A 105,039-nucleotide genomic window follows, 5' to 3' on the forward strand; every position below is an offset into this window, starting at 1 on the left:
AGATTTAACATTAAAATGACAACATGACAGGACTAGAACACAGCTGATTAATGGAAGAACTTATAGAAAAGAAAAACACACGAATAATAGCTAACTAAAGATACCAGTTTTAAAATTTGATACACCAGACGCGTGTTTCGTCCACACAAGACCAAAGAGTGACGCTCTGGTGAAAAAAAATCGAAAGCCAAAACAAGTACAAAGTTGAAGAGCATTGAGGACCAAAAGTTTCAAAACAATGTGCCCAACACGGCTAGGGTTTTCAGCCTGGGACAAGAACATCCTTACTACTTTTTCAGTATTTGGAACAATTCATACTTTTGCAAACATCATTTGTTTTATAAAATGACTAAACAATAGATATACATGATAAAATCGAAGTAGGACCAAAATATAAACGGACGCATACAAAAAACTAAACCAGTACATAAAAATTCACAGCCGAGTTAGCCAAAGCGATAAACGCTCAAAGTAACGTCACATTTGAATTTCTAAAATTTTCCCAAAAGTAGGATAGAATTAGGATTTAATTTAAAACTAGATTTGTTATACTGATATAAATATCTTTTGGCTGAGAAAAATCAAAAACTCATACCCAGTTCAAGACATAGAAAATATATACGAAATAAGTAGACATAATTATTTCTATACTGGGTATTATTTCCCCGTATTATGAAAAAACAAATATAGGACTTTCCTCTTTAAATTTGTTAACGTACTTGGTTTTCCCGAACTTATGACTTTAGGTATTGTTTATCTTTAACATAAGTGATCACTTACAATTACGCATTGTTGAACTAGTGAAGTGATATCATCCATATACATTACTACATTTACAATATTCATAAAACTCGTTTGACTACAAATCTCAATGTATAAAAATATGAAATTTTCCAAAGACTGGTGAATATTATTCATAAATTAAACTTTGATTGTGTTTTTATATAAAGTTCCTAATGTTTAACAAATGATGAAAATTGTGGCAGTACAATTAAGAAAAAAGTTGTGATGAAGAATTGGAGAGAAACTGAACATTGTCAAATTGATAATATTATTAACTGTTATGAAGGAGTATTGTCAATGCATATGAAATGTTAGTCTTTCGTGCATCGTTTTTTAGTCTTTTTAAAAACAGAAATTACTTTACAAACGATAACAGTATTTAGAAATTTAACAGCTGTTGTTCAAACCAAACATTTTAAATTCGAGAGGTTTCTAGATAGTTTTGTTTGCCGTAATACAGAATTATTATGATTACATTTTGAGAATGACGTTATTTCACATGAACACTTAACCTGAAGACTTGTTGCTCTTTTATAATCTTCGAAAAATAAAACAATAGATTGAAATAAACAAACGTCAACATAACTAGGTGAATAACCTATTAGTTAACGTGTAAACTTTCCTCAAGTACCCGAACCTTTGGTAAATTACGTATGTTAAGGCATAGAAAATATTGCTGTTAGTATTACTTACTAATAAATAAATAAAACAAAACTTTACGAGAAACGAGATTATTTCAGCTTCCTACTAGTGAACTGTCCGTTTTTATATGACAACATTCCAGCAGCGCCTGCATACGGAGTATATATCTCCAAATTGATACGATATTCCCGCACTTGAATTTCTTATCAGGATTTCCATGATAGAGTGCTGCTGCTCACAAGGAAGCTATTAAACCAAGAGTTCCAAATGGTGAAGTTGAAATCATCCCTTCGTAAATTTTACACACACCATCACTAGTTGGAAGACCGTTATGGAATAACAGTTTCACCGATGATAGCGGATATGTTTCTTACGTCGTTACCACAATCCTCTTCCCTTTTCATGAATGTGATCAACCGAATTATACTATTTACCGGGGTTTGTAATAACATGAACAGCACGACAGGGACCATATGGGGATCAGGATTTGCGTACCCTTCTGGAGCACCTGAGATCACCCCCAGTTTTTAGTGGGGTTCGTGTTGCTCAGTCTTTAGTTTGCTATGTTGTTTCTTGTGTACTTTTATGTGTCTGTTTGTCTTATTCATTTTTAACTATGGCGTTGTCAGTTTATTTTCGATTTATGAGTTTGACTGGTATATTTTGTGCCTCTTTTATTACCTTCGTTTTTTTAAGTAAGTTTTTTACATATATTGTTTTCAAATTCTAGACACTGCGTAATATTCTTGATATCTTTGAAAAACAATTAGGCTTCATCTTACAGTTCATTAATTGAGATTATGAAAATTTTATATCTTCAATAATCTGGTTTAATTCAATCAAATATTTGTGTCGGTGCGTGGGTGTTGCAGCCTGTAGCTCAATGCTATATTTGGCATGGCCATAGACGGCGCTCGCAGCATGAATGAGAATTTTGGAATACCCGTATCAGCTTGAATAGAATTTTGGAATTCCCGTATCGGGCACTTATTAATTTGCTGTCGACAAGAAAGCAGGTGTTACGCAAATTAGTTAAACGATCCAAATATCTCATCAGTGGGGGAAGTTCAGAAGCCTAGCACCAGAAGCAGACCAGTGGCAAACCAAAATCCCAACACAGATTTGGAACATTTAAGTCAGGTGGCTGATTATATTGTCAATCAAGGTGTGTCCAAAAAGACACAAAAATCATACAATTTGGCTCTGTTAAAACTTTGTACTTTTAGATCATCTTATCAATTGAAACAGGATTGGCCGGTGCCAGTCAAAGATTTGCTAAATTTTATAGCTTTTTTGTCAGTACATGGTCTTTCGGGGGGGGGGGGGACCATATCATCTTATATATCAGGAGTTTCATTCCATCATAAAATTCAAGGGATACAGGATACTACAAAATTCTTTATAATTGGAAAGGCATTAGAAGGAATAAAAAGAATTCAAGGAGGAAAACGTACGTAATGATATTGGAGCACCAATTACAGTGCAATTGTTATCAGATATGATAAATTGTTTAGATAAAGTATGTAAGAATAAATATGAAGCTGCTTAATTTTCAGCAGTTTTTCTGTTGCCTTCTTTGGTTTACTAAGAGTAGGGGAAATAACTACTTCAAAATCCAAGTCTGTTATAAATGGCTGCAACTTAACAATTTGTGATATTTTAGTTAGGAGAAAAGTCCTGGAGCTAAGAGTAAGGTTGTCAAAAACTGATCAAAAGGAAAAGTCTGTTACTTTATTGATACATGAGAACGGAAAAAACTACTGTCCGATACGACTCATGAACGAATATTTAAAGGTACGACCTACCTGTAACAATACAGATTTGTTTATTCATTATACTGGTATGCCTTTAACTAGATACCAATTCAGTAGTATACTGGAAAAAGGTTTACATTTTCTTCATATTAGTAAAGGTCATGTTAGGTCACATAGTTTTAGAATTGGGGGAGCCACGGAACTAGCCAGGCAGGGGGTCTCAGAGGAGGTAATAATGAGATTAGGCAGATGGAAATCGCATACTTATTCTCGCTATATTAGGTTGCAATTTTTCTAGTTTCAAAAGGCTAACAAGCTACAGGTTTTCACAGGTCCCAAGATTTTATGGATTGTTGGAAACTCCCTTGTTCATTGTGCCAACGTAAAGGCGAAAAAATATGGTAGGAACAACCTGGGACTGGGGTCAAAAGGTGTTACAACATACTGGATTAGACAACCTGGTTTACAGATTAAAGATTTGGGCTCCCTACTGGACGCAAAAAGAATTTTACCTTCTCCTCATTTTATCATTATTCACTGTGGAGCTAATGATTTGATTGATTTAGAATTGACAAGGAAGGGTTTAATCAAAAATGTAAAATGTTCTATCCTACGTTACAAAGCTTTATTTAAAAATGTTATTATAATATGGTTTCAATGCTACAGCGCAGATACTGACATTTTGCCCCCTTGAATGCGGGTTCAATAATCGAACAGAAGAGAAAAAAAGTGAATTCAGTGGTCAAAAACTTTGTAATAGAAAACGGGGGGAAAGCTATATTACATGAGAACATTAGGCCAAGTGAAGTGTCTTTATACAGAACAGATGAAACTCATTTGTCACAAACTGGAAATCAGGTTTTCTTAAATAATATACAAGGAGGGGTTGAGTCTATCCTACGCACAACAAAATCAACTTTTCCAATGATTCAAAAGAACATTTTGTGGAGCTGAGAACCCCAGTCAGATTTGGTAGCTGACTGGGGCTCTCATGTGGCGGTCCAGGGAGACTGGTAGTGATTGGGGGATTATTTCACTCGGCCCTTGCTCTGGGCCTGACAAGTTCTATAATTTGCAGGTTTGGAAAATATTTGGTTAGTGGTAACGGTGGGGTCTACCGATGGATAACTATGGGACCTCCTCCACCTCATCTTATGGAGGAGAGGCCTACACCTGCCAAAAGGTGGGGCACTAATAACTGGAGCATTTGTAATACGAGTGTTTTTCCCTGTCACTCACCATGGTAGGTGGTGGTGTAACCGTGTTTAACTACCAGGGGTTTTATGACACTATGTCAACATAGGTCAGCTGATAGCCATTGTGTATAAGTAATCGGTAGTCACCCTGGCGCCTCAACAAAATATTACAGAATACTCTGTAGCCAAAGTAATGCCACAAAGTAAAAATGTATATTCTAGTTATGAAAATGTAAATACTATGGAAAGTCAACGGGGTAAAAATTCTTAATTCGTGACTTGTCAATTTGTAACTTGTAACTGTGTGATTTGTCAATTTGTATATTGATGTTTTGTAACTTGTCGATTCGTTAAATGTCGATTTGTAAATTTTCTATTTGTATATTGATGTTTTGTAACATGTCGATTCGTAAATTGTCAATTTGTATATTGATGATTTGTAACTTGTCGATTCGTTAAATGTCAATGTGTGAAATGTCATCGTTGTATTATGCTACCGATCATTATGACGACAGATGGCGCTCGGTCTCTTCTTATGTGTATAAGCCTCCTGTAAGTATGTGCACCGCCATATGGAATATATACAAAGTAATTTAAATCAATTCTGTACACCACATACATATAAAAGAAAACAAATAGAGAAATGCATTTGTTTGTTTTATATGGCATGTATACCATTCGTTTTTATATAGAGGTGACCTCAAATAAACATGTTTGTTTACGAATGTAATCACCAAACCTGGGATTGGATTTGTCACTTCCTGTATTAAGGTATATATAGGTGTGCCGCTGTAACCTTGATATTTAACCGGGTCAAAATAAGACTAAATACATGAAATATGTAGCCTTTTATAGCCGACTATACGGTATTTGAATTGTTGAAGGCCGTATATTGCATATTCTTGATTACATCGTCTGTACTTGAACTTCGCTTTGATGGATAGTTGTCTCATTGGCAATCATCCGGTTTATTACAGGCATATCATCTTATTGTATTTTGAACAGATATATCATGTTAAGGAGGGGTATTTGCGAAAAATATGTTAAATTTCACGAGCCGTAATTCATTCTCAAGACTAGTATTTTTTGCAAATACCCCTTAAGAACATGCTATATCTGTTTAATTACAACGAATGTCTAAAACGCATTGATGATCGTGACGTTACAAGCGTCCAGTTTGATAGAGTATTTTTAGGTAAGTGGGTAAAAAAGGCATATCCTTTTTGCATATACCCCGGCAACGTTAAAAATGAACGATATTCATTTGATAGCAGTAAATTGGAGAAAATCACACTGGCTATCGACCAATCAAAACCCAGGATTCTTACATAAGGTGTAATTAACCTGAAAAACACAGTCGTTGTATTCCACTGACCAACGACTATTTCATTAAACTCGCAATTACTGTGGATTCATTTAATTTCGTGAGTACCAATTTTCGTGGATTAAGAAACACTTGCATATTCATGGATATTTAATTTCGTGGTTTTGCTGAAGTCTGCATACAAACCTATAGAAAACTTATCATTCGTTGAATATTTAATTTCGTGGTTTGACTGTGCCCACAAAATCCACGAAAATTGGTATCCAACGAATAATAATAAATCCACAGTAGATCGGTAACGTCGAGGGAATAAGCTAGTCGGGATGCATTTTTATATAGTTTAATCCGTTCTCAAACGAAAGTCCACGTCAGTAAACAAATTAAAACTTGGGTCCTGTAAACAAGCATTTTTTCTTTCTTTTAAACGTATTTGCTGTAATCAAGGATATAAACAAATCCTTGCTGTAATTAATTGATTAAAATTACTCTGGTTTACATTTCATATGGAGGCGCTCCTACTTACAGGAGGTTTATACACCGAAGAAGAAACAAGCGCCATCTGTCGTCATAATAATCGTTAGCATAATACAAAGATGACATTTCACACATTGACATTTAACGAATCGACAAGTTACAAATCATCAATATACACATTGACAATTTACAAATCGGAAAGTTACAAAACATCAATATACAAATTGACAATTTACGAATCGACAAGTTACAAAACATATATATATATACTATTTACAAATCGGAAAACATCAATATACAAATTAACAAAATGCAAATCGCCATTTAACGAATCGACAAGTTACAAAACATCAAAATACAAATTGACAATTCACGAATATATTTACAAAACATCAATATACAAATTGACAATTTACGAATCGACAAGTTACAAAACATCAATACACAAATTGGCAAATCACACAGTTACAAGTTACAAATTGACAAGTTATGAAGTAAGAATTATAACCCCGTTGGCTTTCCATAAAATACAAGTTGGTGTAATAAAATGTATGTTTTATTCAAAGGATTGTTTGTGTATTAGTTGTAAAAGTTATAAATGAAAAACAGAGGATGGAACCTCTACACAAATGAGAATAATATACAGAAAGCCTGTATCATTTTAATTTTTTGTATTTGTGAAGTACAGTAAACAACAGATAAAGAGAAACAACTCTAGTTTAATTTTTAATAACTACGTGATTAAAGGAAGGACTTCAACATAGTTTAGAAATACGTCAACAACTCTTGATCGTTGTTCTTCATCTCATTGTTATTCGTTCAGTATTGATATGGGGTCTTGTTCTATGAGTATTGCAATTAATTGATAATTTGCCCAAATCCATTGTTTTCTTTCGATTCTTTTTTTTCCTTTCTGTTTCAATAAGTATCATGTTAATAGAATTTGAGATTACTTTTATGTGTGAGTAGATACTATTGATATTATTTACATTGCAACATAATTTCATTTTCGAAATATTTCTTTCCATAGAGGAAACTTTTTTGTGTGTTCCATTATGTGCGTGAATTTATTATTTTCCTGTTTATAGTCGACTAACATCTAACTGTCTAAAGCCGAAAGTTAACAAACAATCCCAAAGCCATCGATTGTTCTTCAACGTAGCGAGAATATCGGACAACCGGGAGCGTTCTTTAGCCGACCCATTATCAATAGTGTGTATTTTAATTCAGCAAAATGTGCGTTACTCCAAAACATATACATGAACTGATATGAATAAAAACAATGATAACAAAGGCTAGAATTAATGACTTATGACAGGCAAAACCATACCCATAAATTCTTAAAAATTGCAATATAGATAGTCAAAGTTAATAGTGAATAAAACAGTTTTTTTTTGTATTTTACACCATTACCCACATTTTATTCGTTTATATAATGATACGTCACTCTAGTTTGAATACAAATATTGTAAAAAACAGTAATCCTAAACCGTATTTAACATGTTTAAAGGAAAAGAATAAGAAAAAAAACAATATTATTGTTCAGGTGAACTGTAATGGGAAGTAAAGTGAAAAACCAGTCATCTTTAGTTGCGTGGGGTGTCTTAGTACAAAAAAGGAACAGTAACGGGGTAATAATAGAAAATTATATATATTTAACTGTTATTTGTTTTGTTTTTTAAATAAATTTTACTCATTACTAGCATTCAAACAAACTCTTCTGACAACGAAGTATGAATCTATTAAGAATAGCAATTGGCATCATTTGTCAATTATCTAACTAAATTGCCCCCTACACAGCACAAATGTATATTCCCGATAATTTTAGAATTTAGACAACAAGTGAATGATATGACGGAATACAGTGAGTTTTTTATGTATTTTTCTAAAATTCTATATATATATTAATTCTTAGCTATTTAAATGAATTTATCGCACATATTCAATATTGTTGAGCATATAGAAACCATTATTTAAAGGTCGTCGTTTTTTTTTTATAAAAGTCAATAAAGTTTATCCGACTAATATCTAAAAATATTGGCTTAGGCGAAGTATTTTCTTCTTTCATCTGTCTGAGTTATTTGGTAAACAATGTACCGGTAATATAAAGGGCTTACAATTGTTAAAGCACTGTGCAAATCTCTTTATAATGACCTTTGTAACTTACTGTTCGTTTACAATTCAGGACGCCATTGTTCAACTTAATTTATATGTTTATAGCTGAGTTGATAGTTTATTGACCTTTGAAAAGGACATATCATTGGTTGTGACATGTCAAAATATAGTACATTTTATACATTTGTCTATGGTTTTAAATTAATAATATGGGAAAGTTAAACTGATTTGGAAGGGATCTTCATAAATTCTAAAAATATTTTAAAAGGAAACAATATTATTCATTGTTGTGCAGCAATGATATAAATATTCGAGGTAATTTTTTCTTTAAATGGTATAATTTTGAAAAGTTCTGTATTTTCAATTTTAGATATATCGATAATTTAATTTCTATTCAAATGCTCTATTTTTGCATCTCAAAAATTTCATTGAACTAATGATTTATGTTTTCTTTGACAAATAAAGACGACTTTTTTTATATACATAAGGTCATTAGTTTTCTAGTTTGATTTTTTTTACATTGTCATTTCGGGACCTTTTATAGCTGACTAAGCGGTATGAGTTTTGTTCATTGTTGAAGGCCGTACGATGACCTATAATTTTCAATTTATCTGTCATATTAGTCTCTTGTGGAGAGTTGTCTTATTGGCAATCAAACCACATCTTCTTTTTTATATTTAAACCAAATATACGACAAACATGATAATTTCATCTTTCGAATTGTAAACTTCAAAATGTACAACTTCCTAACAACCTCTTAATATGGTTACACTAAATTTACCACAATAACAGGACTGTACTCCCAAAGGGGTTTGAGGAAAAGGTAAAATCACCATGAAGAATTGTTTGACACATTCGTCATGTTTGTGAATCTAATCACTAGCGACATCTTATCGTTGTCTATTCTGTCAGTTTAACGACAGTACCCTATACCCGTTTGTTACATGCGTACCGCGTTTGGTATAGCTTTGTTGATGAAGTGAATTCTGTCAAAGCTCCTGTTCATTGTACATGTTGTATATATCTAATAAAATGTACACAGTCGATAATATTTAGCCAGATCAAGAACGAAATAACAATGACCAAAATAAAATAAAAAAATTGTTTCTAATTTGACCTTTAACATTTGAAATTCGAGCATCACTGATGGGTCTTATGTACACAAAAATTGCGGTATGTCTACCAAATTTTGATTTCTGAGATTTGGTATTTGATATTCAACTGACATCCTGATGTCACTGCTTGTGTATGTTCGTGACTTTTTTTGTTGTTAACGATCGTGGTTTATTGTGGATTGTCACTTTAATACAATAAGTTATTGGCAACTTTAATGCTCCCACTGAATTAAAAACAATATGAGCATGATGCTATGTCATTTGTTAGTTTATTCGCTTAATGTCCTGCATTGCTCTTACGTCAGTCAATCAGTTTCAATTTCAAAAGTTCAGAAAGAACCTTCATTAGTATTGTTAAAAATAACTAATTGTCTTGTGGCTTTTGTACTAGCCTTTTATCTTGATTTTTATTTTCGGAAATTGCTCTGAACAAATATTTGTTGAACTGGGATAAATGATTGATATATTACGAAGGAAAAAATTGGCGTGGTGTTGCTGAGCTCAATTTTAGGCTATTAACAATTTCGTTGTTCTGATTGTTAAGTCAGATTTCTGATTGTCATCCTTTGACAGAAACAAATAAAACTCTTATGTTGATAAATGTTCACATGAACAGCACAACATGAAAAACAACTTATCTAAGTAGAATAATGTGTGTGAATAGCATTAACACATGCAATATGAAATTGAGAAAAGAAATGGGGAATGTGTCAAAGCGACAACAACCCAACCATAGAGCAGACAACAGCCTAAGGCCACCAATGGGTCTTCAATGTAGCGAGAAACTCCCGCACCCGAAGACGTCCTTCAGCTGCCCCTTAAAAAATATGTATACTAGTTCAGTGATAATGGACGTCATACTTAACTCCGAATTATACACAAGAAACTAAAATTAAAAATCATACAAGACTAACAAAGGCCAGAGGCTCCTGATTTTGGACAGGCGCAAAATTGCGGCGGAGTTAAACATGTTTATGAGATCTCAACCCTCCCCCTATACCTCTAGCCAATGTAGAAAAGTAAACACATAACAATACGCAAAATGCATGTTTTGTTTAACTTATTTTAAAATTGTTTTTTGGCAAGTTTTTAACATTGCTGTCTTTTTCCATAGCTTTGATTTTTACGAAGATTTTTTTTACAGGTATAGATTCATCAAACAGGATGTTTTTCAGTATTTTAATCCTGGTGAGTTTTGCAGTTTTACAAATATGGACATATTAAAGCATAATATAATAAATAGAGAACAGAAATTGAAAAAGAGGTAACGACAAATCTTCGTCTTCAGAAGAATGTACGGAAAACTGAACATTCGAAAAAAAACGTTATTTAAAATAATATCAATAGAACTCGGATCACTTCAATCGATCTGGAAGAGTAATAAGTTCTTGGTCGAAAGAGGGAACATTCCCTGTTTCATATACAATTTTGAGATATCGTGTGATCATTGATTTCATAAACAATAGCATTAAGACAAAACAGGGAATACAACAAGTGGACTATTCCCGAATGTATGTTTGAAGCAGATTTTATTATTAAGATGGATTTTCATAAACAGCTTCCATATACAACAATATCACTAATAGGAAACCAAAGATCTTGAATATGTTGATATTTTTGAAACCCCCATTATATATTTATTTTGAAACAATTATGCGCGTCTGCAGAACCATTTCTTAATTTCAGAATTCAATTAATCGATAAATGCATTAATTGTGTTTAACCCAATTTTGTACTTCACCTCCTGAATACAAATTGATGACCGTAGGCCCTGGTCCCTTTGTTGCATTTCTTCCTAATAAATGAAAGTGTAGTAAGATTATCAATTAAACATACACACGCACACACATGTAGACACATACAGAATATTCTTTGTATAATGTAAAATAAAGGCAACAGTAGTATACCGTTGTTCAAAACTCACAAATCAATGGACAAAAAACAAAATCGGGGTGACAAACTAAAACTGAAGGAAACGCATTAAATATAAGAGGAGAACAACGACACAACATTAAAATGTAACACACACAGAAACGGACTAAGCATAAGACAAAATCCTATGAGAATAACGAATATAACATTAAAACCAATTACATGAATTTGGTATAGATAATTTCAGTGACACGTCTTATAGTAATGTGAATTCACACTCAAAAATAAGATAAAACAAACGACACAACGGAAACACAACGTTAAAATGTAACACACACAGAAACGAACTATAATATAACAATGGCCATATTCCTGACTTGGTACAGGACATTTTTAAAGGAAAAAATGGTGGGTTGAATCTGGTTTTGTGGCATGTCAAACCTCCCTCTTTTATGGCCATGTGAAATATAACATTAAAATGACAACACAACATTACAGGAGTACAGTATAAATACATACGAGAACATAATTGACAAAGAAACACACGAATAATAGCTAACAAAAGGCAACAAGTTTAAAATTTAAATACGCCAGAAGTGCATTTTGTCCACACAAGACTTACTAGTGACGCCCAAATCCAAAAATTTGAAAGCCGAAATAAGTACAAAGTTGAACAGAATCGAGGACAAGTTCAAAAAAGTTTGTGCCAAAAAACGGCCAGGGTTTTCTATTAGGTATCAGAACATCCCTATTATATAGAATAATTTATACTTTTGCAAACAGTAAATTTTCTAAAATGACTATACAAAAGATATATGATAAAACTGAAGTATTAACTAATTACAGGAAACATTCGAAATACACTACATAACCCGACGAAATGCAGCACATCCGAATAAGTTTAAACCTCAACGCCAAGTGACATCATATTTGAAATTGTAAAAAATGACAAAAAAATTACGTTACATTTGAATTTGTAAAACAGATCATCAAAAAATGAAAAATGACGTCACATTTGAATGAATAAGATAAAATAAGGATTGATTTAAGATTATATTTGAACTAAATACTGATATTACATTTAATAACAATGCACATTTCAATACTTGTTAATAGCAAACTAAGGAAGTAATTAACTATATTATATGTCCGGTTTGTTTTGAATCTAACTTCAAACGTAAACCATCGTACAGATTACGTTGAACAAAATGAAATCTAGTTAATGAAGGCGGTGATTAATTTTCTTTACCATTACACATGAAGATAATAATAAAAAAGACATGAACACATTTGACAAAATCCGACGAGAATTACAAACATAACATTAAACATTTAAACTAAATACATGACTTTGGGATACATAAGTACCGTAACACGTCTTATGCGAATTCACACTCAGCAAAACAGTCACAATCGGAAATAAGTCACGTTTGGTAATTCAAAGATTAGACGAAGTAATGAAAAACCACCATCTACCATGTGGTCAAAATGTCCTTAGCTAGTTTGGTCAAAGGCACATCGTATGGATCCACAAATTCGTGATGGTGTCTATAAAATTTACGGAGTGTCAATTTTAATCTGTTCTCCTCATAACTTTGTTGGAGCAGTTTCTGCGTAAGGTGCACACTTCTGTATATGAAGTCCGTATATTGTGAACAAGCACGAGAATAACGTTTCAATTGTGATATGTAAACACCATACGAAGGGGCAGAGGGTATGTTACTGCTGAGAAACCCATGGGGTATCCTTATAAAAAAGAAGATGTGGTATGATTGCCAATGATATAAATCTCCACAAGAGACCACCAAATGGCACAGAAATCAACAACTCCAAAGGTCACCGTACGTGTAAAGGCAGAATACCAAATAAATACTGTATTGTTTGAGTAATGTTTTATCAACAATGTGTAAAAACGGAATTGAGCTTAAATTAAAGAATACAAGAAATAACTATGTTGGTTGAATTCCGTCGCATTCGTTTTTTACAAGTGATTCTTAATTTTTTGCAGAGCTTTTTAATATGCCAAAAAATGTTTGATTTACCATTTGTTTTATATTCTGTCTTTTCCCTTCTTATAATTGTATTTTTTCAAGTGAATTACTGTGTATACACTGTTGAATTATTCGAAGCACTGAGATGTTGTTACCGCCAGGTAAAGACTGCTTAAACAATATACTTGGCTCAACATTTTGATAATTTCGTCTTTGCATACTCTTAAAATTCGTATTTCATTTGACTTTCCACATATTCCAATTGGTTTGATTCGAGTGTAACTTTAATACAAAATTTAATTATGGTATCTATGATGAGTTTATTTACATCCACTGGGTCGATGCCACTGCTGGTGGAGTTTAAATTCCCCGAGAGTACCACCAGACCAGTAGTCAGGACTGACATGAATTTCCATTGATATGGTCATATTTATAAATTAACTGTTTACAAAACCTTTTAATTTCTTAAATACTATGGTTTTTCTGCTTCAGGAATAGAATACCTTACCTTCATTTGGCAAAACATTAAAGAATTTTGGTCCTCAGTGCTCTTCAACTTTGTACTTTTTTGGCATTTTAAACTTTTTTTTATTCGAGCATCACTGATGAGTCTTGTGTAGACAAAACACACATCTGGCTTAAATAAAAAATTGAATCCTGGTATCTATGATGAGTTTATTTAGGCAAAACGCGCGTCAGTTGTGGGAAAATGCATGCCTTGCATCGTTGAGGAGGAGTTTGGTTTGTTTGTTCAATTTTTCTAGTGTCAATATTCAATCAACTATAGCAAAATGTTTCCTTTTCAAATTTTACTTATAATTTACAAAACAATAAATCTATGATGTTTGCTTAAACATAATTGTGTTCAAAGATATAAGGACAATAAACTATACATTTCAGGTTCACGTTTGTGTGGCATTCCCGTTGAAATGCCCCGAACCAGCGCAGTGGTCACTCCGTGCAAGAGGGCATTGTCCAGATCCGTCTAAGTACTTCTGTCTAAAGAATGATCTTATCAATGGGTTTTCGGAAAATTGTACAATTTTCGATTTTCTGCAGCCAGGTAAATTTATCTTATTAAGAAGACCAATATCAAAAGTAATTTGAATTCAAATAATTCATTTAAAAGAAATTTCAATCCATTTGAGTATACATATACAATATACAATATCGATGTTTCAATATCATTCAGTTTTATTAAAAAAAATAAGATTTTGTTCATATTTAGTCGAAAAGTTTTTTTTTTAATATTCGATGTCAATAGTAATTTTAAAAAATTACTTAACCTACTGATACGTGGAAAATTTGAGTAAACAATTATTTACCTACAGGTAGAAAACATGTTCTTCGTGGAGGATTAGATGCCGACATTTGTTCGTCAGAGCGTTACCAACCGTGGCCGATAAACTTTAACACAAATGTCAGTACCAATTGTATATTTCGTAAAACTGAATGTAAAGAAGAAGGGCAACTTCTTCATGGTAAAGGAAATCGAAACACAGATACAACATGCAGATGTGACTACAAAAACGGTTATGATTTTCTGATCAAACCTAAGAATATATGCTTTTGTGTCCCGTCAAAAGAAGATTGTTCGTGTTATTTAAAGGCATGTAAAGACTCCAGATATGTGTTATCGCAAGGTAATCATATATTTATTAACTACTTTTTAGATTGTCAATTTTAATCATAATGCATTTGTTCATAAACGATTTCGACAATAACGTTAGATATCAATTTTGTAATAATAATTTAATACAACTCCTGTATGGCATGGTATTGGTTGCAAACATTCTATATTTTTCATTTAAATGCAATATCTTATATTTAATTGGTATATTCCTTCATTTAAATGGTATATTTTTTCATTTAAATGGTATATTTTTTCATTTGAATGGTATATTTTTTATTCAAATGGTATAATTTTTCATTCAAACGGTATAATTTTTCATTCAAATGGTATAATTTTCGTTCAAATGCAATATTTGTTATTCAATTGGTATAAAAAATCATTTGTATGCAATATTTTTCATTCAATTGGTATATCTTTTTTTTATTTATATGCAATAATTGCATTATGGGAAATTCTTTGACGTCTTAAGGTCGAATTTGCAACAACGTTTGTGATTGGTCGATAATTGTTTGGCTTACTCCCCTTTCTTTCTAAACATGGGTGACCAATAATTAAAAAAACACTTCAGAATATCGCCTCTCTAACTAAATATGGTGTTCGTGCGAGTCCTGCACTGGCTGTTTTATTAAAATCTTGTGGTCCTAACTAGTTTTTCTATTGAAAAATTTCGATGGTCACAACGTTCGGGCCACTTTTCAAAAACTTCCAGTGTATATAGATTTATATGAAAGTATACCTTTTTTTTAAATAGATTAGACTTTAAATGGTTTTACACTAGTCATTTTTTGGAGCCCTTAATAGCTTTCTGTTCGGTTTGAGCCAAGGCTCTGTGTTGAAGACCGTACTTTGAACTATAATGGTTTACATTTACAAATTATGCCTTGGATGAAGAGTTGTCTCACCGGCACTCATACCACATCTTCTTATATCTATATACAACGTAAACTAGACGTTTCTCAGACTGTTTTCTTTTTTTTAAATCCTTTGCCGCGCGTTGTGTACTGATTGATAACTCAATCTGGAAGAACAAGATTTATTGCAGTTCTAGTTGTTATTAGCCTTGAGCAAATTCCCAGATTCGGGATGGATTGAGTGCTCACAAACATGTTGTTATACTGTTACACAGCTGTCCCAGATTAGGGGGAGGATTTGGGATCCAGATAACATTAACCCCGCCACAGTCTGTATGTATGTGCTTGTCCCAAGTCAGGAGCCTGTAATTCAGTGGTTGCCGTTTGTTGCTTTGTTATAAATATTTGTGTTCGTTCATTTTTTTGTACATTAATTCGGCCGTTAGCTTTCTCGATTGAATTGTTTTACATTTGTGATTTCGGGGCCTTTTATAGCTGACTATGCGATGTAGGCTTAGCTTTTTGTCGAAGGCCGTACGGTGACTTATAGCTGTTGATTTCTGTGTCATTTGGTCTCTTGTGGAGAGTTGTCTCATTTGCAATCATACCAAATCTTCGTTTCTATATCAACCCTGTCATATTCTTTATTTACCTGTCCCAGGTCAGGAGCCTGTAGTTTAGTGGTTGTCGTTGGTTCATGTCTCGACTCATATTTGATATTTTGTAAATTGTTTCGTTATGTATAATTAGGCTGTTAGTTTTTTCGTTTGAATTGTTTACATTTTCATGTCGGGCCTATTATAGACGACTTTACAGTATCAGGTGTTTGTCATTGTTGAAGGCCTTACGATTGTCTATAATTGCTTAAATCCACTTTATATTTGAACTCCGGTGGATAATTGCCTTATAAGCAATCACATTCCATCTCTTCGTTTTTATATTATGTACCTGACTTCTAAACTCGTGTTTTAATAAACAAGCATGACATATTTGTTACTGGCTGTTAAAATTAGCAACATACAATCAATCAATTTACACTTGTGTTAACTAAGAGCCATTTTAAATTTATTTATTTGTTCGGGTGGGGACAGAAGGATTTCATATATAAATATGGTTGCTTGGTAAGAGCTGAACAATAGGCATGATTAGCGACAGATTGGAATGAATAATAATGACCTCCCTTCCCTTCCCCATCCTTCGTTTATAAATTTAAACTGACGACCACGGAATAGCACAATAGTGTTGAAAGTAGCGTTAAACACTTATCAATCAACATCCCTTCCCTAGAATATCAAATAATTGCCCCTTAACAGTTATTGTCCGTGTAGTTCTTATATTTATCCAGCTTGTCGTCCTACTGTCATACCATAAAAACGTTTATATAAAAAAAACGCTACCCATTAATATGTTTTTAAAAACGCCTTGCCCCTATCTTTTTTTCAAAAAATGGCATTATCAAATATATAAACAAAAAATAGATAAGGGGCGGGAGCAAACCTACAGATAACATAATAAATAAATGATGAAATATACAGAATAAGTTTCCGGTTGCCTTATGTCCAGTGGCAAATATGTCATGCATGTTTAGGACAAATATAATAGAGATCAATGGATAACGAATAGAGTGAAATAGTAAAAACTAAAAGATATAGAATTATAGAAACGATCTTTGATCTGAAACCCTCCCCTCACACACACACCATAACCATTACTGTAAATACTCGCATATATACATCTCTATACAAATATCTAAATTTGAACCTCCCAATCCCCCCTAGACACCGAGGTTTTTTATCCGCCCCTGTTATATATGTGTCTTATTATATACATTTTGTACGGGTCTAGATAATAGCTAAACGTACAATCATATAATTTGTTGGATACCTAATTATATTATATACTGTATCACAAAATAAACTTGTATACCCCCCTCCCCCTTTCCCAGTGCATGCAGTATTGAAGAGTAACTCATTTTTAAAAGTTCTGAAGATAAAATATGTTTTGAAATATGCTCTGCATACTTATTTACGCAATGACATATAGTAATTATTAAACTACTGTGGGGCTTGAAAAAAATCTATTTAATATTTTATTGGAGATGTTTTTGCAATGCACTTAGGCATCTGTTTTTATCCATGAACAAGTTGTGTGTGAAATTAATTATTATTACTTGTCACTCGCATTTTTTGCTCGACCTGGCCATTATTGTCATTTATAGCCAGTGCGCGAACTCGTACGAACGCCAAATTTAGTTAGAGGGGCGATATTCTGAAGTGTTTTTTTAATTATTGGTCACTCAAGTTTAGAAAGAAAGGGAAGAAATTCCAAATGAATACCGACGAATCACAAACGTTGTTGCAAATTTGACCTTAAGGCGTCAAAGAATTTCCCATGATGCAATTATTGCATATAAAAAAAAAAACTATTATACCAATTGAATAAAAAAATATTGCATTCAAATGACATTTATACCAATTGAATAAAAAATATTGCATTTGATTGAAAATTATACCATTTGATTGAAAAATTATACCATTTGAATGACAAATTATACCATTTTAATAAAAAAAATATGGCATTTAAATGAAAAAATATGGACTTTAAATGAAAAAAATATACCATTTAAATGAAAAAATATACCATTTAAATGAAAAATATACCATTTAAATTAAAAATTATACCATTTAAATAAAACATATTGCATCTAAATGAAAAAATATTGCATTTCAAAGAAAAATATCGATTTTTTGCAACCAATACCATGCCATACTCCTGTCATCGTTTTTAAACTTCAATGTTGTACATATGTATGAATCTCAGATTATAGTTACAACCTCGTTCATAATAGCATTCAGTGATATCTTGGACATTGAAAGGACATTTGATGTCATTTTTTCCCTTGATATTATAACACAAAGTAAAATTGATACTGGAAATGGAGAATGTGCCAAAGAGACAACAACCCGACCATAGAAAAACACAACAGCAGAAGGTCACCAACAGGTCTTATATGTTTATATAAATCGGTTTCATACGTTACCAAAATACAAGCACAATATGTCTACCAATACTATCGAAATATATAATTACTTATGTTTAGATTTATGGCAGTTTGTTTTCGCGAAATAAATAAATCGTCCTATAGCTATAAATGACAAGTTATATCTAATCGATTACGAAAAATGTGTACAAAACAGTGTATATATTATTGTATTTACAGATTATGAATGCATTGATCCAAAGAACCATACATCTGTAAAACAATGTAATCTAATATCAAATGACAGGTAAGTAGAGCATTTGCATTATTCACTTGTTTGCTGACGTATCCGTATCAACGTATCGCATAACACGTATCTAGGGAAAGGATAAATTAAGTCAGGTTGGTCCCGATGAAGATATTTTATAATGCATAACATATGGGCCTTTTTCAAAAAATGTGGATTTTCTTGTACAATCAATATTTCTAAAAAAGTGTAAATATTTTTATCCAATTTTTGGATACACCATTTAGTTTTAGGTGTGTGTAACAAGTTCCAGCAAATTCAATATGAAATTTAGCTACAGAAATTGCTTCCAGTGGGTTTCAAAGGGTCCAAAAAACCCAAAATTGCTTGTACGAAATTGAAAAACTAGTTTTTTTTAAATGCTGGTTTTAATACCCAGCGGACATTATTATTTTTCTTTTGTTATTATGAATATATAGGTATCACTGCAGGTATGTATACACAAATACAGGGAATTATTTGATTTTATTAGTATTTATTTTTACTTTTCATTTCGTACTTAAAAAAATGTCAATTGCCAATAAACAACTGATTATATCCTTTGTAACTAAGGAAGTGTTCTCTACTTTCTCTTCATCCTCTGATGACGTGCTTAAAGTTACAGGATGACATCATTGATTCATTTCATTATAGATTAGTTTTGGTGAGTACAAATTACTCAGTAATTTTATTCTATGTCAACTTTGTAACGGCAAAAACATTGATAAATTTTGGCATAAATATTTTTTTTTACATAAATCATTCAAAGTCTATAATACTGACTCTGATTCAATAAAAACCATTTATCTGGTAGTATAAGGGTAAAGAAAAACATCGCAGTGAATCGTTATTTAGTTGACAAAAAGCGTTATGTAGTTGACAATGCTGAATTAAATTCACTTTAAAATATGTTTCTAAAAAGTGTTATTTTAACCATGTTAACTGTTTTGAAAAAAGTGTGATGATTTTTATGGAAATATATATCAAGCAAAATGTAAATATTATTAAAAAAAAATTAGGGACCGAAACTAAATCCGTTATGTAGTTGACATATGTCCCATACTTGTTTCTATGTTATTTTTTAAAATATTTTTGTAGTAGCATTTAAGATTGCATATTTTTATTTCAGGTTGTATTGTTGTTAAACTATTCAATTTCATATATTAAAGTTGAAAATTGAATATTTTTTTGTATTGTTATTTCACAACTGAAATATCCACATTTTTTGAAAATGACCCATATATAACAAGGATTTTAATTTTAGCATATGTTTTCCTTTTTAAGCTGAACACTGCAAAAATTAAGGAATTTGGTAAAAGTTTACTGAATTCGGAAAGTGATCGTCATTGTTCAGGATAAAATAGAAATAAATGTTTGTTTCGGAAGTACTTAATCACAATTCCCTAATGACAGCAGTCAATTATGAGAATTAATTTGCCGAATAATTCGTGCAGTGTAGCTGTATAGTTTTCCAACCACTAGCTCAACATTGGAACAGAAGTGACGATGCCCCTAAACGCACGAATGATATTCATTAAAACTAGATTTTTTGACGGAAATGCATCGAACTCGAAAGATGTCTATATCCATTATGTTTAAAGATAGGTAATACAGAAATGAAGCCCCCCTTCCCCCAATCCATACCCTTGTGTAGTACGAAATTTAATAAGCTGGAATTTCGGGGAGAAAACGTACAAGAAAGGATTTAGATATAAATTGTGGTCGAAAAGCAACAAATATAACTGAAATATATAGCAATCAGTAGCGGGTCCAGAATTGTATTCAAAAAGGAAGGGTAATTTTAGCGGTTCTATATTTTCTGTCAAAAGTCCCTGTAATTTTTTTTTTAAATCCTAGATAAAGGGGACCGGGTTCCTTGGGTGCCCTCTAAACCTACCTCTGACAATAAATATACTATAATTGATAAATAATGTTCTTGTCAATTTTCGTAGGCAAGGTGTGTTCGATTTGATCGTTGATCTTTGTATAGGAAAAAGACAATCTTGTAACAGTTCTTTAATATGGGGTGTTTATTTACTGGTCTTACAAAACAAATATGAATATTTAGTGTTTTAATTATATCGCATCAACATTTGTTGCATAGTTTACCTCTTTTTAGTTGAGGTCGGGAATAAATCATTATTTTATACAAATCTGCCCGATACATATAGGTCGAACCGTGCACGTGTTCAAATACGTGAATAATGCATGTCGTATATTACTTTTTTGGCTAAAAATACTTTTTGACACCAATTGTCTGGGCGGGAGGAAATCTTTGGTATAACAAAATAATATACAGTAAGACCAATCAAAATGTGTGAAATAAGACATATTACAAAATTGCCAATTACAGTTGTTTGTAAAGTTTGCTTCCAAAATGTTGTATGAAAACTTGAAAATCGTTGTAGAATGGCTTTGGGAAAAAAATAATTGTACATTTCTTTATTTCTGTGAAAATAATTTAAGTTCTTGGATAATCCAGAAATGTCAACGTTTTTATTTCACTGCTATTTACAAAAATGTTCAAGTTCACATACGACATTTTGGAAGTATGCATTTTGCCAAAATTTTCAAAGCCTGTTTGTGAGAAATATTTTTCTTGAAAAATTTGTAATATACAACATTTTAGAAGCCCAGCGACGATATGCTCTTTTACCAACAAATTTTCGTACTGCAAAGCTGGTTATGACCTAATGGATATACAAATGTGTCGGCTATCTGAAGTTACATATTCAATGGTTGTAAAAACGTTTCTAGAAAATGGATTTATATGCCATGAATGTAGATGAAGTGAGAATTTGCGTTCAGTATAATATTTTTAAAACTAGTTCATTCCTCTATTACAGCTACAATGAAACAAGAACAAAAATATGAAAATCGGTTTTCATCCCCTCTTCTCTACCGTTTCCATGTCACACAAAGTTATTACTTAAATAAGAAAGATATGTGGTATGATTGCTTATCCACCAGAGTTCAAACATATTTTCTCTTGTATATAATACAGGTTAAGCACTGAGGTAAGGTATTTATGATATTTATAAATTATTCTACAAAATACAAATACATATTCTATATAGAAATACAATTATAAAAGTTGAGACAACCTGAGAGTCTTTATTTCATTTAAAATATTTGGCTTGTACAGTAGTCACATCATGTTTAAGGGAATCATTTTATATCAGAATTTTCTTTAAATTATGAACTATAATACAATAATACATATGCAGTATGATAATAAAAAAGGCGAAATATATCTCTGTGTTGACACTATTTTTATATTAATAAACACGTTATTAATAATATTCCTCTATTTAAACAAGACAATATGCATATACATGATGATGAGATGAAGTCAGAACAATTAACAATTCGGAACATTAAATGAATTGGTTTTTGCTATCGTCCTCGACAATATCATTGGGTTATGACGTCATTGTATTCTATTTCACTGTTAACAATTCAGAAATCGCCATTTTTGTCGATTATAAAAAAAGAAGATGTGGTATGATTGCAAATGAGACAACTCTTCACAAAAGACCAAAATGACACAGAAATTAACATCTATAGGTCATCGTACACAAAGCCCATATCGCAAAGTCAGCTATAAAAGGCCAGGAATAAGTCTGGATTATACAGAAAAATTCAAGGGAAATTAGTATTGAAATTTGAGACATATGTACAAGATGTACCATGTGTAGTGTGATGAAACTCTTTACGAGACTAGGGTAGTTCTCATTTGTATAAACATGTAGAAGAGTTAATGTTTGTCAATATTCATCATCATCGTAATTTTTTAGAATAATTTACCACTAAACTAGTGCAATCAAAATAATGCATCATACACATATATCATAAAAATGTTATTCATATATTTCAGAATCAACACAGAAGCAAATCAAAGTGACACTGAGTATACATGGGAAAGAAGAAATACTTCAACTTTAGGTACATTGTATATTATCGAAATTAATGTTACGTTCAATATATATGAGGAAAGATCTTAACTTGTATCGATAGTAGAAATAGTTGGTGCACGTAACTACATAAACGCTTACGCTGAGAAAGCACATTATCGAAGCATATGTATGGGGTTTAGGTTAATGAGACATCAACTCAACAAGACAAAGAACTGAAAGACATTAAGAGGCATCACATTACTAGGATGTTCATTTAATATGTCAAAATGTATTTCAACTGAAATCTTGAAAAGTTAGGGATAGATTTAAAACATATATCAGTTTTTATAAGATAAACAAATCATTAAGATTTAACTAAATATGAATACTAAATAAGTTACCCAAAAAAAGGAGACATACACTACAAAAAAAAGATGTGAACATTTTGGTACCGATGATGAGTTTGCAAGGATGAGAGTTATCGGCTAAATTTTCCAAGTTTCGGTACTGGACGAAAATAACACTCTAGCCACTTGCTTTCTGGATTTACATTCATCTGGAATGTCCAACTCTTATTACTTGAGAACCAGGGATGTGCAAAAGGTATAAACCTTAGAAGATAAAATGGCGATAAATGAGAGTGGAATTCTTCTAATTTCAACTTCATCAGCAACACCCAGCCCTGGAAATTTGACATCCATGGTTTTGTAACAACATATCACCGTAATGAGTTGATTAAGCAAAGATGAAAAACATGGATTGTCTACATTGATCTCGATCAGTTAAGATAAAATATGAATTATGCATAATTTTACTACTGATAAATGTACTGTTTTTTATACTATGTATAACATGATACAGTTAAAAAAAATAAAAACAAGAAATAAAAGTATTTTAGTTTACAGGGGTAAAGCAATTATTTTTTAATAATATAATGACTTTATATAATTCATAATTATAATGCAATAAATATATATCCCACTGTAAAACAGAAAATAACATGTTTTCATGAACTTTGCATTTCAGAAAAGTATAGAACTATTGCGTTATTTTTTGTAACTTCTGTTTTACCAGTCCTTATTTTCTTCTCCATTCGTAAGTATTTCTACTTGTTAGATATAATGTCTGCTACCCCGGTTCAATCGATAGTTGGCGTTATCTCCATTGTTTCAACTGAAGAAACACATAAGATATCTGGAAATGAGGAGAGAGTTAAGCCAATATTACGATGAAAGCATCATTAAGATGTCAATCATAAAGAGGCAACCAGATTTATGCAATATGAATGCAATCTACTTTTTTTATTATTTGAAGCAAATATATACTTAAGGTTAATTTAATTGTGGTTGAATTTATCAACTAAAAGTAATTTTTGGGATGTATACTGATTATGGCTATACCCATTACAACAGTATATCATTACTAATGTTAACGGAAAACGATTGCTTCCCATCACTGGGGTAAAGCTGATGACCGAAACTGCATTCACGGTCATCCCAAGATGTCGGATGAAAAATAGGTCAGTATTTGTATTGTCTGTTAAAGTGTGTCTTTATCATTATCTTTACAAAGCAAACATTGGTGCGATGTAAATGTATAAAAAAAAATCCACGCGGAAATCACAAATTACTACCGAGAAATGTGTATGAAACAGGAAATTGATTTTGAAAAAAATATTAAAATATTTTCAAGATGACCGTTACATATAACAAGGATGACCGTGATTGGTAAAAAGATGACCGTAATTTGTTAAGGATGACCGTAATTTATAAAGACGGACCGTAATTTATAAAAGATGACCGTAACGTTTATAGGATGACTATCAATTCCAAATAACACAGTTGTGTTCTGTTCAGGGGTGATAAATGAATTTCTAGAACACAATATTTGAAATTAAAAAATAAAAATCAGGTAAGGGAACTATCTTTTGATTCTGGGGCGAGTGTCAAGCCAGGCAGATTCAATCGAGTTGTAATGTTTATTTAAGAGAAATTTCGGTTCAAAAAAAATATTTCAAATACTGTAGAACAAGACTCCCTTTTTTTAATTTAAAATGATACATTAAGAAAAGAAAAGATAAGCCAGAAATTTATTTTGAAATTTATCGAGGTTAGAAAACCTTTATAAAATTTCTGTCAGCCCCTTACCTATTACTGTCAATTTGTATTAAGATTTTAACGTCGTAATCAATTAATAGTTAATCATTTACGAGAAATATGCAATTTACTATCATTGTCATAAACTCAAAATACGGCAAATAGTTAAAAAGAAATTAAACATATTGATATCCGCTAACCGAGCCCCTATTGAGACAAACTCAGCAAAAAGCTATGAATACAAATATGGACCTTTCGTAGAATTGACGGTCATCCTTTAAAAGTTACGGTCATCCTTTATAAATTGTGGTCATCCTTTACAAATTACGGTCATCTTTTAACCAATTGCGGTCACTGCATCACTGATCCTGTGACGGTCATCTCGATTATGATTTACGGTCATATTAGCGATTTTTTCAAATCCAATTTTCTGTTTCATACACATTTTTCGGTAGTAATTTGTGATTTCTGTGTTAATCTTTTATAAATTGATATCGTACCAATGTATGCTTTGTAAAGAAAATAATATAGAAACACTTAAACAGACAATACAAATGCTCATCTAATTTTTTTTCATCCGACATTTTGGGATGACCGTGAATGCAGTTACGGTCATCAGCTTTACCCCAGTGCCCATGTGACATCCTGCATAAAAGCGCAGCAAATATAACATTTACTATGGCTTAGATTAAATGTTAAGCCTCCATTCTGAAGATTTATACCTTTAAGTATTTTTTTCTAATCAACAATTAGGTCCACAAAAAAAACTTGTATAGTGTTGCTTAAGGTGGTACCTAACACTTTCACTAAAATTAATTTGGCTCGTTTAATTTTCATAAAATTTTGACAAAGTATTTACTTTGACCCTTTTACAAAAATATAAAAAATTAAAATAATTTGAACTAAGCGTTTTATCAGAAAAATTACACTGGTTATATAGCAGTTTGACAAACACTAGTTTTGATCATTGAGAAGCTTTATATTGCCTTCACGACGCAACGTAATTAAAACGTTTAGCTGATATTACAGAGTTATCTCCCTGTAGTGTTAGGTACCACCTTAAGGGGTAACAGTTAAATCTTCGTGAAATGATCAGATGTGAACAAATTGTACATCAGTTCATGCAAAAAAGCTTCTCATCAATTGATCAGGCTATTAACTTCATACTAGCCGGAGACAATGTCAGTTTAATTTTACTTATGAGTTTGAATGTCCTTTTGGTATCTTTTGTCCCTGTTATATAAAATCATCCCTAAATGTTCAACATGTGAACAAGTATGTGAACTTTTTAAGTGCACAAAACAGACTCAATAGCAATGTACTTGCCATCCGAGGTACCAAAACCTTACTGACAAATTCCTCAAGACAATACATTTGTAAATGTTGTTAAAATGAACTACACCAATTCAATGATAACTAAATGTAAATCTATTAAAGCTAACATAATACATAAAATTGTATCAATTGTTTGAATGAAGATGATAATATTTAGACAGTAACTAGAAAAGAGATGAGTGTATTATGTGTATTTCAAGCCAAAACGAACACCGATGAATCCTATAAGGATAACTAGATTATCTTACTTTAGTCATAAATTGGAGATCATATATGTGACAGAGGTAAACAATGAGCTGTCAATGAAACTAAATCAAATTTGCATGTATAAAAAAATCTGGCTATAACTTGTTATTTTTGGATAAATAATCAAGAATCTCCTCGTAAAAGGATTTCCATAATTAAGGATGTTCGCTAATAAAGGACAATTCTTATTGACAGTAAATGTGAATCCGAAAGACCAAAGTGTGCTGTAAAAATTAAAAACTAAGTAAAACATTCATTTGACAACAAAATAAGAACCAGAAAATTCTAAACCCTAGCAAAAATGCAACTCTCAAAGCAAAATTAGAAAATGAAAAATATTGAGCTTGTTGACACAGAAAATAAACATAAAAAATCAGACACAGAACAGTCCGAATGTTGCCCTAGACATGATCAGCAACAAAACTTTGGCAATGACAGCTACATAAAAAAATGCATAGGAAATTTTGCGTTTAAATACATATAAAATGAGACGTTACGAGATGTTGAAAATAACAATCGCATGTCACATGAGAATAACTCGAGAAGCCCTAGACAAAACTGATTAGATATTAACATCAGATAACATACACCACAGACCACATATCCAATCCATACACAGAACAGATGTCAACCTCTATTATTAGACGAAGAAAATCTATCTATTAACTCTGACAATAATAAACATACCAGTGCCACCAAATCGCTAAAACCATTAGCTGTAGTAGAAAACTCTAGAATCAGAAATATCAGGAAATAAAATCTACTTAATGGGTATGAAGTTTAGTGAGTCAAAACAATGCAATATAGGGTAAAAACCGTTACTACCAATATTAAGACTTCGGTAGGCAAATGTCTTAAATTATACCTTAGGCTAGTAACGGGCAAGGTTAATTCAGAAATGGTTATGAACCCACATATACATATATATATTTAACCAGCTTTACTTGTGGAACAATGCCAAGCACAATGTTAGTCTTAAAAAAATCCAGTTATACACCCCTTTCCCTTTTGGCCATCACCCTTTCGAAACCCCAATATGAGTTCAAATGTAAGATATGTATTTTTTGACAAACAGTAAACATTTGTATAAGTTCTTTATAAGTAACGTAAAATAAACCCCTAACGGGAAGGGTTGTGCCTGATGTTCATATGATGAAATCATAATCTTTCAGTCAATTTAATTGAAGTCTGGAGCTGGCATGTCAGTTAACTGCTAGTAGTCTGTTGTTATTTATGTATTATTGTAATTGTGTTTATTTTCTTTGGTTACATCTTCTGACATCAGACTCGGACTTCTCTTGAACTGAATTTTAATGTGTGTATTGTTATGCGTTTACTTTTCTACATTGGCTAGAGGTATAGGGGGAGGGTTGAGATCTCACAAACATGTTTAACCCCGCCGCATTTTTGCGCCTGTCTCAAATTAGGAGCCTCTTGCCTTTGTTAGTCTTGTATTATTTTAATTTTAGTTTCTTGTGTACAATTTGGAAATTAGTATGGCGTTCATTATCACTGAACTAGTATATATTTGTTTAGGGGCCAGCTGAAGGACACCTCCGGGTGCGGGAATTTCCCGCTACATTGAAGACCTGTTGGTGACCTTCTGCTGTTGTTTTTTTCTATGGTAGGGTTGTTGTCTCTTTGGCACATTCCCCATTTCCATTCTCAATTTTATTAGTATTAAAAATAATGCCTCACTTACCTCCAACTACAAATGCATCTTTAAAATATTACAAACAAAAATATATTTTTTGTTAGCAAAATACATGTTTACAGGTAGAAATGAACATAGTTTAAATCGGGTCTTACAATCACTTTACATGAATGCATATGTACGCATAAAAATCAATTATGTGGTAACTAGACTATAGGATCTTAACTGTCTGTAGTTGAAACAAGTGTTGCAAGAGAGACTTCATCGGAAAAAATTATGTTTATCTTAACAAATTGATTAATTAAAAGCAAATCAAAATATTACATTTTTGGGGTGGTTTTTTTCGTAACCCCAGTTTTATTATCTCATAAAAACACATTTTTATAGCAGATATATAAATAAAATATTCACAGTTTATGTGTGATACAGTATTTTCAAGGGTTTACCTACAGACAATAATTTGGAGTAATCCTTTCCTGTATGTGATCCATCTGCATATCTTTACAGTAATGACTACATATGGCTACATCTGAGTTTCTCATTTTAAAGCTCACATTTCACAGAGTGCTAAGTAAGCTTATATCAACATTTGACGTTTGTTGTCCGTCGTTCGTCGTTACACAAATCTTCTCATCTGAACCTACAAGCCTAAATTCAACCACACTTTAAATAAAAATTAAAAAGGCAAAATAAAGTTAAAAAATTATGAGCATTGGGGACCAAACATTCTTTTGCCAGCTATATCTATATCTAGCATTTATTATTTTGAGTACGGCTTATTTCGAGATTCAGTAAAAGATCTTTAAAATAAATATGAAAACAGCTTTTTGTTGCGAACTCATGCAACCGTAAGATAGAGAGTCAATAATTCGTTTTCTTTTTTATGAACTCATTTGTTTAACTCTTTATCGATACACAATTTAAAACCTAGAATCCGTCCCTTTTGTTTTAAACGTATGCAAATCAGATATGATGAACAATAAATACTACGGTCCGTATTTTTTTTCTTTTTTAATATTCTTTTTATATACTTGTAATCTAAATTTTTTCTGTAGGCATGTTAAATTTTAAATATCTTATGAGAATCAGGACTGGCCATTTGGCTAAAAAGGTTAAAGTCAATGTGATTGTTTACCATGTACCAACAGGAATAAACACTCCATTCCATTCAAATAGTTCCGATGAAATAATCATGCATTGGTTTTTTTACAGCATTAGCCATTGTTATAGAACACTGCTATCACGAACACAGTAAGTTTCAATTGTATTAAAGTTAAACAACAAACACGTTGGCGTGTGTTGGTGTGTGTTTCAGAGGGTGTGCCACAACGGTTTTCAAATTTCTTGTATTTATTTTAATTCACCAAAAAATGTCACAAAATCCTCAATTTTTTTGGCAAATTGTATTTTAAAATGAAACAAGGCATTTAAAAATGTCTAATGGTATTGAAAAAAAACTATGTATGTTTAAGTAAACACAATATGTTGTACTATAAATTAAATACATCTTACATGTACATGTAAACTTTCTAAACTCACATTGTGGCAAACATCATTCAGAAGAAAACAAAATTTTGTTAGCTCTTGAATCATTCCAACAACTCTTCAGATTGCTTATATGTTTCAAATAAATCAATCTCATGCAAAGAAATAAAACGGATTGAAAGTAAATGCACATATATAGCCTTTTATATCAGCATATTTATTTTTATCTAACCAACATCAGCATAATTTGTAAGGGTTTACAGGAATTTCACTAAACTTGCCATTCATAAGGTCGAATTTCGACTTATATTACATCCTCTAATTATCTCATCATTTTGAAATATATCTATCAACAACCATACACAACCAATGAAGAGACACATTACAAATGTATATTTTTTATCTTGTATCGATTAATTGCTCATTGGTATTATCAAAGATATTAATTCGTTTACATGATTGAATTATTTGCTACTTCGATTAAAGTTTTGTTTTGCAAAAGTTATTTGTTATCTCTATTTGTTTGTAAAATATATAGAGTTTTTTGTCGATAATTATGATTTATTGTTCGTTATGTCGATATGTCTGTTCTTTATTTTAATATTTTCGTTGGTGGTCTTGATTTGTTACTGCACACTGTACGTTATGTGTGAATGAAAGGACATAACTTTGTTTGTGTGTGATTCTACATTGAGGTAGCTGGTTTCAAACCTCAATGTCAATTTTTTTCTAAAGGTTACTGTCACAACACAATACAAAACCTATAGTATGGCAGGTTTTTTTGTGAACAATTCCTAAAGAGATTTTCACAAATTAAAAACCATCCTTAAAGAAGACGGTACCATAAGAGCATATATTAAGTCCCTAAATTGCAAATAAGTAGAATTACTCATTTCTGAATAAAATTAATTTCACAGATAAACAAACAGATTCATTAAAATCTAGCTGATGTAGTGAAGAAAGGTCACTTGTGGTGTCATTTTTATCTCATTAGTAGCATGTTGAAAACACAAACTTATATGAGCCAAGCCCTAACATAAAAAGAAAGTTTACAAAAATTACAGGAATAGGTAGAAATTTTTCAGTATGCATGAGTGTGTATCAAAAAAGTACAATGAATGTGTGGGTAGGCGAATCGGATATCGATCTTACAACTCTCTTTACTAAATATAGAACCATGAATAAACGAGAGCTACGAGAGTTATTTTTCTAAATTCATACTTTGAACAAAGGTCTGCAGTGACAAATTTAGATAACGGACCAAATTTCAACAAAAAAGAAATAGAATTATTATCTGACGAAATATTGAAAGCTGAAAACCGAATAAAATATTACGAACAAATAATTCGTCATAAGGAATGTTTTATTTGATATCATGAATTTGTTAATTGATACAACGAAACAAAACAAATACAGTTAACAAAATAACGAATATTATAAGTCCAACAAAATCATGAAAATGAACTTGTTAATCGATATAAAGATTTCGAATTGTTCAACTGGTTAGCCGTGATTTGTTTGTACGGTAATATGACGTGAATCATTGATAAACATTAGGTAATTAATAATTACTTTTCAATATTAATGAGGATGTAAATTGCTCAAAATCGAGTTTCGAAAAACGTATAGACAAATGAAAATGCAATGTAAACAGCTTGTTCAAGGTAAAGCTTTGTTATATTTCAGGTTATTTTCTTACTGGCTTAGCAATTTATCCGCAAGAACCATTAACAGGTGATGATATACACATTAGTTGCAAAACAAGAAAAAAAGATTTGTCTGCAAAGTGGTATAAGGATGATTTTCAGATCACAAATATAACCGAATACAAAGATAAAGAACAAGAACAAGAACATACCTTAACAATACAAAAGGCTAAAATGAGTGACAGTGGTGTCTACTGCATACAAGTTAAAGGCAGAAAAAGGCAAATACATTTAAACGTTGAGGGTAAGTCACATCTTTACATTACATATATTGAAAGATTTTGAAGGTATCCACCCAAGCAACGTTTGTTAAACAAAACGTGATGGGAGTACCAAAGGAAACAAAAATTTAATTGCAGTACTAAAAATAAATCAGAAAAATTATTAACAGCAGTTTTTATTTTTCCCTGATAAGCCTAAGTGTTGCTAAAACAAGATTTCAAATAAATGACAAAAGAAACAATGAACGAACATAAAAGACATTTCTTCAATTTAACGAACGACCTCAAATTGTCAAACAAACGAAACGGAATCAATCATTAAAGAAAATATCAATAAATAAATTTAAGACAAAACTAGAACTGATATATTTTAAGAACACACCGACAAAACTGGCATGTTCACGAAATAAATCAATATAATTAATAAAATCCTCGTGTTAAATTGTGTATATTTCGAAATCCTTTTGACATTTTGCACTCCTTATGTTTGTTAATCTGTATCTCCTTAACGTTTTGATAATTAAATCAAGTGGTATACTACCAGAAGATAGTATGCTATTTACAAAGATATCAAATCAACAAATAATTTGTAAGAATATGTGTGTAATGAACAGAGAGGATGAAAACAGACTGTATTAAAAGAATCAAAACAAAATAACAATCGGTTAATTCAATTAGAAATTTATCGTTAAAATTCTTAATTTTTTTTTAAATCGTAAAGTTTACGAATAAATTCACAGTTTAAACAGCTTCCCGATTGTAATCTTTTCATTTCTATCTTCCAACATTTGAGCAGCCGTTGCATATTGATTGAATATTTCCTATCATGATTTCCTTGATAGAGTTTTGAGGCTTTCAGAGAAGATACTGAATTTGGAGTTCCAAGTTATGAAGCAAATATTATCCTGTTAAACATTTTACAGACGCCATCACAAGTTTCATCACCGTTATAAATATGTGTTTCAAATATGACGACGGAAATGTTCAATGTAAACAACAGATACGGCTTATCGTGGGGTTTATACTTACATGTGCAACACGAAAAGTACATCATGTGTAGCAGGATATGCTCATCATACACGGGAAACTTCACACTAAAATTTACGACAAAAGAGACGATTTTTCATTTCCTATTGTTAATTTTCCTTTTTGAGACGGCGATGTGCCTTTGGCTCCATCATACGGTGTTTATATATCGCAACTCGTTCGGTTTGCCCGTGTGTGTTCTGATGTCATAGATTTTAACGAACGTAATCAATGCATCACTGGTAAATTGTTGTGTCAGGGATTTCGATACCATAAATTACTTAAAACTTTTACTAAATTCTTTCATAGATACAAAGATTTGATTAGTAAATTTGGCTATACCTGTAGAAAGCTTATTAAAAATGGTATTTCACATCCTAAATTTTATGGTAATATTGTACTTAAAGCGAGGAAATCACTATGTGATCCTTGTAAACTCATCGAACCTTTAAACAAACTTATAAGTAAGGGTTATCGTACCAATATTGTAATAAGATCTCTGAATATAGTTCACATGGGCACTAATATTGATATTGTCATTAGCAAATTAAAACATAACTAAATTTCATTATCTTTTAAGGCGAGATGTATAGAGACACAGACACGTTAACTTTTATTTCTATAGAAGTCGCTCTTCACTATACTACTACATTTATTTTTGGCATTGCACAAGTCATGTCTTCTTTGACTATTAATGACGTTAAAATACTAAATCCCTGTGATGTGTTTTAGTCGATTTTAGTCTCTGATGCATGATTTTTTATTATTAATTGGTTTTGGCTTTTAACTAGCTGTCAGTAACTGCGAGTACTCTCAAATCGTATTTTCTTGTAAATTCGACCTGTTGATACTGTTTATAATGCTTTTTTGTTATTTTTTATTCATATGGATCTTGTCTGTACACCAGCTTTGATTATTTGTAATATCTTCAATTTTTCACTTATTCTTACAACATTTGTATAAACTTCAAGATTATAAAAAAACCGGTTTTTTTCTAAAGTGAACATTCCAACTGACTTCATTTTCAGAAAACGACATCTGTAACAAACATAAACTTTTAGCTACTTCTTTACAAGCAGAACCAAACACAATGAAAGTCCCAACTATGTACTGGCTTCCGAAGCTGCACAAAAAACCTTACAAATATAGATTTATTTCATCTTCCAGCCATTGTTCAACTACTAAATTGTCTGTTTTACTTACTAGTACACTTGGTACAATAAAAAACCTGATAATAAATTGTTCAAATAAGGCCTTTGAAAATAGTGGAATTAATTACTTTTGGAGTGTCAAAAACTCGTTGGAAGTACTTGATAAATTGCATGCATATATTGGTGATTTTGAATCTGTTCAAAGTTTTGATTTTTCTACCCTATATACCACTTTGCCTCATATTCTTATTAAGAAAAAATTCACATCCCTAATTAACTGGGCATTTAAAAAGTCGGAATGCGAGTACATATGTTCAAACTCTTTTAGATCATTTTTTAGTAGCAATAAACAAAAGAACTATGTCAATTGGACATGCTTTGATACTATTTATGCACTTGAATTTTTACTTGATAACATTTTTGTTCGCTTTGGAGATTCCGTATATCGTCAAGTTATTGGAATTCCAATGGGGACTAACTGTGCACCACTTATTGCGGACCTGTTTTTGTATTGCTATGAGTTACAATTTATGACTAAAATTAGCAAAGACCCATCAAAACAACATTTGATACAAAAATTTAACAATACTTTTAGATATTTGGATGATATATTGGCTCTAAATAATGACGACTTCAGTATGTATACTAAAGAAATTTATCCTGTAGAACTTACTTTAAATAAAGCTAATGATAACAATGACCACTGCCCTTTCCTCGATCTTGATATCTATATCATAAACGGGAAGCTTAATACAAAAATTTATGATAAAAGAGATGATTTTTCATTTCCTATTGTTAATTATCCATTTTTAGATGGTGACGTTCCCTTGTCACCATCTTATGGTGTTTATATATCTCAACTTGTACGATTCGCTCGTGTATGTAACAATGTATTAGATTTTAGCGAGAGAAATTTATGTATTACTGAAAAATTATTACACCAGGGTTTTCGATATCACAAACTGGTCAAAACATTTACTAAATTTTATCACCGGTATAAGGAAATAATTCGTAAATATAACTCAACATGCAGACATCTTATACGTTCAGGTATTTCACATCCAAAATTTTATGGAAATATTCTTTATAAAGCACAAAAATGTCAGTATTCTCCTCAGAAACTAACAAAACCTTTAAATAGACTTATTAAAAGGGGATATAGTTACGATACTGTTGTCAGGTCATTAAAGATTGCATATTTTGGCTTTAACATTGATTCACTGATAGGGTCTTTGCATCGGAACTAAACACATTTATTTCTAAAAAAACAGTTGTTGGCATGACACGGGTTATGTTCTTCTCATATATTTTATGATAGTATGATACTAAACCCCTAACGGGAGGGATTGTACCTGATATTCATATGATGAAGACATAATCTTTCAATCAGTTTAATTGAGGTCTGGAGCTGGCATGTCAGTTAACTGCTAGTAGTCTGTTGTTATTTATGTATTATTGTCATTTTATTTATTTTCTTTTGTTACATCTTTTGACATCAGACTCGGACTTCTCTTGAACTGAATTTTAATGTGCGTAATATTATTGTTTTACTTTTCTACATTGGCTAGAGGTATAGGGGGAGGGTTGAGATCTCATAAACATGTTTAACCCCGCCGCAATTTTGCGCCTGTCCCAAGTCAGGAGCCTCTGGCCTTTGTTAGTCTTGTATGATTTTAAATTTTAGTTTCTTGTGTATAATTCGGAGTTTAGTATGACGTCCATTATCACTGTACTATTATGCATATTTTAGGGGCCAGCTGAAGGACACCTACGGGTGCGGGAATTCTCGCTACATTGAAGACCCATTGGTTGCCTTCGGCTGTTGTTTGCTCTATGGTCGGGTGGTTGTCGCTTTGACATATTCACCATTTCCTTTCTCAATTTTATTTATTTGAATGGTTAAATATTTCTCAGTCATGTCCTGTGTTTGAATGTGTTTGTTAGCTTTTTGGTCATGAATGTTTGTCTCTAATATTTAATTAACTGTGCATTTGTATTCAGATATCGCAGATTAAATTTATTCGTTCATTGTTTAATCATACGTTTTTTGATTGAGTTAAGTCTGCCAATTGATATTTTATCGTATGTTTTTCTTTGTTGTGATGTTATGCTATTGTTTCAGAAAAAGGGAGAAGGTTTGGATCCATTAAAACGTTTAATCCCGCTGCAAATGTTTGCACCTGTCCTAAGTCAGGAATCAGTCAGTGAGTGCCAATGAGACAACTCTCCATACAAATAACAATTTAAAAAGTAAACCATTATAGGTTAAAGTACGGCCTTCAACACGGAGCCTTAGCTCACACCGAACAACAAGCTATAAAGGGCCCCAAAATTACTAGTGTAAAACCATTCAAACGGGAAAACCAACGGTCTAATCTATATAAACAAAACGAGAAACGAGAAACACGTATATATTACATAAACAAACGACAACTACTGTACATTTTATATACACAAATGAACATATGATACACATCTGTACAACTGATACAAAGACCTTTTTTAATTAAATCTACATATACATAATAGACACTCGTATAATATACGTTGGTAGCCGCGATGTTTAGGTTTATGTAAATAACAGTTTGTGTTTTTATGCCCCATTTATTGGCATTATGTTTTCTGGTCTGTGCGTCCGTCTGTTCGTTCATCTGTCCGTCCGTCCGTCCTTCCCGCTTCAGATTAACGTTTTTGGTCGAGGTAGTTTTTGATGAAGTTGAAGTCTAATCAACTTGAAACTCAGTACACATGTTCCCTATGATATGATCTTTCTAATTTTAATACCAAATTAGAGATTTTCCCCGATTTTCACGGTCCACTGAACATAGAAAATGATAGTGCGGATAGGGCATCTGTGTACTTGGGACACATTCTTGTTTATAATATATATGTGCAATGAAATCATAACATTCATTTGATTAAACATGTTAAAAGACGACTGAAATAGTTTTGTAAAATGAAACGATCCATCGGGTAATGGTTCAACAGCTTATGTTGAGGTAAGAAGATATTGGTTCATTTTGTACAATTTTATCGGTACGAAGACATCACAGATAGAATCACCCTATACTTTTTTGTTATAACGTCGGTGAATCTTCAAGTCAGTGTAAAAATGCTTACAAACATATGTTGAATGCATCCTGTATATTTTTTGAAGATTAGATGTTATAAATATCATATTTTTTATTACATGTGAGTTTCCCGATTCTTTTCTAAACTGTTACCATAAAAAAGTGTTATTTTACTGTGAAGTCTTGTCATTTATCAACAAACAGTTTTTTGAAATCGAACCATATGCACATAGTATATTACAGCTATTAATGCATTTTATATTGCAATAGACAAACAATAATAATTCATCAATTTGATGCTGAAAGTAACAGCAATTGATACATGATAGTTCAATCAATCAATAACCATACAACATCCCTGAAATTGTTACTGTTCTTGTTTTATCAAAATCAAATTGTTCATTTTAGAACATATAAAATACTTCTTTATTATTTAGATATATTCGTCTCATACCTTCCACACTGTCTCCAATCACATGTTGAAAGACTGTCTTATACATTTACAGGCATTACAACCAATCTTACTCATGGCATACGATTTATTATAAGTGTCCATATGTTTGATTCACATTATTATTAAATATTTATAAAAATAAACAACATATGTAAATTTAGCGATCTAATATGCTTGTATAAAAAGATAGCCTAAAACTGTGAGGAATTCAGCTATTCAGCAAAAAACAATATATTCAGTTCACACGGTGTCCAATCCATGTCAATATTTGAAAATATACATTAAAAGAAAATATTCCCAGTGGTGGGATAGGATGAGTTTTTGTATTCCTTCAGTCAAACCACGCTATGATAAAATCACGAAGAGCATGCAATTTAACATCAAATAAAAGCGGAAAAACTGCTTATGAAATTATGTTAGTTAAAGTAAGGCGCTCATGTCATTAAGAACAGTCGACTTTTGTTTATCTGACGATATTCTCAATTTTATGGTTAATGATTCAATCGTCTTATTTAAAAAAATAATAATATGGGGTAACAATCAATGATACAAAATCGGTTAATGCACAGCACAAACGTACAAAATCTTTTTTTCATCTTATAGTCACAGTGAAGAATTAAGCATAAAACATTAAAAAAAAAAAAACTCTCACCTAACTGCAGGTTTGCGATGGTACCTTCGACAGATTTCAGCGGATTTCCTACTATAAGATTCGGAGATACTTTGAAAACTTTGGAGATTGAGACACCAATAATTTCCGCGCGGTAACAGGGAAAAAATACGGAAAACTAGTAGTACATATTTAAAAAAGTTCCTGTGCAAAGATATATATTAAGGTAGATCATAAATATTTTTTGAGACAGAATTTTCTTATACTTAGCCAAAATGAAGATTTTACTATGCTCTTTTCACAAATATAATAAAAAGTATGGGTCACCGTGCTATTTTTTAAGCTATGAGTCGTTGAAAATTGCCTAAATTTGGTTAGATTGTTCATGGAAAAACACATTTGTGTGCATAAAAAAAAATCTATTAAATAGAATTTTGAAATAAATTGTGAAAAGATAGGTTTTGTAATATATGTAAAGAAAATGAAAAGAAAAATTGGTGTCACCGAACTTGTTTTCTTGCTACAAGTAAAAAGAAAAAAAATCCCTATCAGTCCAGTATAAATGTTTTACTAAAAGAGTTATCTTCCCTTAAAAGGCTCATTTTTAAAAATATATTATATTATACAGTAAATTACCAAGTTTTCTTAATATTATTTAACAGTCTTTCCTTTAAATTGAAATCTGTCTCCAAATTTGCAGATTTAGGCAAATAACTTGACCGATTTTTTACTGTGATTGTACAATCCAAGATGGCGGTATACCATGTATCTACCTTAAACGTATATACCATATATTTAAATAATCAAGGTTTCAAACGAAAGTTGAAGGACTGACGATCTTTGAAGAACACATATTAATTAATAATGTTGAATAATACAAGAATGAATGAATGAATTCTGTAATTGAGGACATATATTGCCTGTTTCTCAGTGAGAGGCATTTTTGGTAACCAGTATGGTCTGGTGTATAGGTAACTACTGTATATTAATAGAGTTTTGGAAGTGAAAAATGTAATGTCGATAGAAATAAGGGACAAGAATAGATGATGTGCGTCTTATTAAAATTATAGTGAATCATTATATATAATATGGCACACATAGACAAGTTTATTTAAAAAATAAACACAACTTAAAAAATACGAAATAAGATATATATCAAGCAAAGGGAAAATTGTTCTGCCTATTGGCGTATATACGAAATTTAGTCCTGGTATCTATGATGAGTTTATTTACAATAGAGAAAAATATATATATAGCTGTTGTTCATCTCAAAGTCACAATGAAGTCTTTATCGAGGAGCAAAACACTTATATTTTGCTTAACTCATTAAACGTTCAATTGTTTTATGTTTAATATTATCAACTTCATTAGTAATAAGGTCTTTCTAGCTTGAGTGGAAAGACATTTTTTCCTGATTTATATTATACATTTATTAAGTATATGGAGAGACACAATAGTTGGTAAACAATGTTTGCTAAATTGTCAATGTGTTTAGCTAGTTTAAAGTACAGCAATGTAATATTTCAGATTATTTTTCCAATGGCCTAACCATTCGCCCGAAAGAACCAATAGAAGGAAATGATATATCCATCAGTTGCAAAGTAAAAAAGGTGAATATTTCGGCAGATTGGTATAGGAATGGTAAACGCGTTAAAGAGACAAATAGAATAAAAATCAACGAACAAGACCAGGAACACACTTTAACAATATATAAGGCTAGACCGATTGACAGCGATAGATATTGCATAGAAATTAAAGGTGTGAAAAAAGAAATACAATTGGAAGTTGAAGGTAAGACAAATCTTTTATTTTACATATATTAAAATGGTTTACGAATATAAACACACGAGAAAAAAATGATTTACCGAAATAAAAGAAAATATCATTGCACATCGAAAACATTCCGAAGATTCTTTACTGCCTTCAATTTTCCACAGATAATCATTTCTATTTCTAAATTATTATAGTGATTTCCAATAAAATGACGTATGTATGTACCATATGTAACTAAGCTAACAATCATACTAGAGTATGAGTTTATACTTTTCTTTGTAAGAAATATGCAAATAGTAAATTAATGACATGTCATACATTTATTCTTTTTTTGTATGGTCCCTTATAATATCAGTTTTTCGAAATTACAAAGATTGTTTGTCAAAAAATAAGAAAAAAGTGTATTTAAATGTCCTTTCTTTTCAATATTTTGAGCATTTAAGCATTTAATTGCTTTAATGGTTGAGGGCAGTCTATGTTTTATCTTCACCTTTATTTCGATCTTTCAGAAATTAAAAAAAATGGAGAATGTGTCAATGGGACACATATGATGCCCATGTTTGTATATAACATTAAGAGGCAAAACTCGAGGGTCTTTAAATTAATGCCACTAAAACCTAGTCTGTGTTTTATGGTAATAAGCATTATATATAAAATTCATAACATTTTGTTGAGGCAAAATAAAATAACAAAGTTCGAAAAAAGACACTTTTGGGACGTATGGACATACATGTACAAAGCTAACACTAAATTCATCATCTGCCGCTGCGGGACCATACAAATGTTAAGGGTAACGCACAATCCTTTGTCTTTCTTGAGAGTGATTCTGTCAATGAAAAAGAGTAATATTCAATAATAAAGTCAATATGAGATGTTCGTCAATAAATTATTCATTGTGAGTAAATTAAAGCAATATTTGCTGAGGAAACTATCACTTTAAAGAAGCTTCTGTCCAAGTTCCGTAACATTTCGTGAAGTTTTGACATAGTTATTCAAATTTTAAAATCTTTTATCACAGTCTGTGCCTACATGTCAACAGTGAGTACAAAAATATGGATAAGTGTATATTAATTTATCATGGTTTCTATTTTTGATCTAAAACTATATTGAGAAGCTCAATACAAGTTTCGTGAAATTCAATGACAATTTGAAACAGATTATTAATTTAACCGTGGATCATAGATCTAAATGTTAACACACACAAAAATGAAATTCGTTTTTCTGTATAACATGTGAGAAATGAGGAAAGTTTAAAATTCTTAATATCTTTAACTTTATCGTGAAGAAACTTGAGTTTTAGTTTCATAAAATTCCTTAAATGTTTGAAAAAGCTAGGCAAAAACAAATAATACTTACATGCTGAAAATAACCATCAATACATATACACATAATTCTATTTCCAATTTTATTTTTAATTAAATAGTGCATGTAGTGCTTATTTATAAATGACAAAAATATATGTATGATAGGCACTAAACTCTTGTATAGGACGGAATGACTATATGAATTATTTTTATTCAGGCCTTATTCATTTCTAATAAACTTTTTTTCCACATAATAAACATATTAATTATTGATACTGATGACTGAATGTAGGATTTATACCTCTCATCTTTCCGATCTTTGTAGCAGGCACTTTTTTAATTAGGAAAATACATTTTATTTTGTTTTAATAAGTTCAAAAAAACATTTTGTATAATTCATTAAAATACATTCTTTCAAGTCTTACTAGTGTATAATTCAAAATATTCATAATTTCTATATGTGTTTTGGTCTTAAACAGGCTTAAAAAAATGCAAAATAAACACACATATCAAAATTGTTTTACCACAAAACACATTCACTGTTGGTTTTTTAAGACATATAATCGTTTTATTCCTAATGTTTTCCTGTATATAATTACCTTAATCGTCCAGGAACAGACTAAGGATACCTGTTTACAAAATGAACCATATATCTAGGGGAAATAGAAGGCAATAAAAATGTAGTCCATTTTTTACCTTGGATTTACAATTAGTGTAAAACATATATCCATATAATGTTAGAAGCATCTAACAGTTCTATACTTTAATTTCAAAATAGTAAGTAAATAATAAGATACCCACACAAAAGATGTGCATTTACTATAATAAATATGATAGGCTAATACATTTGTATCGTGTTTTTTTTATGTTTGTATAAATATATAAAATCCATATTCTTATACGATAAACCATAAAACATGTACTTTGACCCACGCTTATACTATATTTATTGTCTAAATTTTCATTATAACCGACTTTAATTTTGTCTTATCATTGATGTCAACGCCTTTCAAACGAAGAACAAATTTGAGATTATTTTTCAAGTTTTGTTTCCAGTTTTTATAAATATCTTGCGGTGCTTTACGCGTTTTGTCAAATTTTATTGAATTCCTAATTTTCCATAGTGTCCATTTAAAATATATGATAATTATGTTTAAAAAGATATCATATTAATTCTCTTGTGTTTTTACCTAATATAATGTCCTTTTAAACAACAGGATTATTTATTCCTATGTTTGATTCGATAAGTATTTCTTGGAGATTTTTTAAAATTAACTGGGATGTATTACAACTGAAAAATAAGTGTTGCTTTCTTCAGTATATAAAATATTGTGCATGGATCTCCATTGAAATTCTTTTACTTTATTTTCAATTTTCAAATGTTCGAATCCCGACCATATATATTCCCAAGGTATGTTTGCTCCAAATATTTCCTCCCACTTAATTTGACATTTTGGAAATACATCTTTATTTAAAACCGTACGGATATATTTGAGTTTTAACTTTAATGGTTTGATTGTTTGGTTGTTTAAGTTAATGATCTCAAGGTCATTTGATATCTTTAATTAATTTTCATGATGCAAATTCTGGTTTTCGCAAGATTTCAAAATTTGCGCGAAATGTTTAGGAATTGCCTGTTTAGTTTTTGAAAATTCGGAAATACAATTTCTCCTATCAATCAGCCTCCTATAAATAAAATCTGTAGTTTCTGAATTTCAAATGTCCTTGTTGTGGTATCGCTTTTTAAAAAAGAAGAGTAGAACATGTAGAACAATAGTTTATTTTTGAAACGAATAGAATAGGTTCCAAATATCCTCGTATTTAAAATATCACTTTTATTTGAAGGTACCAACATTTTGAATGAATCCTGACATCGTATTTATACTATTCTGATACATTTGTGGTAGTTGGTTCATATCTTAACCATTTAAACTTGAACATTTACATACAAAAAATGCATCATTATATTTTTCATCAAATTTCCGCAGCCCATACTTACCGATCGCATTCCAGCTTTCAAATGGATCCTGAATTAAACGATATACAAGTTTTGTTTGTTTACTTTTTATAAACGTATCCATACTTACCATTCCCATCCCCCTTTTGTTTCAGTCACACAGCAGACATTTCTATCTACCTAATTCACTTTTCCGTCCCATATAAAGTTTCAAGTTATATCATTTAGCTCTTCAGTATACTTACCTGGAATTCCTCGTATTTTGATCTCGTAAGAACAGAGAGAAAGTATCATATTATTTACTATAAGTGTTTTACCTTTAAATGTAAAAATCCATACGTGTATACAATTTTTAACTTTATCTTTAATTTCTCTCAAATGTCATCGTCATTTATTTCATAACCACGACACACCTCTAATGTTTTAACATTGCCTGTGATCCATTTGATTTTATCAAATTTAAGTCGTTTTCTTTTAGAAGCCCCTATTAGTAAGCCTTTTGTTTTGTCATACATGTAGTTTATTCTAGAACCCAAAGCTTTTTCGTATAAAGACAAACTTTTGAAAGTATTTTCTACAGATTTTTAATTTTTATTAAATACTTGGGTGTCATCTGCAAACATACATAATTTGGTTTCTATAAAGTTCCCTCCATCTCCTGATAATTTTAATCCTTCTATTTTAATGTTACCCCTAATCGCAAATGCCATGGTTTCAGCCTGTATGATATACAAGACAGGCGCTATTGGACACCCTTGCCTAAGGGAACGAGTAATTGAAAAGTATCTTGATACAAACCCATTGGTTTTAATACACGTAGTAGCATTGTATAATAGCATTTTTATCCATGCTCTAAATCTCCCGCTAAATTCAAATTTCTCCAATACAAAATCTATCCATTCCCATTCAACCCTATCAAACGATTTTTGTTGATCCAAAAATAATATAATTCCTTCTTCATCTTCGTTGTCAATATATTCTATAATGGCCTGAATCATTCAGTTAGCCTCGCTAATATTTCTACCTTTAACAAATCCCTTCTAATCGGTGTGAATAATTTTAGACAATATTATCTTAGTTTTTCAGAAAGAATCTTTGCAATAATTTTATAATCACAATTTATAATACACGCAGATCACAATTTATAAAGTAAAGTAAGTGGTCTCCAATTATTTATATTTTCCCATTCTCCTCCTTTATGTAGCAAGGTTAAGAACCCCTCATGTTGAGAGTAACTCAATATAGTATCATTAAACATTTCTTGTAGTATATTATATCCCAGTATAAAACATAAAATTCTGATATTATACCATCTTTGCCTGGTGATTTGTTCTGTTTGAGTAATTTTAGTACCTTTTCTACTTCACAGATATTTATATCTCTATCTACTATTTCTTTATCTTCCTTACCTACCTTATCTATCATAAACTAACAAAGTTTTTCGCCTGCTGTTTTGTCCCAGCCTCAGTGGTAAAAAGTTTAGTATAAAATTTTACTTGTTCATTTAAGATAGAATCAATGTTACATTTATACTCACCGTTTTCTGTTTTTACACGTTGCCATAATTTGTTCTGCCCGTTTTTCTTTTCTAAATTAAAAAAGTATTTGGTTGACTTCTCTGTCTTCGGCCCATTTAGTTCGTGATCTAATTTTTGCGGAGACTGTTTGATTAGTATACTATTCCTTAATTTTATTTTCTATTTCTACAATTTTGTCACATGATTTATTTTACAAAATTTTAAAAATGCATGATTTTTTTTTCTTTCAATTTTTTTCTTTTTTAATTAACATAATAAAGTTTGATTTTGACATATTTTGAGTTAAGCTTTAGGTTCAGTATTGGACCGCTTGCTCATTCTATCCGCAGAGGTAGGTGTTGTTGTTCCTTCGCTTCTCTTACGTTTAGGGTCCATTAGTGTGTGTAGCTCCTGTACGCAAGGTTTTGAAGAGTGGAAGAAATCAGTAAGTTTTCTATTTATATTTTGTGCACATTCAGTGTTTATGCATTGTTATGTGCATCCCGCTGTTGTCAGCTTTGTCAAACATAGATCTAATGATTGTGCCATTTCTATTAAACAGTTTATCCAAATCAATATAATCTACCTTGTCTTCGCGAGCGCATAACTTTCGTATAAACTTGTTTACATTTGTAGCCGATTGGTTTGGTCTGTTTATTTGCGCACTTTTGCCTTTGCGTGATAAGATGCTGCAAAGACCAACATGAGACGCTGGATAGGCGGATTTTACTTGCGCCTCTGCTTTTGTCATAAGTAAATTTATTTGTTCACTGTCATCCTTATGTTTACCGATGTCATTGGTCCCGAGACAAATAGCTACTCGATCTACTTTGTGACTGTCTGTTTTCTGAAAAGCAAGATATAGACTTTGTGTAAAACATTCAAAATTTGCACCTGATTTTGAAGCATTTATTAAATTGTCGTCCGTTTCACCGAGTCTAGTGCAACTGGATGCGCCAATAAGGACATTTACAGTAGCAACAGTGTCATGTTCCCCACTTTCGGAAAACGTATCATTATCACAAACTGAATGTGAATATGAGTGTGCGTCACTTTTAGGTTCTTGTCTTCCTTCTATATTTCCGGACCGTGTTTATCATATTCTTGATTTTCTTGGTCTTGCTTGAAACTCTCACAGTCTTGTCTCGGATACTTTTTTATGTTGCAGTAAGAGTAACAAAATTCAATCGTGCAATCGTGCAAGCATTAGCTAAATGACCAATAGCATCACAGTTATACATGTAGGACCTTCGCTCATTCATAACTTTGACGATCTTTACATTGATATGAGGAATGACCGATCCAATTTACAATGTTAGCATGGTGTACGGTTATTGTCAGCAAATAAGCGCACTTCAAAGCGGCCTAGGCTAGTTCTTAGAGGAAGAACAGGCTCACAGTTCAAGATATCGACATACCGTGCCCCATTTTCTATATCTGTCCCTTTTATGTAACCTCTTTTGGGAACAATTTGACCAAATCTAATCATTTGTGCAACTACATAGCGATCGTCAAGTTCGTATGGAGCGTCTTTTATGGTAACGTGTGTCATTGATTTTTCTACATCAAAAAAGTTAACAGACTTGTTTCTTACTTTTTTTTTTACTATACATCTTTCAGAGACACAAAACATTCTTTTTTTCTGTAATTTGTATAGATCCAACATTGTTTATATGGATTTGTTTACTTATTTCCGTTAACATTTCATCGTGTTTTTCCCTTTGAAACCTTTTGAAACCTTTGGTGTAAAAATGTATGGATAATTGTCTGCTTACCTCTGACATTTTTCAGTGAGTTGAAATCAGGATGGCACAACAGGACACATAAACAAAGTCAAATAATGCATATAATGTGCAAAAGGTCATTATATTTTTTTTTGGTAAATCCTTTTGAAGAACCAATATATGAAAATCTTGAAAAAAATTAGCACCAGAAATATCCAATATAAGGAGTTTGAATTAATTTTCCGCTGCTCGAAAACTCACACGTCCATTTACAAAGGGACATCACTACACATTACTTGTAGCAGGCACTTAGATAAACACATCAACTCATAAAACACCCGTTATTATCCAACCGGGGTCCGTCGTCGTCCGTCGTCATCTTCCTCTGTTGTCGTAAACTATTTCAAACATCTTTTCCTCTGAATACAAATGGGCCAAATACCTTCAAACTTTAACTGAATATTTCTTAGGGTATCTAGTTTATAAATTATATCCAAAGTTTTGATCCATAAACAAATATGGCCGCCATGGTTAAAAATAGAACATAGGGGTTAAATGCAGATTTTGGCTTATATCTCAAAAACTAATGCGTTTAGAGCAAATCTGAAATGAGGGTAAAATGTTCAATTGGTCTGATCTTTTAGCCTTAAATTTTCAGACGAATTGAAGAACCCATTGTTGAAATAATGCCACTAAATTGATAATTTTAAGAAAATTTTACAGTGTTTTGTAATTATCTTGAATATTTTAATAGAAAGAAATATTCTTTTATGAGTATAAAGTTAAGCAAAATGAGATCTACAAAAGGTTTCATATGACCAAAGTTGTCAATCGGCCCCATAGGAGTCATTGCCTTTTAAAGATAATTTTACACAATTTGTTCTTAGTTTTTGCTTACATTTCAAAATCTTCTCCTTTGTTAGTCCTGTGCCTAAAACTTCTAAATTTTAAATCAATTATTCTTTAGGAATATAGTTTATGAATTGTTTTCGATTTTTTTATCCATGAACAAACATGGCCCCCATGGCCAAAAATAGAACATAGGGTCAAATGCAGTTTTTTGGCTTATATTTAAGAATAATAAAGCATTTAGAGCAAATCTGACATGCGGTAAAATTATTCATAAGGTCAAGATCTATCTGCCTTTAAATTTTCAGACGCATCAGACAACCCGTTGTTGGGTGGCTGTCCATAAATTGGTAGTTTTAAGGAAATTTTGCAGGTTTTGGTTATCATCTTGAATATCATAAAGATAAATATAAACTGTAAACAGCAAAATTGTTCTACAAAGTAAGATCTACAAATAAGTCAACTTTACCAAAATTGTCAATTGACCCCATAAGGAGTTGATGCCCTTTAAGGACAATTTTACACAATTTGTTTATGTTTTCTAACTTTAGAAAAATCTTCTTCAATGAATCTAGTATAAATTTTGTATTTCATTTCCCTGTACGTCAAGAAACATAGCAACTATGGCTAACATGGAACATAGGTGTAAAATCTATGCATTTGCTTCTGAAGTATATATAGCAGATACAAAGAACATTTGCCTAGGTAAATTTTAAAATTGTTTGTATGCACATTGAACGACAAACCTATGTGACGTATAAATTTTTCTGACTTCAGACACACAAATCAACGAATGTGTTTGTAGATAAAATTGAGAATGGAAATGGGGAATGTGTCAAAGAGACAACAACCCGACCAAATAAAAAACAACAGCAGAGGGTCACCAACAGGTCTTCAATGTAGCGAGAAATTCCCGCACCCGGAGCCGTCTCTCAGCTGGCCCCTAAACAAATATATACTAGTCCAATGATAATGAACGCCATACTAATTTCCAAATTGTACACAAGAAACTAAAATTAAAATAATACAAGACTAACAAAGGCCAGAGGCTCCTGACTTGGGACAGGCGCAAAAATGCGGCGGGGTTAAACATGTTTGTGAGATCTCAACCCTCCCCCTATACCTCTAACCAATGTAGAAAAGTAAACGCATAACAATACGCACATTAAAATTCAGTTCAAGAGAAGTCCGAGTCTGATGTCAGAAGATGTAACCAAAGAAAATAAACAAAATGACAATAATACATAAATAACAACAGACTACTAGCAGTTAACTGACATGCCAGCTCCAGACTTCAATTAAACTGACTGAAAGATTATGATTTCATCATATGAACATCAGGCACAATCCTTCCCGTTAGGGGTTTAGTATCATACCATCATAACATATATGAGTCTTTATACCGATGATAAAATTTAGTAAATGTTTTGACTAGTTTGTGATATCGAAAACCCTGGTGTAATTATTTTTCAGTAATACATAAATTTCTCTCGTTAAAATCTAATTTTAGGTAATAATTTAGAATAACAATATGCCATAATAATTTGAACAATTTCATACTTAGGACTGCTATATGAAATTGTGTTGCAATCGTCCAAAATTTTATTTAACTTATTAACCGGTAACGAACAGAGTTTTGTTAACAGATAATGTCTGCCGTTGTTTTTTGAAATAGAAATTAGGTCCGAAATATTGGTATGATTGGCCCGAAATTTTCTTTGATTGTGATTTGTTCTACGACCGTGAGAACGTTTTTTACGAACAGTTTTAGAAACTATATCCAAAATGTTAACGGAATTGGTTCTAGATATATTACCAATTCCCATGATATTATCATTTAGACCGAGAGGGTAAACTGTCTGTAATTTTTTAATCCAATTTAATTCAATTATTTTCCGTGATCGTACAAACTTTGAATGTGATTCACCAGGCTGCTTATTTACTACTTTTAAAGGTTGAACTGCTAAATATTTAAAAGGATGGTTGTGCTTCTTAAGGTGTTGGTAAATGATACTTTTGAATTTATTGGGTCTTTTAAAACGATACAGATGTTCTTGCGTGCGTTTAGATAAATATCGTCCAGTTTCTCCTACGTACTGAATACCACACCCCGGTTTGTTTCATGTGAGTAAATAAATCATACTGTTTGTTTTTCAAGTAATATCAGTTTCAAAATTTAAAGAAAATGTGCGACCATTAAACGTGGACCTTACCGTATTGTTGGTGGAAAGACGGGGACATGTAAGTCATTTTTTGGCATGACACTTATCGATAGAAGGGTAACCACGATTTTTATTGTTAAAAATGTTAGCGATGGTATTATTTTTAGATAACCGATTTTGAAGATTGATACGTGTAGATACCCTTTGAACAAGTTTAGTATTTAGTAATTTTCCATTTCTAAGCTTCATAATTGTTTTGTTAGTGAATTAAATAATAAAGGAGCAAAGATTGGCGTCCATAATATGAACAAGCATACAATAATTTAAGTATATAAAATGGATAAATTTGTTCGGCTAACAATGTCAAACGCTATCAGTATTAATTACCCGAAAAAAATAGGGTATATCAGGGTAGGACTGATAGCTGACTAAATAGTAGAATGGGGCTGAATTTTGAAATACTACTATTTGATAAATATTCCTAAAGTAATGAACTAGAGCAGTTCTCACTCGGACACACACTCCATCATCTAGTATATTATAAGAGCATAAACCTGAAGCACGGGGAGGCACTCTACTACCTCCACACGGCACTAAAGACAAACTCTGTAAAAAATAAAATTGAGAATGGAAATGGGGAATGTGTCAAAGAGACAACAACCCGACCAACAAAAAACAACAGCAGAGGGTCACCAACAGGTCTTCAATGTAACGAGAAATTCCCGCACCCGGAGGCGTCCCTCAGCTGGACCATAAACAAATATAATCTAGTCCAATGATAATGAACGCCATACTAATTTCCAAATTGTACACAAGAAATTAAAATTAAAATAATACAAGACTAACAAAGGCCAGAGGCTCCTGACTTGGGACAGGCGCAAAAATGTGGCGGGGTTAAACATGTTTGTGAGATCTCAACCCTCTCCCTATACCTCTAACCAATGTAGAAAAGTAAACGCATAACAATACGCACATTAAAATTCAGTTCAAGAGAAGTCCGAGTCTGATGTCAGAAGATGTAACCAAAGAAAATAAACAAAATGACAATAATACATAAATAACAACAGACTACTAGCAGTTAACTGACATGCCAGCTCCAGACTTCAATTAAACTGACTGAAAGATTATGATTTCATCATATGAACATCAGGCACAATCCTTCCCGTTAGGGGTTTAGTATCATACCATCATAACATATATGAGAAGAACATAACCCGTGTCATGCCAACAACTGTTTTTAGAATAAATGTGTTTAGTTCCGATGCAAAGACCTAATCAGTGACTCAATATTAACGCCAAAATATGCAATCTTTAATGACTTGACAACAGTATCGTAATTATATCCCTTCTTAATAAGTCTATTCAAAGGTTTTGTAAGTTTCTGAGGTGAATACTGACACCTTTGTGCTTTTTAAAGAATATTTCCATAAAAAATTGGATGTGAAATACCTGAACGTATTAGAAGTCTGTATGTTGAGCTATATTTACGAATGATGTCTTTATACCGATGATAAAATTTAGTAAATGTTTTGACTAGTTTGTGATATCGAAAACTCTGGTGTAATTATTTTTCAGTAATACATAAATTTCTCCCGTTAAAATCTAAAACATTGTTACATACACGAGCGAATCGTACAAGTTGAGATATATAAACACCGTAAGCTGGTGACAAGGGAACGTCACCATCTAAAAACGGATAATTAACGATAGGAAATGAAAAATCATCCCTTTTATCATAAATTTTAGTATTCAGCTTTCCATTAGTGATATAGATATCAAGATCGAGAAAAGGGCAGTGGTCATTGTTAGTATTAGCTTTATTTAAAGTAAGTTCAACAGGATAAATTTCATTAATATACATACTGAAGTCGTCATTATTGAGAGCCAAAATATCATCCAAATATCTAAAAGTATTATTAAATTTGTTTATCAGATGTTGTTTCGATGGGTCTTTGCTTATTTTTGTCATAAATTGTAACTCATAACAATGCACAGGTCCGCAAAAAGTGATGCACAGTTAGTCCCCATTGGAATTCCGATAATCTGACGATATACGGAATCCCCAAAGCGAACAAAAATGTTATCTAGTAAAAATTCAAGGGCATATATAGTATCAAAGCATGTCCAATTAACATAGCTTTTTTTGTTTATTGCTACTAAAAAATGACCTTAAAGAGTTTGAACATATATATTCACATTCTGATTTTTTGAATGCCCATTTAATTAGGTGTGTGAATTTTTTCTTAATGAGAATGTGAGGCAATGTGGTATACAGGGTAGAAAAATCAAAACTTTGAACAGATTCAAAATCACCAATATATGCATGCAATTTATCAAGTACTTCCAACGAGTTCTTGACACTCCAAAAGTAATTTATTCCACTATTTTCGAAGGCCTTATTTGAACAATTAATTATCAGGTTTTTAATTGTACCAAGTGTGCTGGTAAGAAGAATAGACAATTTAGTAGTTGAACAATGGCTTGAAGACGAAATAAATCTAAATTTGTAAGGGGTTTTGTGTAGCTTCGGAAGCCAATACATAGTTGGGACTTTCATTGTATTTGGCTCTGCTTGTAAAGCGGTGGCTAAAAGTTTATGTTTGTTACAGATTTCGATGTTTTTGTGTTCTGTTAAATTGTTCCTTTTAAAATTGTTATACGATGATGACTGATGTACCCATATTTTGACTATTTTATTTAGTGTGTCTGTTTAGTTACCGCATCTATGAAAATATAACGGAATTTGATGAAACTGTCATAAAGTGAGAGGGTTAGCGCTATAAAACCAGGTTTAATCCATCATTTTTTACATTTGTAAATGCCTGTACCAAGTCAGGAATATGACAGTTCTTGTCCATTCGTTTTTGATGCGTTTTGTTATTTGATTTTGCTATGTGTGCTGGTAAGAAGAATAGACAATTTAGTAGTTGAACAATGGCTTGAAGACGAAATAAATCATGTGATTATGGACTTTCCGAATTGATTTTTCTCTTTATTTTTGTGATTTTACTTTTTAAATGGCTATAGTGAAAAGCAAAAATAATCATTGATAAAAGATTGAAGCAAAAGTACCAGATGAGCGATTCAGACTCTTGTTTGCATATTGAAATTATAAAACGAATAAAGTTCAACTTCTTAAAATAGCATTAAAATCTCTGTAAATTACGTTAAACAAAAATACTGGGTTCAACCAACCATTTTAAGATTTTTTTTTCTTAAAATGTTCTGTATCAAGTCAGAAAATGACCATTGCTATGTTATAGTTCGTTCTTGTGTGTGTTACATTTTGATGTTGTGTTTCTGTTGTGTCGTTGTTCTCCTCTTATATTTGATGCGTTTCCCTCAGTTTTAGTTTGTTACCTGGATTTTTTTTTTTAATCAATTTATGAGTTTTTTCAACAGCGGTATACTACTGTTGCCTTTATTTAGGTAATATTTGAATAAAGTTCCCAAAATGTAAAAAGATGTACCACTTTTCTTACCAAATTTTGACAGAGAAATTCTCCAAAAGAAACGTCGTGAAAGTGACATGAATACAGACAATGACAGAGTTGTCAAGAAAATCGAATTTGATGCGTCTGTTGTATAAGTGAGAGGTCTAGCTAGCTTTAAAACCAGGTTTAAGCCTCCATTTACTACACATTAAAAATCCTCTACCAAGTCAGGGATATGACAGTGGTCGTTCATTCGTTTGATGTGTTTTAGCTTTTGATTTTGCCAATTGATTAAGGAATTTCCTGTTTGAATTTTCATCGGAGTTTCCACGTTGTAGTACCTGGGCTGCACGCTACTTTATGTATTCTGCACAGGAACGTAAGTGGTACTCCAAAAGTGCCCCAGCTAGAACTTTACTTTGCATTAGCAGCTAATAGTCAATCAAATTGATGAATTCTTTATCAAGTAGAGGCGACAAATACTACATCATCTTATTAGTTATAAAATAAAACATTTCAGCAAAGTGTTCTAAATATAATGTTAAATACTTTATTTTGTAAATCAATTAATGAAATCCGACTCAATTCTACTTTGGGAATTATGTATCTAAATAGGTTATACTGCAATAGTAAAAAAAAGACAATAAGTTGGTATAAAGTGAAGTCGATACAGAAAAAGAAATTAAAAAGGACATGGATTTATTCCATGTCCCGAAATTTATAAACCCCAATATTCACTTCATAGAACAGGCCGGATGTTCAACATTGAAACCATGTAATTGATTGTTTATACAAGCATTTAAATGATGAGGTTAAATGCTTCTTTCACAGTTGGTGTCCACTGATGTTATCAAATGAACAGAGATGGTTTGCTGGTCAAGATTATTTAATTTCTATATCATCTACACTAAACACATTTTATATTCTTGTCTACAAAATATTCTCATATTCATGGCATATTTTAATGGAAAAAAATCCTTTTTTTCCCACTGATTGGAAGGGCAATATGTATATAAAGCACTTTTTATTGCTATATCGTATCGAAAAGAGTGAGATCATATGTGAGCCAAAATTTGTTCCTGTGAAAAAAGTTCCAGTGGAACTAATATCACAGGAAATATGTTCTGGGAGAACTTTTTTCATAGATAATTTCAATATAATTTGTTCCATCTCTATGAAATAAGTTCCACACTTTACCTGGTGAAATAAGTACCGGGTTGGTGAAATTTGTTCTTACCTAGTGAAATAGGTTCCAGATTTATGAGATTTGTTCCTTACCTGGTGAAATAAGTTCTGGGTTTGTGAAATTTGTTCCTCACCTGGTAAAATAAGTTCCTAGTCTGTGAAATATGTTCCACTGGTTAAACAGGTTATCTTATATACTGAACATTTGTCATCAATGAGTTTAAAGTTATCATTCAAGTGCATTATAAAATAAGTATAATATATTGATAATATAATAAATGAAAAATGTAAATCATCCAATAAGAATCTCAGTGTGGACTGTAGCAAATGTTTAATTATAAACGTAAAAAATATCAAAATGACAGTCCCACTTTGAGCCAGAAAAGAGTAGGATGAAAAAAAATCTTTCAGAAAAAATTAAAGTCAAAGATGAACATGAACATATGAACAAATTTGAGAAGGACAAAATAACTGATTAATGATTCCATAGGACACGAAGAAACAAAAGACACACTCTTTTGCAACTGTTCCATGACGAGTACATGTATGACTAGAAACAGGGCCATGACATTTTACAGGAACCTAGGAGGAATACCACATAAAACATAGATAGAAATTATGATAAATTACTATCACTTTATCCTGTAGAACTTTACAGTCATGCCTACAATTGCACATGTATCCCATGCCAGCACACTCAGTGCAGCATTTAGCTTGCATTATAATTTAAGTGTAACAAGAAAATGTTTCGCTGTGCAATATGTTGCAAAGGTACTTATTTCAGTGAAAATAGGTTTGAGAAGAACTTATTCATTGATTTCTTTGAAATATGTACATATTGGTCTTCAACTAATATCACAGGAACTTATTTAAAACTTTTAATATTAACTGGAACAAAATTCATAGAGCTATGATATTTGTTCCGGAACTTATTTCATATTTGGTCAAAAAATTAGTTCCGGAACAAATTTTACAATGCTGGAACATATTTTCTGTGATATAAGTTCCGGCGGAACATATTTCCTATGAAATTTGTTCCAGCGGAACAAATGTCACGCCGGAACATATTTTTTGTTACACATACACTTAAAATAAGAGAAAATCAGTTGAAATATGAAACAAAATTGAGAATGGAAATGAGGAATGTGTGAAAGAGACAACAACCCGACAAACGAGCAGAAAATAGATGAAGGCTACAAATTGGTTTTCAACACAGCGAAAAATATCCAGCACTTGGAGATGTTTTAAAATGAAAATAAAACACAATAAAAATGTGTCCACAATACACGGATGCCCCACTCACACTATCATTTTCTATGTTCAGTGGACCGTGAAATTAGGTAAAAATTCTCAATTTGGCATTAAAGTTAGAAATCATAGGGAACATGTGCACTAAGTTTCAAGTTGATCACACTCCAACTTCAAAAACTACCGTGACCAAAAACTTTAACCTGAAGCGGGACAGACTGACGGATGGACGGACGAACGAACGGACACGCATTCCAGATAACATAATGCCCCTCTACTATCGTAGGTGGGGCATAAAAATAAGCTCGAGCGCATGCTACGCCTGGCGGTTTTCAAGAATATAGTTCTATAATTTCTCAATGTCATATCAGAAATTTATGACAAAAGGGGGGTTATCCTTATAGATATAAATCAGTCAACAAAGTTTAATGAAGACTGGTCAAAGCACTTTAAGATTATTGTCTAAAAACTGGAGAATAACTCCTTTTTATGACTAAAATCCCATAACTCGAAAATGTGAAATTTAAAACTTATAGAAAGCGAAAGGGAGCTTAAGTAAATAGATATAAACCAAAGTTTCATGAGAACTGCTGAACGCATTTTTGAGTTTTTGTCCAAATACAAGGAAATCATCCTGTTTTTAATGAATAAAACCCAATATCTCAGAAATGTAAAATCTGAATTTTATAAAAAAAAAAACTAAAAAAAAAACAAAATGGTAGATCATGTCAATAGATATTAACAATTTACCAAATTTCAGGCAAATTAGTTTAAGCGTTTTTGAGTTAATGTTTGACATGGTAAAGATGAACGGACAAAGATATGCAATAAAACGTTCTGTAAACAGGCGTAAACAAAGGAGGAAGGGTGTTTTTATCCCAAATTGTATTTGCTTCATGAATATTTTATTTGAAAATTTGTTTAAATATTAAGGAGATTTTGTTTTCTCAAAATTTATCAAATTTATCAAAAGAATGTGAAAATTACAAAGACTATTCATTTCTTATCAAAATTAATCTTCAAAATGCAACAATTATCAATCTATTCCACATTTTAAAAAAAATGAAAATTAATAAAAAATATTCATAACTTTATTTTACATTCCTTTAACTGTAACTGAACATGATTAATAAAACTAGAGGCTCTAAAGAGTCTGTGTCGCTCACCTTGGTCTATGTGAATATTAAACAAAGTAAGCAAATGGATTCATGACAAAATTGTGTTTTGGTAATGGTGATGTGTTTGTACATCTAACATTACTGAACATTCTTGCTGCTTACAATTACCTCTATCTATAATGAACTTGGCTCAGTAGTTTCAGTTGAAAATGTTAGTAAAAATGTAAAAAATTGTTAAAAATTGACTGTGAAGGACAATAACTCCTTAAGGGGTCAATTGACCTGATAAACAATTTTACCCCATGTCAGATTTGCTGGAAATGCTTTACTTTTTCAGTTATAAGCTAAAAACTGCATTTTACCCCTATGTTCTATTCTTAGCCATGGCGGCCATCTTGGTTGGTTGGCCTGGTCACCAGACACATTTTTTAAAGTAAATACCCAAAGATGATTGTGGCCAAGTTTGGATTAATTTAACCCAGTAGTTTCAGAAGAGAAGATTTTTGTAAAACATCACTAAGATTTACGAAAAATGGTGAAAAATTGACTATAAAGGGCAATAACTCATAAAGGGGACAACTGACCATTTCGATCATGTTGACTTGTTTGTAAATCTAACTTTGCTGAACACTATTGCAGTTTACAGTTTATCTCTTTCTATAATGATATTCAAGATAATAACCAAAAACAGCAAAATTTCCTTAAAATTACCAATTCAGGGGCAGCAACCCAACAACAAGTTGTCAGATTCATCTGAAAATTTCAGGGCAGATAGATCTTGACCTGATAAACAATTTTACCACTAACAGATTTGCTCTAAATGCTTTGGTTTTTTGAGTTATAAGCCAAAAACTGCATTTACCCCTGTTCTATTTGTAGCCTTGGCGGCCGTCTTGGTTGGTTGGCCGGGTAACCGGACACATTTTTTAACTAGATACCCCAATAATGATTGTGGCCAAGTTTGGTTTAATTTGGCCCAGTAGTTTCAGAGGAGAAGATTTTTGTAAAAGTTAACAGACGACGACGACGGACGACGGACGCAAAGTATTAGAAAAGCTCACATAACCCTTCGGGCCTGGTGAGCTAAAAAAGTGACTTAATTGTCAAAATCTTAGGAAGAATATTAATACATATATAATGTTACATGTAGTAAAAATATTTATTTTTCAAGTAAAGACAGAAAATGCCAAAATCATGAAAATGTTGACTTTCTTATCAGAAAATCGATGTGTAACATCTGTGGTCACTTTTTTGGGAAGAGTGATGCATAAATTACAAGGACTTCACACTGTGAAGGTACTCAGTTGTGAAATTTGAGATTCCCTCAAATCTGAGGGCATTCTTCGGGCTGTACTATAAAGTATATATATGATTCACCAGTACACGTTGAACAGTAAACACAATCAAACATGTTAAAAGAGTGATTTTGTCAAACCAAACATAAATCAAGATTTTTACAATTTCTGTAAAATTGGAAGCATTCTTGACCTGAAAACGTTCATGCAAACTAATCTTCATGGACTGACACACTAAAAATATAGTCCTATAATCATAGGAACTTAGCACTTATATAGAATTTATAACATTAACAACAATTATAAACGTACATTTTATCAATAACATATTAACAGCATAATAAAAGAATTAAAAAAAAACATATGCGACCTTGGCATGCCAGGAGTTATATACTTATCTTCCAAGCATATTTTCTATGGATCAAATTAAGAAAAGATGTTTTTCCTAATAAAATTATCAATGAAACAAAGACAATTTGTCATAATTCCGATGTTGATATACATTAAAACCATTTAGAAGAGCACTTTTTTGTTTATGTATCATATAACTCTTAAACAACCCCATATCGTAAAATCCAAATTGGAAAATGTCTGCAATTTGCAAAATCAAATATCTAATATACTATAAAATGTTCACAAGCATTAAAACTCTCAACCTGAATTATCAATAGCTTTAACCACTTCTAGTTAAATTGAAAATAGAAAGAGGGAATGTGTCATAGAGACAACAACCCATTAATTTAGCTTAAGAGTTGATATGCCGCGACAATTCTACAGTTTCATTTACCTAGTATAATGTTCTGTTTTATAAAACCTTATTTACAAAAATCTTTTTTTTTTTAAATATTCTATATTATGTTAAAGTTCAATATTTAGAACAGTTTACGATTTCAAATTCTCCAAGCAGGGACAATGTACCTTTTTTTCATTAACAAAATAACCACGTCCCTGATCTAGGACTTGAAGCAGAATACAATGTACAACAAAATTCACTCATAGTGAAATAATAAAAAATCTTATGAATTATACATGTACAGAAAAAAAGGTCAGGGAATCAACATGTTGTATATCTGTAACAGTATATTCATACAAATTTATCGCCTGAACTTACAACTTATTTTTTATTGTGAATATAAGATATCCTTCTCCCGTGTGATAAACATGATACAACTCTGTAAATTCTTTCAGTATACGGTGGCGGAGAGTAAACTGATAAGATTGTTTATGATGCGACTGTCATACAAGTGAGAGGTTTAGCTAGCTATAAAACTAGGTTCAATCCACCATTTTCTACATTTGAAAATGCCTGTACCAACTCAGGAATATGACAGTTCTTGTCCATTCGTTTTTGATGCGTTTTGTTATTTGATCTTGCCATGTGATTATGGACTTTCTGAATTGATTTTCCTCTGAGTTCAGTATTTTTGTGATTTTACTTTTTAATACACAGCAATAGTGGCCTGAACAAGAAAATAATAAGAGTATTTAACGCTTGCCTTGGATATATAAACTTATGACTTCATAGAATTCCAATAACTGAATGGCTATATAATTTCCACATCTATCTTTCTTTTTGTTTTTGGTTTTCTTGTGATATTGATTTGAATTGTTCTGAAGCGATTTATAAGATTAGTAGAGTTTTATTGACTAAATATGAAACGGACATCAATACTTAGAAAGGGATTTTACTAACAATGACAAAATATTTGGTATACATCTTGCTTCACCTGTTTAACAGTTTTGTATTTCTTACTAAAAGTAAGTTTTGTATAATTCAGATTGAATGCATCTAGTATATGTCTCAAATGAAATACATTGTAAAACCAATCAATATTCATCACAAATGTGTAACGTTTGAGAGTATTGAACTTGTTTTAATTTAGAACTAATACCTGTTATCAAAAGTAGTTCATCAAGCAAATTCTACACACAGTGTGTTCCATCACAATTTTATGGATTAGGTCAAGATACGGTCAGCTATACTGATTTAATTGAGATATTGCAGTTGTTTTGGCGTGCTAAAGTAAGTGTTAAAGGGATCTTATAATACACTTGAGTCCTAATAACCCAAAGTTCTTATTTTTCTGTGACATAACATTATAATGATTCGTTGTAAACTAGGTAATTGATCATTATTGTTCTGCATTAAAGACTATGCACTCTGAGACTATGCAATTTTCAAACGTAAACATTCTCCCTTTCAAAAAACGAAAGGTACGTATAACAAATAACCGTACGGACAACATGAAATCCCATAAGAAATTTTAAACCAAACTGTTTCCTAGATTTTTAGATTAGATACAGAAAGTGGAAAATTAAAATGTGAAAAAAAAACGGTTTTATAAAATTAACCATTTGATCACAAAAATGATGAAATTTTTTTTTTTAATTTTCAGGTTACTTTCCAAAGAACTAACAATGTCTTAAAAAACCAATAGAAGGAAAAGATATATTCCTTAGTTGCAAACTAAATAGAGAACACATTTCTGTAACTTGGTATAGGAAGGAAAACAAAACTGTTTCCTAGATTTTTAGATTAAGTACAAAAAGTGGAAAATCAAAATGTGAAAAAAACGGTTATAAACAATTAACCAGTTGATCACACAAATGATGACATATGTTTTTTTTTTAATTTTCAGGTTACTTTTCCAAAGACCTAACAATGTCCCCGAAAAACCCAATAGAAGGAAAAGATGTTTTCCTTAGTTGCAAACTACAAAGAGAACACATTTCTGTAACTTGGGATAGAAAGGAAAACAAGAAAGATGCAAAGGTTATATCCAAGGTAAAGAATAAAAAGCACACCTTGAAAATACCTAGAGCTACAACGAGTGACAATGGTATCTATTATATAGATGTTGAAGGTGTGAAAAGAGAAATAAAGTTAGAAGTTGAGGGTAAGATAGATCTTCATATTTGATTTCATTTGAAGTGTATAACAAGTATCTACACATCTTAAATATATCTATGATCAGTTTATTTATTGCCTAATATGCATTCGAAAACGTGCTATGGATGTATTTAAATGAAGCCTTAAATTATTGCACCGAAACAAATGTGACATTTCATTTCGCCCAGTTTTAATTTTGCAAAGATGATCATACTTGTTACTACATGTACTAGTTGATTTATATACGGCAACATATGGTGACGTTATAGTAAGTAGTAATAAGTTTTTTTTAAGTTAAGACCACTTGTAAACACTAGGAAAGTATTTTTATTATTGTTCTGTTGTCATGAAAATGTGCATTCACCAAAGAAGATCATCTGCATCCATGTATCATATATATAATGCAAATCATCTTTGCAAAAATGAAACTGGAAGAACAGAAATGTTACATCACTATTCAAGGTTAAGGGAGAGTTGACCCGCAAACAGAGATAATAAAGAAAACAAATACATTTAACAGACAGAAAGTATGAACAAAATTGAAAACATTGATAAACAAAATATATATCTGCAAACCGATGCCCTGTGGTTGGCATGTGCTCGCCAAGGCGGTCTCTCCTATTCTTTCAAAAATTTTATCTATACCCTTATGCCTAGTGTTCATTTCGGATACCCTTATGTCTTTTATTTCTATAAGATGCACATGTAATAACGTCCAAGAGATTCCGTGTTTTTATGAAAATGTTTTGACATAATGAAAGGGTTCACATAACGTAAGAACATCGCAGCATGAACTGAAGTGTGCATATCTAAAAAAAATGTATCTTGTAACGAAGTAACCACATCATATCCAACTAAGTTAGACATCACGTGACTTCTGTGACGTATACTAGCCGTCATTTTGTATTATATTTCCCCATATAAAATGCATAGATGCTTCAATAAAGTTCAATTTTCTCATAAACCTGACCCGTTTTCTAACTTTTGCAAATCAATCCTTGATATTCAAACATATTTCTATCAAACAATGTTGGTCCTAACAGTTTAATTTTTGATTAAAGTCGGTCATTTTAGAGTTGTAAAAACATGCACTTTTTCTCGTCATTTTTCCGTTGACTCAATGCTAAATTACCGATACCCATGTCTACTTGTACATCAAATAAAGAAATTCCGTAAATAAAAAACAAACTTTGCAAATCGATTAAGTATATATAAGCATATATCTGACGGGGAATACTACTTACAACACTTTAATTTTAGGGCAAATTCGGTCAAACATCGATTTAAAACAGGGAAATTTTCGGGATTTTTCAAAATGGCGGATGATGTATATGGAAATGTTGCATCAAATCAAGGATTTGTATAGTAAGACTTTTCTAGATTAAATCTAAATTTTCATTCAGAATCTCTGATATTTCTGTTGTTTTCTTTGGTGACATTTCGATATGATTGATTCAAAAACCGGAAAATATTTTACAATAAAATTCATAATACATTTTTTTCTCTTCCTTTTTAAAGGTGTTTTTCCTGATTTCTGTATATTTTATCTTTCTGTAGAAATATATTTATACATTCCTTATAGAACAAAAAAATGTTTTCATCCGATGAGAAAAAAACCCAATGCCCAACAATTATTATAGATAAATATTCTATACCTTTAAAATTTCACCCCTTTACAGAACAGGTGAACTCTGACTTGGGTTATAATGTTACGTAACAATATAGTGTCAGGTAGACCTGCAAACCAAAAGCAACCAGGTGACATTAAACATCCTGTCAGTGTGTATACATGTATTACCAGAGTTTAAATTTTGTAATATACAAAAGTTTTCATAAATGTACAAATAAATACCTTCTTTTATTTTCCCGTGTCAAATCAGAAGACGTATGTATCATATCAACTTTAAGAACATATAAAAGATATTCAAATATTTATGTTTCCATAATTATTTTAAAGAAATATTATGATTCAAATTTTAATTTAATTTAAATGGGATTGTTTTAATTTATTTTATAGGAAATTCAACGAGATTTTATTATTATTCTTTTTTAATTCAATATTTTAAGCTAAATCCCTGCATTCAGTGAATCGGTATAAAGTTTAACTCGTGTACAAAATGTTATTGTATACATTTCAACAGAGACGTCGTATAATACGATTGCTCTGATTTCAACAATATTGTATACCCTATAATATCTATCGACAGAGTTATCGGTCCTGAATAGGACTGATATAGTTGGGTATGTCAAGTAACGAAGAACTTTTCTTATCATGAAAGGAAGTAACCTAATCACTTAATGAAGTTTCACATCATGTAGAGAAGTAACCAGATCACATAATGATTTTTTCTCATCATGAAAAGAAGTAACCTAATCACTTAATGAAGTTTCACATCATGTAAAGAAGTAACCACATCACTTTATAAAGTTTTCACATCATCTAAAGAAGTAACCAGATCACATAATGACGTTTTCTCATCATGAAAAGAATTATTCTAATCACTTAAAGAAGTTTTCACATCATGAAAAGAAGTAATCACATCACTTAATGAAGTTTTCACATCATGTAAAGAAGTAACCACATCATTTGATGAAGTTGTCACTACTAACCAGTACTGATTTTGACTGTAAGCTACTTTTCTAATAATTTTACTGCAGTTGAGTAATCTTACAATTCACTTTCAAGTGATGATATCATCATAATGACGCCCGTTTAAGTCTAAAACTCATTTACAAGTCTCCTCAATTTGTGTTTTTTCACAATTCTTCAATTTATATTTAAGAATCAACGAATTAATGTACATAACACTATATATTGTTTAAAAACCTGTTATCCTATAATTCCAATTGATAAATGTATCCTGAATTATTGATATCATTAACCCAATATATTAACCTATTCATTTAGAAGAAGACTATATGAACATTCTCTTGCCTTTTAAATGTCAATTTATAGAAAATAGTATGTTAACAGTTCATGATTTCCAACTTTTCAGTAGGTCACTGAGTACCGAATACTTTTTTTTGTTTATAACATAACCATGTCTCTGGTCTAGGACATGTAGCAGATCATATTATTATCAACTTCCCAACAAAAATTTCAAAATCCTGTTAATGTTTTCTCATAACAATGATTATAAAGGGACAAGGTTATGGAATAAAAGTTGAGCTTGGTTTTCGAAAGTATCTTATGACTAATACATGTCTTATGATGGTCTTATGACATGTCAACGTCGTAAGACATGTCATAAAATTTGTCGTAAACTTAAGATACCTCGCGACATGACGTATGAAAGTCATATGATTATCAACTAATATTTCATTACTTTTCATGTATAATTTCATGTTCATTACAAAAACATATAGTTGTGTTGATCAGTCGGTTAAATAAAAAAGATTAACTCTCCTCCACATCGTCAATTAAAATTTGAACCTCCTCCGACGTAGAATTTGAACTCCCTTTCTTACTCATGATTTTGTATAAAACAAAATACATAATATTTCTTCTCTTGTATTGTATAGTACTTTATTAACGTAATCTAGTGGCATTTCGTTAAATAGGTACTCCATGTACCGAACGGAACCGTACCAGTATCAAATACGCGAAGTTCAACATTGATAATATAATACAAACATTAACCAATAATCAATTCAGTTTTTAATTTCTTTGAATATATAACTAGAAAAAGTGATGCCCTGGCACTCCACTCTGAAGTAATTGTATCATCAAATCTATTCTTTTAACCAAGTTTTATTGTTCCACACATAATAAGTGTTTTCGATAATTAAGTTATATACGGTAACTTGACTTCCATTTATGACTGAGATCGGGAACTACTGCTTTCCATAAATATCAAATTTATAGTTGTCGTTGGTTGACCTCCGTAATATTTGTATTTCGTGAACTGTTTTGTTATAAAGTAGGAAGTTAGTTTTCTCAATTGGATTGATTCATTTTATGATATGTTGGGACCGTTTATAGCCGTCGGTATAAGTGTTTATAATTGCTGAAGGCAGTACGGTTGCCTATAATTGCTTACATCCTGTTTATTTGAACTTTGACAGATAGTTGTCTCATTGACAATCATACCACATCTCCTTATTTTTAAATAAATATGCAAAAGTATTCAAATAACTCGCATCAGTTTATCGTGAATATAATGTCAGTTTCGTATAGATAAATTCAGTCTAATTAATAATTATTTAAATAATTTTTTGTCAGTGTGTTCTGGTCCATATTTAAGAGGGTTAAAACAACTGGGAAATGTCTGTTCTTTTTAGTCAATCTGTAAAGCTGATTCGATCATACAACTAAAGGCAATTGTTTATGCCCCACCTATGATAGTAGAGGGGCATTATGTTTTCTGGTCTGTGCTTCCGTTCGTTCGTCCGTTCGTCTGTCCGTTCGTCTGTGCGTCCGTTCAGGTTAATGTTTTTGATCAAGGTAGTTTTTGATGAAGCTGAAGTCCAATCAACTTGAAACTTAGTACACTTGTTGCTTATGATATGATCTTTCTAATTTTAAAGCCAAATTAGACTTTTGACTCTACTTTCACGGTCCACTTAACATAGAAAATGAAAGTGGGAGTTTCAGGTTAAAGTGTTTGGTCAAGGTAGTTGTTGATGAAAGTGAAGTCCAATCAACTTGAAACTTAGTACATATGTTCCCTATAGTATAATATTTCCAATTCTAATGCCAAATAAGATTATTACCCAATGTCACGGTCCATGGAATATGGAAAAGGATAGTGTGAGTGGGGCATCAGTGTACTTTCGACACATTCTTGTTTTTTTTTGAAATTTCAGATTACTTTTCCGAAGAATTAAAAACTGAACCTGAAAACCCGATAGAAGGAAATGACATAGTAATAAGTTGCAAGATTAAAAGAAAGCACGTTTCTGCAACTTGGTTGAAGAATGACAACAAATTGAGTTCTAAAGATAAAGTGAAATCCACTGTAAAGAAAAAAACTCATACCTTAACAATACCATCAGCTGAAAAGAGTGACAGTGGTACATATTGTATAGAATTTTCGAGTGTGCAAAGACAAATAGACGTAAAAGTTGAAGGTATGTTGTCTCTTTGGATATAATAAATTGAAATAAACAAATATGTACACAGGGTACATTTAATTGAAATAAACTTGTTATATAGAGCCAAGAATCAAAATGACACCTGAAATGAAATGCACTTAAATATTAAGAAAAAGTCTTTCCGCCCAGTTTGAAAAAAAGAGTACGTTTTTAAGTACTTATAGCTGCAAATTGATTACTATTTTTCTTTTTAAATGATAATATGTAATTGTTCAGAGTATAACGCACCAGTTTATATCGTATATAATGTCAGTTGAATATAGGCAAACTCAATCTCATAAATAAATAGTTCAGTAACTATTTATAATGTTTTCCGTTCGATTAGGTGCATTCACAGATAGGTCAAATTAGCCGTAAATATATGTTCTTATAAACTGAATTTGTACAGCTTTATTCGATTATGCTAATGACGACACAATTTGTAAAAAATTCAGATTACTTCTCGGAAGGTTTATCAATTACCCCGGAAAACCCGAAAGAAGGAAATGAAATAAACATCACTTGCACGATTAAAAGAATGCACATTTCTGCCACTTGGTTGAAGAATGGAACCACATTGAATTTTTCCGATAAAGTTAAGATCACTGTAAAGGACAAACAGCATACCTTGATAATACTCAGAGCTCAAAAGAGTGACAGTGGTACATATTGTATAGAAGTTGAGGGTGTGAAAAGACAAATAGACGTAAATGTTGAAGGTAGGATGTCTCTGTGGATACATATATTGAAATGGACAAATACTTTAACAAATTAGATATTATTGCACATTCTAGCGTCAAACGTTCGCAATAGATGAGTCGGAATGACATAAAATAGAATTGCACTGAAAACAAATTCATACCTTGAGATAAAAAGATTATTCTTTTTAATGGCTTGATAATGTACGACACACACTGATAGAGGGACATGGTGTACACATCAGTTGTAAACTTACAAGAAACAAACTAAATTAAAAGGGAATAACACTGAGTTCGATAGATCTGACATAATCCCTTGTAAAAAATACAAAATACAAATGTTATACAATAGCTGTACTTGATAAAAAAAAAATACAAGAAGAATCAAGAGAGTAAAGAGTTTTTATTTCTTTTATAATAAACAAAAAAAGCTTCAACTATAATTTTGTTTACATTTAAGATTGAGATTTTTCACATTACAGTTTAGAAAGCTTAATAATCACAATTTTAACCCCACAAATTGCCAAATCATTATTGACCAGTAAATTTACAAGCATGTTATTCAATGTTTAAACAACTACTTTACTTTCCTTCCAACACAAAAAGTTCGAAACATAACATAGTCATATGTGATTGCAATATATTGTCTATAGTACTCTATACACAATAACACTGTACGTGTTATGTTAAATATTAGATCATAAGTAAATTTTTTTGAGACAGAATTTTCTTATACTTAGCCAAAATGAAGATTTTTCTATGATCTTTTCAAAAATATAATAAAAAGTATGGGTCACCGTGCTATTTTTCAAGCTATGAGTCGTTGAAAATTGCCTAAATTTGGTTAGATTGTTCATGGAAAAACACATTTGTGTGCATAAAAAAAAATCTATGAGATAGAATTTTGAAATAAATTGTGAAAAGATAGTTTTTGTAATACATTTTAAGAAAATAAAAAGAAAAAATGGTGTCACTGAACTTGTTTTCTTGCTACAAGTAAAAAGAAAAAATTCCCTATCAGTCCAGTATAATTTTTTTACTAAAAGAGTTATCCTCCCTTAAATGGACAATTTGAAAAAAAGGATTCTAAAAGCCAAAAAAATTATATGTGTTAAAATATTTTGAATTATACAATAAATCCCCAAGTTTTCTTAATATTATTAAACAGTCTAACCTTTGAATTACAAATCTGTCTCCAAATTTGCAGATTTAGGCAAATAACTAGACCGATTTTTTACTGTGATTGTACAATCCAAGATGGCGGTATACAATGTATCTACCTTAAACTGCTAACGTTTAGGACAAAAATAGAAAATAAACACAAATAAAGATAAAAAGCAATTAATGGTAAATCTAAAGGTAAGATATACGATAGCTTTTTGGCAATTCACAATCTAACTAAAGTAGTATGTATCACAAAATAAAAAAACAAAATATGATGAGGGTAGATTTCTTTTAATCAATGTTGGATGGATAAGAACATTTTTACTGTAGATAATGTATATGCATCAATTATACAAAGAGATAGAAAAGGAATACACGGATATTGGGAATGATTGATAAGGTATCGTCAAATTTGAAGGGGATATGAATAAAAATCTGACTGAAAATAACAGAAAAAAATTCGGCTTTGTTCATTGTTAAAGGCCGTACGGTGACCTATAGGTGTTAATATCTGTTTCATTTAGTCTCTTGTGGAGATTTGTTTCATTGGCAACCATACGACATCTTATTATTTTTATAAGTACACAACATTTTAATTAACCTGTAAACACCGTAAACACTTAAATTAGGAAAACGTAAATAAGTCGATATATTGAGTATAATTAACCAAAATAAACTTTTATTGAAGAAAGACATACAATATCAACATATTAAGCATTATTATTCTCCTATGAGCACTGAATTAAACTACATATAATAACAGTTGTTATAAGACCTGTTGGATATCAAACTGATGGATTAAGCAATTCTATTAAAGTTAAAGCACACAGAAGGAGCTGGCTGGGGTTTCTTTAGAATTAATTATAGTGATCTTTACAATATTTTGGCCACGAGCATCACTGATTCATTAATTAACCAGGCTTAAAATTATGTATGTCAAACGCGCTCTTCGATAACAAAAGATTCGCTTGAATAAAAAATGTTAAAACAGAACAAACAAAGTACGGGTTTGAATAGAATTGACCACCATAGATAACGAAAGGTTTAGAATAGGTGGTATGTGTGCGTCTTAAAGTCTATTACACAAACTGGACTTATATTTAGAGAATGATGCGGTTCACATCTGAGAATGAATACGCAACAACTTTTTTTTTTTTTAAAGCATAAAAACAATCTGTTCTTGGGGTAGAAAATCCTTGAATTCACGAAAGCTTGTAACTCTGTGAAATTTAAAAAAAGAATCACAAGGTATTGACTGGCTTAGTGTAGAGTTTATCAAACGTTCTGGACAAATTTAAAAGAAAGTAAAAGTATTTACAGATATACTTTCAACATGACTCAAATGAAAAGTTAAGTACACTCCAAATAATCAGACAGTCTCTTTATAATATATAAAAAAGGGCAACCATTTTCATTTAGATAACTGCTGGTCAATAAATTTGCTTAAAGTCGACACAAAACATTTTGCATATCATTAAGTACCACGTAAAATGCCCATAGCTTTGATCATCCACAGGGTCGAAATGGTTGTATTAAACATAGGTTTATAGGTTTTGCAGTATTTGTTGCTTTATACGTAGGACAACGTAAGACAACGGCGCAAATTGCCAAAAGCTGTCTCACAATAAATAACTAAGTAAATCTATTAAATAATTATGATGATATCATTTAGAAAGCAATACGATGATTAGAGGTACAAAAATCTATGCTAAACGGGTTTTTTTTAATATGTGTTAGTACGTCGATAGTCTTTACCAATAATCTGTGACTGGGGAATACAAATTTGGTCTCTTGGTCTTCTTCCGACCGGCAGTGAAACGCTTGACAAAGTGGGGCGTCCGCTTGGTTGTGCGGGATGTAGAAGTTTTCAGCCACGTCCGTTCAGAATTGGGACGTTAAATCCGGGGCCTCGTGTAAATACACTCATTATAGATACCAAGATTGAAATTTTTTATTACGCTGACGCGCGTTTCGTCTACAAAAGACTCATTTGTGACGCTCGAATCAAAAAATGTTAAAATGCTAAATACAGTACGAAGTTGAAGAGCAGTGAGGACATACAGAGAGTTCCATGCTTTTTGCACGTTAAGAACACTTGCAACAACTCTTGAGTGGTTCCTAGTTGACCTGTTGCAAGGCAAAATTTATACCCTCGTTTTCAAGTGGCAGTTCTAATTTCCCCGACCATCATCCCGGATGACCACTTTTACAAGACCTTCCTATTGTATGTATTGTTAACTTGTTCTCGTCCTAAACATGCATGAAATATTTTAACTTGGCGTTAAGCAACCAACAATCAATCAATCAATCAGTTCGAATTCGTTTCGAAAGTTTCAAATCCCCTTCTTATACCTCGAAGCACACATACCATTACGTGTAAAAAAAGATTGTTGACGTTCAAGGTTACTAATGTATATCACTGTCAATACGAACATAGATATGTTTTTAAATATAATAATCATTCAACCTATTATAAATTGATATGTCATGTATCTGGAGGTGTCTCACCAATATCGAAAAAAAAACATTTTGAAATATGGATTAAATTTATATCAAACACTAAATTAGACAATCATCAAATAAAAATATCTAGCTTACTTCTTTAATTAAATGTTATGTAATATACAAACAAACAAAAAATGTGGTAGGAATGCCAATGAGACAACTCTTCACCAGAGACCAAATGAACATGATGAAGAAGAAGTTAACAACTATAGGTCATTGTATGGCCTTCAAAAGTGAGTATTTGGTATATGGGGTGAATATCCCCTGTTTTTAAATGTACCTGAATATCCGTTAAAAAAAATATAGAATAAGAAATAAAATTAATTTCCTAGTTATCTTCCCTATGTGGTTCAACTAAGAGGCAGGAAACAAGCATTGAATTTTGTTTTTTGTCTAAAGAAAATTTTACTAATATCAAAAAACATTTCTAATCTTTATTGATAGGGACTGTTGAAAAAAAATGGCCATGCTGTGAATGGTGTTATGTTTTTAACACAATATTTTTTTATAGCATTATTGCATGTATATCTGAAATACAATATAAATCATGACAATGTCTTAATCTTAAGGGTTTATCTATCTTGGATCTATTATATTAATCAGTGATTTAAAATGTTCATTTCTCTGTTTATCAAGTGACTCTCTGAAGAGTATACTTTTAATTCAATTTCAATGGATAATTTGAGAATTTGTCCTTTTTTATCTGGTTTTTGCTATTTGAATTTAATTTAATTAGAGAGTACAAATATTAGCCGTAGTAGCGGCCTGTCTCATAGCAACAATTGTATGCTCATTTATGAAAATAAATAATTTCAGAATAAATACACTATTTTTGTTTACTCAAATTAGATGCATCATGTTTTTTTATTTATTTCTAACTTGTTGCATTAAAGCGTGTACATGTTCGTTTGTTGTACTACTTTTTTTATTAAGATAAGCCATTCAAATTGATATTTATAGTGTGTCTTTCTATGTTGTGATATTACATTATTGTTTCAGATAAGGGAGAAGGTTTAGTACCATTACAACTTTAATCCCGCTGCAATTGTTTGCACCTGTCCTAAGTCAGAAATCTGATGTTAAGTAGTTGTCGTTTGTTGATGTGGTTCATAAGTGTTTCTCCTTTATCGTTTTTTATATAGACATGATAGATTAGACCGTTGCTTTTCCCGTTTGTATGGTTTTTACATGAGAATTTTTTTGGGGGCGCATTATAGCTTGCTGTTCAGTGTGAGCAAAGGCTCCGTGTTAAAGACCGTACCTTGACCTATAATGGTTTACTTTTATAAATTATGACTTGGATGGAGAGTTGTCTCCTATATCTACTAACTGATACAGCAAAAATTCTTCTAAAAAGTCTCGAAGAGAAGCTTTTCGTCATCTAAACACTTCCCAACTATATATTTAAATTCAGAATATTGAATGGTAGATTTAACTGGTGATTCTTTGTTAATATTAGTAATGATCTTTTCTCAATGCATTAAGTGGCTTTTCGTATGGCTTGTTAAGAACATGTTATACCCTATAAGGTATTTGATTGTTCCTGCAGTTATAACATTAACAATATAACACTGTTTCAAAAAATATAAAATTATAACTTATTTTCAATAACAATCTTTTTATAGTGTTTTGGTACCTTAATTAATTAATTATTACAGACTTTCGGTGTGTGACAAAAGCTGCAAAGAGAAGCCGTTTAGAAAAAAGTATATGCTGCTTTCAAGTATTGTGTAATGGACAATAAATACTATAATTCTAAGCTTAAAATCACTGGCCTTAATTTCCATAAATTATCAACAGATACATTCCGTAGATATAGTTGATTGGCTATAATAGACAACCCATTTGTATCCAACATTATTAGGTCTTTCCACTTTTCTGTGGAAAGACCTATTGTTTTTCTTCTGATTATTAGGTCTTTCCACTTTTCTGTGGAAAGACCTATTGTATTTGTTCTGATTATTATTATTATTATTATTATTATTTTTTTTTTTTTTTTTTTTTTCTTCCGCCAAATTTTGTTCTTGCGATAAATGTTTGTTTCGCAATATGTCGCTTAGATATTTCTCATATGGTATCGTATAGTTTACGCGCTTTTAAATTTCACCCTGCTAAGGCGAACCATTTTCTTTGTAAGAGTTATCTCCCCTTTCACTGTTTATCATCAGAGTGCATCTCCTCCGTAACCGTAGAAAAATGCGACAAATTTATTTTATAAAATTGCTCGTTATATCCTTCGCATGATTTGTCCTATTTTAACCGAAGCGATATGAACACTCCTTATGAGAGTTATTCCCCCTTTTGCATTTGATATTAGTAATATGCATTTCTAACTGGTAAACCATAGGTAATAGAGATCTAGGGTCTTTTGATTTAAGGTCCTTGGTCCAAAAAAATGAAAATTAGGTCAAGGTCAAAGGTCAAGGTCATATTCTAAATTTTGATTTTGGCTTATTTTCACTCATTTTCATTAACCTTATCAGATATCGACAAATTATTTTTACTAAATTGTTAGTTGCGACATGTCGTAACATAATAATTTTGGTTGAAAGGGTGCGTAGACAATAAATGGGAGTTTTAGCCCCTACCACATCTAAAATTATGCGTAAAGTGATATTACTTATTAACCATACATATTAGAGACCTAGGGTCTTTTGAATTGAGACCCTCAGTTTGTGACCTTGAAATTGAGGTCAAGGTCATAGGTAAATTTTGCGTTTTAGATTATGACCTTTGGTTAAAATTCATATCTATACATCATAAAGCCATAGGAACTGACATTTTAGACTGATTTTTAATATTTTAATATCAAAATAGATATTTACTGGTGGAAAGACCTTCAATTGTTCTCTGAACAATTGGTTTTTAATTTTTTTTTTTTTTCTTCCGCCAAATTTTGTTCTTACGATAAACATTTGTTTCGCAATATGTCGCTTTGATATTTGGTATATGATATCGAACAGTTTATGCGCTTTTGAAATTTACCCTGCGTAACCGAATACTTTTCTTTGTAGGAGTTATCTCCCCAAACACTGTTTTCCTTGTGCTCACAACTCTTTCGCAACCGTAAAAGATAACGACAAATTTATTTTACAAAATTGCTCGTTACATCCTTTGCATGATTTGTCCTATTTTGACCGAAGCAATATGACCGCTCCATATGAGAGTTATTTCCCCTTATGCATCTGATATAAGTGATATGCATTTCTATCTTATAAACCATAAGTGATAGAGACCTAGGATCTTTTGATTTGAGGTCCTTGGTCCAAAAAAGTGAAAATTAGGTCAAGGTCAAAGGTCAAGGTCATATTCTAATATTTGAATTTGGCTTATTTTCACTTATATCCAAAGACCGTATAAGATATCAACAAATTATTTTTACTAAATTGTTAGTTGCGACATGTCGTAACACATAAATTTTTATTGCAAGGGTACATTGAACGTAAAAGGGAGTTTTCTCCCCTCTTGTATTTAAAAATACGTGTTTGGTGATATAAGTCATTAACCAAATATAATTAAGACCTATGGTCTTTTGATTTGAGGTCCTTAGTTCATGACCTTGAAATTGATCTCAAGGTCATAGCTTAATTTGACGTTCTATATTTTGACCTTTGCTTTTATTTTACATGTATACATGATACAGCTATGAAAATTTTGAAAAAAGGTATCAAACCATTTAACCTTGAAAGAAACAACCGAAAGTGACCTTTTGTAAACCGGAAGTATCTATTGTTTGTACTTTATTAATATAAAAGTATATAGAACCAGATATTTTTGGAATCAGTGTCAAGTAAATATTCAAATATAATCGTAAGTAACATTTTTCAAACCGGAAGTAACAAATTATCTCCCTTATTTAAAAAAATGTATGGAAACCAAATATTTTTGGAATCAGCGTACTAGAAGCTATCATTTGACGATTGAAATGACATTTTAAACTTAGTTTCACAACTTTCATATCAAAATACATTGTTTTGATGGAAAGACCTTCAATTGTTCTCTGAACAATTGGTTTTTAATTATAGCTTAGTTTTCTTCTGGAATTGTGCATCTTACATGCTATTAACAAACGGTATACGATACATCAAATTTCAAAATATCCTAAGTTTGTTAAACTGGTATTTATAGATGATTTCAATTGTATAAAATTGATATTATCCAAATAATGAACTATTCATATCCTTTGACCAACGATATCAACGGTTTGGAATAAAATTTATGAACAATGTTTCTCATAACAAACCTGAAAAATAACTTAAGTTGAATTTATTGTAGTCGGTATCTTTTGTAAATAAATTGAATATTTGAAATGACAAATGCAATAAGAAATAGAAGGTCCGATAGATTGTTCCATTCAAATATACTAGTATTGAAACGTGTGACAAAACAAACTAAACCAAATAACCATACAAATGTTTTTAAGTGTGAGAAAAAACAAACTAATCCTCGTGTTTAAGGTAAAATCCATCTTCAATTTTATATATAAGATGTTAATATTTTACAATCATCTGCATTCGTCACATTATCTGAAAAAATGTAAGTGTATCGAAATAAAACCAAAAACATTTGCACACAATGCAACTGTTACATACCATTATAACATTATTTACCGTCCGGTCCCCTCTTAACATATCTTACCATACATAATAACTGGAGTTGTATATTTATAAGTGAACGGTGAATGTGTACAAAAATGTTGTATTTTGATGAAACTATTTTATATGCCTTTACTTTATATTCAATTCTTTAAATTCAATTGTATACTTTTTCAGAAAATAAAGGTCGAAGAAAGTAAGCAGCATGTTTCACTTTTCTGATTTATGTACATGTGAGTCTTTTGTCTTAGTAATGCATATTTCGTAATTGAAGTGTTTCTCTTAGAGTCAAAGAAAACAAATAAGTTAATGCAGGGTTGCAAAGCTTATTGGAATTATAATTTATAAAGTTCGATTTTGCAAAAAAAAACCAATGCCAAAAAATTGCTTGAAAACATTTTAAAAATGTCTAAAATTAAATAACACCGCGGTGTACGAAACGGAGAAATGATCTTTAAATATGTAAGCGTGAATCGTGAATTCATGTACAATGATGAAACTTCATTTGTGTCCTTACATGAAATAGATTTATTTGTGAGGTAACATTATTTGTTTAATGGTTTATATCCAGTCGACATGATTGTGTTTGATAATAGATCAATACGGTAACGTTAAGTTTTTTCACAATATTCAACATTCTGTGTATCTGTACAGGAAACGCAAAAGATACAAACAGATGGATATTCATACTTTACGAAACAGAAAGGAATTTAATGTATCTATAGAGGAATCTAATATAATTTCGTAAACAAAACAAACTAGAACTTTTCTGTTTAAGGTTTTCCATATACAGATAACACCATTGTATACTAAATATTATCTTTACATGTAAAATGTGTAAAAATAAAAACAAAAATACTTACTTTACTCCGATGAGAATTGAAATCAGAATCACATCAAATGAATGGAAAACAACTGTCATATTCCGACTTGGTACAGGCATTTTCATTATGAAAATTACGGATTAAACCTGATTTTAAAGAAAAAGGAGCAACACAAACAACATCAAACAATCCGTGATCTCATATGCTCCGAAAGGGTAAGTAGACAGACACTGGTCCACCTGCATATTTTAAAAACTTAAAATATCTATAGCTGGCTTGATAGAGTTGTTTTTTCTTTCACTTAAACTAGATCTAATAGATGGGAGCTTTTAGGATCTTAAAATATAGACAATTACATCCGAAGATTTTATACTGGCCCTTATATCAGTGACACAATCTAGTCGTTTTAAATAAACGCAAACATGTCTATCTTGGCTCATATTATGATCAATATACATCTATAATTAATTTAGTTACTTAATTGTTCAAATCAGAAGGTAAAAATCATCTAAAGGGAGGAAAATAAATGTAAATTTCAGCAGTATATTGAGAAAATTCTTGATTATTTAACGAAAAATAAAGGCAACAGCAGTATACCACTGTTCAAAATTCATAAATCCATGGACAAAAAACAAAATCGGGGTAACAAACTAAAACTGAGGGAAACGCATTAAATATAAGAGGAGAACAACGACACAACATTAAAATGTAACACACACACACACACACACACACACACACAGAAAAGGACTAAGCATTAGACAAAATCCTATGAGAATAACAAATATAACAAATATCATCAAGATAACGGTAAGTGTAGTTGAATTTATCAATTAAATGCAATTTTGACGGGTCTATACTGAGTTTAGTCATAAACTGTGATTCGTAACAGTACAAAAACAAGTCTGCTATTAAAGAGGCGCAATAAGGGTCCCTAGGGATACCTACAACCTGGCGATAAACTTTGTTGCCAAAACGTACATAAATATTATCAAGGAGAAAATTAATAGCTTCAATCATCTCACCACACCTCCAGTAAGTATATCTGCATTATTTACCTTTCTCATTAGAGAAGAAGGCTTTAAATGAGTTGCAGCTACTATATTTGCATTTATATTTACATAAAAGACCATTTAATTTAAAAGGAAAACTTTTGTTTGATAAGATAGTGTAGAAGTGTAGTGTAAAGAGTAGAAAAATCAAAACTGTCAACAGAAACAAAAGGACCATAAAAAGCACGTAATTTATCTGAAACATCCAAAGAATTTTTCACACTCCAAAAATAGTTTATTCCACTATGTTCATATATTTCATTACAATAGTTTATGATAAACCCTTTAATAGTATTTATGAACTTGTTAAAAACACCGAAAGATTAGTCGTAGAACACATGCATGGTTTTCTATACATTTATAACACATGATAACTGGTGAAGAATTTGATAGTTAATTTGTGCATGTTATTGTAGATTTTTTAAAAACAAATATATTTCAACAGTGTCCTATCTGTATTTCGTGCATCATCTTCGTTGTAATTCGAACACATTAACGGTATTGAAGACAAACTCGAAAACCCAAACAATCATGATTAAGCATCCGTTGTTGAACCCCTTTCCCTAGTTATTTTTTTTAGAACAGTACATTTCTATATGCATAACTATATTCATTTAATGAATGGGGGTTAGCGTAGTCGCATGGATACTTCGTTAACTGAAAAATTCATAACCCTTAAAAACTAGGGTTTCGACCCTGCTGTTTCCACTCACGCTGCCCAACTACCATTTTTATAAATTTTTTATACTTAATACCGAATATGCACAGGCATTTGTCTCAGAACAAAAATTCATATATACCTTAATATGACATTATTGTATATATTAAAAAGGTTATGTGATAAAAGTGCCTGTGCGATTATGACTGATTCTTCTTCAATTAAAGAAAAGAAAGACCCTTCAAGTAAAACGCAATACATCAGTTGTTATACATGTTAGTAATTAAAAAGCAAAACAGCTACACAATGTATAACGATGCAACAAATACAGTCGTTGCATGTATATAAGGTTATTTTATTATTGTTATTAGGATTTATGTTTTTCTTTATATCAGGAATTCAAAACGAAAAATCCCTTTTCAAATAGCAAAAGCTAAAACATAAATATTATACGTATTTCAGTGTCGAATGAGATTTTATGGAACGCCACAGCTGCCTTATGTGGAAGTCTAATATTATGCTATGTTGTTGTATTAATACTTGATGATAGTTTTTCTTTAAATAATAAAGTTTTGACATTACGTAATGATGTGTTTGTATAACTCAATATTGAATAGTCATTACCAAATTATATTTCAAAATTACATGGAATGGTTTGGAATTGACTTGATATTGTTTTGTCCTTACTTAATACGCTTTTGTCCTTACTTAATATGGTTTTGTCCTTACTTAATACGGTTTTGTCCTTACTTAATACGGTTTTGTCATTACTTAATACGGTTTTGTCATTACTTAATATGGTTTTGTCACTACTCGATGGTGTTTAACCATTTTTTTAATGTGTTTGTGCCATTAGGCAATGTGGTTTTAACATTACTTGATGTAAATGTAAGTTAACGTAATGTAGTTGTTTCATTACATGATGTGGTTTTGTTATTTCGTAATGATGATTTGCCAATTCTGTATATGGCTTTAATATCACGTCATGATGTTTCAACATTTGACAATTTTATATTACAAGATGTGTTTGTTTTAGTATTTGATGTGGTCCTGTCATTCCATTCTATGAGAGCTTTAAATTCACTGATGTTCCAAATGGAGTGTGGCACCGTTAAAGTCCATAATTCATCTAAAGTCCACAACACCGCTAAATGGCTAAAGTTGTGTTGAATTTTCATTAACTTTCAATTACTTAAAAAGTAGTTTGCGAATATGGCTATATAATAGATCATTGGATACATTCGCATTTATGAATAATCCGTTATTGCATAATAGTAGGAATGCTTGTATCGTAAAACATCATCCGACTACACTTTACGATACTAAATTTCGGGGTCCAAACGTCACAGTTATTTTTGCTATTTAGGATTAACACGATTGTCTACTTTCGTTTTAAGAATATCTTAAACGAAAGTAGGATTTGGTAAGCAAATCGGGTAAGTCTCTTAATAAAGTCAAATAAAACATGGACACATGTATATGTATATTTTATACGTCAGTTAATATTGAATTGCATTGCAAAATATATATAATTCATATTTTTTTTTATTTTCATTTTAAAAAAGAATCTAATAAAATTATGAATATAATGATACAGCACACAATTTTACCCAGTATCTTTCATGTTCCTGTCTGTATATTTCTGGTGCTTGTTTGTACTAAATTCAGGCAATGCAGAAAGGGATATGACCGTCATATGGAATGAGAAAGTTGAAAATACGGAAAAAAGTATTTCATTTTCACTGTTCTTAAGAACAGCTTACAAATTACCGGTCTCGAAAATGCAGATGCAAATTTAGAGGTGGGAACAGGGGTCCCTTTTCTAGGGAAAATTGGTTGATTATATAGGGAATAACTGAAGCAGGCAGTAAGTTGATTCCTCAATTGATTCATTCAATTTCTTGATCCTCCAATGAAATGGGTATACGAATATTTTTTGTGTAATGTCATAGCAATCACACTTTTGTATACGAAAATCTGTTCACTTGAATTTAAATTGCTTATATTTATTAATAGCAATATACACAAACTGACCTCACACACTACTGAGTTTTCCACAGTCTACGACATATACGTCTTGAATTGTGTTAAATGAAAAAAAAAATTATGTGTGCAGAAATTCAAGAATTTTCTTAATAATATCAAGAACCAAAAAAAAGCATCATTTTACTACAATATTAGGTATACACAATATTATATGTAGTTCTTTCTGTTGGAAAAGAGGGATTTATGATACAAATGCATATACTAATTACTAGTACTTGACAAGCGAAAATAGAAATAAAAGAATATGTAGTTACACTTGAACACTCGCCTGATTTTTCAAAAAGAAATTTAAAATCTTTTTAAATTTTTACAGAACTGAATATCAAGAATAAAAGAAGATGGCTATAAAAGACTATTTTGACTGTGTGTTGAGAGATGATTAAAATGCAACAGAGGGTCTGAAAGCAAGAAATCCTGAAGCAAACATAACTCCAATTTCACCAATTGCAGGCAAGAATGTTTCTCAATATATTACGACTACTACAACTCTTGTAGATGCGAAGACGTTTTAGATCTGGCAAAAGATCAGAACAAACAAAATAAGATTGTTCAAAAGACAGACAGAATTGTGTAGATAAATGTTGAAGAACTGACGAATGTCAAAGTTATCAATCTTTCAGATCCTGCTGAGTTAGATAAGTATATTCCAAAAGACCCAAAGATGGTTGCAGTCTTGTAATTGACTGCTCCATAGGCTAACATGCAAAACAGCTGATCTTTGGAAATAAAAAAATACAAAATGCTACATAGAAAAAAAAATTCATGTTCATATCATATATGTACTATTGTGAAATTGGGATTCAATGGAAAAAAGTGGGTCTTGTTTCGAAGAATAAAAAGTTATGTAACCCTGAAGTCAAAATATTTTTTTTTCTACTTTCTGTTTGCTGTTTTAATAGACCGCACCACTTCCAGTAAACATATCCTTCCACTTTCCTGGATAGATATACCCAAAAAGATGCAAGATTTTTTTTAAATCTATATATATGTTTCAATTAAGCATAAACCTATAATCAAACAGAAGAAATTGAGTTCAGAAAAAAAAATCAGAAAAAATGCACTATTTTGTTTCCCTCCATGTTTTGACATGCACCGGAAACTATAGTTGTAATACAAGACTGGTACCTATAACAATAATGACATGTCTAAAAAAAAATAATCATTTACTTAGCTTCATTAAGTAGACATATTTGAACATAACAAATGCCATTAAAAGAACTGTTTGGCTGTTTTAATAAAAATAACCCCACTATTAAAGCAGTACCCCTTTCTGAAAACAGGCAAAATTTGAATATCAGTCATGTTTATCAAATGATCTGTAAATCTCATTCTAGTCTATCTTTATGAATGTTTTCTTAGTATTCTGTGAAGCTAGAAGAGTATTCTTATCTATTATTTTTATTTTTTTTCCTCCAGTTTGAATGAACAAAATTCAATAGTTTACCCCTCCCCCTTTTTTTCAATGAAATCTACCCATTACTTTTGTTTAAGTCAAAATTGAAAAACTACCCAAAACTTTTTCATACTTAATAATTTGCTACAATACAACTATCTGAACACAAGAAAGACCAACCTTTCTCTTTTTATACTATACAGGTCTTTATACATGCCTACAATATCATGGTTTTTAGACTGTACTTGACACACCAATGCATATAAAATTTTTAAATAAGTTTAAAATTCAAGAAAAAACAAAATGAATACTCAAGTTGGTGTTTTTGGTAAGAATATTGATTACTTGTCACACCTAATTACAAAAAATCCTTGTCATGATGGATAGCTTTAGAAAAATTCTACTTTTTGAATAAATGTTTAACCCAAACATTGAAATTACAATTAACTATGCAGTGCCGCAGACAGCAACAGAAGCATAGACTCATGAATAATGAACATTTTGTGAAAATATTTTCACCAAAAGTTCATTTTATACATATTCTACCTAAATGTCAGCAATTGAGTCATAAAAATAATAACCCTAAAGAAAATAAAATCATTTTGTATGTAACTGTCTCTTCAACTCTGCACTAATTTTCAATAAAACTGTGCAATTAGAATTTGCATGACAAGAAGAAGATTTCATTAAGAAAAAATCTTTCTATGTTCTTTTTAATTGAAAATCATGTATGTAATACCATCAAAATCTCAATTTGCCTCAAACTGTTGTGCTTTATATCTATAAATACTTTTGAATGATGTCTAGTATAAAAAAGTTTTGATATTTTATCTGTGTTTTTCTATGTTGTGATGTTATGCTATTGTTTCAGTAAAAGGGAGAAGGTTTGGATCCATTAAAACGTTTAATCCTTATGCAAATGTTTGCACCTGTCCTAAGTCAGGAATCTGATGTACAGTAGTTGTCTATGTGTTTATGTAATTTATACGTGTTTCTTGCTTTTTTTCTTTTTTTATATGTAGATTAGACCGTTGGTTTTCCCGTTTGAATGGTTTTACACTAGTAATTTTGGGGCCCTTTATAGCTTGTTGTTTGGTGTGAGCCAAGGCTCCGTGTTGAAGGCCGTACATTGACCTATAATGGTTTACTTTTTTTAAATTGTTATTTGGATGGAGATTGTCTCATTGGCACTCACACCACATCTTCCTATATCTAATAAGTGTTACATAATTTCAGTTTTTCCAGTTTTACTTGATACTCCATGATTTGTTTCTCTTAAAAAGTCATTAAATCATAATGTTTTGTCATTTTGGGCACATAAAAGTCCACATGCGCTACTTTGTTGCAGTGAACATATGAAAAAATTACCCTATGCAGGTTGCATTCTTGTAATTGACTGCTCAATAGGCTTACATGCAAACAGCTGATCTTTGAAAATACAAAAATAGAAAATGCTTCATAGAATTTTTTCATGTTCATATCATGTATGTACTAATGTGAAATTGGGATTTAATCGAATAAAGTGGGTCATGCCACGAAGAATAAAAAGTTACGTAACCCTGAAGTCAAAACATTTTTTTTCTACTTTCTGTTTGCTGTTTTTACTAGTCCGCACCAGTTCCAGTAAACATGATATCCTTCCACTTTCCTGGATTGATATCCCCAAAAAGATGCAAGATTTTTTTTCAATCAATATACATGCATATGTTTCAATTCAGCATAATACTATATTTAAACAGAAAAAATTGTGTCAAGAAAAAAAATCCGAAAATAATGGACTATTTTGTATCCCCCCATGTTTTGACATGCACCGGAAAGTGGAGTTGTAATACAAGACTGGTACCAGAAGCCACAATTCAACAATGTGATTCGTAGCTGGTCGAACAAATACGGAGAAGTGCTTGCCGCAGGCACAATACCTGACATGTGATGCGAAAATAACTAGGATGGGGTATTGGATTGCAAACGAGCGAATGTAATAGACGTTTTGTGAATTGATGATCGAAATATATATCTGTTGATGTCTTCCAGAAAGTTAAAGACGGAATTTGATTCCTTTGAAGCAAACTTAAGGGTGTTTGCTCCTCTATTTTTTGAATTTTTGACAGATTTTCGGAATCCTCTGGTTTTATCCATGTATTAACATTAAAAAAATTTGCCCACTTACCCCTACTTTTCTTTTCATATTTTTATTACATATTGCTTAAAAAGCCATATTTCAAAATCTTATGAAATCCTTGTTATTTTTTCATAGTTTTTTAAACAAAACAGTGCCAATGTTAAGTGAAAGAAAAATCTAGAGAGAATTCTTTCCCGCCAAATTTTCAATGGCTTATATCTCGAAAACAAGCACACGGACCCTCCATTTTTTTCTGCTTATTCAGTTTCTCTTTTTATATACTATCAATTTATAACAGTCTTTAAAAAAGCTTGTTATTTTAAAACCAAGTAGCGAACATCCTTAACTAGGGCAGAACTGAACAATAGCTCGTAAACTGAGAGGAACAAAGCGTAAAATCAAACGCATTTTGTATATTTACTGATGTACCCCCAACAGTACCTTTAACTGTATCAAGGGATGCAATACGGAAAAAACAGTTCAGAGGAAAACTTAATCAATAAAATTGAGAATGGAAATAGGGAATGTGCCCAAGAGACAACAACCCGACCATAGAGCAGACAACAACAGAAGGTCACCAACAGGTCTTCAAGTATACTTGGATGCATTATTTCTCAGTTCTACTACAACGGAGATATATGCTACGATATGCCTGGCCGACTGAGAATAGTATATAAGAATTGGGGTTAAGCCCCCTTGTTATTTCATTATGTTTTTTTTATTTTCTCAATAAACTTTTTTTACTATCATAAAATACAACCTTTCTTTGGGGACAATTAAACATGATTCTTCCCCCCTTTCTCTTAATTCCCTGTGTTAAAAACAACGAACATATTGAATAAAAAAATCTTGCAAACTTATTTGGCAACTTTTTTCAGTGGAACCAAATTCAAGGAAATTATCAATTAAGGATCTTCTTAACATACATGGCAATTGAAGCCATAAATCAGTGGACTCATAAACCTGCAGGAAATTCATAAGTAGAATATTAAAAGAGAAGAGGCATTGTTAATCAATGTAAATTGATAATATATTTTACATTTCCTTTTTATATACGTGTTAGTTTGTTTGTTTGTTTATTTTATTTTAATTTAATTAAGGCAGCTGCAGAGATTGGATTTCACCTGGAAAAAAACGACACAGTTAAAAATCTATATAACCTAGAGGACCTAAAAAATCTCAGTCAGTATTAGGTCAACGAGTTGAAACATAGTTTCTTATGATTTCTAAATTTATAATCGGACAAAATGGCATATAGTATACTAAATCTCCTCTTCTAAATTCTAGTGTCTAACGTTGGTACTTTTTATAATTTTGGTATTTCATCATAAATCAAAAATGTTTTCTTCTTTTTTAAAAATGAAATATTTACAGAAGACGTGGTCGCCATATGATATAAAACATAAACTAAAATTAACTTTCGTCTTACATCCATTCTGTCTGGGTATCCATAAACCTTATAATTGCATTAAGTGCAAAATGTAATCCAATGTGTCAATGCTGCACATATCATAAAAGGTATTATTGTCTACCGTTAATTCTTTCGGATGCGACTATAAATAATTGATATGTGAATGTCAACAGTACTCGGAAAAAAAGTGTTAATGCAAGGGTCCATTCTAATTTGATCTTCAGCATAAGCTGATATTAATTGATATATAGTCACACCTTAACGGATAGATAGAACAGACGCCGAACGGATTAAAATAAGTTTTCCGTTGACAACATTTTTATCCGTTGAGAGACCAATTGTGTAGTGACAAAATAAAACGGAAGCGTAACGAATGGCCAACGGACACACACACAGCATATGCAACGTATGATAAACGGAAACGTACCGATGAGAATGGTTATCGAACGTACATCCAACGGACGAGAACTGCATAAAACGGACATCTAACGGAATCGTACCGGATACAACGAATGAATAAGAAGGCAGCAATAATAGTACTGGTAAATCCCATACACGTGACTTAAATTAATTAAAAAGTTTAATGTGTACTTTGTTTTAGTTTATAGTCTAGAAGGTTTATATTTGCAACATTTATGTTGAGTCTTGTCTGAATAAGAGCTGCTTGACAGTGAAGACGTGCTCTTTTCTTCCGGATCCATCATGAGTATTAAACATACATGACATTCAAGGAATCTCACATACCAAACACATTAATTAGCATTTCTAACGCGAATTCTTTATTTGTCATTCATTCGTTTTACATTCAGTACGTATCCGTTTTATCTGTTATCCTATTCGTTCATGTCCGTTTCACATCCGTTCATCACCCGTTTAATCCGTTATACGTCCGGTATTGTCCATTGGTGAATTTGTCTACCGGACCGCCAACGGATGTATCACAGACAATTACTGAATACAAAACGGAAACGAAACGGATGAGTACCTTTAAAAATGGACGCCTAAAGGACGTTAGACGGACACTTCATAGTTGGAAGTCCGTTCAAACTTTTGAACATGCTCAAAAATTTGCCAAAGGACAGAACAGACGTCGACGCTGAATGGATACGGACTGGCCCCTTAAAATTAAAACGGACGTCTAACGGATTGAAGAAAAAATGTTAAACGGTAAGATGTGACCGGGGCTTCGAAACCCCGTTTACATTTATAAAAAAAAGATCGATCTTTATTAGTCAATAAAATGTAAACGGGAAATATCGATCAGCAATCGGACTTAAAAAGTCCACTTCCATAGGTGGTTTTAAAAAGATCGGTCTTATTTGAATTGATATTTCGTCAACAGTAAACGCTTAGATCGATCGCGATCAATCTTTCTTCAAGTGAATCTTATTAACTTACTATATTTATGTATGAAAATTAATCTTACATGTTCGGCGGCAAAAACACACGTGTTGTACATGGTTTCATAATCACATTAACAATGATGGATGTATTATGAAAAGTAAAGATAGATTTCGCCGCTATTGAATCATTCTTCTGAATCGATAAGTTGTATTACTTTGAGCTAAACATCCTAATCTTCAAGCGCATTGACCTTTCGTTTTTTTAGTGATAGTCTTCTCATATGTCTTTGCTTAACTGAGACATATAATTTATACTTGAATCAAAAAGTCATTCGGTGTTATCGGAAAAAAAACACATTTATTAAAAGATGTTTAAATAATCAGAGTCACTTCAGTGTACTTGGTTTGGTGTCATTTACAGATCATTTAAATTTAGTAGTGTGGTCTGGATAGAAATTGATTATAGAAAAATAAAAAAAGTAGGATTCGTAATACATGTGTAACTAATCACCTGCCAAAACATATAAATTCATTTTTTGTCGTTTGTTAAACATGTTCGATCTTCTCGCATTTTTTTCCCTTATTTCCAGAGCTTCGAGGGATATCAAATGATAACTGGATTGACAGAATGTCACATATTTATACGAAAGACTATTAATCATCTTCATGGCTGCGGTCAGTAACGATGAATTTTTCAAAACTCCCACATAGTGTTTGACACCGGTAGAGTTTAATGAGTCGATAGAATTATATATGAAGAACCAGTGTTGGGTGAAAAATACATAGTACGCTCCTCCGTGTGATGAAATCCAACACATTTATGTCCGTCAGGATGCGGAAATATCGTTTTAATGGCGTTCGTATTCAAACTTCCGAATGTCGTTTGGAAAAATTTCCGTGGCGGATCTTATATTTCGCTTGAATGATTTTCCATCTACTAAGTCCATCTTTTATGGTTTGGAGTTTTCTAAGAGTACTCTTTTGCGATTTTCGGCTAAGACAGCCTTACTGATACAGATATTAACCGTGCAATGTGTAACCTTTTCAATGAGTAGACCTCTATCTTTATATGATTCTGGCTGGTTTTCATCGCTATTTTAGCAGTATTTAATCTTTTCATTCTTTTAAAATTGCTAATGCTAAACTTAAACAAGACACAATATTGCGAAAAGTACTTGAAAATAAACAACGAACTTCACACAAGCTATAACAACGCCGCGCCCAATTTGCAGAAAATTACATGCGTGAAAATGGAGTGTTTGTACTGCGAGTGATTGTGATTAATTATTCTGATTTTGTCGTTACCGATCTTGTTAAATAGTTTTAGGAATTGTACTTAAAAAAAACATAACAAAAAATGATGTAGCCAAAGAACTTGAAACAGTCGCAAATGATATTGATGATGACATTTAAAAGCCTCTAAATAATGAATATTCATAAAATTGACACTAAGTGACTTATTTTCCTATCCAAAATCTTGCAGGTCAAATTGTTTGAGGACCAAAATCAGAGAAAACGTTGTGTTCGTTGCCTTTCCATGACATATGATTTTTATGGTGTTTTAAAAAACAATACTATGAAAGTTCAATCGCAATTTTAACATAATATGTCACAGAACCTTTTCATCTCGTAGAAGCAAAATTTATGAATGTTATTACCAATGTCATTTAAACTGATCGGGCGGAGCTTACGTTTTAGTTTGCATTAGGACAGTCTATTTGAAGAGATGTGTGTGGTTAGGATGATTGCCGTTTTAATTATTACTGATTTTTAATCACCTATCAGTGTCATCAAAGGAATTTACAAAAGAATGACTGGACACTTCATTGATGAGTTTATCCTCTAACACCTATCTATAGATGGACTGGTTTAGTATGAGCGAACCGGTTAAACTCCGCCCAGTCAAGTGAAATAAATCGAGTAATACCAGTTTATATACACATGGTTGCGGCAAATTTTGAATTCTGAGGAAGCACCAAAGTGAACGAATCGGTAGTACATAGTTTTAGTTTAAGTTTAAACTCTTAGAAGTTCGGTACGTATAAATGTTGAAAATATGGAAGTGCAACCTATAAGCATAAGCCGAGCCATAGAAGGGGACTCATTTACATTGTATTTATAGTTCATCTTCATTTTTGGTGTAGTATCGTATTCATGTGTTTGAAGAAAAAAAGGGCACTATTGATTTCACCTTTGTTTCATTAAATAAAGATATAATATTATGAATAAAATTCATATTTTTAAAATTTCAAAATGATTAAACTTTCTTAGCAAATCTTGTAAAATTCCTTTTGGCTGTAGAAAACAATACCCGGTCCAGGACTAATCATTAATTCTAAATATTGCAGTTAATTCTATATTGGGTATTTTTTTTTATTATTATTATGATATAAATAATGGCGTGACTTTCCTTTTTCTTACTTGGTTTTGCCTAGATTTTGAATTTCATTAATGTTATTCTTTAACATGTTTGATAACAAATGATCACACATTGTTCAAATAGTTAAGCGATTACAAACAATATAGAATTATCACATTTGAAATCTTATCACGACACATTCAAATGCATAAAAATAAGAAAATTTTAAAATGACTGATGCATATCATTCATAGATCAAAACTTTAAAATTGTGAAAGTCCTTATTTTCATCAAATGACTTCCTCGGTTAAAAGATCCATATGTATATATAACATTAAATAAGAAATGTTGTAGTATGGTTTGATAACGAATTTGAGAAAAAAAAACATGGTTGAATGATCAGTTAATTAACTCTACTAAGAATGATAATGAAATGAATAAAACGGTAGGCAAATAAATAATCGTGACCTGTTTGTTACCTTTTATTTTATTTTTGTATATAAAAGTTATTTTAATCAACCATACCTGTATTTTTAAAGAATTTAACAGTAGTTGTACAAACCAATGCTAATTTATTGTGCAGTAATGGATTTTAGGACACTTCTTTAACATAAGATATTAAATAAAAAAAGACCATCAAACTACTTCTTTGACAGCTAAAAAAAGCAAAATAATTACCATTTATAGTGTCATCAACACACGTTACGTTGTATAAAAGACACATTCATATTTTAGAATTATAATTTACAAAAGTAAACAATTCTGTTAATTGTTTATTACCCTAATTTGAAATTTATTTAAAGTCTAACCATTCATTATTTATCTAATCCATGTAATCTAGCTTTTAATTATTTAATACTTATTATATTTTATGCTTATGAAAGGGTTGTCCAATGATATTAAAACAATTTGCTATTATCACATATAAGGGGCATGGAATTATTTAAGACGAAAATACCAAACAAAGTGCGCGTAACTCAATATGTTTACAGATACATTTATTTACCTGCTCACGTTAACCGGAAATTTACATATGATATACATGTACTGCATATAAAAATTTTATCAGCGACCAATCTGATTGGGTTATCTGATGACGCGCTGTAGTGAATTTCTAAAGCTTTTGGGCATGTAATAATCAGCTGTTTGATTATTTCGAGGGTTGCATGACATTTTCAACAGTTTGGACAATTAAAGCAAAACAACTGTTTGGAAACTGCAAAAATAAGGTAAGTTAAACTTTGGTAAAAACAAATAGGGGCAATATAATCATCCATTGTTGACAATAGTTTGTGCCAGAAGCATGATAAGTGACATTCTATAAACTTTTTTGATTCGAACGTCACTGATGAGTCTTTTGTAGACGAAACGCGCGTCTGGCGTAATATAACATTTTGATGAGTTTATTATCATACATTTTTCTCATTTATTTCTTTTCAATTTGATTATTTCGACGGTTCTTGTTGGAGTTAAATGTCTAAACCATGCATAAGCAGTGATAGAGGGTGTCATTGTTGTTCATTTTTCAGACTGTCTTAATATCATATATCATATGAAAAGATGTGGTATGATTGCCAATGAGATAATTCTCCGTAAAAGACCAAATGACACAGAAATGAACAACTATGGGTCACAGTCGTCCTACAACAATAAGCAAAACCCATACCACATGATCAGCTATATAAGCAATGACGAATGTTTAACAATTCAAACCAGACAACTAACGTCCTAATTTATGAACAAAATTAAAAATGAAAAACAAATATGTTACATGATTTTAATGGTTAATTTTATTTAAATATGATTTTTTTTTTGTAAAAAAATAAGCTTAAATGTCATTATATGTACATTGTATCCATGTAACCAACCCCAAACCTCAGTCATCAGACAAATAGCTAGCTGCGGAACCGTAGCTCTTAACTTCTTATGTTATTTTTGGACTATTTGCGGACCATACGGTTCCGCAGCTAACAAATTGCACGATATCTATATTATAAATTTTCCTAGTTTTAGCAATATTATATAAATCTTTTATTTATTGGTATTTTCATTTCGCTTAAAACAGCTAATTACTCCTGTTTTTTTTATAGCTGCCTAGTAAATGAGTAACTCGTTACTTCACAACGTTATATACACAAAAATACAAATACAGGTCAATTTTATTGAGTTCCTTTTATGTATTTTTTTGATACATTGAAAACAACAAAAAAATGTTTTTCTGTAAAAATCAAATTTATGGACATTTATTTCATTTTTTGTGAGTGTTATATTTTGTGAATGCATGTTCATTTTCTATCAATAATCTTTAAGAAATATTTCTTCGTCCTCGTTAAAACAAAAGAAGACAGGCAAAATAATGCAAGTAGACAAAGTTGACCTTCGATAAATTTGGCAAATTTTTAATGTCCCTTTTTGTTGTGTAGGTCTCCAACTGTTTCGGCTCTTTCACATGTTTGGTTTTCAAATATCCGTCTTTGAACTTTCCTGGTGAATGCCATTTATAACGCTCGTATTAAATCAAAATCTGGTATCTTTGATAGCTAATTATAACGTTACAGCCCTCGATACATATGCTAGTACACTATCATACACTGAGAGCATACGCTGCTTCGTTACAGACATGCAATTTAATAAAATTTTCTAAAAGTGTTGGGACTTCGTCATAAATTTTGATATTTTAAACATTAAAAATAAAGTACTGTTTTCACTACCTTTTGCAAAGATACCTTAAATAAATTTGCTGTTTTTGAACATAAATCGTGTACAGTTCTTACACATCATTAGCTTAAAATATTCAGCGTTATATGTTATTTTTAAAGGTAAATCTATAGCTTGAAAAAACGGTTCGGAAGCAGGAAATTTATAACGTATATATAAAAATGAAGATGTGGTATGATTGGCAATGAGAAAACGGGGTATTTCAGAACTCAAAACTCTTTCTGTCTGGGAAGATTACATACAACAATTTACATTGTTCGTGTGGATTAAACAAACAAAAAACTTCGTAAAAACTTTCCCTTACACCAACAAATGGTATCATTATTTGTCCTTTTATGTTATATATTGATAGGGTCAGCGACTTCGTTTTTGCGGTGAATATCATTCAAAGTTGTGTTATAATGAAAACAAACACCATAAAAGGTCGAAATAATTGTAACGTCATCACGATGCAGGGCGTAAAAAGTAAATTATTGACGTTTTTCACAACCAACTAGGAAACAGATTGATTATTTGACACAAAACGAGGTTGGTGACCATATGATTATTTCAAAATCGGGCAGTTTTATATAGAAAGATTTTGCTTTCAATGAGTTTTATCTATCAGACTATCTTTATTTTGTTAAAGGCGTTGTTTCTGTCATTTGTCAAGCAGAATATAATCTATTCCGATACACCATTACCTAATAGTGTTGTTGAGGTCCAAATTTACTGCCCTACACATTGGTTGCACTTTGTAAAAACACCTTTTTCACAAACCGCGCATCTTTTGAGGAGATATATAAAAAGTCATCGATATTTTGTTTTGTCAACGTACTGGTTCCCAGATACGATCTCATTGTTTCATCTCGTAGCGACATAATTAGGAATGTTGCCAGTATATATGCATATAGTTGTGGCAAATTTTGAATCTGAGGAAGATCCAATGTAAAGGAATGGCGTAGTAAAGAATTTTAGTTGAGGTTTAAACTCTCAGAATTTTTGGTTATATAACTGTTGAAAATGTGCCGCACAGCCCTATGTATATACCTTTAATTGAAATAGTCGTGCATATCCACTTTACATTCAAGGATATGTTATTCTTAAGAAACCATATAGTAACAGTGACACCGTTCTATCGATACAAAGGGTTCCTATTGGAAATTGCATTTCCGGTTTTTACAGAAGTACAATCTCATAGTCGGTCGCTGTCACTTACATTAACGTTGCATAAATGTTCTTCCTCATCTTTGGTGGAGTATCGTGTTCCTTTTTGAAAGATACTAACTTTATTGCATGATATAAAGAAATATACTTATGATTAAAATTTGTATATTCAAAAAATGCACAGTGATTAGACTCTTTTAAAATATGAGACAAAATGACTTTTGGCTGAGCAAAACCAAAAACTTAAAACCCGGTTCAAGACATCAAAAAGTCCATTTAATGCAAATAAACACCTCCGATCTTATGGAAGTTTTAATGTTGCAGTTAATTCAATATTGGATATTATGTCATTGCATTATAGATAATGGCGCGATTTTATAATTATTTCAATTTTAGGTACATGTTTTTTCCCAAATTAAATACTTTCATAATTGTTATTCCTTTACATGTATGATAACAAACGATTACACATAATTGTTTTACCATAAAATGTATGATAACAAACGATTACACATAATTGTTTTACCATAAAATGTATGATAACAAACGATTACACATATTTGTTATTCCTTTACATGTATGATAACAAACTATGACACATAATTGAAATACTATTACTACATTTAAAATTTTCATAACAATCGTATGCCGACAAATCTTATTGTATATTATTTCCTTTTTATTATAAAAAAATGATGGCCAAATACTAAGGTATTGTATTTTTATATGAATATTTAACAAATCTCTCTTTTATAATAGTTCTATAATTTATAAGTAGGAAATCTGTTTTAAGGTTAATTATAATTTGTAATTATATATAAGTCGGTGACCAAATTCGAAATTATTAAATCTCAATCGTCAAGAATAGTATACGGCTATATCATATATCATTCGATTCAAAAATATGTTTACATGTACTTTAAGATTATTTTGGGTCGTCAAAAGAAAATATGGTGCAGTTTCTCAGAAATCAAGATCAAAGGTCAAATGTTGTTTTCAAGGAAAAAAACAAATTGAATATCTAATTCCAATTTAAATACCCTTTTTACAGTAAACTGATTGAAAACTTGAATCTATGTTCTTCCTTATTCAATTTTTTATCATAAAAGTGGAAGCCCATTATTAAATGAGTTATTAAATGAGTTTTCCGAGTACACGTATGCGACTTTAAAAAAGGGGGTACCTTTCACTTTAAATGATGTATTTTTTCAAGTAATAAGAACAACGGTCGTCAAAACTTAACAAAATTTATAGAAAAGTATGAACAAATATGTATTTGTCAATCTTAACATCTAGTACTTTTTTGCTCACCTGGCCCAAAGGGCTAAGTGAGCTTTTCTCATCACTTGGCGTCCGTCGTCCGTCGTCCGTCGTCGTCTGTTAACTTTTCGAAAATATTCTCTTCGGAAACTACTGGGCCAAATTTAACCATACTTGGCCACAATCATCATTATGCTATCTAGTTTAAAACATGTGTCCGGTGACCCGGCCAACCAACAAAGATGATCGCCATGGCTAGAAATGGAACATACGGGTAAAATGTAAGTTTTAGCTTATATCTCTGAAACCAAAGCATTTAGAGAAAATCTGACATGAGTAAAATTGTTCATCAGATCTATCTGCCCTGAAATTTTCAGACCAATCAGGCAACCCCTTGTTGGTATAGTTCACGTGAATTATTTTCACTTAACGTCCTATATATGTTGACATCTTCAAATTATATACGGTTAAGTGTTTCACATGGAAAATAAAACGAAACAAAATATAGGTTTTTAAGTTTTTGAAAAATATTGTTTGCCCTAATCACACTCGTCAAAGCATCATGACATTATAAGCTTTACTTCAACAATGATTGGCCGATTATAGGAAATATAAAAACATGTATATGTAACTGCCATATACACATATTCAATAACTGTACATAAGTAAATGAATTTTATGTAAGATATGCATTTTTTCTTTCATGAAATTAAACTACAATGAACAGGGATAATTAAGTAGATCCAGCACATTCAGTGGAATGAAAAAAAACAGGAAAAAGATTGAAATGAATGCAAATGCCTAAATATTTATTTTCTCTAAATAGTGCGCAATTCATTTTTGCATGGATAAAAATGTATCCTTGTTGGCAGATGAAACATATTTATTGTGCTGGTATATCAAGCTTGATGATTGACGCTATTCCGTTTTCGTTGTTTGAAAATAATCTGTAAAAATACTTCATTTATAGTTTTTTATTGCAATTGTTTTTATGCTAAGTCTTGACGAAAAGCCTAGTTACACTTAAAACAATTATTATACTCTGAAAGATTTTCCTCTTTATTATAAACTACAATAGATATCTCGTGTGCAAAAAGCGTGACACCCTCTCTTAACTAGGCAATCGATTTAACGTTTACTCTTTGGCCGAACGTGGTTATTACATTTTACATCCCGTAAAGTCAAACAAAAGCAATCCCTATTGAATTATATCTGGTATTTAAACGACTCTTTTTCAAAAGGTATACTTTATACCAGATGAAATAAATATCAAAAAGTCATTGATGACATACTTAATAAAGCGATATTATTTTTTGTACTTCTAATTATATTTTTCGCCAATCCTTTAAGGTTTACCTATCACATTGACTAGAATAGATTTGGTGCATTTAATTTTCAAAAACAAAGTTAAAACCTGTATACAAAAATGTTCAATCATTTTTTGAAATTTACACTACACAATATAGATTAATAACTTATATAGACGTATAGCTGTTTGATTTCCCTTTAGCAACGAAATGTGATTTTTTAAAAAGTAACCTCCTTCATGTGTTTTGTATTCAGAATTGGCTATCATAATGCCCACCTATATCATTATATTTTGCGTACTTATCTTAGTAAAAAAAAAGATGCATATTTCAAAAAAATATTCGACGCCATGTGAAGAATGAAATAAAAATATAATTTTAGCCTGAGCTTTTAATGTATGCCCTATCTAGAAACCAAAGACCTCATATGCTCTGATTGAAATGGTACGCAGATCCTGTTCCAAATGTGGAAAAACTGTTGTTAAAGCGATATCATAAAAAACTTTTTACATGTTATATAAAACTTTGAAATATCAAACGTAAATAGCCTGAGAACAAACGAATTTAATCTCTCAATAAAAATAGGATTTGGTTTAAAATTTCAAGTAATTTCATATTTTTCATTTTTTTTTTTCTAGATAAATAATTTTCAGAATACTCATAGATTTGGCAAAAAACGTGTTTTAATTCTTAATTTTTAAAAAAAAATTAGAGGTTGAATGTTTATGATTTTTTTTAGATCAAAACGTAAATGCTGGGGATTTTTATTTGATCGGTAATTCATATCCGTAAATTATAAATGTTGTTGACATGCACTATTTTCATTTAACGTTCCATATATGGTGACATTTTCCAATTAATTACGTTTAAGTGTTTCAAGAAGAAAATAAAACTAAACAAAATATTGGGATGTTTAAGTTTTTGAAAAAACAGTATATGCCCTAATCACACTCGTGGTGTTTTTCTAAAGGTAAATGAAATTCAAAAAAAAAACCAAGGATAAAACAAATAACCATCATGACATAAAATAAGCTCTACGTCCAAAATGATTAGGGTGATAATATGAAATATAGATACAACATCTATTTATAACTGGCATATACACACATTCGATACCGCACATAAGTTAATGACTTTTATGTACCATGTATATATTTTCCCTGAAATTAAACAGTACTACAATGAACAGGGATAAATATGTAGATCCAACAACCCAACAATCATGAGCTGAATACAAAACAGAAAAAAAGCAAAACTTGCTTTTCTCACACTTGTGCGCATAAATGTTTTCATGCATTTCATATCCTTAAGGATGTACTTAGGTGAGGTTTTAGAATTTGTGTCAAATTTTCGGACTCCTTGGTGTTTTTCCATACAATACAATGTAAAATATTTTGCCCCATAACACCCATTTATTTTTTCATATAAGACTTAATAGCTCATGATAGGTAATTTATCCAAATTTTAGAAGATTCTTGATTTTCTTTCTTTTATTTTGAGACCCAAATAATACCAATAAGGTAAAAGTCCGATTCAGCCTTTTCCCGCCATATTTTCAATCTCAAATATCTCGAAAAGGAGGTCCATGACCTATCAATATTTTTAGCTTATCTTTATCCTTAATTGATGCTCTACCAGCTTATAGTATCAATTTTAATTTCTTAATTTCTTAATTTTTACCTAATCTCACCTAAGTACATCCTTAAGGTTCCCTTTAATTCAAAATATAGGACATTTCATAAACATCTAAACTTTTTCTGTATTTTTCAACCTATAATGAATAAAGTCCTACACTATAGGAACATATGTTAAATTAAACATACTTAACATATACACACATTGAAAATTATACATAAACTTGAAATGTGTATGTTGTGGCCAAACCGTTTTTTGGGGTTGTTTGTTTTTCGTTGCAACTTTTTCATGCCTAGACAGGATGATAAACCCTATTGACAGTTATAAAATAAGTATACTCTGTAAGGTTGGACGATGAGTAAAAAAGGTTGGGGAATTTGAACTGGTATTGTAAAGAATAAGTAGTTTTAAAAAGCCACCTACAACACCTCTATTATGCATGTTCTACGTTACAATTGTGCATCATGTGTATAGCGCATGGAACTCTCTGTCTTTACTAGGCAATGAAATTTACGTTTACAATCTGACCGGAAGTGGCTACAACTTTTAACATCCCGAGAAACCAAATAGATGCTCATCTTCGGTAAGGATATTACTGCCATTTTGTAGTAAACTAGAAGAAAATATTTCCTATATATCCCCTAAAGGGCGCATTTCATGCAGAGCTTTTTCGTGAAAAATATCTACGAGAAGCAGCTTTACCAAAATAACATTTTACACAAATGTATATATTCTTAAAATACAGTTTGTAGAAAATGTGATATTTGGTTTTTAAGGTGTTGCTCGTATTTATATATCAAAACACAATGTTTGGAAAGCTAACGGGTTCAAAATTCCTAATTAGTAAATTGTCCATCCGTAACTTATGCAGTTACAAGTTTAAAATAAACAATATGCAAATTCAGAATTTTAAAATAACAAAGATACAAGTTACTTATTTTCGGATTAATGATTTTGAAAAAACAAAGATACAAGTTACAAATTTACAAATTTACGGATGAATTATTTTGAAATTGACATTTTACCAATTGAGAATTTTGACCCCGATGGCTTTCCATACAAAATGAGACAATAATTGCATTTTTGCTGTGTTGCAATACATGTAAAACATTTAAATTCCTAATGCCGAAATGAAAGACAAAGTTCAAAGATACTTATATGACGGACTAATTTAGTTTGAGCATCTGAAGGGTTTCTTTTAGTTAATATTTAAAACATTTTTTTATTTCTAATATGACATTTCAAAACAGCGGCCTTCATCAGTAACAGCAAACATTTATACAAAGGCACGCTTGCTTATGTGAGGATTGTTGGTTTTAATCTCTTAATGTTCTTTTGTGAGTCTATAATGATGTATTGCTTACCGTTTTGTAAAAGATGAGAAACTGACCAAGTCATGAAGACTATATATTGACAATAGAACCAGGACATTTTTGTATGCTCGGTATAATGAACTCAGCCATCAAATATGATCTATTTCATGTATGATTCATTTATCAAAGGCCATATATTTTACGATGTATTTAAAAATCTAAATAAAAGTTGATTGCAATTAACCTATTATAAATGATCTTATTTTATAACTTTATAGTATGCTTTCCTTTTTTTTGGTTCAAAGTCAAGTTATATACTTCATCTACTTCAAATATGACAGTTTGATTGTTTTTGTCAAGTTGAAAAAGGAAGAGTTGGTGGCTTACACGTTTAGTTTTTCCTGTGGGAAACCCCATGATCGGATATCTCAGTGAATATGTTTAGATCAAGTTAGAATCAGTTTATGATAAATATGCTGACTTATAAAAATATGATTCTTCAACACAGTGTGAATACCAGTATATGTGTTGTGTACATAAATGAAACTGAAATGTAAAACAATAAACAAAATCAACTCAATTAAAAATTTAAATCGGAAAGTCCCTTTATTGAATTACAAAATATTAATATTAAGTTTTCCTGATGGAGATCAATAAAGTAACGTGCTTTAGTTGCATTAATTTATAAAGTGCAATTTTATATATATAGCTGTTTTAATTGTCAAAATCTCATTCATCTATGACCTTCATATGTTTTAGTTGTTGCTGATAAAAATAAATTCATAAGGGTGTTTCGGACACATCAACATATATTTCATTTTTAAGTCTATGTAATGATTTTAAGGTCATGCGGATAATTTTGAACCAAGATTTATCTTTCTTAAGTCATACATTGTACATGTTGTATGTAACATAACAGCGCGGTATTGTACAGAAATAGAATATATAGAAATTCATATTCATTTGTATCTATTGGCGTGAATTACTACAATGCCATGGAAAATGTTATAAAAATATTCAGATTATTGCCCGATTAGGATTTGTCCGAAAAGGTTACAGTTTACAAAAATCTAAATGCTGTTAGACGTTCTTCTCTCTTTTCTTATATTACTGTCCCTCTTTCGTGCCTCTTTTACTCTTATATACGCTGATATCAATATAGCTAAACTAATATTCTCCACGATTAATCCAGACCTATCAAAAATCTTAAGGTGCAATCTCTGCAGTATAAAATCAACCGTAGATGAATTTAGCAAGTATGTGCGTCCCTCATTGATTATTTAGCTTTTCTATTGTTTAGACCTTTTACGTTCTTCAATTTTGAATTCATTGGTTTTTTGCATCCCTAAAATGAAAGCAAATCTAGAAAAATATACGACATCATATCCATCTAATATCTAGGTGACTTACATTACATTATTTCGGATTTGTATCCGATTTTGCATGCACCTCTACTGTAATGTAATCTGTGGAAATCTGAGTTGTGGGTCACTGACAAAAACACGTGTTCGCGGTAAAGTACTCAGTAATACATCATTCATTGCAACTATTTCAATGCATTGGTCAAGTCTCTAAGGCAACATATATTGCTGTTCAAATTGACAATAACATTGGCGGGAACAATCAATTAACGAGGAGTACCTGACCTAGTCATATGAATTAAATATACAACCATTTAAGTATACATGTATTATTTTTATTTTCAGATATAATCAAACAAACAGGTTATAAGATAAACAAAGAAACCATGCTATCATTATCCAATTGTACATAAAATAAATACCAGGAACAACCTTGAATGCTGGACAATAAAACACCAGCCATCAGCATCAAACTTCACCGAGGGAATAGACGTACACACGAACTCAAACGACAACAAACATCTATAATACTAGAATAACGAGGTCCAATTTGTCAGCCTTCATGGGGTAAAAACGACAAATCAAAGATTTCAACATAATATATAGCTGATATAGGACAATGGTGTAGATTAAAAATTACACCACTCCAGACCCTTTTGTTTTCCAAATAATTAATATTGCCAATAATTAACAAGTTCAGGGTCGAATCCGATACCGATACCAAAAGTATATTCACCTGTTATCTATCACCTTATCTGAACGTTCCGCATCTGACAGGCACACCACCAAACGGTGTATTTAGGATTTTGCTATATACACGGGTCATAATCACAGGGTTGACACTATTAAATTCAACGATAGTCAAATTGTTCCCTATTGTAGAATTTTAATCAGTAAGACTTTCTAAGATAACAATACTAAAAATCTGGATTTAAAATAAGGCGTATAGGTTCAGTTTTCAATTTGTTAGCGGGCATGACATAGATCAAAGAATTCAACTGTATGTATAACTAATATAGGACAATGCTATTGATTAAAAAAAAATCTCCATTCCAGGAACCTTTTGTTTTCAAAATAATTAATATTACCAATAATTGATAAGTTCCAGGTCGACGTGTTCAAACAGAAAGATTTGAAAGCAGAGAAAACTGTGTATCTTATAATCGGCATGACTTAATCAGATGACAATACCAATACTAAAATAAGGCTTACGCATAGTTATAGACTTTAATTCAGGCACGGACCCGCGATATCACGGGTGTGTTCTAGTGGTCTTTATATTTTAACTCGGTTAAGGTACAATTTGTGGTAATGTTAAATCCACAAACTCACAAAATTCTATTTTGAAGTTCCAACAATGGAAAAATCTATAGTAGTGTAGCAGGAAGCTCCACATATATAGTGTTATGGCTTTAGACATTGTTGAAAGCCATACGTTGACCTATATTAGTTAAGTATGTGTCATGTGGTCACTTGTGAAGAGTTGTCTCATTGGCAATAATACCACATTCTTTTTATATTTCAAATCGATCTCAACCTTGATAAACATGTATATTTTTGTTGTCTTTTTTTGGTAACCTATTTGTTTAACATTAAGTCGAATGAATACTTTGCCTTTTACGTTGCGTTTTTGTTCACCATTATAGCTTTTCACGGAGAGTTGTTCCATATGCTAGTATTTGTATTGAGCAAAGTAGATGTATAAAAACAAACAATAAACATAAACAATAATATATGTGTAGTTTATGTTAGCACATTAACGTCCATTTGCTGAACTATTATACACTATTGTTAAAGAGCCAGCTCAAGCCCGCCTCCGGATGAGCAATACCTCTCTCCGTTAAAGGTCCATTGATGGCCTTGTTCTGTTTGATAGGTTTGTTATTACTTTAACATATTTCCTGTTTACAATCTCAACTTTACACATCATATCCTTAATTTATTTCTTATTGAAAAACATATGGCCTTCTTCAAACTAGAATCTTTGACAATACGAACCTAATGATTTCAAATTTCCAGTCGTCAACTGCCAACTTCGTAGCAGTTAAAGAGAGAAGAAATATACCAAAGGAACAGTCAAACTCAAAAATCGACAATAATCTGACAACGCCATGGCTAAAAAATCAAAAGACAAACAGTTAAGTAATAGTACAAAAGAAACAACATAGAAAACTAAAGACTGAGCAACACGAACCCCACCAAAATGGTAGTGGTGATCTCATGTGCTCCAGAAAAGTAAGCAAATCTTGCTCCACATGAGGCACCCGTCGTGTTGCGCATGTGATTACAAACCCGGTAAATAGTCTAATTCTTTGGGTCTCATACGTAATGAAAAGGAAAATTGATTGTAGTTTCAACATAAGGAACATATCCTATATCATCTGTGAAACGGTTATTCCATAACGGTCAACCAACTCGTGATGGCGTCCGTAAAATTTACGAAGGGTTGATTACAACTTCGCCATTTGGAACTTTTGATATAATAACTTTTTTGTGAGCACCAACCTTATATCAAGGAAATCATGATAGAAAGTACAATTGATTGGGATATATAAATACTCCGTATACAGGCCTTGTTGGTTGTTGATACATAGAAATGATAAGTTCACAATTGGGAGACTGAATTCATCTCTTTTGTCGTCAAGTTTTCAACTGACCCTCATTGTCAAATTATATATGTAAGTCTAGATATTAGGCAGTAAAGATCCCTCGCTTAAATTGTATGGTAATATCTTATCAAAATTGAAATGTTACGCTCGTGCATGCTCACATAATAGAATTAAATAGGGTAGTGAAGGAAAAACTGTGCATTCGGAATAATTAGAAAGAATATTTGAAAGTGATCCTACATTAGGTTTACGATAACAAACGCGAACACGAACTGTTGACAGATAAGACGTGTATGACTTATGATCTATGTTGCCGTTTGATCCGAAAATATACCGTATGTGTCAATTTCTCGATTTTAACAATTGGTCAAAAAATGTTATTCATTGGAAAAAATTCAATATAGATTCAAATTACGAATTCGACCGTGTTGAATTATTTGTTGATCTTATTTTGCCATTTAATCAATTCCACAAAAACATACAAGCTATGTTCAAATTAATATCCAAAATCGCAAAACAAAATTTAAATCGCAATTTAGGAGAAATAACTGCAATGCATGGACTATACTGAAAAGCGGAGTGATTCCAGATTTCTACTAGCGACACGGTTAGCCATTCGTGTCAAAAATTGCGTGCTCATCTAGTGATATTTAATAAGCTAAATCAAAAAATGTTTGTGACTTTTTTCTGTCCATCATCAGAAATGTGGTGCGTACTAAATAACTCACGTACCGACTTTTTTTTTAACTTTCAAGGTTATTTTGAATAGACTGAAAAAAATAGTGTTTCCTTAAAATTTTATTTTAAAGTCAAACCGCGGTCGTTTACAAAGGCATCCATTTTTTTAACTCAACTCATGACCGCAGATTTTGTATCTCTTCTGGTAGCTTATCGTCGTGCTGCTCCTGATAAAATATTTTAATGAATATTTACCTGTGTCGTGCATCATAAAACATCTGGCGACTGAATGGTTTTTTTCAAGTAGTTTTTAGAAACTTTGACAAAATCACAAGTACACATACAGCCTAATACTTTAATCATGTTTTTTTTCTGTAAAGTATCACATCCAAAGAGCCTGTCTTCTGTGTTGATTTGACATATATAGATATCTTGATACGGACATTTGCTGTGTATTTACTGTTCATGAAATAATGATTTATTTGAAGCTTATGTTTTTCAACCAAGTGCATAAATGGCTTGAATCTAAGTTTTTGACCAAATTCAGTAAAGACACGTCATCGTTACATTTGGTTGATACATTCAACAATACCTACCGTTATCTTGATGGTATTTTATTGTTTAAATATCCTGATCATGAGTCCGTACATTTATTTAGGCATTACACATGCCATGTCTTCTTGACGTTAAAATACTAAATCCCTGTTATGTGTTTTAGTTGATTTTATTCTCTGATGCATGATTTCACGTTTTTGGCTTTTAACTAGCTGTCAGTAATGCTTTCTATTATTCAATGTTAAGTTATTCATGGTTATATATTATATCTCGTCTATATACCAGCTTTTGTAAATATTTGATATTACTCTAAATGTGCACTTCTTCGTAATTATGAACAACAAAATAATTCATTTTGTAAAAAAAATATTCCAATTCTCCATTAAAACTGTATGCCTTACATCAAAATTATTTTTATTTACCTAAATTATTGTAATTAGCATCTTTGTGTTCAAGGTAATTGTTGTTGTTATAGCATTTTGGATATCTCACAGCGATATGCTGCTGTTGCCTTTATTCGCTCCTTATTTTATCTTATTGATTTTGTGTCTACATAGTATCATAGATCAACTTTATTCGTTCATTGTATGTTCGTTTTTGTTAATACGTCTATTGATTGAGTTGAGCCATTTCAATTTTTTTTAATGTGTCTTCCTATGTTGTGTTGTGACACTGTTTCAGGTAAGGGTGAAGGTTGGTACCTTTTGAAACGTTTCAACTCACTTAATTTGTTTGCACATGTCCTAAGTCAAAATCTGATGTTCCATAGTTAGTTTGTGTGGTTTCCTGTTTGAATGGTTTTACATTAGTAACAATTGGGACCCGTTATAGCTTGTCGTCGATGTGAGCCAAGGTTCCGTGATGAAGACCGTACTTTGACCTATAATGGTTGACTTTTACATATTGTTACTCGGATGGAGAGTTGTCTCATTGGCAATCATATCACATCTTTGAGTATCTTTAGAATACAGGTTTGGCAGAACCTTTCGACATTTTCAGTTTTCAGTGACCTTTTGTAAGTGATTTGTTTGTAAAACAGGTATCACCGCTACTGATGCGGGTTTTTTATCAGAAGTATATTTCAAACGAATATATTGCATTCATATACGACCTAGCTTGTTTTATGTGCTTCTATCACATAATTAGCGTCTGTTGAATGGGTAACACTTGCCTAAATTTCGGTGTATTTCTACTTGGTCTTTGATCATTGTCAACCCATTGAACAAATGTTTCTCGGGAAAACACTATGTGTTCTGGAAGACAAGAAATCTGCATTCGACGTAAATATTTGAATAAAATGAAGAGTGTGACTATGCTGATCTCTAGATGTATTTTTGTCATTGCGCAGAATTCACATTGACAAATATCACATTCAATCAAACATGAAGATCTTGATGGGGTTTAGAAAAAAAGATAATTATGAGTCAAAAGATAGAGAACAATAGGGTAAAAAATTGAGAACCGACCTTAAAACAGTTAAAGAATACAGACATTATTGACCACCCTTCCCATCCTCAAATATTGTCCCGTATAGTATATCTCCCTCGTTCAAAGTTTTAACTTCTTGTTCAGATTTGGATATTTCTTGTGTCCTTCCTGGTTTTAAGGTTTCTTCAAATTTTTTAATAACTTTTTGATTTTCAAACATTTTGGCAACAAGCACCACTAAAGAATCATGCATTTTTGAATAATCTCATCATAAAAACCAGAAATGTTTTTTTATACGCCAGAAGTGCGTTTTTTCTACAAACGACTCATCAGTAATTATCACAAATCACAAATCAAAACAGATTATAATCCCAATCTGCGTGGTCCCATTGAATTGTTACTTTTTAAGTTCAATCATATCCTATATTTATACTTCAGAGACTAGCTGTAATGTACTCTTGTGAACTTACACATAAATTAGTTCAAGACAAAGTGCAGACATTTGATGTTGATGAATTTGAGTGTTATGCGGCCAGTGGAAAATATCACATTTTACTAAAAAATATATCATGTATAGTTTGATAGTTGTCTCTATTATACCTTCTTACTTTATATTCATTTTAATTTTGAATAAATAGGACACAGAAGTAAAATGACAAAAATACAATGAAAATTCAAAACGGAAAGTCCCTTTTCAAATAAAATTATAAAGCTAAAAGAAATCAAACGAATGGATAACAACGATCGTATTCATGAACTGATTTAGGCATTCCATGTGGTAGAAAATAGTGGATTAAACGTGGCTTTCTAGCTAGCTAAACCTCGCACTTGTATGGTAGTAGAACTAAATTTCTTTGTTTTTCAAACCAATGTATTTACAAAACTAACAAAAATAATAGGTAAAAAATGTAAAAACACATGAATATAGCAGTTAACATTGGGTTATAATCTAGGATTTTATAAAATCACTATAAAAACAAACAATTATGTCTAAAGAGAAAATGACAAAATGGCAATAGACAATACACATCAGCAAATCCTATATATTAGTTAACTCATTTTTGTACAAGACCAACACACTGAATAAGATTTTTTAACAAGCTAGTTCACAAAGAACATCTGCAGGAAAACACGTCACCCTGTTTGAACACATATCCCTGACTCCGAGCCGACCAGTTTTTACTGTGACACCTAAATGCCGCATGTTCAGTGGATAGGCATGCAGCAATTATAAAGTATTAAGTGTTTTACTTAACACAACTGGGGATCAAACCCAAGATCTCCCGCAATCGAGGCCAACACACTGCCACCTTCGTTTCTTTAATTATTTGCTGGTCTGTGAAAAACAGATATTAATTTTAAATTA

General features: G+C 31.3%; 1 protein-coding gene across 1 annotated transcript; it reads left to right on the forward strand.

Annotated features, from left to right (window-relative positions):
* The first annotated feature begins 19,030 nt into the window (after positions 1–19,030).
* LOC143058098 (obscurin-like) lies at positions 19,031–79,881 on the forward strand. Its single transcript, XM_076231561.1, has 10 exons — positions 19,031–19,037; positions 23,939–24,007; positions 29,456–29,494; positions 31,415–31,678; positions 39,495–39,758; positions 60,173–60,430; positions 65,230–65,493; positions 65,952–66,215; positions 74,636–74,691; positions 79,352–79,881. Exons 1-9 carry the CDS (start codon positions 19,031–19,033, stop codon positions 74,656–74,658), a joined length of 1,452 nt encoding a protein of 483 aa, XP_076087676.1. The 3' UTR covers positions 74,659–74,691; positions 79,352–79,881.
* Positions 79,882–105,039: the final 25,158 nt, after the last annotated feature.

The sequence above is a fragment of the Mytilus galloprovincialis genome, chromosome 14, assembly GCF_965363235.1.
Source record: "Mytilus galloprovincialis chromosome 14, xbMytGall1.hap1.1, whole genome shotgun sequence".
Classification (NCBI taxonomy): domain Eukaryota; kingdom Metazoa; phylum Mollusca; class Bivalvia; order Mytilida; family Mytilidae; genus Mytilus; species Mytilus galloprovincialis.

Coding starts and splice junctions, on each gene's coding strand:
- LOC143058098 (XM_076231561.1), top strand. Junction 29,495..31,414: donor ACACTGCTATCACGAACACA/GTAAGTTTCAAT, acceptor GTTATATTTCAG/GTTATTTTCTTACTGGCTTA. Junction 65,494..65,951: donor AATAGACGTAAAAGTTGAAG/GTATGTTGTCTC, acceptor TAAAAAATTCAG/ATTACTTCTCGGAAGGTTTA.